A 144179-nucleotide genomic window follows, 5' to 3' on the forward strand; every position below is an offset into this window, starting at 1 on the left:
AATGCTCTTAAGGAACGTATTCCGTTCATGGAACTCCTTAAACATCATCAGAACATCCTCCTTGACGAAATCCCAGCAGCATTGCCAAAAGAAGACTGAGAACCCGTCAGGACCTAGGGCTTTATCCCCATTCATGTCCATCAAGGCCGTCAGGATTTCATCCTCAGAGAAGGAATCCTCCAACTTCTCTGCCTTTTGCACACAAATTTGATTAAAAGGAAGATTTCCTATGTCCGCCCTCCACCCCTGACTCTCAGAGAACTGCTTCTTAAAAGCATTAGCAACCCCCTCTCTAATTTCCCCCTCCTCTGTCACCCTAACCCCATCAATCTTAACTCGGTCCATGTGATTAATTCTCCTATGAGCAGACGCCATACGGTGAAAATATCTCGTATTCCTATCACCTTCCTTCAGCCACAGTTCCCTAGACACCTGCCTCCAGTGAGTTTCTCTAGATCCACCCACTTAGCATAATCCTCCTTGGCTTTCTTCTTACAAGCCACTTCCTCCATAGACAAGCTCCTTTCCTCCTCTATTCTGTCCCAATACTCCACTTGTTGAATCGCAGCCTCCTTGTTCCTCCCCAGATTACCAAACTCCTCCCTATTCCAGACTTTAAGCTTCTGCTTCAGATCCTTCATTTTCACCGATAATCTAAAACTGGCACTGCCCCTGACCTCTCTATCCCCTGCCACCAACTCCGGATTAGTTCCTTAAACCCCACTACTTTAAACCACATATTTTCAAATCTGAAGGGTGTAGGCCCTCTCCTCCAACTTCCCCCCTCTAATAATACTGGATAGTGGTCCGAAATCGGCCTGGGAAGTCTCCTCTGGCACACCCTACTGAACTGATCCAACCAACAAGGAGAGACCAGGAATCTATCTAGACGGGCCCTTGACATGTTATTCAGGCCCCCAGACCACGTGAATGCACCCCCTTGCAGATGAAGGTCTACAAGACCTAGGTCATCTACCACTTCCGCAAACCTCCTCATAGCTGAAGTCATTCTCCCTTGCCTACTTCTCTCACCTTGAGTCAGGGTAATGTTGAAGTCACCACCTAGACACCAAGGCCCCTCCCAGATTCCTCTAATTGCCCCTACTTCTTCCCAAAGCCACTCCCTTTCAAGTCTAGTGAAAGGACCATAAACCCCCGTAAAAGCCCAAATCGCCCCATTCTCCATTGTCCTGAACCTACAGGATAGAGAGAACTGCCCCACCTCCCATTCCAGCAACTCCAGAGTTCTTTTATCCCAACAAATCAAAATACCCCCAGCCGAGCCACACGCATTCAGGGCCTTCCAATCCAAAAATCTACCTGTCCCTAGACTTCTCACCACCCTATCAGTCATAACCTGGATTTTTGTCTCCTGGATGCAGAAAAGATCCACCTTCTGCTTCCTTAAGACCGATTTAATAACCCTCCTTTTCGTACTTTCGTTCACCCCCCTTACATTCCAACTTACCAATTTGATATTCATTAAACAACCTCCATCTGTTCCCCTTTGCCCCTAATCAGGCCCTTCAATTTGTCATCCCCCTCATAATTCACTGAACACTCCAACCTCTTTAGCTCCCTTTCAAACCTCGATTTTTCCAGTAATCCTTTACTGTGAATCTTTTCCCTTCTCTTCCTGATTTTGGACAGAAAATTTAAAATCTCCTTCTCCAGCCCATTAGTCGGGAACCCTAGAAATTGACTAAATCTCGCGAGGCTACTTTCTTGCCAATCCAGGTCCTCCTCCTCCCTTTCACCTTGATACTCTCTCTGTGAAGATCCCCCTTCCTGCTCCCTTGCCATTGCTACGGGCCCTCTGAATTCAACCATCTCCCAACAGGCACTACCAATCGCCCTGGTGCCCTCTTCATCTTGCCCTTGAGAGATTCTACCCTTTTGGCAATTCTTCCCAATAACCCCAGAATGGTCAAAGAACTCCCCCTCTGGAGTCCGACCAAGAACAGGCAAAGAAGAAGGAGGAGAAATCCCAGAAACCCATGATCCCCTTAAGGAAGAGAAAGCCTCATACCTCATTGCTTCATTCTGAAGGGCACTGTCTACCATTTCCTCAAAAGGATTGGCCTTCTAGGCGCACGCAGTTTCCATCTCCCTTGCTCTTAAGAATTCTATCTCTGAGTTGTGATTAGCAATCATCCCAGACTGAGCCCAGGCCTCCCCAGAATGCTTACTCACCTTCAGGCCTGTTTTCCGGGACGGCCCACCTCGCTGTGCCTCTTGGAGCCCACTCGAAGACAGCCCACTGCCCTCTCCTCTATACATAGGCGACCCAGACCGTGGCCCATTTCTTTCCTCTACCACTTTCTCTTTGCCTTTTGGGCCTTTAGGTCTGCCCAATAACCCAAGCCCACCACTGCTTATTACTTTAGTCCACCCTGGTCCAGATAATGGATATGGGCTAGTCTCCCCGTCTCTCCTCCGGCCCACATGGACATTAGGCCCAATTGGGCTCAACCCATTATCCGCCCCATCCTCTGACACCCGGAGAACCGACCCGAACTGGATCCGGCCCACCGACTTAGCCTTACCCTTCCCATCCTGCTGTCCTTCCGTCACATCCACTGCCCGTAGCAGTGCCTCGGAGCCCGCGCTGTCACCAACCTCCACTCGCCGACCAGCGCGTGCAACTCCATCGTCCCCTTCCACACAGTCTTCTGCACTCCGACTGTTCACCACCTTCTTTCTGATCAACGGCGATGCCTCCCACCACAGCGGGAGGTGATAACAGTTCTCTTCAACCCCAATACTTATCGATCTTGGCAACTCATCACCTTTCGTCTTCACCAAAATCCTCGCCCAACGGAGATCCTCCATTCTCTCAGTCGGGTCATCCATGGCGACAAAACCCCCACATTCCTCACCTATTCTTCGCAATATTCTCGGAGTCCATAACGAAAACGGCAGTCCTTTTATCCTCACCCATACTTCCTCTTCTATCTCCCCTTCTTCCAAACACCCATAGCATGGACTCCACAACTTCAACTCAATGAGAATCCCCCCACCACCCTGTCTCCGCCGTTGAAAATTTTCTAGCTTCTGCCGCCGTTTCAAACTCCAGAAGGGCCCGCCCCTCATCCATCCAGGCCAACCCTAGCCTACCTTTTAGCCTCCAAGCACTCGCCATCTTCCAACCCATTCTCTCCAAATCCCCTCCTTCTGCTACTCTAGAATTCCATTTTCCTATCAGACATTGACTCAAGCGACCCATGTTTCTGCGTATATCCTCCCCCTTGACCTCCATCCTTATCTCGATGTTGAATCTTTTCCCCCAACACTTTCCTATTACAGAAGGCATTCTTACAAGGGTTGGCTCATCCTTGCTTATCTCCCTTCTATCAGCCCTGGAGAATAAGTTCCGCACCGCATTCGTCATAGCTGTCCATCCCTCTCTTGCCCCTCTTCCTTACGGGATACAGATGCTGAATCGTTTTTCCTCCGCGTCTACGACTCCTAGCCTAATGAAGCTTCCCGCCCTGTTCTCTTCACGCACCATAGAATACCTTCTCCCCTTCTCCTTCCATCCCTTCTCCCATTTATCGGATTTCCGATTCAAGATACATAGATCCAATCCTTCCAGAAACGTCCCAATGCTTTCCGTTCCCAACCTAACCCAGGAGGAAACCTCATTTTTGCTTTCCACAATAAAGAGTAGGGTTTTGCCCCTCCTCTTCTCCACCTCTACTTCAAAAATTTTTTATTCCACTTCGAAACTCTGCCTTTTCCGATTCGCCTTAACCTCATCATCGTCGCCTTCCCCCTCGCTCTCGCCCTCTCTCTCTCTCTCGCCCTCTCTCTCTCTCATGAGTTAGGACAACAGCTTTAAAGAGTTGGAGGTAATTCTCAAGCCCCCCTGTCCTTTTTCACTTCATTCCCTGGTTTTGGATGAGGTGAGCACCAAAATGGAAGAAACAGATCTAGATTCTTTTTATATAGTAAAAATTAAATTATCATGCAATGGCATCAGTGGGTGGAATTTCAAAACAAATTTTAATTCAACGAACATAACCGATATTATATGAAATAGTGAACGAAACCAACCAAATTGATACATCTTCTTCTATATAATTAAGTTAGATTTACAGTTGAGACTTGAGAGATGATGAGTGTGTTTGACAGTAATTTTAAGAAGTGTTTCTTGCATCTTTAATATATAAAAGATAAAAAATTTTAAGTGTTAAAAATATTAAAAACACTTCTTAAAATCACTATCAAACGCACTCAAAGTTTATTGTGTTAAATATATATGAAGGTCAATTCAATTTAGTGTCATCACCTCAATGTTTTTTTTTTTTTTTTTTTGATAGATAAACAACAAAATATATTTAAAAAGGCTAAAAAGTCGCACGTATACAGGGGGTATACACATAAGCCCAAAACAAGGAACTGAAAGAAAAGAGGGAGAGAAACCTCACCCACCCTCAAGTGGCTGCAAGCCACTCCAAAAAGCCTAAGAGAGAATAGGTTTCCTCTCCAATGTACACCCTAGCCCAACTCCACAAGTTACATACAAAAAATTTTTTGAATTTCTGAATATCTAACGAACCCCCCCCCCCCCCCGAAAGCTAACCTATTCATTTCCTTCCAAACCGTCCAAAATATGCACAATGGGATGAAATTCCAGATCTTTTTTCTTTTTTTCCCCACAAAAGAACCCCTCCAACTAAGTAACACCTCTTTAACTGACTATAGGAACACCCACTGAACTCCAAAAATGGCGGGGGCAATCTCCTAAAGAGTCTTAACCACTGTATAATGTAAAAGAATGTGATTCGCATTTTCCTCTTCACAGCCACACAAAAAACACCGGTTAGGAAGCTACCACCCCCTTCTTTGAAACTTATCCAAGGTGAGGATCTTCCCCCACGAAGCTTCCCAAGCAAAAAAAGACACTTTTATTGGGACCTTACCCATCCAAATGCATCTATTCGGGAAGGCACAGGCTGAGGAGCCAATCAGCATTTTGTAAGCACCCTTAACCCCAAAAACACCATTGCCTTCCTCTTTCCATCTCACTGAATCCTCCTCAGGAAAAGTCCTGAAGTCCCTCAGCAAATTCAGCATATCTCCTATCTGATCCAGCTCCCAATCATTGAAATCTCTGGCCAAGCTGAGATTCCAACCTCCTTGACCTAGGCTAGAGTCCCACACTTCACTTATTTTGGCATTCCTATGACCCACCAAGATAAACAGTTGTGGAAAAGTTTGTGATAGCGCATCATTACCACACCACTTATCCGTCCAGAACAAAACTCTAGTCCCCTTTCCTACCTTAAATTCAATGCTCTCCCAGCACCAATCAGCCTCCTTCATGATCTCCTTCCACAATCCCACTCCAAAAGACCCACAAACTTCCTTAGTCCTCCACCCACACCCTTCTTGACCATATTTCACCCCTATCACCATTTTCCAAAGGTTATCCTTCTCATAAGCATATCTCCATACTCATTTGCCCAGCAAGGCTTTGTTCAACAAGTCTATCTTTCGGATGTCTAATCCACCCTCCTCCTTTGAGCTGTAGACCACCTTCTAGTTAATTAAGTGAGATTTCCCCTCCAAGCTTCCCCCCCATAGGAAGTCTCTTTGAATTTTTTCAATCCTTTTTGCAACAGACTTAGGAATGCGGATAAGGGATAGGAGGTAAATGGGTATGCTGGCCAAAGTGCTCTTGATAAGAGTAATTCTCCCCCCCCCTTCGAGATGTATTGTCTTTTCCACTGGGCTAGTCTTCTTCTCATTCTTTCTTCCACCCCATCCCAGGAAGAAGAGGTTTTATGGTGGGGCTCCAAGGGGTAGCCCCAAATAGACAGTGGGTAAAGCCCCCAATCTGCATCCTAGCTCAGCCGCCAACTCCTCCAGCTCATCCACTTCCCCAATAGGAATTAGAACACTCTTGGTAAGATTAATTCTGAGGCTGGAGGTCGCCTCAAACCACACCAAAATCCAGCTTAGATTGGTTAATTGCTCTCTTCTAGCTTTGCAGAAAATGATTGTGTCATCAGCAAAAAGGAGATGGGAGACAGTCAGCTCCTCACCCCCTCTCCCCCGAAGCCTACAGCTGGAAAGAAAGCCTCTCTCACCAGCCCGTCTAAGAAAGGTGTTAAACACTTCCATACCCAAGACAAAGAGATACGGAGAGAGAAGGTCTCCTTGCCACAACCCCTTTAAGTTCGAAAAGAAACCGGCAGGCACCCCATTGATTAAGATGGAAAACTTAGCAGTTGAAATACACCACCACATCCAATCCATCCAACGAAACCCAAAACCCATCTTCCAAAGCACCTTCATAAGAAACTTCCAATTGATGCTATCATAAGCTTTTTCAATGTCCAACTTGCATATCAGCCCTTTCTCTTTTCTTTTGTACCAATAATCAATCACCTCATTAGCTACTAGAGAAGCATCCAAAATCTGTCTCCCTCTCACAAAAGCATTTTGGTCTACTAAGACCACCCTATCTAGCACCTTCTTTAACTTATTCGCTAGGACTTTGGCCAAGAGTTTGTACAAACCCCCAAGCAAGTTGATGGGCCTGAAATCCTCCAAGTCTTTAGCACCTCCTTTCTTAGGGATAAGGACCAGAAAGGTAGTGTTGAGACATTTGGTAAAGGACACATGCTCATAGAATTCCTTAAACAGATCCACCACCCCCTCCTTCACAAAATCCTAGCATGCTTGCCAAAAAGCCGTTGTGAATCCATCCGGGCCTAGAGCTTTGTCTCCCTTCATCTCCATCAAGGCGAGATGAATTTCCTCCTCAGAAAAAGGCATCTCCGAGTCTTCAGCTTCCCGAGAATTAAGTTGATTGAGATGCAGCCCCTCAATGTTCGCTCTCCACCCCGGCTTTTCTGAGAGTAAGTTCTGGAAGGTGTTCACGATCCCCTCCCTCGCCTCTTGATCCTCAGTCAGCCACTCCTCATTAATCATAATCCTATCTAGGGAATTATTCCTACGGTGGGCATTAGCCATCCGGTGAAAGAAACCAGTATTCCTATCCCCTTCCTTAAGTCACAGCTCCCTTAACTTCTGCCTCCAATGGACTTCTTCCATAAGCACTCATTTGAAGAAGGCATCCTTGACTTCTTTTTTCTGCCCAGTTTTAGCTATAGACAGGCTCATCTCACTCTCCACTCCATCCCAATACTCTAGTTGCTGGAGGGCTGAATTTTTGTTGACTTCCAGCCTTCCAAACTTTAATTTTTTGCTTTAATACCAGCTTAGAGGCCAATCTGAAACTGGCCCTTCCTTTCACCTCAATCCCCTGCCACCACCCCCGGAGAAGACCTTTAAAGTCATCCACTTTCAGCCACATATTCTCGAATCTAAACGGGGTAAAGCCTCTCCTCATCCCACCACCCATCAACAAAATAGGAAAATGATTAGAAGTAGGTCTATGCAGTCTGCATTGGGCGACCCCACTAAACATATCTAGCCACTGCTGAGTCACAAGAAACCTATCTAGTCTAGCCCATGATTGATTATTCCTACCCCCACTCCAAGTGAAAACACCCCCTTGCATAGGAAGATCAAGAAGTTCTAACTCATCAACAGTTTGGGCAAAACTTCTCATAGCACCAGTCAACCTTCCCTGTCTACTCCTTTCCCTCTGGGACAAGATGACATTGAAGTCACCCCCTAAACACCAGGGATCTTCCCACAAGCCTCTGATCGCCCCTAACTCTTCCCATAAACAATCTCTATCTTTTTTGGAGAAAGGCTCGTACACACCAGTAAAGATCCAAGTTAGCCCGTCTTCCACATTCCTAATCCTGTAGGAGACTGAGAACTTCCCCATCTCCGTCTCCATCACCTCTAGAGACATTTTATCCCAACACACCAGCATCCCTCCCGCAGAGCCCAAGGCCACCCAATTTGACTAACTATCAGAACCCAAACTTCTCACCAGACCCTCCGACAATGTCTGAATTTTGGTCTCCTGAAGACAAAAAAGATTCACCCTCTGACTTCTGATCACTGCCTTAATAACCCTTCTTTTGGAGCTGTCATTGGTTCCACTAACATTCCAACTTAGGAGTCTTAGTTTCATTTAACTTCCATAATCTGGCACCCTCTTACTTGCTCTCCACCATTTTGCTTCTTCCCCCCTTCATAGTTAATGGAACACTCTAATCTTTTCAATTCCCTCTCAAACTTAGATTTCTCCAGAAGGGTTTTGTTGTGAACTCTTTCCCTTCTCTTACGAATTTTAACCAAGAAGTCCATAATATCCTTCTCTAGACCTTATGTCGAGAACCCCAAGAATTTACTAAACTTGGCCAGATCACTTTTCTCCCAGTTGAGCTCCCCCCCCCCCTGCCTTAATTACTCGTGGCACTATTTGATCAAAGCCCATCTCCTTTCAAACAGCTTCAGTTCTGCTTTTGTTGACCTCCACCAAATCTCAACATTCGACAGTCTCACCCATAGGGGGCTCCATGCCAATGAGTATTTGAAGCGGATTTTCTCCCCCATCACGCTCCTTTTCATCCCCAGAAAGGTCGCAATACTCCCCCAATGGAGTCCAACCGTAAAAAGAAGAAGATAGAGAAAGAGGCCCAAAGACTAGACAACCAGACTGAAAAGAAACACTATCGTACCTCAACGCTTCCTCAACAAGGGCGAGATCAGTCTTCGATCTCTCTTTATGGAGGATCTCTGCCTCGCTCAGCCTGCACAAGCCATCCTCCTCCCAAAACAGGGGAATTTCATAGAATGGGCTCCCCGAATGGCTTGGGCCACAACTCTGGGCCTCACCAAAATGGTCGCTGGGCTCCACCGAGGGGCTTTGACCATTGGCTACTAGTCCAGCACCCTCCGAGGTCTTCCAGGCCTTGGTCCGTCTGAGATCCACCATCTTCTTTGGCCCAAAGGAGTCCACAAAAGAGGAAGATGGGTCAAGACCCATAGGCCCACGAGGCTTTTCCAAGAGGCCCATCTCTAAAGGCCCGCTTTGCACTCTCACCACTCCCTGGGGCCCTAAATGCGACCCATCAAGCCCACGAAAACAATCCATGGGTCGCCTCGACCCAGATGTCAGCCTCCGCGTCCCATCCGCCGACTGCGTCTGATCCTCAAGCCTTGGACCCCCTTCAGCCTCCATCACACATTTGCCCTCGCGTGACTGAACCTCACCCTCTACCTCTCCAGCTGTTACGAAGGGTTTCCCCCTTTCGTCGGTCGGCAACGCTCTTAGCATCGACTTGGTCTCCCACCACAAGGCTAAAGAGTAGCACATATTCTCAACCCAAATTTCCACCATATTAGGGATTTTCTCACCTTTAATCCTTACCAGAATTCTAGCCCACTGCAGCTCCTCTATCCTCTCCGTTTTAACATCAATGTCCAAAAATCCCCCCTCTCCTATCTTACTCAGGATATCCCGATCCCATAAGGAAATGGGAAGGCCAACTATTCTTACCCAAGCCTCTCTCTCTCTCTCTCCCTCCATCAAACATCCCGTCCTTTAGCTCCATTTCTCCAATCGCATGACGAAGCCACCAACCGGGACTTCCCCATCTTTTAGGGCTTTCTCAGCTTCTGTTATCACCTCAAATTCCAATAATGTCTTGTCGTCTTCCAATTTGGCCAAGCCTAAATTGCCCTTTAGACCCCACAACTTTGCCATTTGGGTTCCCCAACTTCTCAAATCTTCCCCCCTTCCTGGCAATGGGTCCCAGCAACCAACAAGGCAATGGGCTAGCTTCTCCAAGCTTACACTTAATGCCCTATTATCAACTTTCACCCTAACCACCTCTTCTCCGTTGCTGCGATTCTGCTTAACCACCTCCACGAAGGATTTTCCCAACGGGGGTTTCCATAACTTCTCCTTGTCCTTCTGTCTCACTTGCCTATCTGAAGCAGACTCCACCTTTCGCAGCGCCTCCACCAGAAGGGCCTAACCCCCTTTTGCTCCTCTGCCTCTGCTTACAAAGATGCTAAATCTTTTCTTTTCCCGATCGATAACACCCAGGCGTAGGAAGCATCCCCCTTTGTTTTCGTCGCGCATTAATGAGAAGGTTCTCCCATTCTCTTGCCAGAGTTTCTCCCAATGTCCAATCCTCATGTCATTAGTATAGAAGACCAGGCCTTCCATGAGCGGCCCTAAACTTGTCGGCCCCAGCTTAATCCAAGAAGAGACACCTCTCTTTCTTTCCATTATGAAGATTTGCGTCTTGCCCTTCTTCTTCTCTGTCTCGACCTCAAAGGTCTTCGACTCTACCCCAAAGCTCCTTTTCCGAACCCCTGACTAGAGGAAGCCCGCTGCGTCCCCGTTCGCACCCTGGAACCAACTCTCTTCGCCATCTCTCTCACTCGCTCTCTCTCTAGGTCTTTCTCTCTCCTCCATCATCCCTGGGGACGATAACGCTATTCTTTTGTTTCTTTGCTAATATTTTAGTTTTGAACATTCCATCACCTCAATGTTTTGAAACAAACAATTGATCCAATTTAATCGATTTTGATCTTTCCCTAACTAAGCCAGACATTTTTATAAGTGAAAACATGTACTTGTTAAAGGATGTTATGGTGCATTATCAATGGAATTAGATTCCACACTAAGGAGCGTGATAACTTTCATAGAAGTCAAAATAATGGCATCGTTATTAATTGAAATCAAGATAATGAGTTGATTAATTTCTTTGGTATCCTAACCGATGTCATTGAGTTATAATATGAGAAGCTCTGTTCAAATGTGAGTGGTTTGATCTCAACAATAAGAAACACATGCATACCAAGAGATGACAATTTCCCAAGCATTGATTTAAGTGGCAAATGGTATAAAAATGGCCCTTTACATCTTTGGCAATTCAAGCAATACAACTTGTAGGGTTCCAGTGTTCTTTTCTTCAGATTTCTCGACAGCAATCAGTAAGAAAGTGATACTTTACCAAGGCCTTAGAATCGAGATTTATGTCAGACATTTGCAACTGCACCGGTGCTGGCATGGCTAATGTTCGACGGCAATGGCATCAGTTGGTACTTGATTCTCTTCTCTGCAGTCTCCTCTAGGGTTCAGTAATTAGGTTTAGATTTAACAGAGACAGACATTGTTGATAGAACAAGAGTGGTCTGATAGAGGTTATATTAAATCCCAAAGCCTGTCTGGAGGTGGGGAGAGGGCTTGGGTTAGTTCAAATTTCACTTGCAGCCCTGATCACAACACCAATGTCATAGCCTGCAATGGATATTTTTTGGGTCGTATTAGTATGTCAACTTGGCTTTCACATTTTAAAAAACCCCCCAACACGAGAAGACTAGGAGAACTACAACTTCCTTACAGGTGAAGATGACTAACTTCCCCATCTTCGACCAATTCAAATTTTGATTTCCATGCCATCCTTGTAGAGGTTTATCATGCTTCCACCAGATGAGTGTATGAAATCATGCCCTAGTCGACACGGCTTCTGATGACAGAAAAGGGTATTGTCATAATCAAAACATTTCAACAATCTAACTTTTTCACAAGAGAAGAAAAAAGGGAATTTCATTAACAAGAAAAATTCCAGCCAAACAGATCCATGGTGCACTCTTAATGACAAATAAACTGCAGAGTCAGACAACAAATGAAAATGAAATGTTTCAAACCCAGCTTGAATAGCATTTGTACACATAAAATCTGTCCATCTGAAATGGATCATGATGAAGATTACCTAAAAACATAATGCTATCGAAATGAGTTACTTTCCTGTGTACTGTTATTGAGACACTTGGTTGTATCCGATAAATTTTTTTTTTTTTTTTTAATAGACGTATCCTATAAACATTTTGAAGAACCAGCATGTCTAATTTAGAGAATTAAGTAACAACATGGTTCACAACACATGATTTTTCTACATTATAGACCACCGCTCAGGCTTACACCTAGGGTATATTTGGTTCTTGGAAAGTATTAAGGAAAGAAAAAAACATACCAAGGATTTTCTTATGTTTGGTTTCTTTTATCGAAAATATAAAAGAAAAATCAAATATAATTGAAATTAGTTAGAAATTGATATATTTTTAGATTATTTAATCTTTACATAGAAGAGGATATGTGAAACGAGTTTGAAGTAGTATATAAAAATAATTTATTAATTTTAAATCTATTTTTTATTTTTCTTCACGTTCCCTCAAATTTTCCAGGAACCAAACATAACCTTAAGGTTTTCACAAATTCAAACACACCATTACAACAACCAATCCATATATGAAAGCTCCAAAATCCCTAAGTTTATATTAAATGTGAAAAAATCATGTTCACTGAAATTTCAAACCAAGTATGAAGGCATTCCAAGCATGACTATAGAAACTCCAGAATAGACAAGAGAAACCTAGCATTACCATGGCAGCTAATCTGAATCTTCAATTTCGAGAACTGGAATTGTGCGGAAACGTGCCAAATATCTGAAATATGATGTTTCCTTTTTCTTTGAAGTTAATGATCTCCTTCGCCTACCAGAAAAACCTTGTGCTGAAATTGAATCAAATAGAACACCCATGTCCATTTTCTTTGGTCCTCTATTATTTTCCTCTGAAAAACTGCAAAACCACCAAACAAAATTTCAAGGAAGATAGTAGGAGGCATTATTTTTTCATTTTTTTTATTTTTATTTTTATCAGAAACAAACAAATGTATTAATTGATAATAAAAACATGAGAAGGATGAAAAGTCCTCCCCATAATGTACAAAGCTGATCAAAAGAAACTAAGTAAACCTCCACAGAACAAGGATGGCTATATAATAAGGACAAAAGGCCTATACAAGTATAACAACACCAGCCCCTATAACCCTAATGTGTACAAATTGAGAGCTAACTAAGCTGAATAACACTCAAAGGGTAGGGTTTATATATTCCAATAGTAGAAGGCATTATATATTCCAATTATTTAGCATGTGGAAATAAAAAACGAAATCATATATAAATTATATTCGTGACATTTTGAGAATAGGTTCTATAATGTAGCATGTTAGCGTGTGAATTTTAACACACTGCAATTCTTTCCCAAACTATCCTGTGTAATGAGTCAGAATATGCTTATGGTAAGGAATAAACCCCTTAGGTGACCAATAATCTATGTAGCTGATACGTGCACATTGAAAATGAGTATAATGGGTAAGGCAACACAGAAAATCCTAAAGTAGGGCCTTTATACAGTGAGGATGTGAGTATATCTACACATGCTGCTAAATTTCATTAATTACTGGATATGGGAAATAGGTATAATGGGTAAGCTAACACAGAAATCCTAAAAAAGAAGGGCATTTACACAGAGAAGACATGAGTACACCTATACACACACCCCTAGATTTTATTAATTGTTTCTTCACTTCTATTATCTTTAATGCCAAATTTGCAACTTGAAGAGTTGATTTGAATAAGGTACATTGCAGTTTTGGGCATTTTAGAAATAGAAGCAACAATAAAAATAAGTTTACCTTCTAGACTGTGGTTGTAGCTTTTTGTACAAAATAATATAGCATTTGACTTTATCTTTCTAGCCAATGTTTCACATATATTTATTTTCAAACTATTTTAGTGCTACTATATTTCATGTACCATTACTGCGTAAAAGAACTGCACATAAGATTTTCCTTATTTGCATTTTAAAGCAATTTTCAGTATTTAAGAAATATAGGAATAAAAAAGGTGGTCATTCAACTGCTTTCTTTGCTTGGCACCCTTTAATACAATTCCCATTTGCCTATCAAGAAGAAGAAGAAGAAAAAAGAGAGAGGTGCCTACACTCATCATCTCATATTAAGTCGTTGACAATTCCAAGCCAAAATAGAACTCCATTGAACACTGCCCTACAGACTACCCTTTTTCTTTTATCCGAATCCTACAAATTACAATTACATTTATCATCAGCTACATACATATTATTCTGAGAGACATGAAATAGGAAAGGGGATGACCATAAATTTAAAGCAAAAGCAATAGTTAAAAGTCAAAATTCAAAATATCATAGAAGCTATTAAGAAGGCAATTGAAGCATTACCGCTCACGAATAATTCTAAAAGCTTCTTTGGTTGCATAAGGTAGCCCAGTCTTTGGATCACGGTACCTGTAACATCAGATGAGAATTCAAGTAATGGTTAATAAAAAGAAAGAAATATAATTTACCACAGGATATTCATCAAAACAAATTCCTTTCTTCAGAAACTTTAATGACAGTGAAATTCTGGTATGTCTTCCTTTCTTCATATCACCAATGATGTTCATTTATCAATATCAATCCCAATGATCAGAGTTGACCTTTAAAAAAATGGTCTCTTAGCAACTCTTATTTTCAATTCAAATTAAAAAAGAGAATAACTCTTGGCTCCAAGCAGCAAAGTGGTACAGATGGCTGAATTTCCAGCTAATCTTAAGGTTTTGGCATTGGTTGTCAACTCACAACAAAGAATTAATGACTTGCTTTGATCTGGGATATCTGGGAAGTCTTTTATGTCAGATATTTGCTTCTTGGGCAAGAGGAGTAATGAAACTACTGTCCACGCATTTTGCATTCTCCTGTCTCTGGTCAATGTGGAAAAGATTCTTACTTTGGTGAGTTTTGAGATTAGTTGATTACTACTCAAAAAGTGCTCTTTTATAGCTTGAAATTAACTGTTTTAAACACTTCTGAGTAGTAGTTAATACTTTTTAACTCAATTAGCACATTAAGGAACCTAGCAATGGTTACTAATTAGTTTTTGGCTAGTTTTGGTGTTTTTGGTAGCTTTTTTATCATTGAAACAAGCAAAGAATGAGGGAGAATTTTGTGCAATCCATGGCAATGCAAGTTGAAGCTCAAATACATGAAGAATCCGAGTTTTGGAGCACTTCATAGCCCTTTGCCAAGTTTGGCAATAGGTTGCCAAGCCAATCAGAGATGCAAGGAAAAAAACCGGAGGAAGAAATCCAACATGTAGCAATTTCGCATGTCTATGCAAAAATTTCGCATAGCATGCGAAATCAAGAGGAGGAGCAGCTGCAGGACTGAGTGAAGGACAATTTCGCACACCCTACGAAACCACAAGATGCGGAAAAAATGAATTTCGCATGGTCTGCGAAATCTTCTTGTGCACCGACTCCGTTAGATTTTTTATCTCCAGATTTTTGTGTAAATTACTATTTTCTCCTTGTAATCAACCAATGATAGGATTTCTTGGTTAGGAACTATAAAGGGGGGTTGAAAGACCTCTCCATATAATATCTTTTTGTATAATCTTTTGGAGGAGATGACACTTGTAATTCCCGTAGGAAGAAATATACAGAGCCCTTGTTCTGTCTTTCCTTCTCATTTTGTTTTCATTTTTCTTTCTAGCCAAACAACCTCTGAGGATGATTTCTCAGGGGATGAGCGGCTAAGTTTTACGTTTCTTGGAGTGATGGAAACTAGGTGAAGGACCCGGATGCAAAGGTGGGAGTTTTCCTTACTTTAAATGAAGGTAGTTGTTAACCATTAATGGTTTTTATTTCAAGGTTTAGCTTTAAATCCCTTAGAATCACCTTGAATGGACAATACTTGGTAAGCTTTCCGGATTCTATGGATGCTTATTGCTAGATCCATGGATGTCCATTAGTTATCAAGTACGAACCATTGGAAAGTGGTTCAAGGTGAGAATCACCTTGAATGGCCAATACTTGGTAAGCTTTCCGAATTCTATGGATGCTTATTGCTAGATCCATGGATGTCCATTAGTTATCAAGTACGAGCCATTGGAAAGTGGTTCAAGGTGAGAATCACCTTGAATGGCCAATACTTGGTAAGTTTTCCGGATTCTATGGATGCTTATTGCTAGATCCATGGATGTTCATTAGTTATCAAGTACGAGCCATTGGAAGGTGGTTCAAGGTGAAGGTCTTTAGTGTTTGAAGCCATTAATGGGAAGCAACTACCATTTTTCATGAACCCTTTGGATCAAATCTTAATTGCTAAACACAAAACCGGTTCGGGAGATAACCATCCTTTATGTTATTGTCCCCAATGCGAGGAGAAGATCCGGAATCTCCCCCTTTGCCTAAGGAACCCGATCCTAGTGACCTAAAGCTCCAAGAGACATTCTCTTTGTAGTTAACTTCATTTGCTATTTTTGCTTAACTTAAAATCAACTTTTTCAACCACAATTCCATTTTCTTTAAAAGCTAATTTTCATAAGGAAAAGCACCATTTCATTACCTTCACTAAAGTCACTTGTACGAAGAAAATCCATCCCTGTGGACGATCCTAGAGCCACTATACTATAGTAGTCATGCTACCCTAGTGTAAGGTGATTTAGGTTTTATAAATTTTGTTGATAACACCCGTCTGGCGCAAGAATCAAATGGCGCCGTTGTTGGGGACGGATCAAATGGCGCCGTTGCCAGGGACGAATCATTAGTTCTTCCAGAAAACATCACCTCTATGACAGGTATTGGGTATGGTAAAGGAGATCTAAGCAAGGGACTTTGATCTTGTCCTTTCTTGGCAATAAGCCAGGGTCATTCAGATGGAGACAAATAATGCAACCTTTGAGAATGAATAGATCTCATTTGAGAAACAAATTCTTCTTTCTTTCTTTTGTCCTTGGTCTCAAAAATTTTCAAATGGTGTTACTGTTTTGTATCATGGGGAATCAGAGTGTAGTTTGTTATTCCTTACAAATTGCTTTCCTATTGCTATTTGGTATGCATGTAAAGTGGGTTAGGCCAATTTGAGGGCACCCTTGAGGCCCAAGGTTTGAGACCAGGCCCCACCCTAGGCCCAAAGCAACTTCTGCCTTGGTCCTTTTTTTTTCTTTTTTTTTTTGTGAACGATAAGCTTGTTGAGCGCTGAGACAAACCACACATCCGAATAGAAAGTGGAGAAAGGGGAGACTAGAGAGCATATTTGTCAAAAACTACGCAATGAGATGCACCTTTATTTTTATTTTTATTTTTATTTTTAATGTAAAGCCATACATATCATCAAGAGGCATCTTAACTTTATCTTCCGATACATATACAATAGGTGATACTACAATGCAAGCACTTTTAACTGCTTTAAATGGCATTTTTAGAAAAATAAAATGTGAAAAAATATTTAAAAATAAATAAATATCAAAAGACACCTTGTCCTTCTATCTTTACCCTAAATAAGCCATTTCTTATCTCAAGGAGAAAAAATAACCAAAAACCAAATGCTCCAATAAACTAAGCCCTGTTTGCCAGTAATTAATTATAGGTGCCTAAAAGCGTCAACGAGATTACAAACCACGCATCTATAAGTTGTTTGGGACAGAAATTTTCTAAAACAAGAGACAATGACTGAGCATCATTATAGGAATAAACTCTTACTTGGCAGGCAATCCGGTAACAGCACACACAGCCTTCTCTGGATCTGAAAAAGTAAATAAGCAAATAATAATTCCATTATTACAATTTCAGGAATATACCAAACTGCATGAAAAAAATATTTCATTTAAATGTGTTTTCAAATGCCAAATTCCTTTATGATTTGTAGTTCTTTGTCTCCAGACCCCAAAATTTTTTTGAGCTTTGAGCCTGGGGGTTGACATCTTCATATGGATCACACTTAAAATGGATGGACAGGAGTAGGTTCCAGACACAAGTTCCAAGACGGTAAAGCAGGTTAAAATTCCAACTTTGAAAGAAGTTTCTCTTTCTGAAGTCCAAATACTTGGTGGCACAACCAGGTAGGAAGGGAAAATAACCATAGGCAAATGGTTTAAGAGAGCTGCTCCAAGCTCTCCCTAGGCACCAGGATCACAGCAGGTAACGACTCCAACAGCAGCAAGCTACAAAAGAATTACTTCTTGAAAACTGGAAAGCAGGTGAAGGGCATCTTTATTTATTTTTCTAAAGGATACCTGCCGCATCTGGAACCATGAACCAATGATGGATTGTGTTTTTACCCATCTTATGTGGGTTTTAAATCCATAAAAGAGTAGGCTATTAAAGAAAACAGGAGACATCATTGCAAGTGAAGCAAAAAATTGAAGTTGCTTAACACTAGATATCCTAAATCTCATCAAGTATATGATACCCATTTTTTGCAACAGCTCCATCCCAAATGATTTATATCACCTAGAAGCACCCTCAGTTATTCACATCATCACCCCCTAGCTTAGGAAAGATAACAGCACACTCAAACAGACGAATCATTAAGAGTGGGTATCAAAGATCATTTGCATACTAGGAAGTAGGATAGGGAAGCACACTTGCAATAGCCATTATTTTCTTTTCTTTCTCTTTTATGATTTTCTCCTCTTTGTTGCTGATTCTTCTCTTTTTTAAATTTTAATCGGTTCAGATGGTTCATCGTGTAAAGGAAACTAGCAGCACATTTTAGCTTCAATTTGTTAGAACATCTAAAAATGATACATAAAATTAAGAATAAGGTCCCATCTAACAATGATACATAAGCTACAACCTAGTGTTTTACAGCAAGGTCCCTTGTGTTCATGTTAGCAATCTCCAGAGTGTTGGATAATCTTCTGTAAGGTTGAGAGTGTTGTGTAGCACCTAAAGTGAACACCTCGGTCAAACTAGGAGGTTATGTGCTCAAGAACCGTTGAAATTTGCGAAATCTTGAAGATCCAAAGGGGAAGCCTTGAGTGGTTTACTCAAGCAATTAAAGCCCTGGTTGTAGGTCAAAGCTGTTCTCTGGTGTGCCTCACCTTTTATATAAGGTGGTATAGCTGTTAGGGGTTCTTATGAGGAGCTTTTCATTTTTGTCCTGCATATTTTGTGCTGCTGGTGGACAGTGGTTCTGCAAGTCAACTGGTTGCCATACCTGTCCCTTTTTTGAGTAGGAAGGTTCAGTCTCCAGTGGATGAGGCTGCTTCAGACTTCAGTATTGAGTTCAGGTTGACCACTCTCTTGTGAGAGGACTGACCAGGCTTCTATTAGTGCATAATGCACTATCAATTAGCCATTTAGCTAATGATGTTTCATTTAAATTAGCAAAACGTGGAGCCAAGCACATGGTTTCTTTTGTAGGGGATTCTTTACCCCCTTGAGTTGTAATCTGTTCCAATATTTCGTATATGTTCTTGTTTCATCATTGACTTATATAGTTATCTTATTGCTTTTGTCAGGTATCACTCCCTTCTATTCTTTTTTTTTTTTTTTTATAGATAAGAAGGAAGTATATTAAACGAAAAGAGGAAGCACCAAAAAACAGTGCCCTCCAAGTATACAGGGAGTATACAAACAAGCCCAAAGACACACCCCTAAGGGGAAAGGAAAGCAACACACCACCTTCCCTTACTTAGAGCCTAACCAGTCTAAAAAACTTACAAGAGAAGAAGGGCTCAAAACTAAAGAAACCTTGACCCAAGACTAAAGATTGCATACAAAAGAATATTTCAATCTTTGAAGCGAAAGCTCCCCATTCGCAAAAGCTAAAAAATTTCTTTCCTTCCAGACTGATCAAAAAATGCACAAGGATTTGGTGCTAAAAAATCACTCCCTTCTATTCTTGATCATCTTTTGTGTTTTTGGAAGGATTTCTCATCTTGCTCTTATACATAAAAATTCATGTGATGAATGGTTTGTTCTTGAGAAACAAAAAAGAAAATGCTGAGTGATTAGATTAGGGGTTTCTAACTCTTTAAGGTACATTTGGTGCATGAATGATTATTCCTCATGTAAAAGAAATAACTATTCCAAGGAACCAAAGATGTTGGAAGAAAAAAACTCAATTTGGTTATGACAAATGATTAAACTCAATTTTTAGTCTCCATTTAGGTTTTCTTTTTTAATTTGTTTGAAGATTTATCAGCCTAGGAAATTTTTTAAAAAAAAATTGGTTTATTTAAAGTCCAATGAAGCTTGCTCAAAGAACCTCATTTAGAGTCAATTAAAGCCTCCATAGAGTTTTTCTATTCTTTTTAGTTTTTTAGCTTTTTAATTTTAAAATTTAAATTTTATTTTTTGTTTCTCTATATTTTTCTATTATGTGTGTGTTTGTGAGTGTTATATGCGTGACCCATTAATGTCTGAATTAGCAAATACTCACAAGATCCAAAGCCCATGGGATTCTGTACAGGACTAAAAGTTCTTCTTCTAATGAATGCACGCATACATTAGACACAACTTTAGGTGCTTTTAATATATTTTCTCATTTGCCTATCCAAAAAAAAGGTACTTGAAAAAGTAGCATAATTTGCATCACTCTGAAATAAAAATCATATTTGTGATCAAATTTTATTTTACCCCTTCAAAACTATATTTATAAATCTTTCATTAATTCATTGTTAACAAGGTTATCATCCAATGATTTTAAATATAAAAATTAATCAATATGGATTAATTTTTTTTCTTATTACTGTCAAGATTCCATGCACCCATGAACCACCCATCCACCTCTGTTCTTTGGCATATCATTAACAAAAATCCAGTACAACCAAAGGGATTGACTTACATTTTGACAAAAGTTAAACTACCATCAGCATTTTCACCAACATAGTGATGCACTTGGATGCACAAATAAACTTGTAGATACTTACATGGAACAGATGTTGCAGAAAGCTCTGACTGAAATGACAGTCCTTTACTAAACTCTAAATAAGAACAACCTGCAAGACATATTTAGCCCAATATGAAATGTTTTAAAAATGAAAAAAAAAAAAATCAAATTTCAAAGCAATTAGCAGCATTTCAAAAACAACACTGAATCAAATATTAGAACTTTTTGATAGCCCAAAAATCCACTAGCCTGTGGGAGGCTATCAATGGACCAGAAAACTAATATGGGGGAAAGCTTGCCATTTTTTGAAGAATATCGTATCTGTGGACCACTATAGACTGATTTATGCACAATTGCTCTTTTCTTGACTTCTTCCTCCCTTGCTAACACACGTTCTAAATTCCTCAAGTTAATGATTTCTGCAATATTACATTTCACAAATGCAAAATGTGCATCCCAAAATAAACAAATGAGCACAACAACTTCAAAAAGGACACTTTCCTGCAATTTATAAACATTAAATGTTATAGCCCACACCTGTCTGAGCTGCTTCTAAAAGCATCTCTTCTTGTGTCATCTTCTTCTCCTCACCTTCTTTTTTCCTTTTTATTGGCTGGAAAAAGAAAAAGTAGCAATTCATTTGAATATATGAGTATACAAAAACACAACTAGAGTTGGACAACAGATAATCAGTTTTTTTTTTTTAATTTATAAAGGTGGGATTCATGTAAGATTGCCAAAATTAAAAATATATTTATGAAAAGTTTAATGCCAAATGAAGTAGACAAGATTGGAAAGGGAAAAAAATTCAGTAACAAAATGTGAGTTAACTCAGGCATGGGAATGTTTTAGAAGCCACCTCAAATATAAAAGCAAAGGGGAGGTTTCTATCCAAAATCCAAGAATATAACATCTCATGCCTTTTTGGTCTAACACTATTTAAGAAACTTGAACAATTCAAATTAGATAGATTCAAATAGGATAGATCATATACATATGTCCTTAACCTAGGTTTTTATCCTTTCAAAAAAGATGTAATAAAGACAGTTGATATTAGCCATTATTTCTTCCAGCATTACTTCATTCTTTTTGTTCAGGTTTATTTTAATCTGACATAGCTTTCTCAATTTTTTAGATAAGGTCTATGCAAAAACTTCTATAGCACTTTTCGTTTTTTTTTTTTAATAGGCAAAGATAGAATATATTGAAGTTTCTAACAAAAGGCGAGCAAATGTATACACGGTATATACAAAGGAGCCAAAATGGCCAAATAATGCTAATGAAAGACAAAAAACAACTCCCCTATCTTACTTAGGACTTAGCTAAGCACTATAGTCCAACATGGACACGGAGATATCACCTATGTACATTCTAACCCACTCCCAAAAAATATGCATGAAAGTTTGCTTGATTGCTTAATCCCCTCTTTCAATGTTTTCAAAAGCTCTCCTATTTCTTTCCTTCCAGATTGTTCAGAATAAACATAAGGGGGCAGCTCTCCAAGCCTTCATCCTCTTCTTCCTGACACAAGAACCATTCCAACTTGAAAGGGCGTATCTCACAATAAAGTAAATAAATAATGAATAAAATAAAATAAAAAAATAAAACCCCAACAACTTTGGCTTAAAGAAAATTAAAAGACTTTTAAAGACATACATTAATGAATCATGATGCTAGATCCGAGAACGGAAAAAAAAAATCTATAAATTAAATTTAAAACTCTTTCTTTTGAATCTTTTTCCAAAGGATGCCTATTGACACGGTTGAGGGATATTTCGTCTTTTGAGGTCAAGCTCCTCCATGTCACTCTCCTGCATCTCGCTTTCTCTCTCTTTCACACAAACAAACGAGAATTTAAATTGGAAAAAAAATGGAAAAACAGAAAAGGGGAAGCCCACAAACAGCTAAGCATCCTTGTAGATATTTATGGGGATATTGCCATTGTAAGAAAGATAGTGGTGGTACATAGGAACACCAACTACCTATCTCTGTTTTCCTTATCCCTTTCACACTTCCTCTTCCAACCGTTACTATCCTCTCAACGCCAACCACCAGTATCTATTTCCATTACCCTCCCTCAGTACTCTTTCTCTTCAACGGTTACTAAGCTCTTTTAACGGCTATTTTTCATGAATTTGGGGTCATCTACGTGGTAGTGAAAGGACCAAAAGAAAGGGCGTATCTCACAATAAAATGCATCACCCATTTTATCCCAAAAAGAGCATAAATAAGATACCTCAACATGACTACTTTCAAACAATAAAGGAGGATATGATCAACCGTTTCTTCATCATCTTTTCACAAATAGTATCTATTTGGAATTGTCCATCCCCTCCTTTTAAGCTAGTCCAATGTCCAAAAATCCTCACCCAAAGAACTTCCCATGCAAACAAACTCACTCTCACCCAGACCCAAGGAATAAAAATTCTTCCTCCACAAAAAAATGAATCTCTAAATGTCCTAATCTTCTATATCCAAATTTTCAAAAATCAATCCACTAATATTTGGTCTCTATCTCTCAATTCAAAACGCATTGAAAAGCATTAGCCACCCCCTCCCGACTATCTGCTTCCTCTAACAACATAACACCATTTACCCTAACTTTATCCAAATAATTCCTTCTTCTATGAGCATTGGTTGGAAAAACTTTATGTTCTAATCTCCCCCTTTAAGCTATAATTCTTTAGATTCTTGTCTCCATGAAACTTCTTCCATTTCTGCCCACTAGTAGTACCCCTCCATTGCCTTCTTTCTAACCTCATTTTCTTCAAAAGAAAGAATGGCTTCCCCTTCCTTTACATCCCCAAAACCGATTTGATTCAGGGTTGTAGCTTTTAGGGCTTTGAACTTGATTGCCAAGATATCACTATACAAACCTTCAATTGATTAACTTGTTCACCAATTTCTAAGTAAGCCTTCGAACCATTCCTTTTTCAATCCTGAAGGGCATCTTCCCCCTCCTTATCCCTCCTCCATCCAATAAAATGAGAGTGTGATTGGAGATGGGTCTTGGCAAAACATGTTAGATACTGAATTGATTTTCCCACTCTTCAATACCCACAAAGCAATCTAGCCTAGAAGAAGATTGCTTATTCAACCCACCACACCAAGTAAGGGGAGGTCCCTTAAGTGAAGCTCCTCGATGAAGGCTGAGAAACGCCATTGCTGTTGAACTTCTTAGGCAGTTTCTTCTTCCCTCAAGGAAACGAACTAAGTTGAAACGGACTACGTTGAAATTGCCATTGATACACCACAGGTTATTCCAAAGCCCTCTAATAGCACATAGTGTTGCCCAAAAATACTCCCTTTCACCATTTTGAATTGGCTCATATACCCCTGAAAACATCCAAATAAAATAGTCTTCAGTGTTTGTTAATTGACCACACATAAAGTAATCCCCCAATTCCATATCGATTAACTCCATCACTTTGTTATCCCAAAAAACCAGGATCCCCCCTGCTTGAGTTCTAGCATCCACAACACCCTAACTCAAAAAATCTAACCGCTCTTAAACTCTTCACCACGTGAATATACATTTGTTAGACCTTTGTTTCTTAAAGGCACACGAGGTCCACCCTTCGACACCTAATGGGAGATTTAATAACTTTCTGCTTATCCCTCTCATGTATTTCCCTAACATTCCAAGAAAGTATGTAAAGCTTCATCAACAAAACTTGGATAACTCCTAACTGCTGCAAGGGATTTGACCTAAACTCTTATTCCCCAAGCATATAGTGAGGATGGCTCTAAGCTTAAGACTCCGCACTTAGTTCAAGGCATACATGTCTACAAAGATAATCTCAAGAAAGAGCAAAGAGAATGGGGAATAAGAGAGGTTATAGTCTTGCAAGTGGTGTATTAGTTCTTGACAACAATCAATCCTCCTTTAGGGCGAAATCCCTCTATTTTTCTCCCATATGTGTTATGTCATCAGCCAAAGAAGGATTAGTCAAATAGGTCTTTGAAGTCTTCTGATGAAAGTATATGGGAATTTGGGGAAAGCCAACAGAAAGTTTCAATTCTGACTTCATAGAGTCGATGCTATTGTTGCTTGCACATAGGATCGTCCCCCACTCTTGTCCCGAGGCGCTAAGGGACTTGCATACGAATCCATTTTCTGAAAGATCCTTGCTTCCTACCTCCTTCACTATCTGGACCTGCTAACTACTTGACTGGCTATCTAATCCGTTATCAGTCTTTCTTTGAATGTCATAACCAACAACGGGGTTGTCATTTTTTTCAAGGTAATCAAAATCATTTTAGACAATGGGTTCGTCATGAGAGTCCTTAGAGAGAATTTTAACCTGAACACATCACAAAGGTCTTCCTTCTTGGTTAGCAGTCCCCACTCCCACTCTCCTTCCTTTGCCAAAGCAAATGAATAATTGATGGAGCATTCCAGCTTACACGGTTCTCTCAAATCTAGACCCAGCACCTGGCTTTTTTTTTTTTTTTTTTTAATTCCTGAATTGAAGGTGTTGCCTCTCATTCTTTGTTCCATTCTCTTCATGAGAGCCAGAATTTCATCCTCAAAACCATCAACCGACATCCCAAGGAACCTAATAAAAGTCGCAAGCTTGCTGGGTAGCTCTTAAGTGAGCTAGAATCTTGCTCTAAATCACAGGGGACAATTCTATGCCACTAGCAACTCCAACCACCAAACACAACTCCTTCCTCACCAACACCCTTAGTGATAGTAACAGGGAGCACTACTGAAGAGCCATCCTTCATAATCATGCATAGAGGCCAAGATGCCACATTGCCAAGAACAATAGAAAGAGCGTCCTGATTTAAAAGGTGATTTAAGCCACATGTTTCCAAATCTAGAAGGTGATTTCTTCTATAGCACATCTTGTTGGCGGCCTTCATTAATATACCTTTTTTTTTATTATTAGAAACAACAAATTCATTGACTCATGAACCAAAAGTGCAAAGAGGATGAGATGTCCTAAAAAAAAAGTGACAACATACTTTAATTCAACATGTATTAGCTTTTTAAAGAACTTTCATGATTGGGAGCTGGAGAGTGTGGAGTTATATCTTAAAAGGACTCAGAAGGTGGTCGATCTTAGGAACTATGAAAATAGGTTGGTTGTGCTAAGGGGTAATTTTTTATTCAATCTTTAAAAGGTTCCTTAGAGCTAATCACTGAGGACCCTTTCCTACAAAATAGGTTTACAGCTCTCAGACACACACAAAATTAGACTTCTTTTGGTTGGGAGACTGAAAGGAAAGAGGCAGTGTTGCTTGTGCAAGAGCAATCAAGAATCAGCAAATCGCATTATGCTCTATTATGGTTAAACTTAAATTTGGTGGCCTCTCTCACTATCAGTGTCTGGCCTCTCTTGGGTGCACATCGAACTGTGAGGAGGTCTCACTGGGATGGGATTAAGCTTTGTCAGTAAGAAGCACAAGATGGTTATGAGGACAACCTCACCTTGCTTGTTCTAGACCATTTGGAAAGAAGAGATTCATGAAATGCTTTTGAAGATTTGAACTGTTCATATCAATCGATAAAGGAGTGTTTTATCAGTTCTCTTTATCTTTGTGCCAGAAAGTGCTTGAGTGGTGTGGCTATGTGTATACTGGAGTTTATTAATTGTTTGAGCTCTCTGTAGTTTTCTTGCCTTGTGGCAAGAAGTGAGCCAGATGCATTAGAAGGTAATTACAATCCACCAAGAGAAAAGAAAGAAAGCAACTGCAATTCCAAAACTGAGAAAAAGAACCACAAATTATTAACATGCAACCAAAATAATGAGTCAGCAGCTATTTGGATGGATGAACAACAATCACAACAAAACCACAACTTGAAAGTGTCTAAAACATGGTGCTCTGCTCCTTTCAGCCTATTCAAATGCATTTATTACTTGCCTATAATGTGGGTGCAAGGATATGATTGACAGCACTCATTGTAACAAGAAGATCCGGTACAGCATAAAAAATGCAAATGTATTTTAAAGGTTGTATAGGGGCCAAAATCTTAGAAGCAATAGGTATATGTGAACTAGATTCATACACTGATTGTATAAGAAATATGTATGATCATCTATTCATCATTAACCCAGTAAAGCATTCAAAAGTAAAAAGGCATAAGCCATGTTCACTTAATAACTCATATAGTATTTGATTTTTATAACAATCTGATAAATGTAGGGATTAAAAGCGACAATAAAAATTAAGCATTTGCCTCATAAACCAAAAGGGCAAAAAATGTATTGTTAAATAAAGAATGTATACAGAACATATCCATATGTTATTTGAGCCACTTAAGGATCACCCTCTTGCACAATAGTGCTACAGCCTGCAACTTATCCAATACATGCAGATCAAATAAAATTGATCCATACAAGTTTTTACAAGGTAAATAATACTTATAGCATTAGACAGATATGCGAAGGAGATGGATATCTTGTTATAACATTCTTGTTAGTTTTTCTTTTTTTACAAAACTCTCAAATTTTAGAGAGTTCCAATTTTTTCAAATTCTTAATTAGAACAACTCAGATGATTGTAAAACCACTTCCTATTCCCCCCATTTTATTTATTGTTGCTATTTCTATATTGTTACGACCTTAAATGTCAGTAAAATTACTGTCAGTTTTTATGGACCAATGTCACAAAAATTGTTGATTGAACAAGCCAGAAATCCATGTAACTAGTAATGCAAATTCGGTAATCCAAATAACAAAGCTTCAACAACAAGATGATTGCAAGTTTGGAACAATGATGATCATCATTATAGTGGGATAATGATTGCAATGGGCTTCAAATAAAACCTATCACATATATCCTTTCTGGGTTTGATCAACTCACTTCTCATTAAAGAGTCATAAACACCACAATTCATTGCCATTTCCACTGACATAAATGTGTTTTTCATCAAAGACCATCAACTCACTTCAGCAAGTACAAAGTCTCCAATAAAATGACCATGTGCAACTAAAAAGGTTAAAAGAAGGAATATTCTGGAATCCAGAACTGACCTTCATCGTTGCTTGCAAAGCTGCACGTATAGCATCTCTTTCAGCTTGCCTGACAATGACTGAAGTTCTGGTGGATTTCCTTATTATTCTTTCTACTTCTAGATCATCAGGGACTTCATTATTTTCAGGGACTGTGGACTCTGGGGAAGTTTTTTCACCCTTGGTAACCCTTTCTAAATTTGAAAGGACCTTTTTCTTTTTTTTCTTTGCCAAAGTCTTTCCGGGATAAATTAGCCGCTTCTTTGTCCGTGGTCTACAAGGAAACTCAACATTTAAGAAACCCATCCAAATCAGATTTCAAATATCATTGCTCCAGCACTAAGAAGCCAAACCTGTCATCAGCATCATTTTCTACCTCTTCATCAGGTTCAGGTTCCTGGTACCACCATTCGTGAGTTAGACTAAGAGAATGAAAAATGAAATGATAATGCCACAAATATGAAAACTGCAGTGTGCAATATGGTATGATAAACATTGTGGCTCAATTTTCCTAAAAGTGGACCTACAATGTACATCATGCTCTAACAGAAGAAATGTCCAGTTACTTTAAGTTGACAAAATGGAGATCATAAGACAACCATGAAATGCTCACATCTTCATCAAAGTCACTATCAAACTCATCTGCAACCTCTGCTTCTTCTTCATAATTCACATCATTTTCTTCCTGCAAATGAATTAAAACTTGTGAATACAATGGGAATGTTCTTCAAAATGGCACTAGCATTATGCTTTAACAGTCTTGAATCCATTGCCAGGGCTTATTAGTTAGAATCAGATCAGAAACTCAGTGCACAATGGAAGTTAAGAAAATTATTTTTATAAGCATAAAAGTTTTACTATGGTGCCATTACCATCAACATTAACCAAACGAAAACTTGTTCTCCTTTCACAAACCAGGAACAAAAGAATAGCATACAAATATTCCATGTTTGATAGTGTCCAAAACAGTTCAATGTATGTCAGTTGTACGATAAATAACCAAAACAAGGTGCTAACTGCTTATAGTAACTACCTCTTTAAGAGCATCCTGATTCCAGAAATGATCATCCTGTTCAACCTCCTCATCAAGCAACTTGTTCATCCTAAAAAAGGCATCAATTTGGTGTTAAAAGTTTTTTATATCTGAAATGAAATTAATTATTTTGCAAAAGAATTACCTGTGCTCACACGAGCATGCATTTTTATGTATGCACAATAAATAGCTAAATATGCAGTACTTAAATAATCGATTAGTTTTTCAAGTTCTTACCGTTTCCCTCTTGTTATTCGAGAAGCACGATCCAAAACAACAGGCTCCTCTGCTTTGGAGGTTTCCATGATGGCTAATTGTCTTTGCCCCTGATATGTATGCAACTAGGACTCTGCTTGTGCTATAATTAAAGACTAAAACGATGATGACTTCATGCAACTTCTTGTGACCCACAGCTTTCTCTTCAAGAAAAGGAAACAAATCTTTGTTATATTAGTGTAAAAAAAAAAAAAAAAATCTCAGTTGATTCCCACTAACATCAAGCAAGTTAAAATTCATGTGTTAGGCTTAATTAATTCATAAAGCCCATGGAAACACCCTGGGGTTCAAAGTATCGGCCAAGTCTGGTACAACTCAATCAAGTCCAACTCAGCACTTTCTGTGATGGATCTGATATCAGGTATACTCCTATGCATAGACTTGACCTTGAATCGATCATACTCGGTTGACTCGATTGAATTGTCCATGTTACCAAAAAATCCCCTAGATAAATCTAAAGGTCATCTTTTGCTTCAAATAAATATCTATAATATATATAAAAGTACTAAGAATGTGTCGACTTTTTTCTTCCGAGGGTACCCTTATTCTATCACTCATTTCTTGTTATATTTTATATCTTTATTATTTAACTATAACAATCATTAATAAATTCACCTTAAAGATCATAACAAGTTCACCTTTCTATTATTTATCAATAAAATTAAATCCATTTTAAGAAAAAGGACCTCAGCACTGTGGATTTTAAGTAAAGTGGCATGTTTCTGTATTCCCCAATCATCATGGATGAAAATTTTACGATTCAAAAAAAAAATTAATTACTTTTTTCATGTTTTCTTTAGCTAAACTAAATCTATTTTTATACAAAAAAAAAAAAAAAAAATAGCAAAGGCCGTTAACCTAACAAAAATTTCCAGTCTGAGCTCTAACCCAAACTGGCAATAGTTCCACGAAGAGAAACCCTAGAATTGAAAACTTCCAGCAATAGCATATCCAACTTATAAAGCTCTCAGAGTGAAATACAAAACTGTTTGGTTATCAAGAAAATAAAGAAAAAATAAAAGAAAACCACATTCTGATAACTATCTTATCTCTCTTACTTTGTTTGCTGCCAAAAATCCAAAACCAAAAAAAAAAAAAAAAAAAAAATACAAAAATACAAAAATGAAAAACTCTGATCAACTAAACCAAAAAGTCTCATGAGTTTTAGGTAAAGTGCAATTTTCTGCATTCACGAAACCCGGATGGTGAAAATTTTACGATTTTCTTTCATTTTCTCATTATTTTCTCAGCATCCAAACGATCGTATCTAGCGTAGAAGTCGATTGATTGAATTGGGAATAGAGATTGGAACAGTACCTTGAACTCAGAGATCGACCGAAACGCAGCGTTTTGAGAAGGGATGATTGAATGCTTTTCGGTAAGGAGAGTGTGAATGCTTCTGGGTTTAACCTTCAACTCACAGATGCAACGAAACGCAACGTTAGAGAAGGGATGCTTCAGATAATAATGGGCTGAGCATGGGCCGGCCCAATTTTTGAACTATTGGGTTATTATTGGGCTGAGTTTTAATCGATGTCATAAATCTTTTTATTAAATATTTTCACGTCATAATGGGTTGATCATGGGCCGGCCCAATTTTCGAACTATTAGGCTACTAGTGGGCCGAGTTTTAATCTAATTACTAAATAGTTTTGTCTGAATGAAAGCTAACTCAAGTTCAATTTAACTTTAATCCACTTTTAAGGTTTTCCAACCATAATCAATTTACAAAGTTTCAAAATTTTGATAAATAATTTTTTTTTTTTACATTTATATTAGGTGGTTTTCTTTTTTTTTTCTTTTTTTCCTTTTTACTTAAATCTAAATAAAATTTAATTTAACTCAAGTCTAAATACAACTTAATAGTATTAAGTACGAAGTTATTTATTTTGTATTATTTTATTATGTTAAATATTAAATATTAAAATGAGGGTCATGTTGAAATTACGTTTCGATTGTTTTAAAAAGTTATTTTTAGTATTAAAAATAAAATATTTTGATTGTTTCTATTCAATCAAAAAAAATTTAAAAATAAGTAATAAGTAAAAGAAAAATTTTAAATAAACACTCAACCTTAACTTAAAAAAAAAAAAAAAAAACATTACTTGAGTCTATATGCATTAATATATTAATTTTATAATTAATTAATGAAATTTACAATTTAAATTAATACTATATCAAATTTATATTACTTTCTTTAAAATGTCAATGCTTTCATTTTAACATTTATAATGGTCTGCATCCAACCATGTAGATATTATTCGCTTTGAGAGCAAAGGGATTCTCATGGCTATAAAACGTGTTTACAAGGTTAAAAAAAGTTCGTATTTATATAATGTCAACAATTTCTCCTCTATCATATAGACACAACGTCTTCGTTGTGTCCCATAAAATTGTGGGGTCAAACAGACAAGCATCTCCTACTTGGTCAAACAAACTCTCACACTATGATCAGATAACTTAACTCTGATACCATTTGTGATAACTCGCACCCAACCATGTGGATATTGTCCGCTTTATTACTCAAAAGAGTTTTACGACTTTAAAATACATTTACAAAATTAAAATGAGTCTATACATATATAATGTTAAAAACTCTCTCTCATATTCAATGTGGGGCATCATAGCCTCTTTATATTTTATACGTTTGCATATGAAATATTTTTTTATAACATTACACTTATATTCTAGAAGATTTAATTTTCTTTTTATTATTCTTATCATCTTAATTCTAAATTAATTATGTAATAGTAAATATATCATTTAAAAAAAATATTTCAATAGTCAAGTCTTTTAATACTTCATAACCAAAGGGTGTTAGGTAAATCATCACTATGATTTAATGATTTAATTCAAAATTTTAAGAGGATGTTTAGTAAATTAATTTAATGACTTAATATGATTTAATTATTTAATTTTAATTACTAAGTAGATTAAAAATATTTGATAAATAATTTAATAATAATTTTGATAAATCAACTTAGTAATTTAATAACCTAAACATGATTTAACTTAGTGTTACTTCAAGTCGTTAAGCATTAAGTTTATCAAACATTCTTTCGATACATGTCCTCGAATGGTCATAACACCTACTCCTAAAATGTTTTTATTATCTATTTTTATAAATTCAAATTTTTAGAAAGTGATAATGGGTAACAATATTTATTTAAAATAAATTATAAAAATAACAAAAAATCATTTCTTTTCCTAAATATTAAATAAATTAGGTTTTTGGTTACACCGTGTAAATTTACTACCCAATTGTTAACATGGAATTGAAGATAAATTTGTTCCACGAAATTCTAGTATTAATTGATTTGATTTTTAAGTTTCAATTTATTTTTAAAAGTTACTAGGAAATCAAATATTAAATCTCATTTGATTTGAAGTTTGTTTGAATGGTGAGAAATTTCCAAAAAATTTATAGTTGTGACTTGTGAGTAGGAGATATCGAGACATAATCATATTAACCATTTTTTAAGCTAGGAAAGTTTAGTATTATTAGCTCAATTTTTTAGTTTTCAATTATTTTAAAAATTATCTGACTTGTTACTAATAAATCTCATTTGGTTTGGAATCATTTTCTTGGGGAAAAAAAATTCAAAAATTGTATTATTATTATTATTATTATTATTATTATTATTATTATTATTATTATTAAATCTAAAAAGAGGGAAACATTTACGTGAAAGAAACTAGTATGTTAATAATATGATAAATAAAAGGATATTTTAAAAAATAATTAAATGACTCATTACATGTATTTTAAATCATTTTTAAATAAATGAAGATAATATTGGTTTAAAATTTATGAGATTTATTTTTTTTACATATATTTTCATATTATGGAATCAAACCCACTTTTTTCATATGTATAAACAAAGTTCTTCATTGTGATTTTCCGCCAAAATAAAAATAGACCCAAATTTCTTAAACTCTGAATTTCTTGACCCTTTCTTCATTGCATTAGTGACTTGATCCTTAAGTTTCAAATATTTAGAGTCTATTTTAATCTAGGGAATTTTGAATATTAATCAACTCAAATTTTGCCTTCAAATCAATTTTTAAAATTCCTAAAATCATTAAGAAAAAATCAATGTATCAATTCTTACTTGATTTGAAATATACTCGTCAAGTGAAAAATTTTGAAATTTTTTTAGTTTAAATGTATACGCTTCTTTTTATAGTTTATGTACATTTAAATGTATCATGTGTGCATTTACTATTACTCAAAATATCTTAAGAAAAAATGTGTTTTCATTTGCTCATTTTGAAGCATATGTAAAATAGAAACTCATTTTTTCATATTTCAAATTATGTCATGTGATCCAAAATCAATGTTTTAAAAAATAAATCAGATCGACTAATCTGACTATAGATCGGATTGACTTATTTGACTATCGATCGATGGCCTTTTCGGTTCGATTCAATGAATTGGACCGTTCAATTGGACTGTCGTCAAACTAGACAGACCGTTCAACTCCGTATGAATCCATCAACTATTGTTTGACCAAAAACATGTTGGGATTCACCATGTTGTTGGTCTAAGCTCCTTTCCTTGGAAGCCCACCATGCCATTTGCAACATAAAAAAAGAGATGTGTTGCATGGGGTGTGTTAGTTTTGATTGGGATATATTTTGGTTAGTATATTAAAAAGGAACTTTGCATTGTAGGGATTTCAACTAGGACCCATGGTTATCAAAATAGGCAAATGATCATTTAGCATAACATGGAAAATATCTATATATAACCTTGTTTTATCCTATAAAACATTTAAATAAATATAAATATTTATATCTATATTATTTTTATAATAATGATTAATTATAAATATGAAAATAATAAAAATTAATTAATATAATAAATTTTAAAATAACAAAATACATAGATATGTAATTAAATTAAATATTATAATTTTCTTTTCATCTTCATATTTAGATATTACATCTATTCTATTTAATAAAATTTAATATATTAATACATTTACATTTAACTTTATCATTTAATTTGATATATCAAATATAAAAATGAAATATTATTTAAAATTTTAATTTTATATATATATATATATATATATATATATATATATATATATATATATATATATATATATATATATATATATATAAATTTTTATCATTATTTTAAATTTTAATAAAATTTAAATTATATATTTATAATATCGTTGATTCGATCAAGGTTCAACCACCAATTCGACTGAAGTTCAACTACTAGTCCGACCAATGAACCCTAAACCGATAACTTTTACAATTCAATATTCAATTCATTTCTAAAAACATCGTCCAAAATGCATTTATTGTAGGGATAACCCCAATTACCTTTTACTAATGTAGACACTACTTTAACTTAAATAAGTATCATCTTTTGATAAGAAAGTCATGAAATTTTATTTATTTTTATGTTTTTTTCTATTTTTTTAAACTCTACCAAAACATTATTTAATACCAAAATTTCTCCCACAAAAAAATAGTCATGGATGACTAAGTTGATTTCTCCTACTATGTCAAGAACTATTAGTTTCCAAATTTCCTGTATTCTTTAACAAGTTTAATAATTTTTCAAAATAATTTGAAAATTAAAAATCAAACTAATTAATACAAAAATTCCTATGAGCAAAATGTAGTAAAACTTTATGTAATGAAAGAACTTTATTTGTTTATAGATTTAGAAAAACTAATTATTATGAATCCTCTTCATTTGCTTAAATATTATTTTTCATTTTTAATAAAAAAAAAAATCATTTATAATCTTATTAAAGTATCAATATCCATCCATTGGACCAAAGGTTTTTTTTTTTTAATCGAGTTTTGATAATAAAAAAATAAGGTTTAATTTCATAATGATTTAATCAAGTTAATTGTTTCCAGGGTAAATATGTCTTCAAATAATTTGAGGCCTTTATAAGACTTACCAAAACAGCCTCTATGCTTCTTTTCACTTCTAGCTACCCTATTTTATAAATTTCCCTTATTTTTTTTAAAAGGGTTTCTAGAAAATAAATAAAAACAATTAAAACAAATAAAACATGTTTACAAAAAACATAGATAATTCTCAAAAACGAAAAACAAAAACTGTTCCTAAAGAATAAATCCCAAACATAACCTAAAATTTCTTCCCAATGACCAAAAACCCTACTCATATTAACTTTGGTATCATCGTAGACCATGTCATGTCCACACACAGGACTCACCATAACATTAGTACCACAATGATCTGTACTACATCTATATGTGTATTGAATATGTATTGTTGATTCAAATTCTAACAGCTTAAACTTTTAGGAAATTGGTAACTACAGGCGATATCAGAACTCTGGTAGAACAGAAGTCTCGGGTGGGTTCCTTCCACTTCTAGGGAAATTGATAATGATATGTTTTAGGAGTTCAAATGACCCTAGTCAAAAATTGGTAACTCAATAATAGGTTTCAAAAGTTGAACTGAACCTAGTCCATGTATCAATGGGTGCACTAGCACACTACCTCATACATTTTTCATGGTAGGTAATGCATAGTAATAGGACAAAAGCTAAAGTACATCAACCTAAGATAACCATCTCATGAATTTCAGGAGTTCAATATCATTAGATGATGTGAAGCTGGTTAATAGTGTGTGAACCACATGCTTTGGCATATCTGAATTGGATGGAACTTTGTGATGCATACCATCATAGGTACTCATGGTAGTGATTCATGGACAGACAAGGAGAAGGTCGAGAACATAGATAATGAACAGGTAAAAAGGGACACGTGGAGGGAAGCCCCCTACACGAAGTACGATGGCAACAGCCGCCTGTGCTGAAGCGCAAGGTACTAAGAGGTGTTAGAAGTGGAGGAGGCAGGAGACTTGCAGACAGTGAGGAAAGACCTCTAGGACATGGAAAGGAGAATCCGGCCATCATATTGGATACAGAGACATGTTTAAGATGTGTATGCATTTTTCCTGACATTGACACCTTTTGCTTTACCAGCCCTTTTAGGGGCCAAGAAAGCTAAGGAATAGGGAAAGCTAAAAGAGTATTCCAAACACACAGATTATGTCACAAGTTGCAACAGCAGTTCATAGATAAAATCTAAATGCAAGTCTCTATACTCCAAACTCGATGCAATAGAAAAGTCATCTGAAACCAAACCTTTTTGACTCTGAATCTGATGGATCTGGCGATGCATTAGCTGGTGAAGCATTAGCTGGTGCAGCAAATGGCACTGAAGTCACCAATTTTTACTGAAATTGTGGATTCCAATGGAGTACAATTTGCCCAATAGCAAACTACAAGGTTTAAGAACAGGTAGTATGTCATGTGCTAACACTCTCCAATGCATTAAATTGTTCACTGGTCATATGCATCTCGTTTATCCCAATCTTGATTCATCTGCAAGTGGTCATATTTGCACGCATAAATATAATTATCTGGGAAAAAACGATGGATGAAGATTGACAACAGTAGCTAAAAAGAGGAAAGGAAAAAAAATATGAGTAAATCTAGGAAGGTTGTGCATGCTAAATTGCTCTTACCAATACAAAGTGGTGCACGTTACCAACTTACCATTGAGAAATGAATTGCGAGCAACGTTTTCTTCTAGTAATTCTTTAGGTTATTGTTAAGTGTTGCTTAAGCCTCGAGATGTACTTTTGATACAGCTAGTGTTCTTACATGAAAAGAATATGTGTGTAATGCTCTAAACCCAATTTAGGGTAACAATCGTAATTTAGAAATTAATAACTAATTAAAGTAATTTAATAAGGATAAAAAAGTATTTTCGTATTTAAAACCCTAGGTATAAATTAGATTTTTCATATTTTCTTTATTCAAAAAACCCTTTTACATAAAGATCTGAAAGATTAGAAAACATAGAACAAGATTTGGAAGTTTAGGGTTTGAAGATCAATTTTTGAGGTATGAGTTTCAATCTTTAAGTTAATATTTTATATTCGTTAATTAGTTTTAAACACTTTAGATATTCTTTGGAAGATCTCAATCTAGATTAAGGTTTGTTCAATTAATTTTTAGATAAAAAGAAAATATTAAAATTTTATAAATGTGAATAAAGTTATTAATAGAGATTGAAAAATTTAGGAAATTCAAAATGATAGAAAAAAGAAAAAAATTTGGAGGACGTTGTGTGTTGCCAAAGTGTTGACTTAGGCATCGGAAAAAATTACATATGTAAATATATTATTATAATAATAAATAATGAGAAGAAACATCGATGCTTACTGTTTTATTCTTGGGCGGCTTTATGCCTGTGACAAAGATAGGAGGGTAATGGGTTTGTTATGTATTGAATTTGAAAATTAATAAAAATAATAATATTTAGTTTTAAGTTAACAAAGGACATATTACTAATAATGATACTTTAATGCAATAAATAGAAAAACAATATGTTTTTGAGAAATTTAGTTTAAAAATAATAATAATAAATTAACAGAATTTGGAGAAGAAATTTTGGAAAGAACCCAATTTTTTAGAAGAATTTAAAAAGTCACGTGTTAAATTATTATTAATTAAGTAGTTAAAAATAATAGTTGACATAATATAAAAAATTATTAGGGTTCTCAAACCTATAAACTTAGATAAATAGTTAATAGTAATAGTTGTGTCTTTTTTTGTTAGGTTTGAAATAGGTTCTTTGGGGCGAAATTCTTCAGGATTAAATACTTAAGGTTTTTGAGTGTTTTTTTGAAGTACGGGAAATTAATGTAGGTTTTGTAAAAGGAAATAGTTTCTTTTTATATTGTATTTTGAAACATGTAAAAATAATATTTTTATTTATATGCATGAATCAAATATATGTTTTGCATGGAAAATATGTTTGAGCATTTTCTTTGTTTATAAAAAATGAAATTATGGAGATATGATATTTTGTTTTGTAAGTTTGAATTAATGAAATGAAATGTTGAACTCTGGTTTCTATGGTCCTAGTCAACGGGTATAATTATTAACATTTCTATGGCTCTAGTCAACAAATTATAATTGTTGACATATCCTGCCCTAATTAATGGGTTATATTGTTGATATTATATGGACTTAGTCAACGGGTTATAATAGTTGACCTTATGGCCTTAGTCAACGAGTTATAATTGTTGACCTTTAGTTTTGTTCACCTTTAATAGAACAAATTTGAAACTAGCCACTCATTTGTAAAGTCTCACTTAACTAGACACCATTTGTTATTTGATAATCAAAGTAAAAATATTTTAAATGTATTTGATTTAGTTTTGGTGAGAAATTGTTTTGAAATGAATATGAGAAAGTTTTGTTAAAAAATTTGATTGTAGTAGCATTTTGAACTCAAAAGTTTTTATAAAAATAAATATACAATATATCTCTTGTTTGTAATTATAATTGAAAATATTTAATCCATGAAACTGTATTGATGTTCCTTATTGAGCTTTAAGTTCATGTCCGTTCATTGATAATTTTCCAGTCTCAGTTCGGATGAGGAGTGATGGCTAGATTGAGAAATTTTTCTTTGTTAGGATTTGATTCAAACTTTATTTTGGACATTGTTTAGATGATAAATTTAATTTCCATTTGAATTATTTGAGTTTGGAGTTATTTGGACAATAACACTTGAGTTGATGCATTAGTTTTTAAAGTAAAGAATAGAGAATTATATAATTTATTTATTTTACTACTTTGAACAAAAATTTAGTAATTAAAAATTTTTAATTACAAAATGAATGTTTGTATTGTTTTCACTTTAAGCCTTCAGGCTTAGGGTGTGAAATGATCATCATGTCCTTGACGCGGTTTTGGGGTATGCCAATGTGAATATCTATGATGAGAGTATTATTTTTCTAAAAGCCTAGCAATCTAGCATGTGGCTTCCACTTTTAGAATGTTTACACTTCAGTATAAGAATGATGGAGCTTTATTTTGGAAACCAACACAGCACCTTCTACTTGGGGTAACTTCTATCATCACTTCCTTTCTGGGTTCAATGATGAATTTGGATCCTATCATTTCTTCCAAAAACGTGAATAATAGCATTCCTATAAATGAGCTTTCCTTTTCAAGAAACTTTCTATTTTCCTTAGATTAGTATTTCCACTAGAGTTTGTTGGGTAGTTGGGTATCTGGGATCTCTCAATACCGGTGATGCTGTACTCTAGCTCCCCATTTTCTTGTGTTTCTGCCCTAAAAATATCATTCCAAACAGCAGTAAGCTTTTCCACTCAAAAAAGGTACACTTCACATAATTAATTCTTTCTGCTTTTTGTTTGTCTCTTACCCTTCATATTTAGTACTTTCTCTTAAGATTTACATAACAAGTACATCTTCATTTTAGCTGTTGCAGCAATTGTTTTGAAACTAAACAAGCCACAGGGAAAACTCTACTAAGTCTTTAGATCAATCCAATATTCATTTGAATCCTAAAGTTCTAAATATATATATATATATATATATTTTTGTATTTCACTCTGTTCATTTTTGTATTTACAATACTGCTGGTTTTCCTGGTAACTAAGTTAGCAGTACAGGTAAATGGTACCAATGATGCAATAAGTCACCAAGATTTATATAATAAAATTATGAAGGGTGGTTTTGCTTTTGAATGACAATCTATAGAAAAGCAAGGATCATATTTCTCAAATAATATAATAGATATAATGCAGATCCTTTCATGCTTGCATTCACAGGTAGAAGTGTACATAGCCAGAAAGTTAAATGGAGGAACTACCAGGAGCAACACAATCTAAGAGAGTCTCTTTCAAAACTCATCATGAATCAGCAAGTCATACAGTGAGTTTGTATATAAATTACCTTTTATAATAGTATTTTGCAGAGATCTGAAACTTTTTACCTCTTTTGCCTCTTCTGAAATTGTTTTAGAATGGGAACTTGGAGAACCAAAGAAGGATGAGAGATCATGAGCACTTGAGAATGAAGGAGAAATCTTCTTGTTCTTCTCATTACCGATCCTTGGAGATTCCAAAGGGCCCAATCCATGCTATGGAGTTCTTATGTCGTTCATGGAGCCCATCTGCCTCCCATTTCCTGCAAATATTCCCACCAAGTGTAAGAAAACACATCAGGCTTTGCATGCATACATTATAACATAAATTAGCATGACAGGCGTACCAAAGGACAACTAAAATCCAGGAAGCATGTGTGCCACACTGGTGCAGATGACATATCTCATGTGCCTGAGCGGCACACATGCACTGGAGGACATGGGCCACCGTCATGCTAATGTCCTTTTCTCATCACACCATATGGTTTAAGCTATAACCAACTCTTGCCCTAAAAGGTAATCAGGATTGAGCTTTACAGATTGAAAAATGTAGCACGCTTTACACAACAGGGCTTCAAGCATTGATATGGCATGGTTGCTTCTCTAATGAGGGTATAATTTATTTTGTTTGTTTGTTTCCCCCTCAGAGCCTGTTATTACCCCTAAATGACAATAATAGGATGGAGAATCAAGAAGAAAAACAGGAAGTTGGGGGAAAAGTTGAGGACATAGCTCAAAGCAACAGAAAAACTCTCAACATAATCAAGAATATATCGGTAAAACATAGCATAGACATTTCAATGGCATGTATAATAACAGTTGATTTATGAAACCGATTTCTCTGAAATTAGCGTTCTTAGCATTTACTTGATTTTATATCTAATTTGTTAACTTGGAACAATATGCAGGGATGGTTAAGAGGCAAAACAATGACTAGCTTGGTTAATGGGCATAGAGCACAGAAAAAGGATGAAGTCCGACTTCATACAGCTCAAGTACATGCTGCTCTTTCAGTTGCACAGTTGGCTGCAGCCATTGCAGGTTTTGCCGCCAACAGTAGCACAGAAGCAGCACAAGATATCAGCATCCATGCAACCAATGGAGGTATAGTAACAAGAGACAAGGACATGAGTGCTGTTGCTTCAGCTGCAGCTTTGGTGGCCACGGTGTGTGCTGAGGCGGCAGAGTCTGTGGGTGCACGAAGAGCCCACATCACCTCTGCCGTCAGCTCTGGCCTGGCAAGTCGAACTTCAGTTGACATGATGGCACTAACAGCTACAGCTGCAACATGTAATGCTTTTCACATTTTCCGTAGTTTCCAGACTATCATATCTAAGGACATCTCAGAAAATGGGAAACCATAAACTAAATGAATTTATGATGCCTAGCTATGTGTTACCAGGTTTAAGAGGAGCTACAAGACTTAAATCACGAGCCACAGTTGATACATACTCTCTGAGAAACCAAAAGATGCTTAAAGTAGGGGTTCAATTATCAATAATCATGCCTTCTGGTAAGTTGAATAAGCCATGACTGAATTTCCAGCATATGCACATGAATAGCCTGATGCAAAACATATATCCATATATGCAGACATGTCTATCGTTTTGCAGGTATATAGGTATCAGTAATGAATTAATGATCAAAACATTTCATGATGCATGCAGGGCATAAAGAACATCAATGGGTCTCCATCTATCTAAAGCACAAACACCTTATATTGAGGTTGAGAAAAAAGTACTTGAAGGGATTGCTACCAACATCAAAGGAATGTATGATCCCTCTCTTTAAGGATTCTATACTTAGAACACTATACAGATGCATTTCATTTATGATAGTTACAGACTACATTCCCAATGGAAAACATCGCCTTTACCTCATGGATTCTCTGACAGAGACAATGTTATATCGAATTTATGCATTGTGCCTTTTGAGTAAGTCCATTAAAGGATCTTGTTCACTTTAATCTTTCCCCATAAACATCTGGTTACCTGAGAAGAAAAATGCAGAAAACTTGGAACCTTAAACCCTAGATTTGATTAACATCATAGGCTCAAAGAAATGGAGCAGTAGAGCTCTCAGCATTATTCAAACAGAATCACTCAACTAATCACATAATTTTAGTAAGAATTCATTGTTCTTGATTCTGATGCACTTACCATGTCAGATAAGATTATCAATGCGACAGACAAGGCTGAGGAGGTGCAAGGCTACTGCTCACTCAACTTAAAAATTAACGATGGCGATATCAAGTTGTTGTTTGCAGACAGGAAGCAATCAAGTGTCTGGATATCAACCATTTCTAATCTGTTACAACTGCACAAGACATGCTAAGACAGAATAAACAGAAAGCTGTAACTATTATATCAATCATGTTCTCTGGTCTGTAACATAGAATAAAGTTTAGTCAATCATATAATTGTCAAAATTTCCTGAAGGACACAAGTAATCACATGATCCAAAACATTTCAACAAGTATAAACAAATATCAAGATACTAGAAAATTCATATTGCTTAGTATATAAGATAAAGTTATGTGGCAAAACCAAGTGCTGCAAGTTCAGCAGCAATTGAAGGCCTGTCATGATACAAAGCTGCAAATTTGGCATAGCTTCATCCTTAGTTGCTCAAGTAAGAAGATTCAAAACAAAAGCACATTACCCTGTAGCTAGTTGCCATGTCAAAGGACATACAAATCCTCTTGGGAGGAGATCCTAGAACTTGTATCTAAAAGCAACTTAAGCTCATTATCAAATTTTCCCTTGGACACATCTATGTACATGCACCTTTTCATTTCTTTCAGAGAACAAAGCTGAATTCCTTTTTCTTTTTCAGTAAATAATCTTTTACTTATTGCTACAGCACTAAGATCATGTACACATTTCTCTGATTATATGTAATTGAACAGAGTGTATAACTTTTTCAACTACTATGAACTGATTGAAAAGATTTTTCTATCATGGACAAAAGGCTAATTTTCCTGCTGGAAAGAGAGATATTATACAAATTCACTATTGAAGTAATTCCTACAAACACTATTGAAATACAAGGGAAGTAATCAACACCGAAGGAAAAATTATTATAAGAACAAATATAAAATCAAGTAGAACTTTCAGATCTTCTGCATTCTCTTTTCTTTTCATATGCCATTGAAAGCACATGGAGTGAGCACATCACCACCAGTAGAGGATCTCTCTTCATTTCTCCTCAAACTCAACATCAATAATCTCAGATTGGGAGCTTGAGGGAGGAGTGCCTCTGCTACCTCTTGAGAAGTCCCCTTTAGGCTGCCACACAATGTTTCCACAGCCTGCACAGCGAACAATTTGATTCTTGTAACCGATGAACTGCCTCCTACAAGCTGGGCAATTCCCCTGTTTCAATTTATTAAAACAAGACGCATCAACCACTTATCTAGTCAATCACATGGAACCACCAAAATAGGCTTGGATAGAAGGTGATGCCATTAAGGTTACAGCAAAGCCATTAGGGATACATCTTATAAAGGCTACCAGCCAACTGTAAGTTTAACAAATCCATCAAACTAAGCAATCCAATTAGGAAGAGTTTCTAAAGTATTTAGGGCTTCACTTTACCATCTGTGACAGCATATTAACAAATTCAAGCTCAAACTTTTATGCTATTGGAATCACCAAGAGGGAGAAAATATCAAGGAATAATTCAGTGAAACCCAAAGAATGAATTACAGTGAGAAAAGCAATACATAAGAAGAAACAAAGAGCAAGAGACTATAGACTTGAATAATTTTTTTGATCAGACTAATGACTTAAATAACATTCCAAGCAATTAAAGAAATGTGCAAAAGACTCTGGAAGTACTCCTAAATTCAGGATATTCATAAATAATTAAGGTTTTCAATTATGGAGGAAAGTTTACATTCTTGTGTGCATCATGAAACACTAGGAAGGATTGGGAGCCTATGTGTAATTCATGGATCTTCATATTGCACTTGACAGATCATCCAGGAGTTTTAGGTCAAACCATACTTCACTAACAGTGCCACACATGTGAGAGAGAGAATGCATATTCATATTCCACTGCCTCCCTATTTGAGAATTAAATATGTAATGTAATTGAATATCAGACTAGAGGTGACAGGAATAGTTAGAAGGATCTGCTACTAAAAATTCTCCAATCCACAGGTTTTAAATCAAACCTTATGATGCAGGACAAGAAAAGGAAAAAAAGAATGAGGGATGGATGACCAGTATCAGACTAGTTGAACTCTAGGAAACACTCCGAAAAACATTAGGCTTTCCATCACATAACAAGAAAAACATTGAAGGCTGGAAAGTTGTGTTTTAATTGATTTTTCAGAAGAAAGTCTGACCAAATTAAACTACTCACAATAACAATAAAGCTTGAGAACCAGTACAACTTGCACTCTTATGGCTTACTAATATGAAATATGAAAGTCTGATTTTTATTTATTTATTTTTTTTTTTTGAGGAATAAACTTGTTTTGTCCATGTAGTTGCAACAATTATTGTTCTTATTAAAATGATAATCACATAGAATCTAGTGTAGTTTTACCAGAATGAACCTTGCGTCAGAACTATGCTAGATAGATCTTATTCTTACTCATAGATTTAATGAACAAGTACAGAAAAAGTGATGATTTAAATAGTACAATCTTTCTTGTCAAGGTGACTGTTCATACCTTTATAACAAAATTATTAGCAAAAGTCCCGATGAGAAGAGGACCAGCAAATGGCAGTACCCATGTAGCAAATATCAAGAACCGAAACAGCCATCCAGATAATGCAAACCAGAGGAAGAAGATTGTCTACAAAATGGTATAAATAAATAATAATAAGATGGCATATCAAAATTTTCATAACTACACATGAAAACAGAAACAATATTTTGAAAAACTTGCAATAAGCATTTCAAGGAGTAAAATAGGAAGCATGAGATTGTACAAAATCAGCCAGAAAATTTTTCCAGAAGGTGAACTTATTATTTTTGGTCAAAAAAAAAAAAAAAATTATGACAGAAATGTGTGATTATGCCCAATTTGAATCCAGCCACATGAGGGTTGGCCACTTTGTTTATGCCCTCCAAATTCGCCCAGAAAATGGGCAGTTGCTGTTGTTAGGTTGGGTACTACTTGAAAAGACAAGGAGTTATCTTTGCTGGCTGCAGAATAAGAGAGCAGTAGAAAGAGAAGTTTGAAAGAATGAATGGCAATGAGGTCATGAAGGGACCATTAGGGCTTGTATCTCAGCTTCAAAACAGGCAGTTTCTTTGCGAAGTTGTGTTTGGTGAAATCCACTCACTAGTGCTATATATTGTAAGCTGAGAATAAGGTGGTTGTTGTCCTTTCCTATCTCTGTATGTTACAAATCTGTGCAAAAGACAGTTAAAAACATTTTATTCCCATTTCATAAGTAGAAGCTTATTTCTCTGTAGTTTTTTACTTCCCACTTCAAGAGGTTTTTCCACTTTGAGAGGTTCTTCCATTGCTGCTTTTTATGTTCAATGATATGTTTCTTTGTTGTAATACCCTTTTATGATTCACTTCTAGGTTGAAAGAAAACACACATGATTGCCCCTGACTAAAAATCTTGCTTCAGATTGCTTTGTTGGTTGCTTCTACTCTTGTTTGAGGCAATTTCTGCCAAACTCAACTGAGGATTGAATTCATACCCTTTTATGATTCACTTCTAGGTTGAAAGAAAACACATATGATTGCCCCTGGCTAAAAATCTTGCTTCAGATTGCTTTGTTGGTTGCTTCTACTCTTGTTTGAGGCAATTTCTGCCAAACTCAACTAAGGATTGAATTCATTTATGTTGTTACTCAACTCAAAACAGAGTTAAGAGTGTTCTGCTTGAGTTTTCCACCAACCCTACTAAGGGGTCAGGTTGAGTTATATAGCGACTTGACAGAGGTCAAGCTTGGGTGTTTGGCTTAGTCATATAGCTACTAGACTTGCAATCTAGTTCAATATTTCAGCAACCTGACTGAGATGTCTAGTTAGACAACCAGGGGTCAGATTCACTAGGAATTGGTAATCTTCTCCTTAAAAAGAAATAAAGTGTCTATTAAAAGGAAAGTTTATACATCTCCCTATCATGTATAATCCTTAAGCACTAGGTTTCCACTTGGAAAAAATATTTACAATGAGCACATAAACTGACGAAAAATAATGAAAGATCTCCAGAAAATCTTGTGAAAGGATCTCTTGAAATATTTCATGCAGTTCACTACATATGACGGTTAGAATCACGAATAGCTAGGATTGTCAAGCAAAAAGATTCACGATAGAGGCCTCATCAATAGCATAGTCCGTAACAACATGTGCATAGAATCAAGCATAAAATAAGAGGGATACTCACAGCAAAACTCCTTCCTAAAGGAGTATCTAGAAAATTATTGAGCTGCTTCCTGTACTGCAAGAGTAATAAGAAGGGAAAAGATTATAAGTAATCATACCAACATTGAAGAAACAATAATGCCAACAACCATTCTTCAATAAAACAAATGAAAGAACATATCAAATTTTATTGTGTCAAATAGGAAGTTGCCAAACAAATTTCCAAATCTCAAAGCTTTGGCACATTACTAGCAATCACTCACTAAGTTATAGAAATTATACTCTCTTCTCTTGAACATATAAGAATGTATCACATGCCAGTGTTAAAGATTAATATTCCTCTAAAAGTGCACTTGTAATGATTAAATACAAAAAAGTTGACATCACTATCACATCCCCCCCCCCTCCTCCTTTCTCCCCTCTTTCTTTCTCTCTCAACATGCATCACCACTTAGCATAAACTTTTTGGGTTATTTTCTTCTTGTGGTTGAATATCATATTCTTCCTTCTATTGGTTCCCTTGTTTCAATAATGATTTTTTTCCCCCTTCAATTCAAACACCATTAAATATGACCAACCAAATGATCCACCATTCTAGAACATGTCCAAGCATCACACTTGGATAGATAAAGGGGATCTTTTTCAGTGTTATCACAAAATGTTTGTAATTGAATAAAACATGCTACTAACCTTTAAAACTTATATGTTCTATATCAAGTAGATGGGACTTGTTTGGCAACATTTTGGAATACAGTTGTCAGAAAAACAGATTTGAGAACCATTCTTAAAAACAGTTCTCAATTGGTTCAGGATGACAGAAGCAAGATTCTATTTAGAAACTCAAATATGAGAAATAGTTTTCTTGGCTTATTTTCCATGAAAGTTGTTCAAGTCCACGATGTACATTGTGGGCCCAAATCCTACAAGCTAACTTTCAAGAAACTTGGATGTCTAACATGGTATCAAAGTCTCATTTGACGGGAGGTCAAGCGTTTGACCTCACCACATGTTTATTTCCCCACTCTATTAAACCCACATGTAAGCCCAAGAAGAGGCCACCAATGAGGGAAGATGTTAGAGTGCATGATATACATTGTGGACTCAAATCCCACTAGCTTAAACTTCTAGGAAAATAGGTTGTCTAACAAAGATACTATGCACTATGTATAATGTAAAAGTTATAAAAAAATTCTTTATATTTTCAATTGTTTTTCAAAATACTTTACAAAAAATACTTGATAACACCTCAAATTTATCCTAAAAAATAATAAGTATTCAAAACAAATTTTCAAAACCTTTTGATTTGAACCTCTACTTGCATGGTCGACAACCCGAGAAAGTTCCATGGCATAAGAAATATTCATAAAAATGGAATAACTCAAATAAACCAAAGGTATATTCAACAGGCAATTTGCAGTGGATTCAAAGATGGAAGAAGGGAAGAAAGGCGGTAAGAGCTGGTTTGTAGGGGATTTGAAGTCCCTTGAAGTTGTTGTTGAAGTGGTATCAGGAGTTTTGCCCAGTAGAATTATGCAAAGAGGAAGGGGCATATCTAATTGAATTAGATTCAGTCAAATCTTGTTGGAGGGAAGTGGGTGAGAAGAAATTTTGCAAGGTTTGGAATGAAGGTGGAAGATTCTCTAGGTTGGAATGTTGGTCTGATGAAGCAAAACAATTCATTCAATGTTCCGTGGAATCCATTGAAGCTAAGAGATTCACACTAATTTTTCCAAGTGACTCCCTCCATCCAAAACCCAATGTGTACGCCAATGATCATGAGCATGCTAGAGGATGCAACAAGTTGGTGTTGTCAAAGGGAAGGTCCTTTGTTAAGAAGTTCAAGGCTCCTTATGATGGGGAGGGTGAGGTGATTATGTGCAGTTTAGGGAGGACCTTTTGAAGCATCGTTTAGTGGGATGATGAGGGGAGCATTTTGATTCCGTTCCAAACTTGCCCTCTTTAAAGAGGTGGGCAACGAGGACTTAGAACTTGAATGGTGGGGTGAAGTTATCTCTTCTTAAGGGGCTCTCATTCTCTTTGACTTTGTAGAGGCCTCTAATGTGGAGTCGGTGCTAGACTCGGGATCAAGGAGTTATGAGAACAAGTTTCTACATTTGGATAGATGGGTTCCAAAGGTTAGGTGCTTTCAAAGTGGAGTGCAAGCAAAGGAAGTTTGGATTAGAATTATGGGACTACCTCAACATTTGTGGTTCTAAGAGGTGTTCAAAAAGCTTGGGGATCACTATGGTGGATTTGTAGCTATGGATGAAAACACAACTCAGCGTAGCACTTTGCAGTGGGCAAGAGTGTTGGTGAAGTCTGATGAGACGAAGATGCCTAGGGTTCTTCAATTAGTGATGTGTCTTTTGTGTTTCGAAGTTCTTCAGTTGTGGTGGGAAATCCCTCCATGACTGTCTTAGGTGGTTTCTAGGCAAGGTTGTAATGGGCAAAAGGTTAGAGAAGAAGAGGATGGAGAGGCACATGTTGCCTTGAGTGTGGGAGTCCAAGGTTTGACAATGAAGGCTGGCATAGGGACATGTCCTCCATGGATACAAGAAGAGACGATGGAGTGGTCTCTATTAAACTCTATAAAAAGGGTGTTAGAGATCGGGTTGGAGGGGGCATTTCTGGTAGGGTTAGACCTAAAAAAGTTGCTTAAGATGTAAGTTTGAGCAAAGAGGTCCTATTTAAGGCCTAAAGAGAACCCATTTGAGGCCTAAAGTAAGAAGCAGGCAGCTTGAACTAGGCATATTATTCTTAGTGACACTAGAGGCAAGATAAAAGGAGCAGGTTATGCTGTTGGGATGGTAGCCCAAGGTGAAAAAGGAAAGGGATGTGTAGTGGTTGGGCTAAGAAAGACCCTTTATTTAATTTAGGTAGTGGATGTTCTTTGGTACATAAGGTTTATGGGCTAAGCTGGATACCAAAAGCTACCTTTAATGGTAACTACGGGCTACAAGCCCAAATGGACCAATCCTTTTACGCCTAAATGACACCGGGGCTTCTTTTAACCTACAGCTATCTTAGAGGGTTGTCATGGTGTAGAAAGGAGATCGTCATTGAGGAAGAGGCCATGTTGCCTCACCGATGAAGTTTCACCATCCAATTGCCAACGAGTCCCTCTCTCTTTTTTTTTTTATCAGAAACGAAGAAGATTATATTAATAAAAGAACAAATAGAGGAGAGAAAAAAGAGACAATAGAAAGAGAAAAAAACCAAGGGAAGGATGAGAGGTCCTTCCTACACAAATACCAAGGAAAAACACCCAACAAAAAACTCTAAAAACAAAAGAAACCCCATCAATCTTCAAACTCTTGAAACGCAAGCCCCAATCCAATTGAGTTGTAGAATGCTTAGAGGAACTCCTCTAAAAGCTTCAGTACAAGAAGCCCATAGAGAAGAATAAAACCGGATCAAATCCCAAACCATCTCTTCCGTTCTCCCTTTATCCTTAAAGATCCTATTGTTTCTTTCTTGCCACACCATCCAAATCAAAGTAAGGCAAGCAATTTTCCAAAGTGTCTTGCCTCTTAATGAGTTCCCCAAGCCTTTAAAAGAAATAACCAACATGTCCTCAAGGCTCCTTGGAGGGACCCAAATCAAACCTACTAGATTGAACAACCTGTGCCAAAGTCCAATGGTAACGGGACAATGAAGAAAAAGGTGGTCAATCGACTCTCCATTTCCTTTGCAAAGAATGCACCATTCAGGACAAAGGGCTTTGTAGGGTCTTCTCAATTGCAACTTGTCATTAGTGTTTACCTTCCCATGTGCTACTAACCAAGCAAGGGCCTTAACCTTTGAAGGGACTTTTGAGCTCCATAAAAACTTGGCCGGAAGGAACATTAAAGGATTTGAAACTTTTGACAAGGCATAGAAAAAAGATTTCACTGAAAACGAGCCTGACGAAGACAAAGACCACGCTCTTGAGTCTGATGAAGAAGGGGAAAGAAGCACAGAATTAAGAGAGGACATTAATCTCTGAAGGAGATCAATTTCTGAATCCGTTAGATTGTGGCGAAAGTTAAAATTCCAAGACAATGGTAAGGAATTGCCAAGGGCATTTGAGACAGTGAGATTTTTCACAGAAATAACTCTGTAGAGATCAGCAAATTGAGAACACAAAGTTTGGTTTCCCCACCAAAGATCTTCCCAAAACCGAATTCTCTCCCCATTGCCCACCACTAGGCGAACAAAATGGGAGAACTCTTGGAAAACTTGAGCAATAGCCTTCCAAGGACATCTGTGAGACCATCTAACCACCATGTTGGCGTCCCATCCATTAGGATGTGTCCCATATATACTCGCAATAACCTTATGCCAAAGACCGCTCCTTTCTCTAGGGAACCTCCAAAGCCATTTCCCTAAGAGGGCAATATTTCTCATAGAAGTCTTCCCAAAGCCCAAACCTCCCATCTCCTTTGGTCTACTAACAACCTCCCATCTGATTAGGTGATCTTTCTTCCCTTCCCCGGCCCCAGACCAAAGAAAATCCCTTTGCATCTTCTCAATCTTTGAAGCTATAGATACAGGGATTTTAAAGAGGGAGAGGAAGTAGCTAGGGATGTGAGACAGACAAGACTGAATTAAAGTAATCCTCCCTCCCAAAGACAAATAAGCCTTTTTCCACCCATCCAACCTCCTCGAAATTCTCTCAACCACTGGATCCCAAAAGCCTATTGTCTTTGGGTTCCCTCCCAAAGGAAGGCCTAAATAAGACAAAGGTCACTCTAACACTCTGCACTCCAAAACCAAAGCCAAACTAGACAACACCTCCTGCCTAGTGTTAATACCTGAAATGGTGCTTTTTTCTAAGTTGATTTTTAAACCAGATACTTGCCCAAAAACCAAAAGGATAATCTTAAGGTTTTGAAGAAGGTCCAAAGAGGCTTTAGAGAAAAATATGGTATCATCAGCAAACTGTAACAAGGACACTCTAGTCCTATCCCTCCCCACAAGGAAACCCTCAGTTATCCCAGTTTCCTCAGCTCTAGTCATCAACCTACTTAGAACATCTGTTACTAGAGTAAAAAGGAAAGGAGAAAGAGGATCTCCATGTCTCAAACCTCTAGAGGCCTTAACCCAACCCTTTGCATTCCCATTAACTAGGATAACAAAACTAGAAGAAGATAAACAGCCCCTCATCCAAGATCTCCATTTCTGGCCGAACCCCTTCCTTTGAAGCACATGATCATAGGCCTTCTCAAAATCAATTTTGAAGACTACCCCTTCCTCCCCTGACCTTCTTTTCTCATCCACCACTTCATTGGCTATCAATACAGCATCCAAAATTTGTCTCCCTTCCACAAAGGCTCCTTGAGAGCCAAAGATTGTTTCATGTAGAACTTTGCGTAAACGCCCTGATAAGACCTTAGCAATTATCTTATATAAACTTGTAACCAAACTAATAGGTCTATAATCTGAGATTTTAAAAGTTTGGCTTTTCTTAGGCACCATAGCAATGAATGTCGCATTTGTACTTTGATTTATTACCCCCTTAGTGTGGAACTCAAAAAACACCCTCATAAGATCCTCTTTTATCACATCCCAACACTCTTGATAAACTGCTATAGTAAAGCCATCAGGGTCAGGGGCCTTTTCCTTATTCAATTGGAAAACTGCCATTCGAACCTCCTCTTCAGAAAACGGTCTATCCAACCAAATTGCACTCTCTTCAGCAATAGGGGCCCAATCAATCCCTTCAATCTTCCAAGAGTCACCTTCAGGTTTGGAATAGAGATTCCCAAAGAAATTTACAATCTCCTCAGAAATAATCTCAATGTTATTTAAAGTCTCCCCCCTCTCAGAAATCAGAGACTTTATGAACTTCCTGCTTCTTCTTCCAGTGGCCACTCTGTGAAAAAACTTTGAGTTGCAATCCCCTTCTTTAATCCACTTAATCCTAGATTTTTGTCTCCATTGTACCTCTTCCTTCAATAACAAATCCTCTAGCTCCTTCCTTCTTAAGGTCCTTTCCGAAACCAGACCAAGATTTAAATTCCCTTCTTGTTCAATTCGATCAATTCTACCTAAGTCCGTAAGAATGTGCTTTTTCCTCTCTCTTAAATCTCCAAAGACCACTATATTCCACTCTTTCAACTTTGATTTAATAAACTTTAGTTTCCTCATAAACTTGTGACCTTCCCAACCTTCAACCGTACACTCTTGCCACCAATCTCTAAACTTCTCTTTAAACTCAGGATGGAGCAACCACATATTCTCGGCAACGAGTCCCTCTCAACAGAAGCAAACAAATATCCAAGCTCTTTTCCCCTCTTTGTCTCTTCTTTGGGAACTAGGGTTGTTTCTCCTCCTTTCTCTAAGGGTGAGTTAGTCCTTGAGGGGAGCAAGGCGGGTTGGATGCAATTTCTCAAGGGGAGGGTTGTGGTTCGTGGTGTATGATTTTGATGGATGGTACCTAAGTGGAGTATACAGATCTTGCAGTGAAGGTGAATGATGTTTGGGTGGAAAAAAGGGTTCGAAAAGGAGGAGTAACCATTAAGGTGGCTTCAAGGGAGGAGTTCCCTATTGAGGATTGGTTTTCTAGTAGTTTGTTATGTTCAATAAGTGTCTAGGCATGCCAATAGAGGGCTATGAAGCTAAGATCTTAGGTCTTCTTAGAAAAATAAAGGCTAGAAAGGAGGCAAAGGGTTAAGAGGTTAGAGAGAGGAGGAAAAAAATCTCTTCAAAATTCAAAAGAGAATTAGAAAGTTAGAGTGCAAAATGAACTATTTGAGGCAATAACTAGTGGGAGGGAAGTTGGCAAAGAAGGATGGGTCATCGTGCCAATTAGTAAATGACGATAAAAATCATCTCTTAGAATGTTGGGGGAGTGAATGACAATGACAAGAGTAAGATCATCAAGTCCCACGATTGTAGAAAACCGACTTAGTCTACTTGTAAGAGACAAAATCCAGTTCCAAAATCACCAAATAAAATACAAACTAAACTAGCCCATAATATAAAGAGAAATAGCAAGAGGAATAGAGATAAAAGAAGAAACACAATATTTATGAGGTTTGGTAAGGATGTTTTACCTACGTCCTCCAAAATTATATCAATCCACCCGCACAAATTGACTAAAGCCACAAAGATTAACTAAAACCACTCAAACAACTCAACCTAAAGTCATTCTCCCCCTATGACCAAAGGACCAAATGACCAAAGGACTTGGACTTATTTATAGGACCTAAATCAGTTCCTAAGCCTTGACAAAACTAAATCATAATCCTCATGGGACAATGACTCTTAACATATAATAAATTATCAAATCATAATCCTTGTGTAACAAAGATTCCTAAAATATATCAAACTCTTAATTGAGCCTACAACCAATAAATCTCCACCTTGGCTAAATTACTCATCTTCTTCCAACTTCCAAAATTCAAAACATTATCATCTGATAAGTGAACTAACCATCATCACAAGGACACCCCGCTTAAGCATGGTCAATCAACAGGAAGGAATATGTTATGCCTCGCAGTTGACACAAAAAAAAAAAAAAAAGGGCTTTTGAACCAGGAAAGGAAAATGCAGAAAATTACTAAAAAATTTGTTCATTCTACAGTCTTTTCATCATCTTCCTCTCCTCAACCTCCTCTCCACAATCTAAACAGGATCTAAGAGTCTCACTGGAGTATAATTATTTTGGTAGCAGAATTACTATGGCAATAAAAAATATTTATAAAAAAAAAATTGCAAACCCTAACAAGACCATTTCATTGTTATTAATGCCAATTCAATGCTATGCGCCTATGCCTCAAAATGGATAAAATAAGGCCCTGGTTGAGTCTCGGAAAGGAAAATGCAAAGAATTGTCCGAAATAGATTAATTTTCCACACTATTACCAGCATTTTCCTTTCCATTCTCTTAACCCAAACACAACCTAAGACTCTTCACACCACAACAGAGTAGAAAGAGCACAAACCCTCGGCCAATTCCTGCTGAAATCAAGACTCACAGTCCGCCACCGCCGCCCAATCTCGAACTCCCGGTCCACCTCCCGCGCCCAATCGCCAGCCGACCCGACCGCCTCAGAGAACCGGCGAGAGACGGCGTACTGCCGGTCGATGCGCTCGGCCGTCTTCTTCGCCTCGAAGATGAGCAGCTCGAAGCCGTCGTTGGCGCTCCGCCAGGCGTCCCTCCAGGCGTCGCCGGAGGCCATGCGCTTCGCGAAACCGTCAAAGTCACTTCGCCGGAAGGCACGAACGGGCATCGGCAAACGGTGGCGCACAGGGGCGGCGAAGCGCCGGAGAGTCTGGGGTTTGGAAGAGAACAACGGATGCCATGGAAGGCTGGTGGCCATGACCGCCACAGAAATGTGTGATCGTTTGGTTGCCAGAGGCAATGGAGAAAAAGGGTTTTGAGTAACCCGACGAGTAGTTTGGTTTTGAGAGAAGTGATTCCTCCGATAATAAAATAAATATTAAAAATATTATTAATACATTACTAAAACATTTTTTTATTAAAAATGTTATTGACAAATATTTTTTATTTAGGCTGCTTAGGAACTATTTTTCTTAATAATTTTTTTAAAAAAAATACGTTTAACAATAAAAAAACTATTTTATGAATTTTTATTTTAAAATAACATAAAATATGATATTTTTAATAATATTTTTTAATTATTTTACATTATTTTCACTTGCTTTCTCTTAATGGTTTATAAAATATTTTAAAATAAAATATTAGATATAAAATTTATTTTAAAAATATGTTAAACACAGTTTATCGGTATTTCTTAAACTTGTTTTTAAAAAATATTTTTAAGTTAAATGATAAAAAACAATTTTTGAAAAATATGGTCAAACAAATCCATGTTTTCATTTTATTTTAAAAAATGAGTGAAAACAATTCCTACTTATTATTTAAAAATTATTCTCTATTTTACTTTATTTTTTAAAATTGTTTCCAAATAATATTATAAATTTTTAAAAACAGATTTTTATTTTTAAAAACATAAAACTATTTTTAAATCATACTGCTAAACATACTACTTACTCATTTCCAAACAAATATTTGTTTTACAAAAATTATAAAATAATTTTCAAAAATTATTCTCAAAAACTATTTCTCATAATTGTTTTCGAAAATAGTTATCAAAATGCCAATAATTTTGAATTTTTTTAATATTTATTATTTATAGTAAATATTTTTAATATAAACATTAGTAAAACATTTTTTTTTATTTAGTGATTTTGAGAAAATAATTCAATATTTACTATTTATAGTAAACTAAAAAAAACACTTGTGATTCAGTTATTTAGAATTCTAAATCGAGAAATTCGCTTATAGACAGTTTCAAAATTTTATTGAATCTGAATAGAAAAATTATTATAATCCTCTTGAATTACTTATAAACAAGTTCTAAGTGATGCGTAATTCAATTTTATATTTAAAAAACATATTTTATCATATTATATAATTTATTATTAAATATTCAAACTCTTTTTTTTTTTTTGTTTTTTTAAAAATAAAAATAGTAATAAATTATCGTTGTAAATTTATCTTATGTCTTCAAAAAAAATTTTCAAACTCTTTTTTTTTTGTTTTTTTAAAAATAAAAATAGTAATAAATTATCGTTGTAAATTTATCTTATGTCTTCAAAAAATATTTTTAAATTTTGAAATGGTAAAAAATAAATTAGATGTATCAACTTTTGTAACAATTTTTAATAGTTATTATTTTTAAAAATTATTATTGTTTTCTATTTAATTTCGAATATAATTAATTATTATTAGATATTTCATTTTGAAGATTGGGATTTTTTTGCTTTTAAGATATTGCATTTTGAAGATAGGCATTCAAACCAAGGAAAGAATTTCTAAACGAATGAGAATGTCAGATGAGAATAAGGAAATGTTTGGAGTGATTTTGAAAACTTGGAAGACAAAAAGGAGGAATGTTTTAAAGTATGTTTGGTTCTAAAAGAAACGAGGAGGAAAAATAGAGGGAAAATCTATAAAACTTTTGTTTTGTTTGGTTCTCAATACAAAATTTGAGGGGAAAATTTTAAACAAGTATGCTATATAAAAGAAATATGAAAAAAATTATTTTGTCTCATTTTATTTAAGGAAAATTCAACATTATTAAATTAACTAAAAATTATATATTTTAAAATTATTTAAGACTGGTATCTATAGTATGATTTAAAAACAATTTACTATTTTTTAAAATTTATAACATTATTTGACTTTTTTTTTTGAAACAATTTTTAAAAATAAAGTGAGATAAAAAAACAATTTTTAAAAAATAAGTAGAAATTATTTTCACTAATTTTAAAAAACAAAAGGAAAATATAGATCTATCTTATCATATTTTTTGAAACTTGATTTTAAAAATTAATTTTAAGTTATAAAATAAAAAAACAGTTTTTAAAACACAAATTTTTAAAAACACGATTTTAAAGTAATATAAAAATATAATTAATTACCATAATTTTTTTTTAAACCAAACATACCTTCAAAAAATGCATTCCCTCCAACTTTTCTCACATTTATCTAAATAAAACAAGAAAAACATTATTTAATATCTTTTTCTTCTTTGGTATTTATTTATTTTTTCATTTTTTTTCATGACATCCAAATAAGAAAATTATTTTTGAAACTTTTTTTTAGTACTTTCTTAAAACCAAATATGGTCTTAATTTTCACATTATGTTTATATTATCTTCTAATTTAATAACTTGAAATGATTTTTCAACAAAGACTGGCCAAATAATTCATTCAAAAAATCAATTTTCTGTTATATCACCCGTTTACCAAAAACATTATTAAATACACTTTTTGATTTTACACCCAAACATTTGATTCCCTGTGAAAATGTTTCTGATTGAACTGCTATAGGCAGATACGTTACTAAAAATACTTTTACCATAATTACTCCCAAACGGGTCCTTATCCCCTATCTGTAGCATCGTTTTACTACTACAGATAAGCGTTTCTGCATGCAGAAGTAGGTATGAACAATTTAGGCATCCCTAAAGAAAAAAACCCAGAAACCCCAAGGCTATGTTTGGTTATTGGAAAGTATTAAGAAAAGAAAAAAATGCTAAAGAAAATAATTTTTTCATGGTTTTAACTATATAAAATACGATTTTTATTTTTATCCTCAATTTTTTCTCTCTATTTTATTTCCTTCAAATTTTCCGGAACGAGACATAGCCCAAAAGAAAATAACATATTCATCCACAAAAATAAATGAAAAATGAAGGAAAATACCAGACAGATCCAATAAAGGAAATGAAAAAGGGCAATGAAGCCTCATAAAATAGTTCAGATTCAAGTTCCATTGTGGGTTCATTTTCCACCTATCAAATACTAGGTAAACCAAGCAAAGATCAATTATCCAAATGCAAATATTAACTGGTCTTGATTATCAAAAAACAAAAAAAAAAAAAAAAACCCGCTTATCTCAGAAGAAAATTTCAAGTTCCGGTGATTACTTCTCTCACTGACTCCAATAACCAGTGCCTAACGGTAACTAATAACGACAAGTACACGAACCTGATGGGCTGGGAAGAGCTGCAGCATTTGCCGAAGACTTGGAAGAAATTTCACCATGGTTGAGGGTTGTAGCCAAATCAGAACTTGAGATTGGCTGACCGCAACTCCCATGGAGCTTTAGGCTCCTTTTTGATATCATCCTTGATTGTGCGTTGAATTTGTTTTACAACAAGGTACTGTCAGGAAGAGCAAAGACAAAAAGGTGGAGGATGGTTTAGGTTTATATTAGTTCCTATGTGAACAAGGAAGTGGATATTGATAACTATGCAAGTTTAGAAGCTTACTTGGAATGCCACAATGAGAGGAATCAGGAATTTTCCTCTCTTGTTCGGGTTAGGTCCTTCAATCAACTTCTTGTCAACCAGAATCGCGTTGCTTCCATTTGAGACTAGATCTATGATTGTCTTGACTAAATTGGGGATCCAAGCAGTCCCATTTGGGAGAATCTGCAACTCGAGTGGCAAGAGATCTTCTTGATAATCCCAGTATGGAAAGGCTCAAAATAAATAACCATGGAAAGGAGCAAGAAATAAGAGCTGCATCACAGAAAACTGACCTTTTCATCAGTTTCATTCTTATTACATCTTCCACTATTCTCAACCGGAATAACAGGGATGGCAAAATCCTAAGGAATCACAAAATGAAAAAAAAAATTAAATAAAATCTATAGTAAATAACATTTTGGACACAACCAGTAGAGGTAATCTGAGTTTACAAACTGCAAAAACATGAACCAGAACACAAGCATCATTGGATGAGTCCAACAAAGGGTAAGAAGACTAAAAGGCGGTAGAATTGCAGAATATCGAGTAGATACAGGCAACAACCTACTCTGGATCTAGTCATGTTACTGATAAGAGCTGCACTTCAAGTAATTGAACTAAATATGGAATCATCCCAGAAATTTCTCTTTCCTTCTAGAAACTAGGCTTCTGAGAACTTAAGCTCGCATCATGGAATCATGGCAAAAAGAAAGGAATAAGAACTCAAAAAGATACTCTTCCTAGTTCTGAATTCATTTGCTAAAAATAACTGAAAACTGACTGAAAAGTTTAGCTTTTTTTTCTTTAAAAAAAAAAAAACAATACGGATGACAATGGAACATGATTCTTTTCGCTGGGGCTCCATGAAAAGTTTTGTTTTTTTTTGCTTTTCAATGGACCCTTCATTCATTTTAGTATATGTTCCAGGCAGCTATCTGCTGAGCTTCCTTTGCAAGTATGAGCCTGAAGGCCATCTCAATGCAGAGAAAGTAGTAAATGAACAAAAAACAAAATAAACAATAGACCAGAATGGAAAGCCCCATTCATCCAGAGCCCATAGAATATTGATGGGAGAATGAGACAAAAAAACTGGTTTGCCACCATGAATAAACTTAAGATGACAAGGAAAACAAGAAAATACATTGAATATCAAGGTTTCCAAAGGTATTGGATTGCTATGGGGAAGCAAAAATATTAGAAAACCTGCCAAAATAGCCTCCTAGAAGTTGAGAAATCATGTACCTGGAGATCCTGTTTCCTTATCCCAGCTCCCAGACGAATGACTCTCATAAGAGCCTCTGACCTTCTAGAGAAGAAGTCTTCATAATTTAATCCATCTGGTGGAGAGAGCTGACCATGTGTGAGGACAACTACACCTCTTCGCCATATTTGTTTACCAAAACTATCTGTTATAGCTTTGACTACTTGCTTATCTAAGTTATCTGTCCTATACACATCCAAACGGTCCACGTACAGTAGAACATCTATGGTTTTGTCTAAAAGGAATCTGTTCAGACAAAAAGCCAAAAAATGAATCCAAACTCAATATTGTGAAAGAGATGTTGAAAAAAGATAATCCTTAAAAAACACAGCAAGTAATCAATCACATAATCCTTCAAAGAGTGAGAGGGCTGGTGACATTCTTCACTGAGACTTTGCAAATTTAATATCATGCTGACCTAGTACGAACCGTTTTATGATCTCAACTGCCTGATCATTGACATATCCCCCTTCTACCAGCCCTGGTGTGTCGATGATGTTCAATGTAAATCCTGCTTGAGAGCGCGAAACCATCACAGGTCTTGGTCCTTCTGACTGCAGAGAAACAGTATAATTTAGAATCCAAATAAACATAACCAGCACAGTAACCACTCAACTGTTCCCATCTTTGAATTGTGACTCATAACCAAAAAATAAAATAAATTAGACAAAGCAAGAAACCCCAGATTGACGGTGACAAATACCTGAAAAGCATTGACAGTAACAGCTCTTTCCCCTAATATTGAGTTTACAGTTGAAGATTTTCCAACACCACCTTTTCCCATCACAAGGATTGTCAATGTATTCACATTCTACAAAGGGCATAACGTATAAAGATAAAACAAAATGCAAAATATTATTAAAATCACTATGCATGAAGCTTATCAAGCAGAACTATTTTGGTAAAACAATACCTCCTGCTTTAGTTTTCCCAACAATTCAATCAGTTTGGTCCGAGTAGCAAGAGGGAATTGCTGAATCCCAGTCCATTCACGGATTAGTTGGTAAGCCATGAATTCCTGTTTTAGCAATTCCATTAGGAAACAAATATATATATAATTACTAGATGAGAATTGTAGCCCATATAAAAGCTTCAAACAATGAAATGTCAAAAATATTAATCTAACCAATAAATATCATAAGAAAAGAGTTGCGACTAAAAGATATTTTACAGCAATATTTTACCAGTTCTAATCTACAAAAGTCTCAGACGAAGATGAAATCTTGCTAGTTTATGAAGCATCCAAGCTAACAGGTTGAAGGTTAAAGCTTTAAAATTAAGCACAATGATCCATAAATCTTCCTCTTCTTCAAACCCATGGTACATAGTCCCTCCCTCCCTCCCTTCTTCAAACCTATTCCACGTATATTCCCTCGCCAAACCCATGCTACATATCCCCTGCCTCTCAACATTTCTTCTCTCTTCAAACCCATACCACATATCTCCTTTAGTTTTTTAGGGTCATGTGTTTCTGTTTTGAGGTTAGGGAGGAGAAGCTCCTCCAAAGATTCCCTTAGTTCCGTTCAACTTATCTATTGGTCCCAAGACCAACAAATTTTTGCATTGCCCCAACTTCACCCTTGAGCTCAAATCTAACTTCAATTTAAATCCAAAATCCTTCAACTCCCATAGGACCTATGTCAAACCCAAGCATCCTGAGTACCACGATGTGTTTCATGGCTGATGATTGAGAATTCCTCCCTCATGGATGTAAATTTGGAACACATGTCTGAACTCATCTATCCATCTTGATCTGGCATGTCCATGCCCTTATCTCTCCACCAAGGCTTCATACCAGGAAGCCTAGGGCTATGATGAACTCTTACCAACCCATCTCCCAAATCAAGCCCATCTCATTGACAGCTATTCTGAACCAAACAAACAACTCACTTTCTAGGACCCTCCCACTTTCAGCTAGAACTAGCTCAGCTCCCATTTAAAAAGGGAATCAAAGAGAAACCAACACCCATACAGATTAGTAACCTCTATCTCTGCAACCCATAAATTCAAACCTAATAAATGTGGGACCTCACTTTTAATGCTATTTTTTAGGACTTTTTTCTCATCTTGAGTTGCATAGCTTTGTTAGTTTCTGTTGTGTTTTTTCCCTTCCTTTGTGTTGTACTGTTTATGTTGTCATATCCCTCTTTGAAGGATAATTGTTATAGTTCAGCCTCTTTTTTCGTACTGTTACATTAGTTTTCTATAAAATGAGTAGTCTGTTTCTATTTTTTAAAAAAATCCCATTAGACCAACTTCCTCACAGCACAAAGCTTCAACTCTAATCTTAGCCATTCACACTACTTACAAGGTCGCATGACCGCTTAAGAGAAAAATACTTCATTGAAAAACTGTTTTTGCTTGTTTAGTTCTCTGATGAGCTAATGACCCACGATGTAATTTTTCACAAAATTAGGATCCCTCATATCATGTGTTGAGCTCAAAGAAGCAAACCAATGAGTCCAGTTCGCTTAAATAGCAATACTCTACTTGAAAAGACTAGGAACCAAATAGTTGTCTCTTAAACTGTAATAAAACAAAACAAAACAAATTCATATACCAAGTCTAAGGTTTACTGGCTGCCCAACTCTACTAGGGTCCCAAGTATTGTTAGGGCTTACAGGTGGTACATCGGAATACGTTTGAAGCAATGAACATATATTTCCATCCTTTGAACCTTATCCAAGTGAGGTTTGAGTGCATCTCCTCTTGGGGCTGATTGCCTAAAACTCACAGGTGTCTGATTTTCTAGCTTCCCCCTCTTTCCCTCATCTATTCTTCATCCTAATTCTCAAACTCTCAAATCACTCTAAACACCAGCATTTAGTCTGGAATTTGACCCTGAACCTATTTTCCACAACCTCCTCAAAGCTCATATGAGTAATGACCTCTCCACATCAAAAGGTCATCCCCAATTATTCCTAAAAATGAGAAGGGATTTGAGCCTATCTGGCACATATACAGGAATTCACAGAGAAAGATCGACCAATTATCCAATCAATGCAGCACAAACACAAATAGAGGATGCATACATGACACCGCACAGTTATATATGTATACACACACAATTGTATTTCATATAACAACCATTAATTTTACCTGAAAAAACATATGTGCAATTCCTAATTTGTCAGAGAAATCAGAGAAAAACAAGCCAAAATACTACCAATTAATGATGCAAAGAGAGCTCAGAGAAAAGAAAACAACAGGCACAACAATGGCTTCGAAATCATTGTTTTACCAATTACAAACCCCAAAACTCAGTTGAGCCTTATTGTTTTACACAAAAACAAATAGTAATTGGAAAAAAATGGTTTCTTTTCCTAAATTTCTTGAGCAATCAAAATGAACGCTATTCACTGTTTGGTTGTTGAGAAAATGTGAGAAAGCAAAGTCCATCGACGGTAGAGAAAACTCATTTTTTTTTTCCATAGTTTCTTCGCAACGAAACAGAAGATAGTTTCGTTGCTCAAAATCTAGCACGTAGAAGACGAAATTTCTCCCTTCTTCTTTACCTTTCGTTTTCTCGGCAACCAAACAGATGAGACTGAGAAGAAAAATACCGTGCCGAACCCGCTTATCCTCTTCTTCTTCTTGTGCTGCTCTCCCCACTCTTCTTTAGCTTCCTTTTTATAACTGAATTAAAAACAAAATTAAATTAAAATAAAATAAATTTTATTTAATACCCCAAAATTCCTTAAATTTTAAAAATTATTATTATTTTCTACCCCGGAAGCACGTATCAATTGAATTGAAATTATAATACGTACACCAAATCGATAAAATAATTCTCACGTTTTCAAAAAATTACAATTATAGCCTCAACCAAACATAACTACCCCTATTATTTATTTATTTATTTTTTTAAAGTGAAAGGTGTTATAAAATATTAGATTCTATACCACTATGGTAACTTGTGAATAATCATTTATAAATATCTTGTGTAACTTCCTATAAAATGAAAAGACTCCTAATGAAATTCAATTGAGTTTTCTCATGCATTCTATTCTCTTTTTCTTGTTTTCTTATTCTCTCAACACGAATAGTCTCTACAAAAGAAATAGAAAAAATATTTTCTATTTTATTACCCTTTGACTCTCTATTTTCATTTATTTTATTTGAATGCATAAACATGTACAATCCCTATAACCAAAAGTTATGGAGTAAATTATAAATTATATGGTAAATTCATAACCAAAAGTTATGAAAAATATTTGTAATCCCTATATTATAGGGAAAATTACAAAATTACAAATACATGGCCAAAAGTTATATATATGATCCATAATTATTTATTTTTAATTATACGATATAATTGGGAATTATACAAAATAATATTATATAGTCGGAAGCTATAAAATGAATAGTTCATAATTTGAAGTTATATACAAATTTATATAAAAAACAGTTCATAATCTGAAATTATGTACAAATTTAAATATTTTCTTGTTCTGATAAAATAATCATAGTCTGAAGCTATAAAATATATTAACTTTTAATTTCTTTAAGTTCTTTTAATTATATTGTGTAATTAGAAGTTATACATAAATAGTTCGTAACTTGAAGTTATGTACAAATTTGAATATTTTCTTATTTTGACAAAATAATCATAACTCAAATTTATGAAAAATATTGACTTTTAATTTTTATTTTGTACTCACTTTTTTTTCACAACATAAATTATGGAAAACATTTTTTATTAACAATAGTTTTATAACCAGAAGCTATACATACAATTTATAATTCTCTTGTATAACCAGAAGTTATACAAAACAAAATTATCAATGAACAAGTATGTACCTAGAAGATACATATATATATATATATATATATATATATATATATATATATATTTTGTTATATAAATATTATTATTCATAACTCGAAGTTATGAAGATAAGAAAATTAATATTATTTATATTAATCAAAGTTTATATTAAAGTCGTTAATACGTACTTTCTTATAGCTAGAAGCTACAAATAACAAAATTGTTAACTAACAATTTTGTACAACTTTGTGAAATTTATATAACCAAAAGTTATAATGGAATATATTATAGCCTGAAGCTATAATATTAAGCATATAGATAATATTTATATATTATAAAAAGATTAATATTATGTATATCAAGTTATACAAATAGGTAAGTGTTTTATAGTTTTTATGAAGTCCTATTATTATATATTATACTGTTATTGGTAGAATTTTTTTTTTTTTAATATATAAATGTGGAATTTTGGATTGCATGAAAGTATGACATTTTTGTATTGGAGGTGGTCGTTTGATTTATTTTTTATTTTTTATTTTCTAATTGTTTAATACACAATAATCTTTTGATTTAGAAAATCGAGATTTTTTGGATACATGTGAAATATATGACTTGGTCATATGATTAATAAGTTGATTTTGTATGTCAATTTTCTTTAAGACTTGTTTTTATGGTTCAAAAATTTTGAGTTATATAAAATAATATATATTATTGCATGTTGCCACATATGATATTTTTATTAATGCAAAAATTTTATTATCTAAAAATAATTTTGAAATTACAATAGGTTCAACTATTGTTCTCAATATATTATATTATGTCTTTACATATACTTTTGGTGTATTGACATTGATTTGAGCATCCAACCCATATTTATTACATTGTACACGATTTGGGTGCATTATGAGTTGCACAATAAGTCGTTAATTAAATAACAACTAAGTTTATCTTAATTTAATTTATCATTCCATTATTATTATTTTTTATTTTGAAGATTTTGTAATTTTTTATTTTTAAAATTTAATTAAATGAAAACCATATGAGACATGTATAAATTTTTAAATCATGAATTTATGTATATGCTTTTTTTTTTTTTCATTTTCTTTGTTTGTTTTTCATATGAAATTATTAAAACGTGTGAAATATAATTTTTTTATTTCATCTATTTACATATTTACAATACAATTATACTAAATGTATAAAACATTTTCACATTTTTGTTGACATAAAAAAAATCGTAAATATATTTATAATAGGTAAGTTTGTAGAGGCTCTGACACACCTAGTACACATACCTTATGAATTTAGTTAAAATCTCTTCTTTATGGACGAGTAAATAATACTTCTAATAGAATGAAAACAAACAAAGAAAATGAAGAAAAACACGAAAATTTATTCAAAATAGATAGATTCGTGTAAGTCTTGTACACTTGTACAAATGTCTTATACATTTTGTACAGGTGGGTTGTACACGTGGCTTGTACATGTGCAAAATTTTAAAAATATATATATATTCAACATTTATAAACGTCTAAGGTAAACTAGATGGTAATGATAAGGGCATTTTTGTCAAAATTTGTATGAAATTCACAGCACTTGTGAGTATAAACCCTTCAGAGCATTTTTACGCTGATTCCTCCCTCAAATGTGATCGTCCCTTGAAGCAATTGGCAACTTCTTCACTTCATATAGTACCTCCGATACAAATCTCACCGGCAAATCATCATCCCGCCGGTTTCTCTCCATTACGGTTTCTCCTTATATCCCGAGAAAATAAAGGAAAAGAAACAAAAACGAATCAAGTTTGATAACCCTTACCAAAAAGCCTCTGCGATTCTCCAGATTCATGGATGCTCTGAGAGCTTCGTACGCCAATAGTTGCTCCGACTCCGAATCCGATTCCGACACGCCGCGGCCAAGAAACGAGAACCATCAAGCGTCGGGGCCTCTGCCTCCGCCGCCTCTTGCACTCCTCAGCCCACCTAATTCTATCGGTAACTATTATATATTCGGTTTAGTGATATTCGTTTGTTTGTTTGTTTTTTTTTTTTTTTTTTGTTTTTGACATGTTTGGCTGATGAGAAAATAGAACTGGAAAAAAAAACAAGGAAAAAATCGAGTGGCATTGGAAGTTGGAGTGCCTGTTTGGCAGCTCGAACGAGAACTGTTTAGATTATATCTAGAAATTACTGTCACAGAAAACGCAAACAACGGGGGAAAAAAATCCAGAATTAAACCTGCTCGTGGTTTTAATTTTTGAAAAATGAAAAAAAAAGAAAAGAGACCATTATCATTTTCGATCCAAACAGGGTGTTAGTTTTTGAACTTCCAAAAACAATAAAAAAAACCTTATAGTTACAAATTATATCATTTTCTTTTTTCCTTCTCTTCCAAATAAAAAAACTAAATTTTAAAAATTGTTTCTAGCGCTGAAGTAACTGTGTTTGAAAAAGGATACAATATATACTTCAAGGTTTTTAAAAAATGAATTCAGATGACGTCGGTTATTAGGATTGCGAGAAGTCACAGTTGAGTTTTCCACAGGTCTAGGGAGCTTCTTCCCAAGCATAACATTCCTCTGGCTTTCCTCATGACGCACTTCAGAGAACATTTCACCTAGAAAAGGGAGAGGTTGCCGGAATTACAATTGAAAAATGGGTGAGAGAGAGAGAGCGAGAGAAGGCGAGAGAGAGTGCGTAGGAGAGTGCGATGGTGAGGAGGGGGAGGAGGGGCCGGCGCCGCGAAGCAGACGGAAGGAGTGTAGTTTCACGGTGGAATCAAAGGCATTTGAGATTATCGGGGAAGATAGAAAAGGAAAAATCCAGGTTATCATTGTGGAGAAGAAGGGAGGGGTTTCGTCATGGGTGCGTTTGGGAGCGCACGGACTAGGGCTTTTCCTGGAAGGCCTGAATCTATGTATAATGGATGAGAAAGAAGCAAGATGGGGAAGGGAATGGAAGGAGCAGGGCCGACTGTACTCCATGTCGCGAGGAAAAAACGAAGCGGGGGGATTTATCCGGCTAGGGGTCTCTGACCTAGAGAAGAAATGGTTTTGCGTCTTCATCCCGAGAGGCAAAAGGGATAAAAGGGGATGGGTGACCATGGCGGAGAAGCTTAACCAGATGGTAGGCTCCTTTGGTAGTAGTTCAAAAACCCAGGTTGAAAAGGATATGGGTAAGATTGTTGGGGGGAGTTCGTATGCTTCAATAGCAAAACGAGCTCTGTTGGGTAAAACAAACGCAATCACAGTGAAGGCGAAAAGGGAGGAATCAATGGATCTGCTCAAGAAGTTGGAGTATTGTGTGGTGGCGAGTAGAATAGACAACTCAGGGGAAGATGATGACCTTGAGAAGGTGGGACGACGCTGGGCAAAATCGTGGGAGCTTAAGGGTAGTTTAGGGCTGGCTAGGTTGGGTAAGGGAAGGGTTTTGCTGGACTTTGAAGACTTAGAAGAGGCCCGTCGTGTGGTATCCTCTGGAAATCGCAGGATGGATGGGATTCAGTTAGGGCTGGATTTTTGGAGTCCAAGGAGTGGATGTTGGACAGAGGAGGAAGAGCCAGAGGAAATTTGGGTGAGATTATTTGGACTCCCTGTCTCGCTTTGGAGTTCGGAGATCTTCAAGAAGGTGGGGGATGAATGTGGGGGCTTTATCACAGTTGACGACCAAACGAGAACGATGGGCGAGCTCCAGTGGGCTAGAATATTGGTGAGAGGGAGAGGCGAAGCTAAACCGAGTGTCCTAGAAGTTGAAGTGGAGGACGAGGTCTATGCTGTATCGTTGTGGTGGGAATGTCGGCCGGTGATAAGGAGGAGTTGCAGACATAGTGAAGGTCGTCACAGCAGTGAGGACAGGGGTAAGGAGATCTCACGCGCGGAGAAGCGAGTGAGGAAGGGGTGGGTGAGTGTGGGTCTCGAGACCCTGCAAACGTCAGAAGATGGGACGGGTGGGCAGAGGAGTGGTTCGGGCCGGGTTTCTCAAAGCCCGACTTCCAGATCTTGGGCTCTAAATGGTGCTTCGCATCTCTTAAGCCCATCTGTCAATCCAAAGCAGCTAAGAGGGGGTGAAGGGCCTGGGCTGAAGAGTGGAGTGTTGGGCCTGAAGCTGAAAGGTGTGGCTGTTAGTCCAGAAGCTGGCCCGTCCCATAGACGTGATGAAGTGGGCTGCTCTTATGTAGGCCCAATGTCGCCAAAGGCCCAGTTGTCAAACAAAGATCCTCAGTTAGTTATAAAGCAAAGGGAAGGCCCAATTTCCTCAGCAGCCCAAGACCGAAATAGCCCTCAGAAGAAGGATTCTCTGCAGAAGGGAACAGCTCCAGGTAATCCTCATGTGCCTGAGCCTTTTGTTGCACGGGAGACTGAAGATTTGAGGAAACTATATGGAGTGGCTGGGATTTCAGAGACGGATAAGGCGCTTAAAGAGGAGGCAATGAGGTATGGAATGGGATTGTGCTCTTGGGGGAAAAGGGATTTGGGGACCTCTCTTCTCAACTCTTTTAATTTTGATCGGACTCCCGGGGGGGAGTTTTTCGATCATTCTGGGGACTGGAATGAGGAGGATCGGGATAATAATACCATGTGGCTAACGGTGTATGAGGGCCGTAATGAAGGAAGAAGTGGGGGTAAGGAACTGGGAGCACAGATAAGCCACAGTGATAAGGGCAAGGGGATTTCTGGGATAGGAGATATTTGTGATGCCTAAACAGAGAGAGGTGAGCAGGAGGACAAATGGGAGGAGAGTGGCTTGGTGAAATTCAGCCAATTCCTGGGCTTCTCCACGGAGGGGTTGGAGAAGGAAATTCTGAATTTCCTGACCAAAATCAGAAAAAGAAGAGAGAAAATCCATAGTAAAGAGCTACTGGACAAATCTAAATTTGAAAGGGAGTTAAAAAGATTGGAATGCTCCATTAATTATGAGGGAGGAATTAAACAGAAAGGCTCGGTACAGGGCAAAGGGCGTCAGATTGTGATTGCCCAATGAAGTTGAAAATTCTGAGTTCGAATGTGAGGGGAGCAAATGATAGCTCTAGACGGAAAGTTATTAAGACGTTCATAAGGAACCAGAGGGTGGATGTAATTTGTATTCAGGAGACAAAAATCCAAGCTATGTCGGACAGCATTGCAAGAAGCCTAGGATCCGGAAGATTCCTAGCTTGGAAAGCTGTGAATGCGGAAGGGGCTTCAGGAGGAATTTTGATATGTTGGGATACAAGGACCTTGAATATGATAGATTGGGAAGAGGGTCAGTTCACGCTATCTTGCAGATTTCGGAATGTAGAGAATGGGGCTATATGGACTTTTACGGGAGTGTATGGTTTGTTTTCCAAAGTGGAAAGGGATGCCTTATGGGATGAGCTTGGGGCGATCAGAGGGCTGTGGGAAGACCCCTAGTGTATAGGGGGGGATTTCAATATTACCCTGTTTCCACGGGAAAGGAGTAGTCAGAGGGGAATAAATTCAGCAATGAGGAAATTTGCTGAAATTGTTGATGAGCTGGGGCTGGTGGACCTCCCCCTTTAGGGGGGTGATTTCACTTGGAGTGGGGGACTGAACAATCAGGCCTGGGCAAGATTGGACAGGTTCCTAGTATCCCCTTGTTGGATAGACCAATTCAATGGGATTAATCAGCGTAGGCTGCCCCGTCCGGTGTCCGATCATTTTCCAATTACGTTAGTGGGGGGGGGGGGGGGATAAGACGGGGCCCAACCCCCTTCAGATTTGAAAATATGTGGCTGAAGGTAGAGGGCTTCAATGATCTAGTTCACAGCTGGTGGCAAGGAATTGAGGTTAGGGGCAGTGCTAGCTACAGATTGGCTACTAAGATGAAGGAAATCAAACAGAAATTGAAAGTCTGGAATAGAGAAGTTTTTGGGCAGCTGGAGAGCAACAAATCCTTAGCCTTGCAGCAGGTGGAATTCTGGGATAGGGAGGAAAGTGAAAGAATTCTGACTATGGAGGAAATAGAGCTTAAGAAAGAGGCAAAGGATAATTATAGAAAATGGGTGATAATGGAGGAAACGCATTGGAGACAGCTCTCTAGGGAAATATGGCTGAAGGAGGGGATAGAAACACGGGTTTCTTTCACCGCATGGCAAGTGCTCACCGTAGATATAGCTCTTTGGAGAGAATAAAGATCAATGGAGTGTGGCTGATGGAGGAGAAGGATATCAGGGAAGGAATTGCTAATGAGTTCCAAAGTTTGCTTTCAGAAGATACGGGGTAGAAGGCGGACATAGGGAATCTTCAATTTGACCAGATCAGTCCACAAGAGGCTGAGTACGTGGAGAGGCCCTTTACAGAAGATGAAATTCATGCGGCCTTGATGGAGATGAATGGGGATAAAGCCCCCGGTCCGGACGGCTTTACTATGGCATTTTGGCAAAGCTGTTGGGAGTTCATTAAAGAGGAGCTTTTAGAAATGTTCAAAGACTTCTATGATCACAGCTCTTTCCTTAAGAGCCTCAACAATACCTTCTTGGTTTTGATCCCCAAGAAATGTGGGGCTGAGGATCTTAGAGATTTCAGACCTATAAGTCTCTTGGGGGGGCTTTACAAGCTGTTGGCTAAAGTGCTAGCTAATAGACTGAAGAAAGTAGTAGGCAAGGTGGTTTCCATTTCTCAGAATGCCTTTGTGAGGGGAAGACAAATCCTTGATGCCTCTTTAATTGCAAATGAAGTGATAGACACGTGGCAGAAACAAAAAGGAAGGGGTATTATATGCAAATTGGATATAGAGAAAGCCTACGACAGCATCAATTGGAAGTTCTTGTTGAAGGTGTTACAAAAGATGGGCTTTGGGTCTAAGTGGGTGGGGTGGATGTGGAGTTGTATATCCTCAGCTAAATTCTCAGTGTTGGTCAATGGAGTGCCTGCAGGTTTCTTCCCTAGCTCTAAAGGTCTTAGACAAGGGGATCCTCTGTCTCCTTATCTTTTCATTATGGGGATGGAAGTGCTAGATGTTCTTATCAGGAGAGCTGTGGAGGGGGGATTTTTATCAGGATGCAACATCAGGGGTGGAAGTGGTCCTCCAATGAACATTTCTCACTTGTTTTTTGCTGATGACACAATTATATTTTGTGAGGCTAGAAAGGATCACCTCACTCACTTAAGTTGGATTTTATTCTGGTTTGAGGCGGCTTCAGGGCTAAGGATTAATTTAGCCAAGAGTGAAATCATTCCAGTTGGAGAGGTGATGGAGATGGAGGAGTTGGCGGTTGAGCTTGGATGCAGGGTGGGGGCTTTACCATCTCAGTACTTGGGTCTCCCTCTAGGGGCTCCAAACAGAGCGCCTTATATATGGGATAGGGTGGAGGAGAGAGTTAGGAGGCGACTAGCTCTTTGGAAACGACAATATATTTCTAAAGGTGGAAGAGTCATCTTAATAAAAAGTACTTTGGCTAGCATGCCAATCTACCAAATGTCCCTGTTCAGAATGCCTAAGATAGTGGTTAGAAGGATTGAGAAACTACAAAGGGATTTTTTGTGGGGAGGGGGACATATGGAGGGAAAAGTTCATCTGGTCAAATGGGGGGTGGTTTGTACAGACAAGGATAAAGGTGGGCTAGGACTTAGAAAGCTAGCTCTGTTGAACAAAGCTTTGCTTGGCAAGTGGATATGGAGGTATGCTTGTGACAAAGATAATCTGTGGAGACAAGTGATCAAGGTGAAGTATGGGCAGGAGGGGCTTGATTGGAGGCCCAAAAAGGCAAATGGGGCGGTTGGAGTAGGGGTTTGGAAGGAGATTTGGAAAGAATCAGAGTGGTGTTGGGATAACATGACATTCCGAGTAGGGAAAGGCAACAGGATCAGATTTTGGACAGATGTGTGGTGTTCAGAAGCTCCATTGTCTCAGTGTTTCCCTCATCTCTTTGGTATGGTTGCGCAAAGGAATTCAACGGTTGAGGAAATGTGGGATCAGAATTTGGGTCAAGGAAATTGGAACTTTCACTTTGTGAGGGATTTCAATGATTGGGAGTTGGAGTTGGTGGGGGACTTTCTCCACACTTTGAGGGGTTTCAAACCCTCCTTGGAGGAAGACTCAGTTCTGTGGAGGAAAGGAAAGAGTGTTCAGTTCAGGGTAAAGGAAGCTTATAGTTTGTTGGCGAAGTCTGATGATATAGTTTTTCCTGCAAGAAGTATTTGGGTGGCAAGGGTGCCAACTAAGGTTTGTTTTTTTGCCTGGGAGGCGACATGGGGGAAGGTGCTAACATTAGATAGGCTCCAAAGAAGAGGATTTCAACTGCCAAACCGTTGCTTTTTGTGTGGCTGTGAGGAAGAAAGTGTAAATCATATCCTTATACATTGTACAGTGGTTAGAGCATTATGGGAGATTATTTTTGGTTTAGTTGATGTGAAATGGGTTTTCCCAGAAACTGTAAAGGAGGTTTTAGCTAGTTGGAGGGGTCCGTTTGTGGGAAAGAAAAGGAAAAAGATATGGGCTGCCATTCCGTTGTGTATTTTTTGGACGGTGTGGAAGGAGAGGAATAGATTAGCTTTTAGGGGGGGGATATTGAATGTTCAAAAGTTAAAGAATTTTTTTGTTTGTAATTTGTGGAGTTGGGCCAAATTGTATGTAGGAGAGGAGGCGTTCTCCCTTATAGGCTTCTTAGAGTGGATAGCTTCCACTTAGAGGGAGGTGATCCTTTTGTCTTTGTTTTTTGAGGCATAAGTTGCCTTGTATACTTCCTGTATGCTTTGCGGCGTTTTGCCTTTTTAATGCATATCCTTACTTATAAAAAAAAAAAAGGTTTTTAAAAAATGATCCATTTAACAAAATGTTTGCAAGAACATTGTTTAAAACTTGTTACCAAATATTTTTCTGTTTTTAGAAACAGAGTTAATTTTCATTTCGGCTATCAAATAGCTCTTCCATTTTGGGAAATGCTCTTACCTGATTATTTTCCTATTGATTTGAAGGTGAGCTGGTGCTGCCATCTCAATAAAATATGAAAATTTAAGCAACACACATGCTGATGCACTGACACAATGTTCAAATTTAGGAACGCAGTTTTTCTGCCACCTTAGTTGTGAGATTTTGGTAAAATTAACATTTTCCCCATATATGTATGTGTGTGTATGCATTATGATCAAATACTGTAAATCATACTAAGAAACCATCTTATTGACTCTCCAAATAAACAAGCAACTTGATTATTCAAAAATCTGCTCATGTAATTATGTCCATTAAGAAGAGCAAACCCAAGAGTTGCTTCACCAGATATAGGCTATATATATATATATATAATTTATGTTTGTGTATGTATTATGATCAAATAATGCAAAAGAAACGATCATATTGACTCTCCAAATAAACAAGCTGTCCCTTGATTATTCAAAAACCTGCTCATGTAATCATGTCTATTAAGAAGAGCAAACCCAAGAGTTGCTTCACCAGATATAGCTCATGTAATTACCCCTTGATTATGGTTCATGCGCTAACCGTTGGTTTTTTGACAATGAAGGGGAATTAAATTACTCACAAACTGCTCAGTCGGGTAGGGTAAGGAGCTTTCCTCATGTTGAAGGAAACTATGCTTTACATGTGTTCATACCAGGTTCTCACTTTGTCCTGACTTTGGTTTTTATCATTTGTTTCTTCTTGTCACTACTCTTATGCTTGTTGAATATGTTTATATTTAGATATGTCATTATTTTGTTTCTGTAAATTTACAGAGAAAAATGTAAAGTCATTAGGCCTTTTGTTGGGTATTGGAAAAAAATTGAAAGACCTCATGTTAATGAGGAAACTTGAGAAATTTACATGAAATTGAAGCTAACCACCCATATTCCCGGAAGTCAAAACTCTGAAAAATTTGAAGACTCTTCATTCTCTAGTCTTCTGTCAAAAAATCAATGCCTTAGTAGATGTAAGTAGATAGCATTCTACTTAGTTTCCCAGTTTGCTCCCTTCTCATAAAATGGTGATGACAGAGATGATGAGACCCTTGCTGATAGTGGTGCAATGAGTGAGATGATCTGGAAGGAAAACAAGATACTTATGTGGTTTATATTGATGAATTGGAGGAATGCAGGGAAGGGAGGGATTTTGTGTAAATTCAACCCTCTGATGGCTAATAACTGTGGGATGCATAATGTTTATTAATTAACAGAATTGTAGATTTTGACTTCTCTGCGGTCTCTGTCAACAAGAAATTTGTCACTTATAAAATTCTGAATTCTGGGGTTTAGGGGAAGATAGATTGGTTTGGAGTGGGGAGAAGAATGGGATTATTTCTTTTAAGTCTTACTATTATTCCTTAAGTTTTGAAATCTCTAAAAAGTTTCCAGCAAAGTGAATATAAATTCTGGAGCCTCTTTAAGTGCTTGTTTATTTGCATAGGAAGCTTGGGAGAAGATTTTGATGGTTATCAGCTTATGAAGAGGGTATTGGTTAATAGGCACTCTTTGTGTATGGTCAAGGACAAGTTAGCTTTTCATCTTGTGATCCATTGGATAACTGCCTGAAAGCTTTGGGACCTTGTTCTAGTTTTATTTGATTTGCAGTGGGTTTTCCCAAGGTCTATTGGATTGCTCCTCTTAGGCTGGAATGAGACAAGAATGCAGAAACGGCGAAAGAGAATGTGGAACTTGGCCCTTTTTGCTTGTTTTAGTGTAAATGGAAGGAATGTAACAGCAGAATTTTCATGAAGAGGAGCATCAAGATCTGAGTGTCAGAATACTGTTTCCTGAAAACTTTTTATGAATGGGCTACGATCCCTTGGGGGTTGAACTTTCCCTTATGGATTTGTTGAGGGACTAGTTCAAGTTTAGGCTTTACAGGTTTCTTCAGTTCTACTTTATTTATTTATTTATTTGTTTGTTAGTTTTCTTGCTAGAACTTGCTCCCTTTGCACATGTCCAGTGTACTGGGGTTGTGCCCCCTTTTTGTAGGTGCTCTTAATCTAATCTTATGTTTTCCATCGAAGGGGGAAAACAAAACTGAATTCCCTACTAAAAAAATCTATATCCTTTGGTTTCCTATTCATTATTTGCTGCAGCATGTATGAAATTAAATAACAAATATTGAATTTGGGTTCGATGCATGAAGTGTAGATGTGCCTGCAGGGTGTTGTATGATTAGTTAATACCTATGAAGTCAAGGGGACATTTTATGGAACTGCTATATGGTCAGTTGTGCTTGATGGTACAAAATTTTGAGGGTTTCAGAAAATGTTCACAAGACGAGTGTAACTGACATGGGGGTTCTGAGATGGATAAGTGGCAGTACAAAAAAATAGGACCATAACTTTTGTACATTTGCAATAGGTTATAGAATCAATTGAGGACAGGACGAGTAGAAGTCATCTAAAGGTACTTTAACCATGTTGAAATCACTAGATGACACTGTACAGTGGCTAGGACCCTTTGGGATATCGTCTTTGCCTTATTTGGGGTTCAGTGGGTGTTTCCAGAGAAGGTTAAAGAGGCGTTGTTCTGTTGGCGGGGTTCTTTTGTGGGCAAAAAGAGGAAGAAGATTTGGAAGACCATTCCGTTATGTATATTTTGGACGGTATGGAAAGAAAGAAATAGGCTAGCCTTTAGAGGGGGTCTCTTGGCCATTCAGACTCTCAAGAGGTCTTTTGTAAGTAGTCTGTGGAGTTGGGCTAAGTTGTATAGGGGAGAGGAGTCCTCTTCGCTTATAGGCTTCTTGGAGTGGGTTGCGACCCCTTAAGGGCTGGTGAGGTGTTTTTGTTTTTGGTTCTTTGGCCTTGTGGCTGCTTTGTATACTTCCTGTATGCGGTGCGGCCTTTCGGCCTTCTCTAATATATTTTCTGCTGTTGCTTATCAAAAAAAAAAAAATCACCAGATGACAAGAGGTAAGAAGAACATGGGTTGACACGTTGAAAGAAGACTTGATTAACTAGTGGTGGAAGATTCATGTAGGTAGCAAGGATTAAGCACTGTTCAATTGAATTGAGTATTAACATGGAATAATTTTGGTTTTTGGAAGCCATATGGAAAAAAAAATCTATTCTTATGCTTGAAATACTTTCTAGGAGATTTCCTATTGTTAACATGCTGAACATTGTAAAAATGTTGAGGAAGTCCTCTAATTTCAGATATCCAAATGGCAAAGAAACTCTACGCTTAAGAAAAAATTATTCTTTGGTTCTGTATGCTAGTTGTTTCCAAGTTAGATCCTATAAAAAAATCTCCTACAGCTGGAGGCTTGACAGATGGGTGCATGCTGCCCACATCAATGACCAAAATTTATGAAAAGTTCCAAAATGAGTCATTCTTTTGCCCTAGTTTGTGTGTGAGGAAAACACTAACTTGTTACTACTGGCCAGTTGGTCCAAACTTGTAATTCACTGTATGGCTTTGTTTTCTTGGATGTACTTTTAATTCCTAGTAATTGCCTTTAACTCATGTTGCAATGATTTCAACTTATGTTATGTTGAATGCATTGTGATTTTTGAGTTGAACAGTGCTTTAATTAAGTTCTCTTTTATAGTTTATATACCATCTTCACCAAAGAAGGAGCTGGTCCAGTATTTGAAGAAGGTCATGTCTCTAGTGCCTGGTCTTCATGTTGTTGATGTGGATATACCACTTAACATTCTATGCAAAGATGATAACAAGCTTGAACAAGTTGCATTAGGAAGGGAGTTTCATATAAGTTTAGGAAGAACTGTTCCAATCCGAGTTCACCAGATTGACTCGATAGTGACAATGCTCCGCCAGAAGCTTCAATTTCAGAGGCGGTCAGATTATCTTTTCTAGTTTATTCACTTGTTTGATTAACTATCATATCATGAGCTTGCTGGATCTAATTTCCATGAATTGTTAATTCATCATTTTGTTTCAAAACAGGTATTGGATTGACTTTAATAAGTGGGAGGTTTTTGTCAATGATGATCAGACACGCTCCTTTCTTTCAGTAGAAGTTATTGCTGGAGGCTTAGCTGAGGTATGTTGGATAGCTTGCTTTTCTCATTAGCTTATTCCTTTCTTGAGCACCGTTATCACCTGAAGATAAATATATCATTTTAAAACTAATTTGTTAAATTTGGTTTGTTTTGTCTTATATTTCTTTTGTTTTTTAGTAACATAATTTCACAATTTCTATTAATTCTTCTTTTTTCTCATAAGAGAGAGAGAGGAGGAAAAAAGCATTACTAGTTGAGCAAAAATATAAGGATGAGCATAATAATTACCTTAAAATATTTTAATGTGTTTTCATTCTTGGTTGGAATAAAATTTCATATTTTTTTTGCAACATAGCTCAACTAAAGAGAATTTTCTTATTAAAAGAGAGGGAAAAAAATAGTGTTACTTTACACATTGTAGTATAAGTATTAAAGACCACTAATTTTGGACGATGGGACCAACCTACTTCTTTTGAATGCCCCTATTTTGTGCTGATATATTGTAGATCTGTGCTGCTGTTCCTCTAGCGGCCTGCTTCTTACAGATATTCCAATAATCTCCGGTTAACATTTTTAAATTCAACTTTTATTTTGCCTCAAAGTGTGAATGTTCACAACTTCAATGGATTTCAGATAACACGGCAAATTCAAGCTGTCAATGAGGTTTATAGGCTTCACAATCTTCCTGAATTTTATGAGGTCAGGTTTATTACTACTTGAGGTCTATATGCAAATTCCAATTTATACTTTGTCAAATAGTTAAGTAATGGATATGATTGTACTTTATGCTATCCCTCACCTAGATTGTTGTACTGTGTTGGATTTTGACTGCAGGATCCACGCCCTCATATATCCTTGGTTTGGGCATTGGGGAACATTAGTGATTCACTGAAGAGAGCAGTCGAAGAGATGAGGAGACACATTAATGTTGGGGGTTCAGCACAGAAACGTATTTTCACCTGCAAATTCAATGGCATTGAGTGTAAGATAGGTAATAAGACCCATAAAATATGTAAATTTTCTGAAGATTAATCAAACCTCTGAAGTATGTAAATTTTCTAGAAGAGTGTGTTATCTTGTTTTTGTAATATAACTAATTTGGTCAGTATGATCAGTCAAATACATGTTGAGTTATAGCCTATGTGATGGATCATAGATGGAAAATTCAAAATGAAGGCTCAATATTTTTTGTTATTTTATTTCTACCACTTGAAATTTTGTGATATTAAACCTCTCAAAGCTCCATTTGGCAACAGCAAATCCACTTGCATCAGCCAAGTCAAGTGATTCACCTAGAATTGCCTCTCTAATAGCGGTTTTAGGACTCCATTTGATGACATTGCAATTATTAAGCATGGATGGTGAGCAGTTAGGATCATTAGCAACCATTAGTCTGAAAGGGATTTCATGCATGATGTGTACAATGATGGACACTGACATACAAGATGCCGTAGTGTTGAAGATTGTGAACGGATCAGATGAAAGGGGATGTTGGTTCTCTTGTTGGAGGGTGTCACTCTGGTTGGATAGATATTCATCATAGGCTTCTTTCAAAGTGCTGTAGGAGGTCTCACATAAGGTAATTCTTTGATTGCTGCAGTCTCTCATTGTTTTTTGGGATTTGAAAATGTAGTGTGATAGCTCATTCCTCTTCTGTGATCAACAGGAAGCTCAAGGTGTTGTTGTGAAATACTGGTTTAGCAATGCATCTGGCTCTCTAAGCTCCCACTCTCTAAAAATTTGGTTCAGCTGTGTGTGTGGCTCTCGAAGCAAGTGTCTTTAGAGTCTGCATGAGCAATGGAGTATGCTGCTTTTAGCATGTAAAGAACAATCTTATGCAGGTAGGTGGTGTTTTCTTTTGTACTTGCTTAGATATTTCAATGCTAATACTTAAAAATGATAGTAATTATCTTATTAAGGCTGCACCTTCTTAAACTCATATGCTTTTTTTTGCACTGAGTTTTCTAGTGGTCTTGCAGCCATGCAGGCTGCAGGATACAATGATTTTTTCTTCTTTCTATATAATATGCAAATAACACATCTCAAATCATTGAAAAAAAAAAGAAAAGATGTAAGAATTGAAGAAAAGCCTCCAAAACAATGGCACTGGTAGAATAAAAATAGGTATTTGAAGGAGTTCTCACACTGTTAAGGTTTGAATTTTTTTCTTTTTCCCGTTCTTTTTTTTTAAAAAAAAATTATTATATCCTCATCAAATGTAAATATTTACAAATAATAATCACTAGAAATCTCATAAGAAAATTGAATTATCATGCCTAGACATATCAAATGATGTCAAAGACCAAAAAAATTGTGAATTAAATTAGATATGAAAATAGTAATGAATTTGAAATTACATGTAACAGTATTAAAATCACAACTTAATTAAGTTCTAAAACAACTAGCATACAAGAGTGGACTCACATCAACTGATTCTGTTCACCATATCTGCAGCAAGTTTAGTAATCTTCTTCACATATTCTCTCACCCACTTGGCTACTAGAGACACAGTTAAGGGCAAAATTGATGTCAAAACGATGAGGAAAATCTTTAAGTTATCTGGTGAAATGGTGATTATAGCTGTATTGTATGTGAAGAACATTGCAAGAAGGCAGATTTGAAGCTCAAAATGCATTGGGAATTTGCTGGTGAGGATGCTGATCATGTAAAGGGACACTGAAAAGCCTATAGAGTTGAAAAGCACAAAAATCCCGAATGAGATGATGCCTAAAGAGCTGAAAATGGACTGCCCTGCAAAGTGTGCTTTGTTTGTGGCAGTGCTGTTGCTTTGGTTTGTTCCGCTGTTGTCTTGCCAAACACCACCAGGAGGACTGAGGCCGACTTGGTAGGTTGCAGTTGCAACTAGCACAGCAATAACTAACAGTGCACTACGAGCTTCACCTGGAGAGTCTCGGCCCCTGTGAAATCTGAAGTAGTTCACCAAATTATTTGGTTGCATTGGACATGTCTCAACTGTTGTGGTGCTGTTTAGCCGAGCATGATTCTGAGTTCCAAAAGAAGAAGGAGGAAAGGCAATGTCTTGAGCTCTCTTAGCTCCTGCGCTGTGGAGTATCTCCTTGATTTCCCTATCACCTGCTTCACTTGGAAATATCAGCAACACATCAAGGGCGGTGAGACCAGAATTGTTCATCAGATTTACTTCAGTCACTCCTGAACCAGGTATAGTTGCATCACCAAGCAAGAATTCTATCACCTGCCAAGTTATTTCTGCATTAGTCCATTCATTCATCTGTATAAAATGATAATGAAAAAAAAAAAAACTTATATTACTATTTTTCCATTTTCAGCATCTTTACTATGGTCATGCTTATCACCTTCATCCCTTAAACAACTCTTATTACCATTCTTCCTTTTACTACTAAACTATCAACTAAGGCTTGGACATATGTTCAACCCCACGTGCCACAGGGATTACTTCTAGCAACACCTGAACCAACAGTTCCTTTAATAGATGGATTGACCAAAAACCTCATAACTAAACAATAAAACGCTCCTGAAAAACCACAATGCTGCTTATTAACAACTTTATATTGCAGAATAATTTTAGTTTTGTTCATTTATTGATGTGAAAAGATATTGAAACTAGGGTAGGGGCTCAAGTTCAAATATAACAATAAGAGCCTCATCCATAAGCTAAGTTTCTACACTACTCCTTTGGTGTTTGCTCAAATTCTAGATTCTTTTCTTTGCTGGGTGTTGTTGTGAGTAGCGTTCATATTGATGGGTCCATGGAGCAAGGCCAGAAACCCACACACCCATGTTAATTGAGTTCGAAACAACTGTATTTTGAGCTTAATTCTCTGATAAGTTGAAAAGAGTGTCACCGAGTTTAGGAAGCCTGGTTTCTTGGTCCTTCTCAGATTTGGCTGCTGAAAATCCATTAGTTGATAAGCCAACTTGCTAAGGTCAAAGACTTCTCTTTTATTTTTATTTTCTTAAACTAAAGGGACTATCATCAATCCTGGATTATGCCTTCATTAATTAATCAAAAGCCCTTTCTATATGGAATTACACTCTGTTTGCTGCAGTTTTAACTTCTAGCGCAACTCTTTTGCAAAGGCATCTCACCCTCAGCTATTGAAAGGAGCTTTTAGGTCTCAAACATTCTACTTAAAAAGACACCAGCCTTCAACCAAACATCCTATAAAGGTCCCCACTAAACATGTCTTTTAAGCACATGAAGTAGCATATGCATACCTTAATATTGAAAATTAGAATACTGAATATCAAGTTACTTTGTAGGGTACCACTATATTTTACAATCAGTTTCGCCAATTTGCTTCTAGAAATAGACACAGCTCATAAATGTTTGTAATTATAAGATTTATGTTGCATGTCAGTGACTGTGGATAAAGAAAGCTATCTGGTGAAGAATATACAACATATTCCTACATTGAATGCTTGAACTTGCCTGGCGTTGCTTTCTCCAGGTTGCTAGGTGAAGGATTGTGTTGCCATGCTCATCCTTCATATTCAACACATCCTCCCTTCTCATCTCTCTCACCTTCTCCACCAAAACCCTAACTGCTTCATACTGGCTGTTCTTCACTGCAAGGTGCAGAGCAGTCTCCTTTTGCACAGTCACATCTTCAATACACTCTTTACAAGCTGAGAGAATTACCCGAACAACATTGACCTTCCCTTTCATAGCTGCACAGTGAAGTGGAGTCTTTTCATCTCTTCCTTCAAGATGACTCAGTTTCCAATCAAATTTCAGTAGCTCCATCACAACCTCTTGGTGTCCATTGGCTGCTGCCATGTGGATGGGGCTGAATCCATCCTGATTCAATTCCTTGATGAAATCAGGTTTCAACCTTATCAGCTCCTTCACAAAATCAACATGTCCAGAAATAGAAGATATGTGTAAAGGGTTCTCTGCAGAAGTCAGTGCAGTAGTGTGGAGGATAAGGGGATTTTCTCTCAGAAGTTGGTGCAGGTCCTCAACATTTCCAGCTTGGGCAGCATCCAGCAACCTTCTGTCCATTCTGCTGGCAAAATCTAGATGCAGCTGAAAGGAACAGGATCTTCTTAATTAGGTTGTTTATTACACAAGAAAAGATAGAAAGATACCAGGTCTAATACACCAAATCTCATCAAAACTTGGAGAGAACTATGTTCTTCAAATACTCATATAGGAATGCACCAAACCTCATACAAACCCCACTGGACTATCTTCTTAGATTACTTGCAAGGAAAAAATACTGACACCAAGACACTGAATCTTATCAGAATCCTTATCAGAACTCCACAATCAAGCTTGTTCAGACAAAGGGTATTTGGGCAGAGTCAAGTTTGGGGTATGTACACATAGATACCTTCCAAAAGTCAGCTTTGTTGCATCACTTCTAATATAGACAAATGAGTATAAATTTATATTAAATGAAGTAAAGAATGGAAGAAGAGAGTTTTGGTGGAAGAAGGAAAGTGAGGTCAACTTGTTTGATTATTTTAACTTATCAGCAAACAGAGTCCTTCACATACAAATAAGCATGATTCAGGCATGTAAGTGCAAATTGATTATCATAAAAATTTGTTTAGGTGATAGCCAGGTATCGTATTGAGGGTTGACCTAGATTAATCCTTATTTTGAATTGCTTTATTTGGTATTGCTAGGCTGTCACTTCATGTTTTAGGTGTTTCGAAAGCTTGTTGTCTATTTATTTTTCTGGTGTGATCCAGTAACCTATACAGTTCAAAGAATCAGATGCAAAAGGAATTATTGCAATGAATGTTCCTTGAAGTTGATTTTATTATTCAAATTAAAAGTTCTTTTAATAGTGGGAATGAAATATAACATATATATATATATATATTTGGGTTTTTGAAAACATAAAAGAAAATAAAAAATTTACCCAGAGAATGTGATTTATGATGTGTTCTTTTTATAAAGATTTCCTGAAAGTGGATCATTTTCTAGAACATGCCAACACTATAGCTTTCTTCAATTTCTACAAAAATTGGACAAATTGTGGGTTGGGCATGGATGGAATTCATCCTATTATGGATTTGAAAATCTTGTTTGATGGCTCATTCCACTCTTGCAATCAACAGGAAACTCAAAGTTGTAGAATATTGGTTTGTGATGCCTCTGCCTCTCAAAACCCTACTTGGAGATTGGTTTAGCAATGTTTGGCTTTCAAAGCAATGTCGAGTCTGCATGAACAATGAAGTGTAAAGGTTGTGGCCTTTAACGTGCAGAGGATACTCTTTTGCAGGTAGTTTGTGGTCTATTTATTTTATTTTTTAATTGTTTGGATATTTGAAAGCTAATAACTTATTAGATAATAGGAATTATCTTATTAATTGTTCCAATTTTTTTTTGTCCTCGATTGAAATTGTAGTTTTTCACCATTTCTCACAATTTCTCATTTCTAAATCACATCTGTATTCTTCCTAATTGTTTTTCTCACTTTTGAACTTTAAGCAAGATGATTTGTGATTAGGGTTTGTGGTTAGGAAAAAATAGGTTGAGAGAAAAAGGAAGTAGATGGATTTAGGAAGAGAATAACGAGAATGGTGTTTTGGTTATTTTTTAAATTGTAAGGTGGATGTATTAATAAGTTTGAATTTTTAGGTGGATGTATAAATAAGGTGAATGTAAAGAGAGTTTAGGTGGATGCATTTATAATCTCGCTTATTTTTCAAGTTCAAAAGTGGGAGGGTCGGAGTTTACAAATTTGACATCTTTTTATTCCTTTTAATCAACTAATTCTTTATTTTGTTCTGAGTTGGGGCCTTGAGTAGGCACCTCCTCATAAACTAATGAGAGCACCATTACCCTAAAGTACCCCTTCTTCGTTAACTAATCCAATCCTTTACCTAATCCAACCTGAAAAATTGCCATCTCTCAGCTGTTCTATAATCTGGTATTTCCTGCAATCGAAACTGGTAAATCCATACCTGGAAACCAGATATTTAATATTAGGTTACTTCGCATTGTAGTACCGGATTTTCTGATCGGTTTCGATTTACTTCTTGAATCGATATGTAAAGTTATGCTTGGTTCTCTGAAAATTTGAGGTAAAGAAAGTAAGGAGGAGAATTTTTATTTTTATTTTTTTATATACTATTTCAAATTCATTAATTTATTTTAATTTTTGATTAAATGATTTAAAATATATAAAATTTTAATTAATTTTAATTATATATGATTTACTTTTATGTTTAATTTAGAAATCCATTCTGATTCAACCTTGTCATCTCCTTTGCAAATTCAACATGCCCTAAAACAGAAGCTACGTGGAGAGGAAGCTAGTGCAAGGGTGTGGAGGATAAGGGGATTTTCTCCCATTTCCCATTATATAATTATAGTTTAATAATTAAAAACTATAAGACAAAAATTAGTTTTCTATTCTTAAAAATATAAAACATGAAGTTTTTAAATAATATTTTTTTTAATTGTTTTTAATAGGATAGTTTAAAAAAATAATTATATAAATATGAAAAATAATTAAAAATAAAATATTATATATAAAAATTATTTTTTAAAATATATTTAGAAATATAAAATAAATTAAAAATATTTTAAGTTCTCAAACAAACTTTTATTTTTTAAAACATTAGTATTTAAAAACTATTTTAAAAAATTATTTATCAAAACTGTTTTTTGAAATATTTTTTAACATGATTTTGACAATTTAACATGCCGCCAAAAAAAGATGAATTAGGTATAAGGAATCAAATTGTCATAACATGGACTCACGTTTTTCACAAATTTAAGCGTCTACACATATTTTATATATTAGTGAAAAAACCTATCAGGCATCTTACGAGGGCTGACGATTAATTCTTATTTAAATTTGCTTTAGATGGTGGTGATAATCTATATGCAGTCACTTCACAGCTAAGAGCTTTAATCTATTTATTTTTACGATGCAAATAAATTATTGCGGTTATATTCTTCAAGCGGAAATGACAAATGTTTCCTTTTGGTCTTTCTTTCTTTATTTATTTTTGAATTTATTAAATCATTCTCAAAAATTATTTATTAAAAACTGATTCTGAAACCGTTGCCTTAACAAACCCATCAATCCTTATACCCAGAAGGGCAAATATCAACCAAACCACATGATTAATGTGCCTTTACGCAGTCTCTGTCAACAAATGGAATCGAAGCTCCTTGTTTTCCTCATCATAACCAAAAAAAAAAAAAAAGCTACCACTAAACCTAAGGCATGGAAAAAGAGAAAAATCCCAATCCCAATCCAAAATGATTAAAAGCTTTTATGTTATTCCCACTTATTCCTTCTACCTCTGTTTCCCTCAAAAGGGGTCTAATTCAGTAGAATAGTCTTTCAGAATCAAGTTGAACAAAGATTCAGCTTCCTCCAAAATCATAAGCTGGAGGAATATGAAACCCCTGGTGCCGGTGCATAACCTTATTCAATGGGATGAATTGTAAAAGGAATGGGTGATATTTGATCTGTGGTAGATAAATAGGGTGTGAGAGATTATATATTGCTTACAGCCCAGGTATGGATTCAAGGTTGTACTTCTTTGAAGCTGAAGCTGGTGCTGGTGCTGGAGCTGGAGGTTCTTCGGCCTCTTGCAGTTTCGGTTTCTTCAGTGCGTCAAGAGTTTGTAGATACGTGTAGGAAGCAGTCCGGCTAGATGGTGGGCCTGGGTTGCTGATTCTACTGGCGAGGAAGCGGCGAATCAAGCCCCGGAGGAATGGGGCCATGGTATCCGGCTCGTGTTCTAAGTAGTACATGATTCCTCCCATACACGCACAGAATAGCGGTACCTGTAACGGTCGTGAAGTCATCAAGTAAGACATTCTGTGCATGTGCTCGTGTATGTCCGTAAATTTTTTCATAGGAGTAATGACTGGATGAAGGGTTGTGTGAATGGAAGTTTTTTCTGTGGTGAAATCGAGGAATGGTTTTAAAGAAATACAATGATAAGAAAAGGGTAGTACCTCGGCGTTCTTGATATTTGGAAGTAGATGGCGATTCACTAATATGTACCATAGCGAATCTCCAGCTCGAGGGAGAACATATAAAGCAAGTTCACTCCGTCTAGCTTTCTTCTCCAGCAGTACAGAGAGGGCGGAAATTCCACCCGCAACCCAATACACAAGCTTGTGGTCTTTTGATGCCACTTTTCTATGCAAACATATGACCGCCTAGTAATCACCAAGAAGAGTTAATGAAAGCGATTGTGTGGGTTCTAGCAAGATGGAAGAAAAACTCACACAAACAGCTACCTGAAAGATTCCGACGAAAGCGGACAAGAATGTTGTTGAACGAACAGCACCCTTAATTGCGTGCCAACAGGTATGAGCAGGGGTATCCATAAACTGAAATGGCATCATCATATGAAGAAAATCAGTTGGAGCCCGTCTCCATGCAAAAGAACTACAATTATTGTGCAAAATAGATATATCTAATAAAGAACATTTCATATTCCTTGTAAGAGGGGCATTCCCCTTCCCGTTAAGGTGTAAAGACCACAATCAGCCCTTATTGCACAGGACTAGGATTTATAGGCGGCAGTTGGGCTCCAGCTATAACTCACAACAAGTGAAGTGGAAACGTTTTCTTTGCAGTAGCTCAGGCTCTTGTTATAAAACATAGTAAGTATTTACTTCAATAACGACAATAACTCCATCATTACCAAAATGAACATTTTACATGCAACTAAAGCAACAAAAATTTGAATGCATCAAACTATAAGAACTTTGGGTGAGCGTTTTTGAGAAGCAAGAAAGCAATTCATTTTCCTGTATGGACTTTGTTTTTTTGCAAAGGAGAAGTCGAACATGCTCAGAAGATTACCATAAGAAAAATAATTCATAGCAAAAGCAGAGAACTCCGTGTAGGCAGTGGTGACAGTGGAGATGGTGAAGAGGCAATAGCAGCAAGAAGTGGTGTTTAGGTGATGAAACTATAAAAGGAAGCAGTGGTGGCAGAAGCTGGGGCAACAACAATGGTAGTGTTAACAAGGACAAGGTTTTAAACAGAGATTGTACCGGTCAGAGTAGCAGGGGGATCAAACCATTAGTAATGTCATGGCTGTGCAGGTTTAGAGGAATTGAAAAGACACTCGAGGATATTACGTATTCTATAATAAGGACTAATATTTTTAGGATTAAATGAAGAGTTACAGTTATAATGTGATGAAGATAGTTATAAGGTGACAAATAAATAGAACACAAGTTTACCTTCTGTATTGAACTAATAAAGCATTTTGTGCTATAATCAGTAATATGAAAAAGTATTTTTGGCTGGTGGATTATTCTTCTGTTCTAGTGAAGCAGGTAAGGATGCTAAGTTCAATACGGTTTCTAAGAAAAATATAAATGGATGGTTTAAAAGCATCGCACACAATTCAGTTACATCTTCCAAGCAAAAGCACAAAACAGGAAATTTGAAATCAACGAAAACAACCTTTGGAGAAGGAGGTACCTTTTGTAAGTGCAGAACAACAAATGGTACAAATGTCAAGGAGAAATAAAGCGGAAATGTTTTCCTGAATGTAGCTGATGCTGCGTTAGCATTGTGAGCTAAACACGAGTTTGTGTCAGGATGAATAATGGAACAAGGAATGATGGATGGAAACTCTTCCAATTTAACATTGTCAGACTCCCTTCTGTTCGATAAATATGCAGATAGTGACACAATATCCACTGGAGAACCTCTACAGGTATCCATTACAGCCTTATATACAGGCTGTGCAACTGGCCCAGTCTTCTGAATAAAATCTTGATATGACTTGGGCAAGGTCTCAGGACGCATTATGAAGGCATACATAACCTGAAAAAGTGTTCAACCAATGAAATATGACTAGAATGAAAAGCCAGTAACTGAGTTACTATTTTGATAGAAACGCAAAGATACAACAGAGAACTGAAGTCTCAATTTGTCAATCACATTGCATAGTTCATGATTTATTGCATGCAGTTAACCGGCATTGTAGCAACAAGGCAGAAATGAGCTTGGAAGAAGTATTTTACTTCTTAGACATATTAAATAACAGGAAAATAAGAGAAATCGGTTATCACAGGCCTTGAACACTCTCCAGATATATGATAAAATGGAGGATGGGCATTTGAGAGTGCCCTCGGTAATTAAGTATGATTCAGAAAAACCGGATTAAGTATGATTCAGAAAAAGCTAAGAGTTAAGAGCTAGCATACAGCCAGATTATGTGACATTTGTGTTACCTGGGCACATGCCAAAGCAAAGAGTAAGGAATCTCCATGTCTCCAATGGCTTCCCCAGAGGTGAAACTTGTTCTTAGACTTTGCAGAATTGTAAGCACACTGATGAGGGGAGGAAAAAGGAAAAAGAAAAAGGAACCCTATTAGCATGACCAGCAAACCCCTAACTCTTGTGATTCAATTTAGCTTTGAAAAGTAATTGAGGCAATAAAAAATATATTAATTTACCTGGGCAAGCCTAGCTGCAAGATATAAAGCAAGTGTACGTCTCCTGCTAGAATCATCTAAGGCTAGAATAGACAAACCCGCAACTGAACCTGCTAAAATTCTGCTCCATCATCCCCTTTAACAAAGTCATAAATATGGAATAGGCTCTATCATGCATCAACAGCTTCAAATCATTCCAAAACATACAAAATAAAGTTTTTTAAAAATACAAATCATGTACTAGAAAGGGAAATTAAGGATTGGAAACTTACGCGTTCAGAGGAGTTTCTTTCTTTCTCAACTTTCTCAACAAACATCGAAGGGCATGATAGGATCCAGTAAAACCACCAAAAAGTAAACCAACACGACATGCTTCTTCTCTTACTATCAAATCTTTCTCTGAGACAAGTTGCTGCAAATATAATGAAGTTTTTCACACTAATCAACAGCCATGCATAAAGATGCATATCCAGAATATGCATAATGTGTAGCATCTTTCCCCTCCCCCAACCTCAAACCAAACAACAATTCTCTCAATTCCTCCAGAAAATTGAGAAAAATTTAACAAATATGTAACTAGAGGACAAGTTAAATGTGCAAAAGCTTCAAATATGTTAAAATTAGAAGAAATAGGATTTCAAATGGCTTCGCACTTGGAACACTTCCCATGTGATTGGGTTATTCACCTCTTTTGTCGGACTATTATTAATATGGCATCTTATTTCCCTATTAAAGAGAAGAAAAAATTGTTCATATTACAATCCTGGTGTTGACCATACACTTCCTGGTGGACAAAGATCCAAGAGCAGTGAAATTTGCGACAAGTGGAAGTCTAATCAACAAGATCAGTGCATTGACTTAAGTAGCACATTCTGTCTTGTCCTTGACCAACAACTTATCATCCCACAGTTATTCATTAATCTCCACTGCAATCCTGCATCTAATTTATGATTCTCCCTTCTTTGATTAAGTGGCCTGGCTAGTGTTACTCTAGCTACAAATTGCAAGATAAGTTTCATTTAACATATGCATCCCACTATGAATTTCATCTTAACATGCAATCTTAAATAAGCTTCCTTGAACAATGATCACCATTGTGGAATGACTAAAGAAGGGACTCATTTAGATGCAGTTGCAGGAATCTTGCCTCTAGAATTATCTTTTAAGTTGTCAACTTCTGCTTAATCAATCATATGTGAAAACCAATCTATAAGAATATTCAAAAGAACCTATCTCAGTTTTTTCCTAGAAAAAGCCTAAATCCAGTCTATTTTCTGTCTCAATCTCTATTGCTTGATTTCATCTTGTCAGTAACCCCTGCTGTATTTTCCTTTGTAACAAATGTTGCCCTACTGCTACTTGCATTTGAAAAACAATTCATTACAACCAACAACACCTCCAAGACCATGATCAACATCTTTCCTACAATTTTCCAATGCCACTACAAGTAGATTGATCTATCACTGCATTATCTTAAGCTAAACAAAATCAACAATCATGCACATAATAGAGTCTTCAGATTGACAAGCATTTTAGGACATAAAATAACTTGACAATCATTTTAGGACAGAAAATAACAGCACTTTGACTTTCTTTATTGCTTGATTTTCCTCAACTTATTATCCTATGGGATATTTTCATCACTGCCTATAAATGATCAATTCATTACTTGACTAATTATTCAATTAACAACATTAGTAAAATAAATTCACATAGGACCTAATCCTATTAAGTAAAGAGGACCAAAAGGCACTAAAAAACGGATTTCGTAAATTAAATAAATTGATCAACAATCTAGGCGACAAATTATGTTAAATCAGCTGAACTAGGATCCAAATGAATTACCATCCATGTAATCAATACAATGCAATTTGTACAATATAAATTCTCATTCTAGAGAAGCAATTTAAAACTCCATCTTGAAACAATCATTGTGCAGAAATGCTAATTCCACTTAACCACAATATCCAGGACATTTCAAATAGATGAATAAATTGACTAATGACCTGTGGACTATGACAGTATAATGCAACCAGAGAATCTCTATAATGCAATTTGCATAATGTGAACTTCCATATAATCAATTTAAAAACACCTTTTGGATTGATTGCTAATCAGAACTCTTAATTCAACTGAACCCAATTATTCAAGACCTAAAAGAGCACAGATGCGTGTAAAACAAAGAAACAAATAAATTAATGCCCAATCTTGACCATAAATGAAGTCAGGCTTAACTCCTCAAACGATGATCACAGAATGCAACCAAACAATCAATTTATACAATATGAATTCTCACCTAAAATTCATTCTTGAGATAATCACCAATCAGAAACCCTAATTCTTTGTACCTATCAGAAACCCTAATTCCAATTTACCACATCATTTTCCAAACCTAAAATTTTTTACAACTCATACGTGAAAACAATCACAGCACGTTACAAAGTACCAGAAAACCTAATTCCACTTCACGACACTATCCAAAACCTTAGAAAAAAAAGGTACAACCAAAAATTTCATCCGAATACAGTCATCGACCAATCAGGAACCCTAATTCCACTTCACCAGATCATTCAATACCTAGACAAAGAAATGCAACAATCAAATAACTCGATCCAAACACAATCACCAAACATTGCATCAATCAGAAACCCTAATTCCACTTCAATGGATTATCCAGAAGCTAACAAAGCAAATGCAACAATCAAATAACTGATCTGAACACAATCACCAAACTCTGTAGCTATCAGAAACTCCTTCCACCACCACATAATTCAAAACCTAGACAAACACAAATGCACCAACCAAACAACACAGTCGCCTAACCTTGAGATCGAGAAGCGACGAATATGATTGCCTCCGGACGAGCTTGAAGGCCCGGAGAAGAATTCCGATACCGACTCTAACGCCGTAGGAGAGGAGGAAGCTCTGGCAGAGATTGCCGATGGCGTTGGCGACGCAGGACTCATCGGCGTGGTCGCATTGCGGGTGGTGGAAGCCACGGGCGTGGCGCTGGCGCCGCTGCAGCTCCTCTATGGCCTCCCGGAGCCTTTCCTCGGCCTCCCGGAGCCGGTGCTCGGCCGCTCCGTCGGAGTTGTCGCCGCCGTAGGGCGGCGGAGACGTCGATGCTGCTGTGGTGGCTTGCATTTTGGCCAGCGAAAGTCAGAGGCCTGCCGCATCCGGAGAGAAGTGGAGCGAAGTACAATACAATTTGTAGTATTTATAGTGAAAAAACAATGAAATTAAATAAACACGATATTATTGAAAATGACAAAAAAATTGGATAACGCTTTTTAAGGTATATATATTATTTTATTATTTTTTGGGTTTACAAAGTAAATATTATTTTATTTTATGATTATATTTCTATTTTTACTAAAATTATAAATAATTTCATAACATAATATAAAATTATAATAACTTATAATATAACGATGGTTAAAAACTGTTTTATAATATTTTGTAAAATAAAATCTTGTTTGAAAATTTAAAATGTTTTTAATTTGTTTTTAATATTTTTACAAATGATTTTTATGTCTAATTTTTTTATTTTAATTATTATACATGTTTCTATAATTATTTTTTATTTTATTTTAAAAATAGAAAATAGAAGACAGTTTTTAATTGTTAAATTGTTCTCTAAAATAGTTGTTAAACAAAGCCTTAGTCATCTTGTAACTTTTAGGCATCCACATTTGACAAATGACCAAAATCTTTAGAAATGATTTTATACTATAATGATGAATAATTTTTCTATGAAAATTTAAATATATATATATTGATTTTATTTGTGATGGACCCATAAGATAAATTATAATTTTATTTAGAAATGATTCTATACTATAATGATGAATAATTTTTAAGATAAAGTAATTGTACGTAATTTAATAATAAAATAAAATAAAAATAGGAATTTAAGTTAATAATATCTTAAATATATATTTTTATTTTTACTGTATAAGTAATAATTTTTTTTTAATAACCAAGGAATCTTTTATGATTAAATCATAGTCCTTAAAACTTTTTATGGACAGCCAAATCTTGGGTATTAACCGACGTTGAATAAATTCAGGATGGTATGAGATTCAAATAATACTTGTAAAAATATAAAATAAGGTTTGGCAAGTTATTGAATGATGATAGATGCTTCCATTGGCACGAGAGGCAAGTGCCAAACATATTTAAAGCTCCACAAACGTTGATCTCATTTTTAATTATTTATTAATTCGGAGGTTCTTATGTCCTTTACGTCACGTAATCAAAGAAATATAAAATATAGTTTTTGTTTTTAAAATAAGAATAATAGTAATTATTCTTAAGTAAAATATGAGAAGTTTTAAAAGTTTATATTAAAAAAGTTATGTTATGATTTAAAAAATTATTTAAAAAAATTGAGATGTAAAAATAATTGACCTATCTTAAATTTGTAAAAATGACTTTTAAAGATATTAGACAAATTTATGTTATTATTATTATCTATTTATTATTATTATTATTTTGTTTACAAAATGTTCAATTTTTATAATAGATTTTAAAAAAATAAAAAATAGGACGTGGATCTAATTTTTAATTTCTCATTTAAAAAAAAAAAATTCATGCATTTTATGTAAGAATTTCTATTTTTAAAAATAAAAAAAATGCAAATCTCCTTTCCAATCAAAGGCTCCTTATGATGGTAGTGACAAACACCTTTTTGATATGAACAAAAAGGGTGTCATTAATAAGGGGGTGTCGTATGTGTGTCCTAGTCCCACTTAGATCCCATTAGTTTATAACCCTCGTCTCATTATATATATATATAAATGTTTTGATAGGACTCAAATCCAAGTTTCAATATAATATTCAATCAATAACGTTGGATGAAACCATTTGGAACTCATTTCAACTTGTTTCAAAATTGAAAACTTAACAATAAGTGGTTGAGTTTAAAATTAGAGGGAGTTCTAAATCAATTTTGAACTTATAAGTAAAAAAGATGATTAGCTCGAAATCCAATAAAATTCATTGTTCATTTGAGACTCACCCACTATCCATGTTGATTCACCATGTTCTCGGGTTTGAAATAAGTGTCTTTTGTTTAAAATAGGTAAGGGGATTTAAACTAAACTTCTGCCAAAAGTATCTTTGCATTCCTTTAAGTACTTAAGTTCTAAATGACTAAAAGTCATTTTGAATTCAAGTTGTCAATTTCAAACTCACCATCACTCTTAATTTAGTTTGCTTCGAATGCGTGTAACTTCCTCTTTTTTAACTTCAATTCACAAACGACTTCAAGTGTTGGATTCCTAACTTCCCAATATTGAAAACAACATATAACTTACCCAAAAATGACATTGGAAAGTACTCCATATTTCAATTCAAACTAATAACTAGTGTTTTAGCATCGATTAAGGTTAAATTAAATGATTTGAGTGTCTCATGTTGCAAAATTCGTAGTTTTAAGTACCATTTGAGTACATATTTGAGCTTCAATCAACAAACACAGGATAAAAGTGATTTCATCATATCCAATTGCTTATGCAATAATAAGGCTAAAGGATGTGGATGCAAGTGAGTATGTCATTCTAAGAGTCCGTTTGATAGTGATTTTAGGAAACACTTCTAATTTTTTTAACACTTGAAAATTTTTATCATTTAAGTGTTAAAAAGACTAAAAACGCTTTCTAAAATCATTACCAAACATGCTTTAAATATGGGTAGACAGATCCATCCTTTATCTTTATATGAGATGTAGATGATGAAATTTGGTTTATTAAGATATGCTTATTGGTTTTATTTTTAAAAACAAAAAATAGTAATAATTCTTATATGTAAAATGGTAAAGATTTGCCTAAAATTATTTAAAAATATGAATATTAAAAAAAATTATTTCTTCAAATTTAAAAAATTTTAAATCACTTTTTAAGATTATAAAGTAAGTCCCTATTTTTTCTATAAAATTTCACATATTTCATACTATTATTAGTTTCTATTTTTGAAAACAGAAAAAGGAAGTGTTTTGTTGTCCTATTTTATAAAATCCATTTGGACCAATCATTACATACCACGTGTGTAATGTGCACCATGTGCGCTTCATTATGACCTAACTAATTATGGAATGCCATGTGTCTTATTACATGCTAAGACCACTCTCCACTCACGTGACATATAGTGCATCTTGTGCTTTTTCATTAATGTGTGGACAAATTCATGTTCTACCAACATAGCTCTTATGTCATAGTATTATAACACTTGATATGGAGCCCCATCTCCAAACGTATTTCCAAGTTAGTCGGATTGCTTGTGAAACGTGGATGGGTGCTTATGAAGGATGTCAATGAGGTATTTTCCTACTCTATCTTTTAATGAAGGTATACTAAGTACATTTAAGAGGGTTGATTGTTTTACTAATTATGAAACCAAAGTTTAGTTAATCTCGGTTTTGATGATAACAAAATAAGGTTTATAACTAATGATTATATTTAAAGTGTGATTAGTCAAGATGATTTCCAAAGTGGCAATCTCAAAGACAAATCAAGTCAAAGAGAAATCATTAAGAAGAAGAAGACCTCAAAGAGAAGTGTTTCTCAAGACCTAAGCTTCATAAGATCTCTTTGTAAGGTTGTTGGTGCACTGAGATTTTCACGCATTACATTTTTTACTTATGCACCAAAATCATCTAAGAGTTATTTTGTTTTAGATATTTTAAAATTTGATGATTTCATGTTTTCAACAAAAACCTTGTGTCAAATGTTTTCCAAATTTGTTTAAAAGATTTTAAGTTGAAAAAGTTGGTTATTGAGCCAAAAACGACTCAATCGATTGAATCGGATGAGGAATCGGTCGACCCCCAGCTCAACATGTCGAGGGGTGCAAAACAACATTCTCTCTCTTCCATAACGGTTATTCAACCGGTCAAGGTTGAATCTCAATCGGTCAAGGTTGAATCTCAACCGGTCGACCCACACCTCAACAGGTCGAGGTCTGGTCAAGGGGCGGTCGAGGTCCAACAGTTACTTGTCAAGTATTAAATGCTAACGGCTAGTCAATCGATCGACCCCCAACTTGATCGGTCGAATCCCCAATGACTAATTTGGCTTTTTTCCTCTGTAAAAAGGCTCCAATCTTCATTGTTTCATGGACTTAACCTTCCCAAACCTTTCTTGAATATATTTGAGCCTTAGAAGAGTATTGTTAAGTGCACCATTGTTCTAAAACTTGCATATCTTTAGTACACCATTCAATCCTAGTTTTCTTGTATCATTTGAATATAAAGTTTTGTACTAGGATTTTGTAAAATTATTTGTATATCTTTGAGACGAAGAATCTAAGTGTGAGGTATCACTTAGGGATTCTCAAGTGTAGGGTATCACTTGAGAGGTTGTTCAAGAGTGGGGTATCTCTTGAGGTGGTAAGGGGTGCTTGGAGCCAAAAGTCTAAGAGGGTGAATTGGAACCATAATCTAATTGTATTGCTTGAAAGCTTGGTTTGGAAGCCTTGAAATAGTGGAACCTCAAACTTGGGATTGAAGCTAGAGGAGAGTGGATATAGGTCGGGTTGCGCCGAACCACTATAAAAATCTTGTGTTTGCATTCTCACTTCCCTATTCTCTTAATTTATATGCAATTGTTTTTATATGGTTTTATTATATATTTGCATATAATTATTTCTTACATTCACATAATTTAAATTTATAAAAAAAGATCATCACCCTATTCACCCCCCTCTAAGGTGATTACCATATGTTGAATTAGCCTAATTTTTCTAACATTAATGTCATAGGAATGATATTTCATCTATAATATTTATGATAAAATGATCTATTAGATCCCCCTTGAAAGTATCCCCTAAAGGTTCATTGAGGCATGATTAATTTCAACGAGAATGAAAACGGGAGGGCACCGTGTGACGATTGTCTATTTGTAAATCATCTTTAAAAGCTTCCACATCATCATTGATACATTAACATGAGAGTTATTGTTATGGACCGCTATAAATCCTACCCTTGTGACTTTTTCTCTTAATTCCACTGTGTCCCCTGTGGGTAGCCTCCTATAGATATAAAAACATCTAAACATTAGTTAAATAATTCTTATTATAAGATTCAAAATTTTCTAATTAAGGTAGCATTTATAAACATCTTAATGGTTTTTGTTTTAAAAAAAATAAAAATAAATGGTAATTTCTAAATAAAAGATAGAAAGTTTTGAACAAAAAAGCAAGAACTTATTTTATATTCTTAAAAAGTAGTATTATAGTTTTAAATTTTGATAGCATAATTTTTTTAATACTTATATTTATTTAAACAATTTTAGTTAAATATTTTTTTTTAAGGTAAGTTTCTACTATTTATTTACATAGATGGCAATAAAACAGATTCACAACGGGTCACCCCCATCTCGACTTCGCCTTGATCATATAAATAAATTCTCATCCATCTTGCCCAATCCTTTGTTTTTATTTTCTATTCTATTTCCATTTTTTCAAATCAAATGAATTATTTAACTTGGACCAAATTGCTTATTAGATGACAAAAGATTTACTATACTTGAAGCTATTTCTAGAGGAAACTTGAATGAGACAACCCTTCAATAATTTTCTAGGTGAACCCTTACATAATAGTTCTCATTGCTTTGCCTCTAAGATCAAGTGAAGTCTTAAATTTGTTGCTTCTAGAAAAATTTGGATTATATTATTATATTTAAATATAAAATTATATCTAGCCAAATTTATATATTTTTTTATCCTTATAAAAGACTTGATATTATTTTTATTTCCATTCCTAGCAAAAGAAGATACAAATTTTGTTTGTGGATTATCATGTAAATTTATATTGGTTCTAGTTATTTATTAAAATATGATTTTCATTTTAAAATTTAAATATAAATCAACTAAATGCATTCTCAAAATAATAATAATAATAATAATAATAATAATAATAATAATAATTAAAAATAGTATAAAATACTGAGATTTTGTTTGAGAAATATTTGTAAAAATAATTTGGAAAAATAGTTTTTAAGAACAATTTTAAACTGTTTTTGGATATTTTGTACAATAAAAGTTTAAAATATTCTTAATCTATTTTCTATGCTTTTAAATATGTTTTTAAAAAAACTTTTATTCCTAATGCTTTATTTTTAATTTCTCTGTTTTTAACTCTTAATTTAGTTTGCTTCAAATGCGTGTAACTTCCTCTTTTTAACTTTAATTCACAAACGACTTCAAGTGTTGGATTCCTAACTTTCCAATATTGAAAACTACATATAACTTACCCAAAAATGACATTGGAAAGTACTCCATATTTCAATTCAAACTAATAACTAGTGTTTTAGCATCGATTAAGGTTAAATTAGATGATTTGAGTGTCTCATGTCGCAAAATTCGAAGTTTTAAGTACCATTTGAGTACATATTTGAGCTTTAATCAACAAACATAGGATAAAAGTGATTTCATCATATCCAATTGCTTATGCAATAATAAGGTTAAAGGATGTGGATGCAAGTGAGTATGTCATTTTAAGAGCCCGTTTGGTAGTGATTTTAGAAAACACTTCTAATCTTTTTAACACTTGAAAATTTTTATCATTTAAGTGTTAAAAAGACTAAAAACGCTTTCTAAAATCATTACCAAACATGCTCTAAATATGGGTAGACAGATCCATCCTTTATCTTTGTAAGAGATGTAGATGATGAAATTTGGTTTATTAAGATATGCTTATTGGTTTTATTTTTAAAAACAAAAAATAGTAATAATTCTTATATGTAAAAGGGTAAAGATTTGCCTAAAATTATTTAAAAATATGAATATTAAAAAAAAATTATTTCTTCAAATTTAAAAAATTTTAAATTACTTTTTAAGGTTATAAAGTAAGTCCCTATTTTTTCTATAAAATTTCAAATATTTCATATAAATGCTATTATTAGTTTCTATTTTTGAAAATAGAAAAGGAAGTGTTTTGTTGTCTTATTTTATAAAATCCATTTGGACCAATCATTACATACCACGTGTGTAATGTGCACCATGTGCGCTTCATTATGACCACTAATTATGGAATGTCATGTGTCTTATTACATGCTAAGACCACTCTCCACTCACGTGACATATAGTGCATCTTGTGCTTTTTCATTAATGTGTGGACAAATTCATGTTATACCTACATAGGTCTTATGTCATAGTATTATAACACTTGATATGGAGCCCCATCTCCAAACGTATTTCCAAGTTAGTCGGATTGCTTGTGAAACGTGGATGGGTGCTTATGATGGATGTCAGTGAGGTATTTTCCTACTCTATCTTTTAATGAAGGTATACTAAGTACATTTAAGAGGGTTGATTGTTTTACTAATTGTGAAACCAAGGTTTGGTTAATCTCGGTTTTGATGATAACAAAACAAGGTTTAGAACTAATGATTATATTTAAAGTGTGATTAGGCAAGATGATTTCTAAAGTGGTAATCACAAATATAAATTAAGCCAAAGAGAAATCATTAAGAAGAAGAAGACTTCAAAGAAAAGTGTTTCTCAAGACCCAAGCTTCATAAGATCTTTTTGTAAGGTTGTTGGTGCATTAGGATTTTTATGCATTACATTCTTTACTTATGCATCAAAATCATCTAAGAGTTATTTTGTTTTAGATATTTTAAAATAGGATGATTTCATGTTTTCAACTAAAACCTTGTGTCAAATGTTTCCCAAACTTGCTTAAAAGGTTTTAAGTTGAAAAAGTTGGTTGTTGAGCCAAAAACGACTTAACCGGTTGAATCGGATGAGGAACCGGTCGATCCCTAGCTCAATCGGTCGAGGGGGTGCAAAACAACATTCTCTCTTTTTCAAAACAGTTGTTCAACTGGTCGACCCCACCTTAACTGGTCGAGGTCCGGTCAAGGGGTGATCGAGGTCCAACGGTCACCTGCCAAACATTAAATGCTAATGGCTAGTCAGCCGGTTGACCCCCAACTCGATCGGTCGAACCCCCAACGACTAATTTGGTTTTTTTCCTTTATAAAAAGGCTTCAGTCTTCATTGTTTCATGAGTTTAACCTTCCCAAACATTTCTTGAATATATTTGAGTCTTGGAAAAGTGTTTTTGAGTGTACCATTGTTCTAAAACTTGCATATCTTTAGTGCACCATTCAATCCTAGTTTTCTTGTATCATTTGAGCCTAAAGTTTTATACTAAGATTTTGTGAAATTATTTGTATATCTTTGAGAGGAAGAATCTAAGTGTGAGGTATCACTTAGGGATTCTCAAGTGTGGGGTATCACTTGAGAGGTTTTTCAAGAGTGAGGTATCTCTTAAGGATTGTAACGGGTGCTTGGAGCCAAAAGTCCAAGAGGGTGGATTGGAACCATAATCCAATTGTATTGCTTGAAAGCTTGGTTTGGAAGCCTTGAAATAGTGGAACCTCAAACTTGGGATTGAAGCTAGAGGAGAGTGGACATAGGTCGGGTTGCGCCGAACCACTATAAAAATCTTGTGTTTGCATTCTCACTTCCATATTCTCTTAATTTATATGCAATTGTTTTTATATGGTTTTATTATATATTTGCATATAATTATTTCTTACATTCACATAATTTAAATTTATAAAAAAAGACCATCACCTTATTCACCCCCCTCTAGGGTGATTACCATATGTTGGATTAGCCTAATTTTTCTAACATTAATGTCATAGGAATGATATTTCATCTATAATATTTATGATAAAATGATCTATTAGATCCCCCTTGAAAGTATCCCCTAAAGGTTCATTGAGGCATGATTAATTTCAACGAGAATGAAAACGGGAGGGCACCGTGTGATGATTGTCTATTTGTAAATCATCTTTAAAAGCTTCCACATCATCATTGATACATTAACATGAGAGTTATTGTTATGGACCGCTATAAATCCTACCCTTGTGACTTTTTCTCTTAATTCCACTGTGTCCCCTGTGGGTAGCCTCCAATAGATATAAACACATCTAAACATTAGTTAAATAATTCTTATTATAAGATTCAAAATTTTCTAATTAAGGTAGCATTTATAAACATCTTAATGGTTTTTGTTTTAAAAAAAAAAAATAATGGTAATTTCTAAATAAAAGATAGAAAGTTTTGAACAAAAAAGCAAGAACTTATTTTATATTCTTAAAAAGTAGTATTATAGTTTTAAATTTTGATAGCATAATTTTTTTAATACTTATATTTATTTAAACAATTTTAGTTAATTTTTTTTTAAGGTAAGTTTCTACTATTTATTTACATATACGGCAATAAGACAGATTCACAACGGGTCACCCCCATTTCGACCTCGCTTTGATCATATAAATAAATTCTCATCCATCTTGCCCAATCCTTTGTTTTTATTTTCTATTCTATTTCCATTTTTTCAAATCAAATGAATTATTTAACTTGGACCAAATTGCTTATTGGATGACAAAAGATTTACTATACTTGAAGCTATTTCTAGAGGAAACTTGAATGAGTCAACCCTTCAATAAGTTTCTAGGTGAAGCGTTACATAATAGTTCTCATTGCTTTGCCTCTGACCAAGTGAAGTCTTAAATTTGTTGCTTCTAGAAAAATTTGGATTATATTATTATATTTAAATATAAAATTATATCTAGCCAAATTTATAAATTTTTTTATCCTTATAAAAGACTTGATATTATTTTTATTTCCATTCCTAGCAAATTAAAGAAGATACAAATTTTGCTAGTGGATTATCATGTAAATTTATATTGGTTCTAGGTATTTATTAAAATATGATTTTTATTTAAAATTTAAATATAAATAAACTAAATGCATTCTCAAAATAATAATAATAAAAAATTAAAAATAGTATAAAAGTACCGAGAATTTTTTTGAGAAATATTTTTAAAAATAATTTAGAAAAACAGTTTTTGAGAATAATTTTAAACCGTTTTTTTTTTTATATTTTATAGAATAAAAATTTAAAATATTCTTAACCTATTTTTTATACTTTTAAATATATTTTTGAAAAAGATTTTATCCGTAACGCTTTATTTTTAATCATTCTCCGTACTTATACATGATAACTTTTCATTAAGAAAATACAAAAAGACAAAAATCAGGTTCTCAACATTTCAACTCTTGTAACATCAGATGAACAAAAAAGCTCACACTTCACCCTTCAAAATGCACCTAAATTTTCTTCCCTCCTCTCCCAGAATCCCCATCTCCTGCATCTTGATCCTGCCATGACGACTGCCACTGCTTGTCGTATAACGTCGCCTCATCCGCTAGCTTCCTCAGGCTGTCAAAATCTTGGGCTCGCCTAAAGAATATCACACCCATGACAGTCACCAACAGCCCTGCCTTGGAAATCAAGTTGCCTGTTTGGCCTACAACATCCAGCCCTGTTAAGGCATCCACAAGGTATGCCATGAAGAACCCCACCATTGCAGCACGCCCTGGAAGAAGAAGATGAGAGTCAGAAAATTTTCTGAAGAGAAAGGAAATGTGGGAGGAGGGATTGATGTGATGAAGTTTAACCATTAATCAGCTCAGCTTCTTGGAGGTGGGATCTCATCATCCATGCCCACCAAGGTATGATGGAGCTTCTGAAGAGCACTGGTTCTTGGTTTGTTGCTGATTCTGGATACATTTCAAGAAACTTTCGCCTCCTTGCTTCTATGAAAATACAAGGTTAAGAGGAGTCATACAAATATATCACCATGGGATATCATACAAGGCTTAGAGGAATCCCTCCATGGCCAAACAAAACCCCTCACATCGAGGACAAATTGTATACTGGGATCACAGCTCTTTTCTAACTGTATAGGTATTGTTCATCATGAACCCAATGAGCTCTTAGGGCTTTTTAAAACCTATACACTTCTACAAGATAAAAAGAAACTTATACATGGTATCCATTTCGAGCCCAATAGGTCCTCAGGGCTTTAAAATTGAAATGCATATAAGCCTACAAGGTTGAGGGAAACCTATATATATTACTCAGATTAGACCGAAAGAGATTGGCGCTGATCATACCTGCAACAATCACACCATCCCAATCCATCTTCCCGTCTCGAACAAACATGTTGAGATCCCATGTCCCGTTCTTCCATCGCTCATCACTGAATTTTGGAGCAGAAGGCTCAGTGTCGAAACCACTTCCTGCTTCATCATCATCCTTGGCATCCCTTGAAGTAGTAGTACTGCTACCAGCGTTGAAGTCAAACTTGGCTTCTTGTTCAGCTATGTTTAAACCCTTCGGGCCTTCTGTCTCAAGAGCCGCGACATGAGTCTCCTGCTTTGTTCCCATGGAGCGTGCCGGCCTGGCTTGAGGCTGCTGCTTCTTGGTGACATGATGTGGGCTGCAAGCTCTTTGCAATGAGGCCGTAATGGCAATGGAAGAAGCCATAGATTTTGTGTTCTAAAGCTGGTTTTTTCTTTGCTTGAAGTTGTTGAGATAGAGAAAGTATTGGGAAGCTGCCCATGCTTCAGAATAAATAAGCTTATCTTCTACTGTTTTTTTCCTGTCAGAAACGTCATGGGCAGCACATTTCATCTTTGTCGTTTCTTCGTTCACTGTTAGTACTCTAGATTTCTTAAGATTTATGCGAAAAAACAGTAGAGAAGTGACTGAAAAATTGGTAATTTTTGGACTAATTCAGGCTGTAACAGAGTGCAAGTGGCAAATATTTCTGAGTGATTTGAAGTTTAAGGTTGATATTCCAGAGAGCTATTAATTTGCCTTTGTTCTTAAAGTTACTTGTCTAGTAAGAAGAACCAAGCAACATCCCCGAACAATAATATTTCTTCTCATAGTGAATATGCTTAAAGAAATGCGACCAAATTTAACTTTCTTGCGCGAGAGTACACAGAGGTTAGGGCACTATGCACATGCTGAGTTCCTTTTTCGCCTCAAATTTTGACTTCAAATTACTATACATTAGAAAATGACAATAATATGAGCAGATACAATTTGGAATATATATTGCATTAAACTCTAGGGATAATACAATTATAGGGTTGGAATAATAGAAATATTATGTTGATTGCTCTTGGTTTCTCTAGAATAACTATTACTACTTTAGACTATTTTTGTATGGGTGATTGTACTTCAAGGACACATATATGGAATGAATTAGGCAATATAAAGGCTTAACTCGCTTAACTTGAATTGTTGCTTAGACTCTAGGAATTGATATAATATGTGTTGAGCTAAATATCAAGTTTAAATGATGAGGATCTAAGTTGCAAAGTTGGTTTTAGACATGGTGAAGAAGGGATTATATATTCTTAAAAGGAGCTTTAAGAGATTGAAAGATGATGAGAACCAAAGAAAAGGCGCAAATGGAGTAAGGTTAGCATGAAAGATGAGAGATGAAGATTATGGAGAGAAAGAAGGTTGGATGCCATAACTTTAAATTCAACATGGGAATTGGAGTTCAAAATTTGTAATAGCACACACCCCAACTTTAAGGTGAATTATGGAGAAGTTCCTATGATTTTGTTCAAGCAAGTCATATTTCATTTAGAAACTCAAGAAATCAGGAATCCAATGCTTTAAACAATTTGCAAATCAGAGTTGAGATGACAAAGTTATGACTAATTGAAGCAAGCAATAAAGATGCAGAAGACCAAGTCGAAAATTTTGACCATAGGAAATCCAACAACTTTTTGAGTTGAAAATTTTCAACTAGGCATATTGTTGTTAAGATGTTGCAACTTTCCATGTCAAAAAAAATTTCATGTCCTTTATCCAATTTGACATTAGCTAAAATCTTTCGAGATTTGAAAATTTTGATACTTCTCCAACCCAAAGTGGCCTCGAACGTTTGAAAATTATTGCTTTATTATTTTAAGTTATTTTTAGGTGGTTTTTGGGGAATAAGTGGGCAATAGGAACATGTCATGTGTTAGGTTTTGACTCTAGCTATAAAAACTCAATTTTTATGTTTTGAAAAAAACTTCTTAAAGAATTACTAAATTTTCTTGAGAAAAGAAGACAATATTAAAGATTATTGGTTTTTTTTCTAATTTATTAATTTAATTAATTATTTCCAATATCTATGAGTCAAGTATGGTTCTTTATCTTTCTTTTATGGTTTCCGTGAATGAAAACATACCTATAAGAGTTTAAAAAACTATCTTGAGGTGTGAAATATGAAAACCTAGGGTCTGAATCAAGGGGAAACAAAGGTGTAATGTGAACTAATAATGGATTAAATGAAAGACTAAAGTATTAATATTGAAATTAAAGTCCTCTCTAAGTTTAGTTAGAAATAGGGATGGTACAGTTACTCATTCCTTGATATTAGAGATTCTTGGTAATTATTGATTAATAATTATCCAAGGTTTTGTCATTGTTACCTACTCTAAGGTAAATTTATATAGAGTGGTAAAGGCATAAATTTTATACCTAAACCAAATTTCAAATCCATTCATTTATTTGGTATTTTAGTAATAGAATAAAACATTAAAGTTAGAATTTAGATGTAACATTGAGATATCAGACTTAGGTCGATTTCATTTAACATTATATTTGTAGGGAATATTGGATTACTCCATTCCTTATTCCAAGATCATATTGTTGGGATCGAGCCCCTAAAATCAAAACATGATGTAACAAAGTTATACTTAATTGTCCCCTTACTATCCTATTGGTGTATTGACATTGATTTGAGCAATCAACTCATATCTTTTACATTGTGCAAGTTTGCTACATCATATCTCTACTTTGAAGACCTCTATCCTAATAGTTACACTACTCACACCTAGGTATGAACTTCTACCAATTGGATTTCATAGTATCAACACGTTAGAGCTGAGAAAGGTTTCATGTGGAAGGACTTATGGATTGTGAATGCTCTTGTTTTATCTTAGTTGAAGTAGTGAAATATCACCTTTTGATATGTGCTTGCTTGGTTTTTTGGTCCATCTCTATCAATGTGTGCCTTTTTGGATTAGAATGATCACTTCTACTCTTTTGATTTTATTTTATGTAAGTGTCCTAATAAGGTTATTGATTTTTTGCAAGGAGATCCTTTCCATTGCCTTAGGTTTTGCTTTCCTTATTCATTTGCTTTTGGTGATGCTAAGAAAACTAATTATTCCTTCTCTAATTATGCATCTAACTAGAATAAGAGAACCGGACTTGTGTTTAACATAGAAGATGCTATGCTACTTACTATCTATAGAAAGATAAGGATCCTCTGAAAATGTCGTATAGGAGATATGTATCACTTGATAACCCTTGGACTTTGTAAAAGACAATAAAGGGGAGGTTAGACAACAACATAGAATAAAAAATGTAAAAAAAAAAAAAAAAAAGATAGATGAGAGGGGAACATTGTCTTACCTTTATAGCCCTCCTCCAAAAGTATAAGGCGAAGGTTGTCCTTACTTAATGACCCTCTTGACTTGTTGTAGCTAGGAGGCATCCTTATTCTTCTCATATTTTTTAAGAGTTAAGGATCTCTAAGACATCACACCCACCATTACCATTGAGGAAAATGTATTGAGTGTTAAGTCTCTTGACCTAATAGAAGATAAGAAACTTCTCTAAATCCACATGGTAGCTTGGAGTCATGTTCATGACCACGACTATCATGAGAAGACTCACAATATTAGGATTAAATTGATACAACAACACTCTCACAAAACTAAAGAAAAATACCTTAATAATGGTAGAAGCAGCAGCCATAATCCAACTTTCAAATGCTTTATTAGAATGTATCTCTTGACAGCATGTAAAGTCTAGATTCGATCCTCATGAAACAACCATAAAAACTTCATTGAGAAAAGGATTTGGAACTGTTGGTTTAACATAATAACATCTCTAGAGGGAGTCATAGCTGCTATCTTGAAGACAAAAAAGAAAGTTAGATAAAATGGAGAAAAGTTGCAAGGATAAAGGAATAAGGGTAGAAAAAGGCAAGAAAGCAAAATCACAAAGCAGAAAAAGAAAATCAATAGAGAAACACCTTTTATGTAGGTTGCGAAGTAATGACCGCTCCAAGAATCAAGGCAAACATCCTTATCATGGCTTGCTCACTAATCTCTTGGAAAAAGAATCCATTAGTCACATTGACTTTTGATTTTCCCATATGTTAAATCCTAAAAGTAAGGAAATAAGGGGAGAGAAGTGGTAGGAAAATAAATAAATAAAGTGTGGAAACAAAAGGCATAAGTGGCTAGCTATCAAGAGAGGGTAATCGGGGATGCCCATTGAGTGGTTAGTTGGTCTATATCCTTGGACCATCCATTCTTAACAAGAAAGACCTCTAACTCTTAGGAGTATTTAATGTGATGTGACATATATTAAATAAGATTGAATGATACTCTTATGGTTACAAAATGTGTAAGGCCACACCCTTATACCAATGGATCTCTAATCATTATCTAATATTGATGTCTGGACATTTAAGCACTGATCAACCATTGACATGGTAACCACTTCTAACTATTGTAATTCCTCCCTTTATATAGCTCTAAAGGCACCAACAATAAAGGTAGAAAAGAATTATTCCATCTCTCTCTTTGACTTCTACTTATTATAACCTTATTTTTTTCTTTGCACCATATGATTGTTGGAGATGTAGTGGTCATTTGGCACCTACTCACCCTTACCTCCACCTTGACTGCCTTTTGTTCATCCATTATAGTGGCAAGTTGACCTGGTATACATATTCCATGGATCATAAGTTTATTTGTTTCATCCATTTTTTCTTTTCAATTTTTTTTATGTAAAATATTTTGCAAAATAAAAAAAAATGACTAAAAATAAATAAATTTTTAGTTTGGAAAAAAAGAATTTAAAAAATACATGTAGAATACAACCGAAATAATACTAATATATAGTATTATTTAATATATTCAAATGCTTTTATATATTTAACAAAATAATGTGATATCTTTTACTTATAAGTTTTAAATATTTTGATCATAAATATTATTAACAAAGAAATAAGATTTACTTAATAAATTATAAACTCTAGAATGATTTTCAAATGATACCAAACATGTTAGAAATTTCATATATTTGTTTTCAAACATTGATATGCAATGTCTTTCGTTTTGTTGTTTAATCTTTTTATAAACCAAATAAGAGCACGGTCCAATATATTTCATCAAATATAATATCCCATGGCATCATCTCCATTGAATATAATATCAAGAATATCATATCACTTGTAAATAATATCCTAAGATATTCGTGGCTATGCATACCCTATGATCCGTATATCCTATCATATCAAGTTAGACAATTTCATATACCAAAGAAAACACCCAAAGATTGCAACACATTTACAAAAAGATAAATTAATAAAATTAATAAAATATTTAAATTATATATGGGTAATAAAACCATATATAAAAACAAAAAATAAATAAATATAATAAACATTTTTAAGTCATCTTTAACAAAACTTTTGTTTGTTGTTGAGCTATGTTCAAATCTTTTTGGCCTCATGTTTACAACAGGAGTCTCCTGCTTTGTTCCAAATTTCCAATGAAGCATGTAGGCTTGGCTTGAGGAAACAGTTTTCTTCTTCACATAGGGTTTCTTTTCTTTTCTGTTTTTTTGGGCCTCTTTCTTCTTTGTTCCTGTTAGTTGAAACAGTTAAGAAGCTCCTCATTGTCAAGTTCTGCTCAATCCCTCATTTTGCCAAGACTCCAAGACTTGTAAAGAAAAAAGAGCTCAGAAGAAATTAACTCGAAATCTCACAACACATTGTTGATAATATCTTTTTTTCATTGAAATGATGAATTACAAATGTTTGCAACACCCATCAATGTGTGGGGAAGAAGTTCATGATTGACAAAGAAAAATAATGGGACTTTGATGGAAGGTAATGACTGAAACCAATCTGCTTCTTCAGCTGTAACAAGGGAACATATACAAAGAAGATGAATAAGAACCAACCTAAGCTTCCCAACCCCTTAGCGTCGTGGCACGAGCAACTCGCTTCACTCCCAATGTGAAGGCTCCCATTCGAAGACCGCAGTTGTGTGATTGACACATTGCCTTAATGTTATGAAAGGCTTTGGTCATGTACTTCTGAAGCTCATAATTCACCTTCTCTTCTTCCCACATAAAACCTTGAATATTCTGCCAACATAAAACCATTAATCCTAAGATGTTACTACTACTTTCCCCATCAATTATCTGTGTTTCAAACGATATAATTTGTCGTAAAACCCGTGATATATAAGAAATATAGAGGGAATTACCTGAACCCACTCAAAATAGCTCACGGTCACACCTCCAGCATTAGCATAGATGTCAGGCAGGATTACGACTCCTTTCTTGGATAGAATCTGCAGAGATATCATCAATGCCAACTTCTTCTTCTATGGTATTTAAGTATGTACCATACACAAATACTATGTTACCTCATCAGCTTCTGGATCAGTAGGATGATTTGCTGCTTCTATTATGAACTTTGCCTTAACATCCGCAGCATTTTCTCTTCAGAGGGAAAAAACATAAATGAGTTTAGATGAAATCATCTGGATGAGTTAGGTTAAAGGAAGTAAAATCATGCCCTTTTCCACTTTTTACCATAAAAAGATTTGCGAGGTTTCTAACCAGAAAAACGATTGGATATTCACTTAATGACTAAATACAGCACAAGCACATTTCATGAAACTTCTCCCCACAATAAAAGGGTAACAGAACATGTGTAACATCTTTACCTAACTTTGGCAATTCATCGTATGGCAATTTGATACAATTGCAGCATTCTGATTCAATCTTTCAGATTCAACACGGTATCTCAAACTGAGTTGTGTCATGTTTCTTCATGGTATTGAGATGTATCTACTTCATTTTATGTGTATGTTCATTGTTTTTATGATCTTAATGTATGGAAAAGACAAGTTTCTCGATTCAAAAAAGGCACATGTCAAAAGAAACCCAAAACAAAAAAGGCACCAAGTAAAGAATGAAACTGAAAGGCAAGGAGCAAGTTTCTGAGGAAAACAAGGACTCAACTTGTTAAGAACTCCACCTAGAGCACATGGGATGAGAACATCACATTCATGTGTGAGCAGTTCATTCGGATCCATGTGATCTCCGCCACTGAAATTCGTTAGACAACCAGTCTCTTCTTTGTGCCTAAGCAAATCCACTATATCAAGCCCATTTTGGTTCTTAACAGCTCCAGTGATGTCACTCACCGCTATGATTTTACCACCTCTCTCACTGATGAGTCTTGCTACCCAAGATCCAACATTGCCAAAACCCTGAAAAGTTTTTATATTTTCCATTTAAATAACCGAACTTTCTAACTACGCATCAAGAACAGAAATAGAAAGGATTTAATCCAATATTTTACCTGAATAACAAATGTCAAACCCTTGATTGACTTCTCATGTTGCGCAAGTAAAGCTTCAGTTGCGAAAACAACACCTTGACCAGTTGCAGCCTCCCTACCGAGGGATCCACCAAGATCCTAAAAGCCCAAATGTAAATGAGGCCACAGAACAAGAAACAACAGTTACAAATTCGTTTCTCGACTTCAAAGGTTTACACAAATCTAAATCATAGATGCTCGGTTTTTTTTCGCAAATACTTACTATTGGCTTTCCAGTCACTACAGCCGGTGAGTGACCATGGAATTTTGAGTACTCGTCGAAAATCCATGCCATAGTCTGCTCATATTTATAAATATTTCAGTTCCATGAATGAGAGAATATTTCAAGAGTGTTACAGACAAAAGATAACCTGAGCATTAGTTCCCATGTCTGGTGCAGGTATATCGGTATGAGTTCCAATAAGATCATGAATCTTTTGAGTAAAGACACGAGTAAGACGTTCCAACTCGCTCATACTCAAGTCCCTTGGGGTGCACCCAATGCCACCCTTTGCACCACCATAGGGAATGTCAACTACAGCGGTCTTCCACGTCATCAATTGAGCCAGCGCATTTACCTCATCAGGATCCACCTTTGAAAACAAATGAAGAAACGTATCAGTAAAACTAAATGCAACCAGGTTTTTATTTGCAAGAAATCAAAGCAAACAAGTTTGAAGATAAAATAATTCCTTCTAACTCAGCACCAAAGTCCCCCAACAAAATAAATACAGAGCCATATATCCAGAAAATTACGGCGAACAACTTCTTGAAAGGAAAACAAAACAACTCATTGAATTTGATTATGCAAATTGAGAACACACAAATTAACATAACATCCAAAATAGAATTCATCATGCCACTCATCCCAAAAAGATTTTCGACTGTATAATAATTATCAGTTTTGTCACATATTTCGGTTGGACCATGTTTGCCAAAATCACTGAAAACAATTTCCAAGATTCCAAATAAAAAATAAAAAAATGCACACCCAACATTTCGATATAGAAATCTTGAACGTGAGATTTCGAGATAATCATCTCTGTACAAGATACAATAAGGGCATGTTTGGATCCATTATGAAATGATATTATTCCACTATGATTATTGCATTTGAACAACTCCCTTTCCATGGGACACCCAAAAACCACTTAGACAAAACCCAAATCAACCGGAAATTCCAAGAACCTAAAAGCAAACCCACTAAACTCCGTTTGCTTGCCGAGAAAATAGGGGGAAAAGACAAGAAAAAACAAACTACAATCCTACAATCCCGAATCTCATGTTCTGTGCTCCAAGAAATTACAAAGTTAAGTAAGCCCCACAACATACCTAGACCCTACTACCCTAACAAAAACAAAAAAATTCAAATCTCTCCTTTTCATTCCCAACTTTTCTCAGCAATCAAACAGGACAAAATCCGAAAACAAACAAAAGAATCAGTGAACAACAAACCTCAGGGTGATATCTGATCCCTCCCTTCATGGGCCCACGAGCATTATCATGCTGCACACGGAACCCCACATACGTCGCCAAACTTCCATCATCCTTCGGGATCGTGCACTCCACCTAACAACACGACCACCAAAAGATCAAAATTCTGGAAAAAATTCTCAGGAAACAAACACAACCCATGAACCCAAAAACAAGATTCTGGCTAAAGAAAATAAATAAATAAATAAATAATTCCCGGGAAGCAAACAGAACCCATGAACAAAAACCCCAGAATTCCAACCTTGATCTCTCTGAAAGAAATCAGAAGACTCTTCTCCAGCTTGGAGTCCAACCCAAGAATGCGGGAAGCATGGCGAAAATTGCGGTTAGTGGCTGCTAGAGCATTCATTGCCACAAAAACAAAACCCAGAATAGAAAACGATTGCTAGAAAAAGAAGCAGACCCAGAAAAAAAAAAAAAAGAAATGCAAGAAAATGAAAGAAAAAATTGGAGAATTGAAGAGTAGAAAGAGATTACAACAGAAATGTGAATGAACTGACTGATGGGTAGGTAGAATATTGATAGATAGAAGTAGAGAGCAAGAGGGAGGGACCGGAGGAGGGCAGTTAAGGCGCTCAAGATGGCGTGTTCAGGTTGTTACAAATTACAGTCCCCTCTGGATTATGCAGAGCTGACTACACGTGTCATTCCCGCTACCTAAAATTACTAAAACACCCTTTTCCTTCCCAAACTTATTTTCTAATTTTTCTTTTCTATTTTAAAAATTAGAAGCTAAAATGGAAAATAATCCTCACTTTAAAAAATACCTTCAATTTTTTTAATTATAAATATAAGATTAATTAATTATAAAAACAATTTATTTTTCTTTTTTAAAAAGTGTCTTAATATAAAAAAATAGAGGATATTTTAAGCCTCTATAAAATCTATCTTAATTTAATTTTAAATGGACAACAAACCTGTAGACCCCCATTCTGGGTGATTCTTGCAGCTGCCAAGCTTTCCACGTGGAGGAACCTTGGGAGGCCACGTGTTGACCCATGATTGGCTGCCAGTGAATCTCAGGAGTGGGCTGGAGGTGCAAATGAAAATGAGACACCTTGCATGGGAATCTGGAAGCCGTTATGGAGGAGCGTCTCTGGCAGCTGGAGGAGGGGGTGCTTTTTGGTGCAGGCTTTTTGGACGTGTTGCCGGGAAGATATTGGGAGGAGATGATAGGCTGTAGCGGAGGGAGTTTTGGAGGAGAAGACTTGAGAGGGGAAAGGTGAGAAAAAGCTTAGAGGAGGAGGGTGACTGGACCAGAGAGTGAAAGAGAAGCATAGCAGAAGAACAGAGGAGTCTGCTTGCTCATTTATGCTAGAAAGGAGCTCTCCCAGGTGCGGGCATGGTCGTTTTTAGTTCATATTTTCCTGTCACATTGTTTTTCAGGGTTTTTCTGTGTGTTTAACTCTCATTCACTATTTAGATGTGCTTACCCTGCTAATATCTGATTCTCTTGGGTTTCATTTGAAGTTATCACGTACATGGATTGTATGAATTGATTTAATTTTCTCCTTCATTCCACCAGTTTTGAGCCCATAGATTGACCTTGAGATGAGACTACATGAGTTCTCTATCTTTCATGATTATTATTTTCTTCTATTTTTCTTTCTTTCTTCTCTTTCACTATTTGTTGTTGCTCAAAGAGATGCTCTGTTTCTTCATAACTGTTTCATCAATACCTTGCATGAGGTGAGATTTATGGAAGGGCAAAGACGGGTAAGTTTGTGTTAAAGGAGGCTCATAGAGATGCCAATGAAAGAGCGGGACATGGGATGATGACTGGTTTTGTTAGGACATTGTTTTTAGAGAGAGAACCAGAATGAAAGCCTAAGGGAAGAGGGGAAGTAACAGAGCATTTTTTTTTTCAGAAGAGATAGCTTGAGAATAAGGAAAAGACAGAGGGGGCTTCCTTCAGCTAGAGGATGGGAGCCTGAGAGGTTTTTGTTGGAATTTTTTATGTGTGGACTTACATAATCAATTTAATAATGTCATAAATCAGTGTTATTTATTTTTGCATTGTGGTCCATAATGGGACTGGACACATATTGTTGCTTGATTTTTTATGGGCTCACCCTAATTCACTTGACTGGCCCATTAAGTCAAGTGGTGGTCCAAATAATGTGTGTGATATATATATGAATATATATATAAAAGAAAAGGAAGGGCTCTCTCTCTCTGGCTTGCTTCGTGCTCCTTCCTCCTTTGGCAGAGAGCACGCACTCTCGTTTTGGACTGAATCTGGGTGTAGAAGGGAAGAGGTCATTAACCTGTAATTCTCGCACTATCATGCACTGGAGGAGTTTCCTGAATACCAGAAAAGAGGAAGAAATGACCTTTCACGGAATTAACCAAGGTGAACGTTTCCGTTTTTGCCGTTGAATGCATGCTTAAATGTCAACATGTGATCCTATGCTGTTAAAATTTTCTTCAATTGGTATCAGAGCTAGCATGATTGACATTTGAGCTGCAATTTTGGATTAATTTTTTTTTATTTCCCATTTTCTGGTTGCGGAAGACAATTTTTGGGGTTTTTTTTTTTCGTTTGGTGTTAATTCTTGGTTTTCAAGCCCGATTGAGGTTGGAAACTTGTAGAGAATATTGTTTGGAGCAAAACCCATCATTTTATTTGATTTTTGGAGCTTGTTTGGTGGGATTTCGAGAATTAGGGCTTGCTTTGGTTCTTCTTATTATGCGTTTTTTGTGCAAATTTTGGGTTTGGATTGAAGAATTGATGTTTGAGGAAGGAAATCTAAGTATTTTTGTCGAAAAATGCGTGAAATTTTGGGCGAAAATTTGTTTTTTTCTTCTCCAAAATCAGGTCGTGCTCAGCGGGGGAGAAGATGAATAGTAGCATGCTGACGTCATCATGACGTCATTAAAAAAAAAAAACCAATTTTTTTTTTGTTTGTTGCCTTGATATTCTTGGATTGATTATGCATATGTTAGAATTATTATGAAATTGTTAAAATTGACTTTATTGGGACAATTATTATAATTATTGGTTTTATGGTATAATTTTTATTTTGTACCAATAATGTTGTCCAAGGTCAATTTTGTTAAATATTTCAATTTATTGTGGCAATTTATAACATTTGTGTGATTGCCTATCGCAATTCCAAGTGTGTCAAGTTGCGCAAATTGAATATTTTAGTTTATCATGACAATTGTGAACATTTGTGTGGTTGCCTATCGTGATCCTATATGTGTCAAATTGTCTTTGTTGAGATATTTTATCTCCCTCTTTTGATTGTTTTATTATTGTGATAACCAAGGTCCATACGGGTATTGTGATTGTCCTATCGATGATTATAATATTTGGTAGGATGCTTGGATTGGTGAAGGAAATTAATTTTATATTATGAACTGTACTAATTTTCTTTGCCCTTTCGGTAATAAAATTAGTGCATCTTGGTTGTGATATTTAATTGGTTGTCCTTACTGTCGTGGAATTTTCAAAATTCCAAGCTGTTGTTAAATTGAGAAATTCTGGAAACTAGCAAATGCATGATTTTGTAGTAACATGCATATTGCTTAATTTTGCTATTTTTCAGCTATTAGCAATCCTGGTATTACTCTGCAGTTGTTTGCCATCATTCCTCCTTACCAAAATTTTTTGTGGGGTGAAGAGCCTTAAGGACTGCGGCATATATTTTGAATCAAGTGCCCAGTAAGTCTGTGCCTAAGACACCTTATGAGCTATGTTCAGGAAAGAAACCTAGCCTTCACCATTTCCGTGTTTGGGGATGTAAGGCTGAGGTTAGGCCCTATAACCCATAGTCAAAGAAACTTGATCCTAAAACCATTAGTGGTTTCTTTGTTGGTTATTGCATTGGATCAAGGGGTTCCAGATTTTATTGTCCATCTCATACCACCAGGATCATTGAGTTAGACAGGGTTGTATATTTTGAAGATGTGAGCTCTGTTGATGAAAGATCTAGTGGTATCTGAAGTTTGATAGTATTATCACCCAAAATGGTTTTAAATAGAATACAGTTGACAGATGCATATATTTGAGGGTCAGTGGGAGTAGTTACATATTTCTTGTTTTATATGTTGATGATATACTACTCGCATCAAATGATCCTAACTTGTTGATTGAGACAAAGCACATGTTGTCAACCCATTTTGACATGAAGGATCTTGGTGAGGCTTCTTATGTCTTGGGCATAAAGATTCTTCGTGATAGGGCTAATGGAGTGCTTAAATTGTCTCAAAGAGCTTATATTGAAAAGATATTGAAGAGGTTCAATATGCACAACTGTAAATCTACTAAAGCGCCAATTGTGAAGGGTGATAAATTTTCAAAGGCTCAATGTCCTCAAAATGATGATGAGAGAGAGGAAATGAAGACCATTCCTTATTCATCTGTGGTGGGCAGCCTTATGTATGCTCAAGTATGTACACGCCCTGATATTGCTTTTATTGTGGGCATGTTGGGAAGGTACTTGAGCAATCATGGGAGTCAACATTGGAAAGCAGCTAAGAAGGTCCTTAGGTATTTGCAAGGAACTAAGGACTTAATGTTGACATATCAGCACACCAGCTTACTTGATGTAGTTGGGTTTTGTGATGCTGATTTTGCTGGTTGCATAGATGATAAGAAATCCACTACGGGCTATATTTTTATGATGGCAGGAGGAGCTGTATCTTGGAAAAGTGTCAAGCAGACACTTACAGCATCCTCAACTATGGAGGCAGAGTATGTGGCATGTTATGAGGCTTGTTGTCATGCTATGTGGATGCGGAATTTTATTTCAGCTTTGGGAGTTGTTGACTCCATTTCTAGACCGCTGAAATTATTTTGTGATAATTCCGCAGCAGTTGCTTTCTCCAAGAACACTAGGAGTATTTCTCGCTCCAAACATATTGATGTAAAGTTCTATTTTGTTAAGGAGAAAGTGGCAGAGTCTCTTGTTGATATTGAACACATGTCCACAAAAAGTATGTTGGCGGATCCATTAACAAAAGGCTTACCCATAATTGCGTTTCAGGAACATGTATCTCAAATGGGGTTGTTGGAAGCCTAGGTTGTATTAAGTTAGTGGGAGCCATTTTTTTGGTATTATAATATTATGGTATTGTTGGAAGGATTGCTACTATTGTATATTTCCCTGTGAATCAAGCAATGAAGCATGTATGATTGCTTTTGATTATTTATTTTGATGAGATTCTATGGGACATTGATTTATGATTATGTGTATGTTGTAATGTTTGATTATGTAGTCCAAGTGGGAGATTGTTGGAATTTTTTATGTGTGGACTTACATAATCAATTTAATAATGTCATAAATCAGTGTTATTTATTTTTGCATTGTGGTCCATAATGGGACTGGACACATATTGTTGCTTGATTTTTTATGGGCTCACCCTAATTCACTTGACTGGCCCATTAAGTCAAGTGTTGGTCCAAATAATGTGTGTGATATATATATATGAATATATATAAAAAAGAAAACGAAGGGCTCTCTCTCTCTGGCTTGCTTCCTGCTCCTTCCTCCTTTGGCAGAGAGCACGCACTCTCGTTTTGGATTGAATCTGGGTGTAGAAGGGAAGAGCTCATTAACCCGTAATTCTCGCACCATTATGCACTGGAGGAGATTCCTGAATACCAGAAAAAGGAAGAAATGGCCTTTCACGGAATTAACCAAGGTGAACGTTTCCGTTTTTGCCGTTGAATGCATGCTTAAATGTCAACATGTGATCCTATGCTGTTAAAATTTTCTTCAGTTTGGAGGTGAGATTCTGGAGGAGTCGTTGGAGCAGCTCTTGCGGTCACTGACCTCCGTCGCGGGAGACGGTGATGGTCAGGCCGTCGGAAGCACGTAGGACTAGTTGACGTGGCTGAGATCTGCGATGACGAACCAGGATGCGTGTACCGAGGGTTTCGACGACGTGAGTGGATTCTTGAAGGATCGGTCTGACACATTGAAGCTGGGGGAGAGTTCACTATTTCTAGTGCTGATGACATCCTCAAAGCCAATGTTTTAACAACCGGACCGAACCGCCAGTCCAACCGGTTCAACCGTCGACAGGTCGTATTTCCGGTCCGGTCCACCCTATTAAACCGTTTAGCTATTGGACCGGTTACAAACCATCTGAACCAGCGGTCGAACCGGTGAACCAATAGAACCGGACGGTTCTAAACGAACTGAACAATCCATATTGGCCCATCATTTTGCAAGCCCATTGTATAAAAAATTAAAAGCTGTAGGCCAAAAACCATACTGAGCCATGTATTAGCATGACAAAGCCTACACCCAAACCATTTAGCATCCTTTGCACCCTTATTTCTCTCATAAACCGGATTGCAAACTAATATGATAATATCAATGAAAAAAATTTAACAAATGCAATAAGAGGATTTGAAGTTGGGACCTCAGGTTTTGTAGGTAGACTAGGACACCACTCGGCTACCCGCCAAACAAAACAATATATATTGGATTTTTAATTTTTTTTATAATATTAAATAAAAATAATATAATATTTTAAAAAATTATAAAATTAGTTAAATTTTTCATTTTTAATATATTCACATTTAAATATTGTATACATTTTATTTAATATGATTTAATTTGATAATATCAAATATATAAAATAATATTATTGATTTTTAATTTATTCATATATATTTTAAAATTTTTATAATTATTTTTAATTTTAATAATATATAAATTACATATTTATGACGTCATCGGTTCGACCACCAGTTCGATCGATGAATCGTGAACCGGTAACTTTTCCGGTTCAATGACGGTCCGGTTCTGAAAACATTGCTCAAAGCTATCTTAATCACTGTTTCTAGTGTCGATGACATCCTCAAAGCTATCTGAATCCTTGAATTTTGCATACCTCAAGGGAGAAGTTAATTTGACTGCCCTTGAAAGACTAATGGCAAGATGTCCTAATCTCAAGAGTTCGAGGTTGAACCGTGCGGTGCCCCTTGATGCACTCCAAAGAATTCTTGCGCATGCACCTCAACTTGTGGACTTAGACACTGGTTCTTATGTTCATGATCCAGATGCTGAGACGACCATCAAACTTATAAGTACCTTCCAGAAGTGTAAATCAATGAGGAGCATGTCAGGTTTTCTGGAAGTTGCTCCTCTATGCCCGCCAGCTATTTACCCCATTTGCTCAAATCTGACCTCCTTGAACCTAAGTTATGCTCCGGGGATGCATGGAGATGAGCTGATAAAGCTAATCCACCACTACAAGAAACTTCGGCGACTGTGGATATTAGATTGCAATGATGGACACAAAGAAAGAAACTTGATCACCATCTTGGCAAATTACTGAGGGACTTGGAAGATTTATGGTTGGGTCCCTGGGGATACTTGCTTTTGGGGGAATGTTTGGACTGTGAACGCCTGGATTTGATACATAAGAAGCTGGTGCAGGATCTAAAATGGTTGAGTCCCTGGATTTCACTGTAAGTCTTGGAAATGGCCAGTGTACCCAAAATAGAACCAATGAGAATCAGGCTCAGTTTTTGGTTGAAGCGCCAATAGCAGTTCTTCCTTGGTGTCCTATTCGTGGACTTTTCACTCATGAGCCTTATCAGGTATGGGGATTGCCATCTCATGGAAATGGTCCTACCTTCAGCCATCAATTAAATCTTCTTCCTCCTCCCTGCAATGCTCCTGCCCAAGGCCTCCTTGGCATGTTGCACTATGGCAATTGGGGTACCTTTTCTCCAACAAGTGAGAATTCTAGTAGGGCCAATTCGACTGTTCCCTCCATGATGGGACTATCTTGGGTTGCTTCTGGCAGAGCACCAAGTCTGCAATCAGTCACTCAGCCAGTTGTTCTCGACCATGGATCTGGTGCTTTTGGCCCTTTGCTCTCTCTGATTGGTTCATCTGTGACGTATACAACATCACCACCTGCTCAGCCTGCTGACTTTTACATGTTTCCTCCTTCAGGCTCAGGCTTGTTGGGCCAGATTCCTAGGCAAGCAGTTCCAAGTCCAATCATCCATAACCGCATATTGGGACTTGACAGAAGAATGCCGTTTCATATGAACTATATATGCTGTTTCTTAAGGAGTTCCAAGCCTTCTGGCTTCTTCACCACCTTCTACTTCTCAAGAGGTGATCTCAAGTGGTGACAATGTCCAAGATTTGAAACCTATAGTGAGTGGTATATCACAGACCTTACGTCCTGTGGTTCCTGCTGCAACAAATGAAGAGGACCACCTAAGAGATGCTCTCAAGTTTGCTAGTGCTTGTGGTGCATTGACTGTCAATGGAGGGAAATGTGCAAACAAGCAGCCGTAGATCACCAACTTCAGAGTAGAGTACCATTTGCACCTCAGGTCCACGTGCATGGCTACCTTTATCATGGCCACGTGACATTCTCGGTTTTCTTCTTATTTGATTTTGAAAATGTTTTCTCAAATCTCATTTTGCAAATATCTTTCTCTAAATCTGATTTTCAAATAATCCCAATTTTCATATCTTTCATCCTTAGAATTTTTAAGATCATCCTTAGAATTTTTAGGATCATCCAAGAGTCTCATTTTCAATAAAATTTGGCTGTCATTTTCTTTTCGGCGAGTCACTTTTGGAAGTTTTCATGATTTTAAAATGTTTTAAAATAAACATGAATTTAAATTCCGTAATTCCAATTAATGGAATTTACGAAATTAATTCATACAAAAGTAAACGGGCTTTGGTGGAGGCCCGACATATATGATTTTATGATTGATTGATTGATTTAATTGTTATGCGTGATTGATTTGTTCTGCTTTGTGATACGTATATATTCATCCTATATTGATTTACTAACCCCCCTCTTGATAGCGCATATTGGTTCGTCACCCAGGTATGTATTTTCTCACATCATGGTCACTCCTTATGCTTGTTTTAATTCTCATACGTGCATGATCGATTTGGGTATTCATTGACTTTCTCATTGGTTGTCATGTCAGCTTCATTTTATTAGTAGAGACCCGACTTTAGAGACTTAGAGGGGTGTTACAGTCTTTACCGTACCTTCTTGATAAGTAACCTGATCCCTAAATCTGATCCGGTTTTTCACAGACCACCTTTTCCAAAACAAGGAGTCACACTTAGGGTTTTTCTTTCTTATTTTGTTTACCCTTTTAAAAATAAAACAAAAATAAGTGGCGACTCCAAGTCATTTTCTTAACAAATAAAAATCATTTTTCAAATTAAATAAAAATCGAACTCGCCATCGAGTGGAAAACACATGAGCCGGAAATGTGGGGTCCACAAAACCCTTATTTTTTTTTTATAAAATAATTTTCTATGAAATAAATGTGAATTTATTAGAGGGTATTTCATGCCCAGAAAAATTTATTTTAAAATTGAATTTTTTTTCATTTAAAAATTATTTTATTCAATTTAATCAATTTTTTTACTTTAACAAAGATAGAAAAAAAAAGGTTATTTAAGGAAATAAAAAATTGGGACTTCTTTTGTAATTGTTTTTTAAAACGGTTTTGAAAAATAGTATTTAATAACAGTTTTTGAAAACTGTTTTTTTTTTTATGTTTTGTAGAACAAAAGTCTATTTTAAGAGTTTAAAAATGTTTTTAATATTTTTAAAATATGTTTAAAAATAGTTTTTTGTTAACCAAACTTTTATAAACTTTATGAGGAAATAATTATTTCAAAAATAATTTTGGATGCATAAAACAAAATAAATATAAGTATTAAAATAATGATTATATTCTTACCTTGATCCATGTAAAAACATTTTTGAAGTGAGATTGAGTCACCTTATTAATTGTATTGTCAAGCTCTTTAACTCATTACTTTCATATAGTGGATGAGTAATTTCTATGGTGTATGTTGTTAAAAATAAAACAACGAACATAAGAATGAGAGTGTGACTTGAGACCTTAATTTATAAAAAGTTGCACATCTGTCTTCCCTTCAAAGACTATGTGAGAATTATACTCATTATTTATAACCATTATATACAAATTAATGGGTATGGTGAGTTATGAATTTGAATGCATCTACATAATTGCATAGGTTATACTTTTTCATTTTCCTCCATTACTCGTAAACATAATGTATAAATTAAATTTTATAATGATGAAGTTACAAAAGTTGTAACACCACATTCATATAAATTAAATTTTCTAACTCCCTATTTATAATTTGAGTCTTCTATACATAAGACTCTTGGATGCCCAATCAATTGATTCACCTACTATCAATTGATACCCTTAAATAATATTTACACAAATATAATTATATATGACCACATATTATAGAAAAAAAAAAGCTAACATTTTTATGTCAACAACTTTATTTTTAATCATTATATATATTTTGTATAATTATTTTTAAAAATTGTTATAAAAAAATAAGTGAAAACAACTAAAAATAACTAAAAGATATTATATGAAAACACTTTTAAAAAATAGAAAAGAGAAAACAATTTTTTGATGTTAAATGTATTTTCTAATTTTTTTTTTCTAGAAAATAAAAAACTGTTATTGGCCACAGTTGAAAAACAACCCTTGATGTTTCATTGTTTCCTTTTTTTTTTTTTTTTTTAATATTGAAAATAGTGACTAAATTTTGATCCTTTTTCCATTTAAAAACTAATTTTTTTAATTACTATATATTTTTATTTAAATATTCCAATTGGACCTTTGGAGACATGATGGGTAGTCATCATATTTCCTATATTTTTATTATTTAATTTTTATGATTATCTTTACTTCATTTATTAAAATGCTATCACCTACCTTACATAACTACCAACTAAACATATAAAAGATCATTGGTCATGATCCAATTACTGCAACTGAGATTCCAGTAAGTTAGATTTTTTTATTATTGAGATTGGTGAATTCTTATAGATCTATCTTCAAAAAAATTGAACACAATAATTTTTAATCATTGGACTCGAGCAAGAATTAAAAGAAGAAAATGTATGACTATATAATTTTTTATTTAAATATTAATAAATATTATGGAATTTTATATCTTATTTTTAATAGAAAATAAAATATTTTAAAAAAAATCTTCCTAAAGTTCTATACCAAATTTAGAAGAAAAGAGTAATGCATGCACGACAACGGCAAAAATATGATTTGGGGGAAACAGTAGGGGTAGTTTGGTCAATAAGGTGTAGTCAACGAAACGTAGTCAACAAACGCTCCTATTTTTAGTGGCATTACATTGGCTCCACGTAGATGGGAAGATCAGGACCGTTAACAATTGGGGGAGTGTTCTCCTAAGCTCGGGACTATTATAACGACAGAGAGCAGATATCCAACGGTGAAAAACGAAGCGATGTCCTCACATCCACGTCTTTGGTCAGCCGATTTATTAATATAGCCAATTATTTTCTTACACGTCAGCAATCAAAGTTGTGAGATTCTGTATTTGATAAGGCTAGCTCTAGCTCTTTCGAAGTGACGCGACGATGCGAGTGACGAGTTGTGGGTCAAAATGGCCCATTTATTAAAAAAAAAAATATAACATCTCACCGCTTTTTCAAATTTATGTTAAAATTTCCTCTTAAAAATATTTTTTATTTCATCATTTTAGTCAAAAACCTCAATTGACAATTGAGATTTATTTTTAAACTAAAGCGTTAATTAACAATTGAGGTTTTATTTTTGAACTAAACCTGCAATTGCTGACTGACACTTTAGTTAATTTTTTTTTAAAATTTAAAATTTAATTAAAAATTATTAAATTATAATTTATGATTAAAATTTAAAAAATATACTTAAATAATAAATTATTTATATTTAAACTTAAGAATTTAGTATTACTTCAACAAACATAAATTGATAAATAGAACATATTTTAAATGAATATTTTATTTATTAATAAATTAATAATCTTAAAATAATAAACTTATATAACATATAAATAATATATAAAATTGTATAATTTATTAATTTAAGATATTTAATTTATTGTTTTTTAAGATATTAATGTATTTGTATTATGAGGAATTTATCTTTATCGAAATAATGGTATACTTTTAAGCCGTAGTTGTTAATTGAGATTTCAATTATAATTTTTTTTTTTACTTTTAAATTTAATTAAAAACTATTAAATTACAATTTATTATTGAAATTAAAAATATATACTTTTATAATAAATTATTTATATTTAAATTTAAGAATCTAGTATTACTTCAACAAACATAAATTGATCAATAGAAGATATTATAAATTAATATTTTATTTATTAATAAATTAATAATCTTAAAATAATAAACTTATATATCATTCATCTTTGATTCTAGTTTGCTTACTCGTTAGAAAGTTGTTGTTTGTTTAAAAATAGGAAGAAAGAAAAGAATAATTTTTTGATGAAATTTACTAGCACTAATATTTACCCTTTTTTTCTTTTGGCTATTTCCTCCAACATTCAAACATTTATTTTAGTTGGTGGTAAAGCAAACCTCGGGTGATATGGACTCATCCTTCTACGAAGGATCTATCCCTTTTATCTTATAAAAGGGATAATGTTGGGAAGCATTTATATGTTAGTTTCTCACAAGCCCATATATGAAGAGATCCAATGAGCAAGAAGTGATGAATGACAATTTTTTTTTCTTACTCTTCTTACTGTGTCTAGAGCCCATCATGTTTCCAAATTTTCGTTGCCATCTCAGTCCAATTGCCAAACTGATTCGATACATATGGAAAAACACGACCAATCAAATCACATCGGGTCTATATATAGATTTTAATGTGTCAAAATAAATATGATTAATATTTTAATTGTTAAATATTATTCATGTATTGTGTTGACTTGTCATAAAATTAAATAATGTTATCTTTAAAAAAAAACAAGATATTAAGTAAATTAGCAATTGAAAATATGAAAATAAAATAAATAACAGTATATTTTATAAAGTTGATTTAAAAGTGAAGTATTTAAATATGATATATTTATAAAAATGACTCCACTACACCTTCAAATTTTAATTATTATATTCATTTATTCATTTAAATATCCAAATATATAAATATTTTATAAATTTAGTAATGATATTATCTAATTCACAAAAGTTAAAAACTTAACATTAAGCCCTTGAAAAATCCAAAAGCGAGTTTAGGATAGTAAAAGATATTACAATTATATAGTTATTTTTATTTTTTAATAAGTAATAATAAGTCTTTGATATAGATGACATAAATTATATTATAAGTAGTGTTAATTTAATAATAATTGACCTGTAAGACCAAAAACCCTCAAACAAAACTTTTCTTTTGCTACTTGACGACTCAACTGTAGCTTCAAGCTATCGGGCACTGTAATGAGCACCTTCAAGCTAAAAACCAATTAAGACCTAAAAACATTTTATTACCAACCAAAAAAGGAAAAAAAAAAAAAAAGTGAACTGATTCATCAGAGAAATCAAGGTTGGACCATTTAAGTGCGTTGTAGATCCAGATCCAGAACCAGATACTACAAAATCGAGCCCTGTTTTTCCATGCAGGTTACCCTATATGATGCTTAAGCTAACAAGGCCGAAGCTGAAACCAGCCCTCAAGACATTAATCATCACAATATACAATTGTAGGCCCTATGTGAGACACCAAGCTCAAATGTATGTCTTGAGTTAGGATGTGTTGGAAAGCAACTTTAAGGAAGAATATGAAATTCATTCTCCTAAAGTCCCAATAGAAAATGGACAAAAAAACATACTAGAATAAATGCTAGATATTAGAATCACGGATTTGTCCTTTTTCCCCAGAAAATTTCATTTTCCCTAGAAACTTCAACAAACGTCTGCATCTTAAAGGGCTTCAATCTTTCGATGATAATAAACCATTTATGCTAAAATAGTCGTGAAGGATGTAAACAAAAAAGAAAACCAAAAGCAATGGGGAAAAAAATTCTGAAAACCGAGATTCTGAGATGGGAAAAAAAAAAGGAAAGTGCCAAAAACTTTACATAAAACAAGCCAAAAAGAAGATGGGGACCAACCTCAACCTTGATGCTTTGTAGCTCCAACAATCTCTCTCTAACAGTGGCCCACTAGAGGGGCTAGGGTTTTGAAGAAAAAAATTACACAGAGAATAGAGCATGAGATGGGAAGCAGGGAAAGTAAACAAAAATAGTATAAAAAATTGGGTTTTATGCTTATGTGGATTGATGGGAACTATTTTGAACATTAGTTTTGGAAGAAGCCCACTTTTAATATTAATTTTTTGAAGAAGTCCATGACAATTGATAGTCTTGCGTCAAGATTCACCGTAGGTCTTGTCCAATGTGCATCACATACACTAGTGCATTCACCATGGGAAACCTATGACTTACTAGATTGCTTGAATCCATGGACCAACTATAGACAACTTATCTACTTACAAGGAACCTATGACTTGTATCTTCTGTGTAACTTTTAATGCACCTAGGTCATGTACAATGTAAGAGACATGAGTTGAATGCTCAAATCAATAACAATACACCAAAGGGATATCAAGGGGATAGTTAAGTCTAACTTTGTTACATCATGTCTTGCTTTTAAGAGCTAAATCCTAACAATTACATCATGTCTTGATTTTAAGAACTCAATTCGTACAATATACTATCTCAACCCCATGATATTATGATACCTTTATTGAGAATATCTATTACTATATGCTTAAACTACCAATCACTCAATCCATAGGAAATATATGATTATATTAGGATCTCACTCATAAGGTCAAAGTCGCTAATGACAAAACTAGTGCAACATTCTCTTAAAGTTAAGAACTCATGTAACACAGTAGTTTGGAGAAGTCATGTCAACTTGATAGTCATTCAATCATGACACTCCGTAGAACTTGTACAATGTAACCATACACACTAGTACATATACCATGAGAAAACCCATCTCGATGACCAAGACTAGTGACTACCATTTTGGAGGTAGTGAATTATGGCTTTTGGATTGTTAAAGTTTATGAATATCATCTTGTAAAGAACCCATGAGTTGAATCTTCCACACAACTCCTGATGTATTCAAGTCATATATAATATAAATGATATAGACCTAAATGCTCAAACAAGTAAATAATCAAATAGATAATGCAAATAAGATAGAAAAATTAATGCCATATAAAATAATGAATCAAGTTTGCTACATCATATCTCTACTTTGAAGAGCTTTATCCTAATAGATACACTATTCACACCTAGGTATGAACTTCTAACAATTGGATTTCATGGTATCAACACGTTAGAGTTGAGAAGGGTTTCATGTGGAAGGACCTATGGATTGTGAATGCTCTTGTTTTATCTTAGTTGATGTAGTGAAAGATTACCTTTTGATATATGCTTGCTTGGATTTTTAGTCCATCACTATCAATGTGTGCTTTTCTGGATTAAAATGATCACTTCTATTCTTTTTTATGTAAGTGTCCTAATAAGGTTACTGATTTTTAGCAAGGAAATCCTTTCCATTGCCTTAGGTTTTGCTTTCCTTATTCCATTTGCTTTTGGTGATGCTAAGAAAACTAATTATTCATTCTCTAATTAATCCAACTAGAATAAGATAACCGGATTTGTGTTTAACATAGAAGATGCTATGTTACTTACTATCTGCAGAAGGATAAGGATCCTCTGGAAAGGTCATATAGGAGATATGTCTCACTTGATAACCCTTGGACTTTGTAAAAGGCAATAAAGGGGAGGTTAGACAACCCTATAGGATAAAAGATTGAACAAAAAAAAAAAAAAAGATAGATGGGAGAGGAACATTGTCTTACCTTAATAACCCTCCTCCAAAGGCATAAGGGGAAGGTTGTCCTTACTTAATGACCCTCTTAACCTCTTGTAGCTAGGAGACATCCTTATTCTCTCATATTTTTTAAGAGTCAAGGATCTCCAAGACATCACACCCACCATTTCCATTGAGGAAAATGTATTAGGTCTTAAGTCTCTTGACCTAGTAGAAGATAAGAAACTTCTCTAAATCCACATGGTAGCTTGGAGCCATGTTCATGACCACGACTGTCATGAGAAGACACACAATATCAGGATTGAATTGATACAACAACACTCTCACAAAACTAAAGAAAAATACCTCACTAACGTTTGAAGCAGTAGCCATAATCTAACCTTCAAATTCTCTATTGGAATGTATCTCTTGACAACATATGGAAGCTAGATTCGATCCTTGTGAAACAACCATAAAAACTTCACCGAGAAAAGGATTTGGAATTGTTGGTTTAACATAATAACATCTCTAAAGGGAGGAAGACAAAAAAAAAAGGTTAGATAAAATGGAGAAAGGTTGCAAGGATAAAGGAATAAGGGTAGAAAAGGCAAGAAAGCAAAATCACAAAAGTAGAAGAAGAAAATCAATAGAGAAACACCTTTTATATAGGTTGCAAAGTCATGACCACTCCAAGAATCAAGGCAAACACCCTTATCATGGCTTGCCTACTGATCTCTTGGAAAAAAAATCCATTAGTCACATTGACTTTTGATTTTCCCGCATGTTAAATCCTAAAAGCAAGGAAATAGGAGGTGAGAAGTTGTAGGAAAAAAAAAATGAAATGTGGAAACAAAAGGCATAAGTGGCTAGTTATCAGGAAAGGTAATCGGGGGTGCCTATTGAGTGGTGAATTGGTCTATATCCTTGGACCTTCCATCCTTAACAAGAAAGATCTCTAACTCTTAGGAACATTTAATGTGATGTGATGGATATTTAATATGATTGGATGATACTCTCATGGTTACAAAATGTGTAAGGCCACTCCTTAAACCAAGAAATCTCTAATCATTATCTAATATTGAGGTATGGACATTTAAGCACGGATCAACCATCAACATGGTAACCACTCTTAACTAACTTAAACCCTCCCTTTAAATACCTCTAAAGGCACCAGTAATAAAGGTAGAAAAGAATCATTCCATCTCTCCCTTTGATTTCTACTTATCATAACCTTGTTTTTTTCGTTGCACCATATGATTGTTCAAGGTGTAGTGGTCATTTTGCACCTACCCACCCTTACCCCCCACCTTGACTACCTTTTGTTCATCCATTATAGTAGCAAGTTGACCTAGTAATTCCTTTAACAAATGTCTTCTTCATTAAGGCAATAAAGACGACACAACAATATCTAATATCATTTAACCAATATTTTCACCTTAGATATATGTATCATTTAATTTTCATCAGGGAGTCCAACAAGACTATGTATGCTAAAAAGATTAGCATGTTTGATTGACTTGTTAGCACGAGTTAGAATAAAAGAAGAGATAACATATTTTATCTTATGTTCGGTTAACAATGAGATATGATAAGTTATATTCAACTTCATTTTTTTTTGTATCATCTTTAAATGAGATATAGTAATCCCAAGTTGAAATATGAAATATACAGATTCCATGGATCATAAGTTTACTTCTTCCATCCATTTTTTTTTCATTTTTTAAAAGTAAAATATTTTGCAAAATAAAAAAAAAATGACTAAAAAAATTAAAATTTTAGTTTGGAAAAAAAGAATTTAAAAAATACATGTAGAATACTACCGAAATAATACTAATATATAGTATTATTTAATAATCTGTACAAATGCTTTTATATAGTTAACAAAATGATGTGATATCTTTTACTTATATGTTTTAAATATTTTAATCATAAATATTATGAAAAAAGAAATAAAATTTACTTAATAAATTATAAACGCTAGAAAGATTTCCAAATGATATTAAACATGTTAGAAATTTCATATATTTTTTTCAAAGTAGCAAAGATTGTTATGAAAAACATTTTTTATTTTGAAAAACAATTAAAACATTGAAATGCAATGTCTTTTGTTTTGTTGTTTAATCCTTTTATAAACCAAATAAGAGCTCGGTCTAATATATCTCATCAAATATAATATCCTGTGGCATCATCTGCATTGAATATAATATCAAGAATATCATATTACTTGTAAATAATCTTCTAAGATATCCTTGGATATGTATATCCTATTATGCATAGCACCCTATGATCCGTAAATCCTATCATATCAAGTTAGACAATTTTATATAAAAGAAAATACCCAAAGATTGAACACATTTACGAAAAGATAAATTTATAAAATTAATAAAATATTTAAATTATATATGGGTAAATAAAACCATAATAAAAACAAAAAATAAATAAATATAACAAACATAAATTGTAAGTCATCTAGAACAAAACTTTGGTTTGTTGTTGAGCTATGTTCAAATCTTTTTGGCCTTATGTTTACAACATGAGTCTTTTGCTTTGTTCCAAATTTCCAATGAAGCATGTAGGCTTGGCCTGAGGAAACAGTTTTTTTTTCTTCACATAGGGTTTCTTTTCTTTCTTTCTTTCTTTCTTTGTTGAGAAGCTCCTCATTGTGAAGTCCTGATCAATCCCTCATTTTGCCAAGACTCCAAGACTTGTTAAGAAAGAAAACAGAGCTCAAAAGAAATTAACTCAAAATCTCACATCACATTGTTGATAATATCAAGTGTTTTTTGTTTTTTTCATTGAAATGATGAATTTCAAATGTTTACAACACCCATCAATGTGTGGGGGAGAAGTTCATGATTGACAAAGAAAAATAATGAGACTTTGATGGAAGGTAATGACTGAAACCAATCTGCTTCTTCAGCTGTAACAAGGGAACATATCCAAAGAAGATGAATAAGAACCAACCTAAGCTTCCAACCCCTTAGCGTTGTGGCACAAGCAACTCGCTTCACTGCCAATGTGAAGGCTCCCATTCGAAGACTGCAGTTGTGTGATTGACACATTGCCTTAATGTTACGAAAAGCTTTGGTCATGTACTTCTGAAGCTCATTATTCACCTTCTCTTCTTCCCACATAAAACCTTGAATATTCTACCAATGTGACATCTTAGGATTAATGGTTTTACATTGGCAGAATATTCAAGGTTTAATGTGGGAAGAAGAGAAGGTGAATAATGAGCTTCAGAAGTACATGACCAAAGCTTGTCATAACAACTGCAGTCTTCGAATGGACATCTTAGGATTAATGGTTTTACGTTGGCAGAATATTCAAGGTTTAATGTGGGAAGAAGAGAAGGTGAATAATGAGCTTCAGAAGTACATGACCAAAGCTTTTCATAACTGCAGTCTTCGAATGGGAGCCTTCACATTGGCAGTGAACCCACTCAAAATACCTCACGGTCACACCTCCAGCATTAGCATAGATGTTGGGGAGGATTACAACTCCCTTCTTGGATAGAATCTGCAGAGATAATATATCGTCAATTCCAACTTCTTTCCTCTATGGCAATTAAGTATGCACCATACACAAACACTATGTTACCTCATCAGCTTCCGGATCAGTAGGATGATTTGCTGCTTCTATTATGAACTTTGCCTTAACATCCGCAGCATTTTCTCTTCAGAGGGGAAAAAACATGAATGAGGTTAGATGAAATCATCTGGATGAGTTAGGTTAAAGGAAGTAAAATCATGCCCTTTTCCACTTTTTACCATCAAAAGATTTGTGTGGTTTTTAACCTGAAAAACGATTGGATATTCACCTAATAACTAAATACAGCACAAGCACATTTCATGAAACTTCTGCCCACAATAAAAGGGTAACAGAGCACATGTAACATCTTTACCTAAAGATTGGCAATTCATCCTATGGCAATTTGATACAATTGCAGCATTCTGATTCGATCTTTCAGATTCAACATAGTATCTCAAATAGAGTTGCGTCATGTTTCTTCATGGTATTGAGACGTGTCTACTTCATTTTATGTGCATGTTCATTGTTTTTATGATCTTAATGTATGGAAAAGACAAGTTTCTCAATTCAAAAAAGGCACATGTCAAAAGAAACCCAAAAAAAAAAAAGGCACCAAGTAAAGAAGAAACTGAAAGGCAAGGAGCAAGTTTCTGAGGAAAACAAGGACTCAACTTGTTAAGAACTCCACCTAGAGCACATGGGATGAGAACATCACATTCATGTGTGAGCAATTCATTCGGATCCATGTGATCTCCGCCACTGAAATTCGTTAGACAACCAGTCTCTTCTTTGTGCCTAAGCAAATCCCCTATATCAAGCCCATTTTGGTTCTTAACAGCTCCAGTGACGTCACTCACCACTATGATTTTACCACCTCTCTCATGGATGAGTCTTGCTACCCAAGATCCAACATTGCCAAACCCTGAAAAGTTTTTTTTTTTTCCATTTAAATAACCGAACTTTCTAACTACGCATCAAGAACAGAAATAGAAAGGATTTAATCCAATATTTTACCTGAATAACAAATTTCAAACCCTTGATTGACTTCCCATGTTGCGCAAGTAAAGCTTCAGTTGCGAAAACAACACCTTGACCAGTTGCAGCCTCCCTACCGAGGGATCCACCAAGATCCTAAAATCCCAAATGTAAGTGAGGCCACAGAACAAGAAACAACAGTTACAAATTCGTTTCTCGACTTCAAAGGTTTACACAAATCTAAATCATAGATGCTCGGTTTTTTGTCGCAAATACTTACTATTGGCTTTCCAGTCACTACAGCGGGTGAGTGACCGTGGAATTTTGAGTACTCGTCCAAAATCCATGCCATAGTCTGCTCATATTTATAAATATTTCAGCTCCATGAATGAGAGAATATTTCAAGAGTGTTACAGACAAAAGATAACCTGAGCATTAGTTCCCATGTCTGGTGCAGGTATATCGGTATGAGTTCCAATAAGATCATGAATCTTTTTAGTAAAGACACGAGTAAGACGTTCCAACTCGCTCATACTCAAGTCCCTTGGGGTGCACCCAATGCCACCCTTTGCACCACCATAGGGAATGTCAACTACAGCGGTCTTCCACGTCATCAATTGAGTCAGCGCATTTACCTCATCAGGATCCACCTTTGAAAACAAATGAAGAAACGTTTCAGTAAAACTAAATGCAACCAGGTTTTTATTTGCAAGAAATCAAAGCAAACAAGTTTGAAGATAAAATAAGTCCTTCTAACTCAGCACCAACAAAATTACGGGCGAACAACTTCTTGAAAGGAAAACAAAACAACTCATTGAATTTGATTATGCAAATTGAGAACACACAAATTAACATAACATCCAAAATAGAATTCATCATGCCACTCATCCCAAAAAGATTTTCGACTGTCTAATAATTATCAGTTTTATCACATATTTCGGTTGGACCATGTTTGCCAAAATCACTTAAAACAATTTCCAAGATTCAGAAAAAAATAAAAAATGCACAACCAACATTTCGATATAGAAATCTTGAACCTGAGATTTCGAGATAATGATCTTTGTACAAGATACAATAAGGGCATGTTTGGAACCATCATGAAATGAAATCATTCCACTATGATTCTTGTATTTGAACAACTCCCTTTCCATGGGACACCCAAAAACCACTTAGACAAAACCCAAATCAACCGGAAATTCCAAGAACCTAAAAGCAAACCCCCTAAACTCCGTTTGCTTGCCGAGAAAATAGGGGGAAAAGACAAGAAAAAACAAACTACAATCCCGAATCTCATGTTCTGTGCTCCAAGAAATTACAAAGTCAAGTAAGCCCCACAACATACCTAGACTCTACTACCCTAACAAAAACAAAAAATTTCAAATCTCTCCTTTTCATTCCCAACTTTTCTCAGCAATCAAACAGAACAAAATCCGAAAACAAACAAAAGAATCAGTGAATCACAAACCTCAGGGTGATATCTGATCCCTCCCTTCATGGGCCCACGAGCATTATCATGCTGCACACGGAACCCCACATACGTCGCCAAACTTCCATCATTCTTCGGGATCGTGCACTCCACCTAACAACACGACCACCAAAAGATCAAAATTCTGGAAAATTTTCTCAGGAAACAAACACAACCCATGAACCCAAAAACAAGATTCTGGCTAAAGAAAATAAATAAATAAATAATTCCCGGGAATCAAACAGAACCCATGAACAAAAACCCCAGAATTCCAACCTTGATCTCTCTGAAAGATATCAGAAGACTCTTCTCCAGCTTGGAGTCCAACCCAAGAATGCGGGAAGCATGGCGAAAATTGCGGTTAGTGGCAGCTAGAGCATTCATTGCCACGAAAACAAAAGCCAGAATAGAAAACGATTGCTAGAAAAAGAAGCAGACCCAGAAAAAAAAAAATGCAAGAAGATGAAAGAAAAAATTGCAGAATTGAAGAGTAGAAGGAGATTACAACAGAAATATGAATGAACTGACTGATGGGTAAGTAGAGTATTGATAGATAGAAGTAGAGAGCAAGAGGGAGGGACCGGAGGAGGGCAGTTAAGGAGCTCAAGATGGCATGTCGGGCAGTTAAGGCGCTCAAGATGGCATGTTCAGGTTGTTACAATCCCCTCTCGAGTATGCAGAGCTGACTACACGTGCCCTTCCCGCTACCCAAAATTACTAAAACACCCTTTTCCTTCCCAAACCTATTTTCTAATTTCTCTTTTCTATTTTAAAAATTAGAAGCTAAAATGGAAAATAATCCTCACTTTAAAAAGTACCTTCAATTTTTTTAATTATAAATATAATATTAATTAATTATAAAAAATTAAATTTTCATTTAAAAAAGTGTCTTAATATAAAAAAAAAATAGAGGATATTTTAAGCCTCTATAAAATCTATCTTAATTTAATTTTAAATGGACAACAAACCCTTTTTTTTATATATATAAAATAATTGTCTATGAAATAAATGTGAATTTATTAGAGGGTATTTCATGCCCAGAAAAAATTTATTTTAAAATTGAATTTTTTTTCATTTAAAAATTATTTTATTCAATTTAATCAATTTTTTACTTTAACAAAGATAGAAAAAGAGAGAGGTTATTTTAGGAAATAAAAAATTGGGACCATTTTGGTAATTTTTTTTTTAAATGGTTTTAAAAAATAGTTTCTAAGAACAGTTTTTAAAAATCATTTTTTGATGTTTTATAGAAAAAAGTCTGTTTTGTAGAACAAAAGTCTGTTTTGAGAGGTTAAAAATGTTTTTAATTTGTTTTTAATATTTTTTTAAATATGTTTTAAAAATAATTTTTTGTTAACCAAACTTTTATTAGAACCAAACTTTTGTCCTAATAGAAAAGAGACAAAAAACATACTAGAATAAATACTAAATATTAGAATCACAGATTTGTCATTTTTCCCTAGAAAATTTCATTTTCTCCAAAAACTTCAACAAACGCCTGCATCTTAAAAGGCTTTAATCTTTGGATGATAACAAACCATTTATGCTAATATAGTCGTGAAGGACGTAAACAAAATAGAAAACCAAAAGCAATGGAAAAAAAAAAAAAAAAAAAAAAGAAGGAAAGTGTCAAAAACTTTACATAAAACAAGCCAAAAAGAAGTTTGTGTCAACCTTGATGTTTTGTAGCTTCAACAATGTCTCTCTCACAGTGGCCCACCGGTGGGACTAGGGTTTTGAAGAAAAAATTACACAGAGAACAGAGCACGGGATGGGAAGTTGGGAAAGTAAACAAAAATAGTATAAAAAATTGGGTTTTATGTTTATGTGGATTGATGGGGGCTATTTTTGAACATTAGTTTTGGAAGAAGTCCACTTTTAATAGTAAGTTTATGAAGAAGCCCATTTTGGCCCAAAACTCGTGAGTGGCTATCTTAGCAAAAAAAAAAACTAAGTTTTGGGGCAAAATAACCATTTCATATAAAGAAATATCAACTTTAGCTCCTTTATAAAACTTATGTTCAAATTAGCTATTTTATTACCACATAGGAGCCATGTTATAATTTTTTTTTTCAAAATTTAAATTGAAGCCTCAGTTAAGACTTCAGTTATTTTATTTTTTTTTGCTTTAAAATTTAATTAAAAATATTAAATTTTAAATTATTATTGAAATTTTTTAAAAATATACTTTAATAATAAAAATTTATATATCTTAAAGATCTAATATTACTTAAATAAAGATAATTTGATAAATATAATAAATAAATATTTTATTTATCAATTAATTAATAATCTTAAAATAATAAATTTATATGACATATAAATAAAATATAAAATTATATAATTTATTAATTTAAGTTATATCACATGTAATATTAGGGAGGACCTTTTTTTTCCATCATATAAATGTTTAATGAGTTTTTTTTTTTGTGACTTTGATGAAACTACTAAAAATTACATTTTGTAGTAGTCTTTTTCTAATTAAATTTATTAACTAATTTCAAAATGTATCTTTAAGACATATATATTGTGTGCATAAATAATAGTTTTTTTTTTTTTTTTTTTTTTTTTACGTTAAATTATAAATATATGCTTTAAAATAATTAAAAAAAATCTATATATGGAAACTTAAGAATATACTAATATTTCAATAAAAATAAATTTATAAAAATACAAATAAATTAATATATTAAAAATACAACAAATTAACTATCTTAAATTAATAAATTATATAATTTTATATCTTATTTAGACTTCATATAACTTTATTAATTTATTGATAAATAAAATATTCATTTATTATTATATTTATCAATTTATCTTTATTGAAGTAATATTACATCTTTTAAGTTTAAATATATAAATTTTTATTATTAAAATATATTTTTTTAATTTCAATAATAATTTATAATTTAATATTTTTAATTAAATTTTAAAGTAAAATAATAATAATAATAACTGAAACCTCAATTGCCAATTGAGGCTTTAGTTAAAAAATGAAGCCTCAGTTGGCTGAGACTTCAACTTAGATTTTGAAAAAAATAAATAAATTATGACATGACTCCTATGTGTTTTGCCACGTCTATCCTGATGACGTGGATATCTTATTTTTAAAATGGCATAGCTGTCCCAAGTGGTTTCCTTTCTTTCTTTTCATTTTTTTGATAACCTTCCACGTTCACATATGAAAAGTTTTTGTTTAATTAAATAATTTAAATAGTTTAACTTTTATTAAATTTTAGCAATACTTCTAGAAGTTTCTTCTTAAAAGTTTTATAGAAAATACAAGGGAAAAAAAAATAAAAACCCACCTTAATTTTTTTTTTTGTCAAAATTATTATTTTAAAATAATAATAATAATATAAAAAAAATATCCATTTAAAAAAGTAAATTAATACATAAATATCAAATAGAGCTTCTAATTAAAAATTAAGGATGTGTTTGGTAATTGTTTTCGAAAACAATTTTGAAAAATAGATTTTTAGAACAGTTTTTGAAAGCTATTCTCTTATTTTTGTAGAACAACCCTGAAGTATCTAGAGATCTTGTACACTCAAGATCTTCTATTAGATGACGCTATCTCAATCTTAGCACTTTAAAGGATGGGTCTTTGGAAGAGAGGATAGTATGATTCTCTTCTCTTTAGAGGTGATTGAAACCTTAACCCTTAAGGGGTATTTACAGGATTCTTTAATTAGGTTTAAGTGACTTAAACTCACTAAAGGCTTGTGTCACTTAATTTAACCCAAAATGGGTCCTAATGATTAATTAACCTCACAAAGCCATCTAATTAATTAATTAATTATCTTAATCCAGAGACTTTGTTCATTAACCCATTTGCAACCTCTCATAATTATACCAAAGTGTTTTTATGTACAAAAGTGAACCTAGGGCTAATCCAATCCTCATAAATAGTGTCATCAAGGTATATGAGTTTGATGAGGAACCACTAGAGTCCATAGGAATACTAGCTTCCTCAAAATCCAATTTTGAAGTTGATTCAACACCCTACTATAGATAATCGATTACACTCCAATACCCAATATAAATAACAACGAGACAAAACTCAGGTCTATGACCTACTATCTACTATATGCAAACTGTTTATGAACTAGTGTTCATAATAAAACAAGGTATTGTTATCACCTATCAAGATTACCTCTCCAATAATTGAGCCACATATCTCATTTATTATGCGATTAAATGATATATTGTAGCTTACAAAAAACTTATGTCAAATTCCACTTAAGGAATTATTGTGCGCCATAGATGTCCTAATCGCATGTCATTTGGATTACCCAAGGGAACACATTGTTTCAATCCCATGAAATATCATGGTGCCTCTAATGAGAACACCTATTACTTTCGACTTCCATCAATAGTGACTCAATCCATGGGGAATATATAATCAACTCATGATTTCACTTGTAGGTCAAATTCATTATTAACTTTTATACAAGCTCAATATCCTCTCAAGGTTGAGAGTCCATGTAGTATAGTAGCTTGGTAAATCATGATAATCAATAGTTTGCTTTATGATTAATCATAAGTCTTGTCTAATGTGCATCACATATACTAGTGTACTCACCATAAAAAACCCATCCCGATGGCCAAGATAAACTATCTCCCCAATTATGAGCTGGTGTGCTGCCCAAATCCATGAACTAAGTGTGGACAACTTATTTACTTACAAGAAATTCATGATTTGTGTCCTCTATGTAACTTCTAGTGCACCTAAGTCATGTACAATATAAGAAATATAGATTGAATGTTCAAATCAATGTCAACATATCCAAGGGATAACAGTGGGATAGTTAAATCTAATTTTGTTACTGTTGGGAACTCTGAATTACTCCATTCCCATGTCTTGGATCGTATAAGGTGCATGCAAATCTATCCTAGGCTCTCTAAATCTATTGCAACGGATAAACATGTATTCAATAACAATATGGATATCATAGAAAACATACATATGGAGAATAAAACCACATACCTTTGATCCAGATATTCCTAAAGCAATTCCAATCGATGTAGATAACTCTAAAGTCATAAAGGATCTCATAAACACCATGATCTTCCGCCTGATGACTCTTCCTTCTGTCTAGGCACTAAGATAGTGGACATCTCAATGATGGAGGTTATGGTTCTCTCTCCAGACTGAATGGGAGAATGGTAAGACTTAGAAACCCTAACCGTTAAAGGAGTATTTATAGACTTCTTATTGGGTTTAAGTGACTTAAACCCACCATGGGCTTGTGACACTTAATTTAGCCTAAAAAGGTTGCTAATTGATTAATTAACCATATAAAACTTAATTAATCAATTAGTCCAATCCAAAGATACCACTAACTTATCCCCTGTGCAACCTTACATAATTACCAAAATGCCCTTATGCACAAAAATGAACTAAAAACCCATCCAACCATCATAAGTCGTACTAATAAGGAATATAAGCTTAGAGCGGGGACCATTGGGACCTATAAGAGTATTGACTCCCTCATAATCAAAATTTGAAATTAACTCAACATTCCACTACAAAGAGTTAATTGCACTCTAATATCCTAAATATATTACAACGAGACATCAAGTGTTTTGGTCCATGACCTACTATCCACTGCATACAGACTCCCTATGAACTAGTATCCGTAATTTAATAAGGTAGTGATATCACTTATCAAGATTACTTCTTAAATCCTTGAGTTACAGATCCCAATTATTATGTGATTAGTTGACATACTCTAACTCTAAGAAGCATATGTCAAATTGCATTAAAGGAATTATTGTGACCATAAATTTCATGATCGCATATCCTTTGGATCATCTAAGGGAATACACTATCTCAATCCCATGAGATATCAGTGTGTCTCTATTGAGAATACCTATTGTCACCAACCTCCATCAACAGTAACCCAATCTATAGGGATATCTGATCACTTTAAGGTCTTACCCATAAGTCAAAACCTTTTATTGATTTTGACACAAACTCAATATCCTCTTAAGGTTGAGAGTCTATGCAGTATAGTAGCTTGGTGAATCATGACAATTGATAGTCTTGCGTCATGATTCACCGTAGGTCCTGTTCAATGTGTATCACATACACTAGTGCATTCACCATGGGAAACTTATGACTTGCTGGATTGCCCAAATCCATAGACCAACTGTGGACAACTTATCTACTTAGAAAGAAGCTATGACTTGTATCTTCTGTGCAACTCTTAATGCACCCAGGTCATGTACAATGTAAGAGACATTGGTTGAATGCTCAAATTAATAACAATACACCACATGGATAGCAAGGGGATAGTTAAGTCTAACTTTTTTACATCATGTCTTGCGGGCTAAATCCTAACAATTACATCATGTCTTGATTTTAGGAACTCAATTCCAACAATATACTATCTCAACCCCATGATATTATGATACCTTTATTGAGAATATCTATTACTATATGCTTAAACTACCAATCATTCAATCCATAGGAAATATATGATTATATTAGGATCTCACTCGTAAGGTCAAAGTCGCTAATGACAAAACTAATGCAACATTCTTTTAAAGTTAAGAACTCATGTAACACAGTAGTTTGGAGAGGTCATGTCAACCTAATAGTCATTCAATCATGACACCCCGTAGAACTTGTACAATGTAACCATACACACTAGTACATATACCATGAGAAAACCCATCTCGATGACCAAGACTAGTGATCCTACCATTTTGGAGGTAGTGAATTATGGCTTTTGGATTGTTAAAGTTTATGAATATCATCTTGTAAAGAACCCATGACTTGGATCTTCCATACAACTCCTAGTTTATTCAAGTCATTTAGAATATAAATGATATAGAACTAAATGCTCAAACAAGTAAATAATCAAATAGATAATGCAAATAAGATAGAAAAATTGATGTCATATAAAATAATGAATCAAGTTTGCTACATCATATCTCTACTTTGAAGAGCTCTATCATAATAGATACACTATTCACACCTAGGTATGAACTTCTAACAATTGGATTTCATGGTATCAACACGTTAGAGTTGAGAAGGGTTTCATGTGGAAGGACCTATGGATTATGAATGCTCTTGTTTTATCTTAGTTGATGTAGTGAAAGATTACCTTTTGATATATGCTTGATTGGATTTTTGGTCCATCTCTATCGATGTATGCTTTTCTGGATTAGGATGATCACTTCTATTCTTTTTTATGTAAGAGTCCTAATAAGGTTACTGATTTTTAACAAGGAAATCCTTTCCATTGCCTTAGGTTTTGCTTTCCTTATTCCATTTGCTTTTGGTGATGCTAAGAAAACTAATTACTCATTCCCTGATTAATCCAACTAGAATAAGATAACTGGATTTGTGCTTCACATAGAAGATGCTATGTTACTGTCTACAGAAGGATAAGGATCCTCTGAAAAGGTCATATAGAATATATGTCTCACTTGATAACCCTTGGACTTTGTAAAATGCAGTAAAGGGGAGGTTAGACAACAACATAGGATAAAATATTAAAAAAACAAAAAACAAAACAAAAGAAGATAGATGGGAGGGGAACATTGTCTTACCTTAATAACCCTCCTCCAAAGGCATAAGGGGAAGGTTGTCCTTACTTAACAACCCTTTTAACCTCTTGTAGCTAGGAGACATCCTTATTCTCTCATATTTTTTTAAGAGTCAAGGATCTCCAAGACATCACACCCACCATTTCCATTGAGGAAAATGTATTAGGTGTTAAGTCTCTTGACCTAGTAGAAGATAAGAAACTTTTTTAAATCCACATGGTAGCTTGGAGTCATGTTCATGACCACGACTGTCATGAGAAGACTCACAATATCAGGATTGAATTGATACAACAACACTCTCACAAAACTAAAGAAAAATACCTCACTAACGTTTGAAGCAGTAGCCATAATCCAACCTTCAAATGCTCTATTGGAATGTATCTCTTGACAACATATGGAGGCTAGATTTGATCCTCGTGAAACAACCATAAAAACTTCACCAAGAAAAGGATTTCGAATTGTTGGTTTAACATAATAACATCTCTAGAGGGAGTCATAGGTGTTATCTTGAAGACAAAAAAAAAAGTTAGATAAAATGGAGAAAAGTTGCAAGGATAAAGGAATAAGGGTAGAAGAAGGCAAGAAAGCAAAATCACAAAAGTAGAAGAAGAAAATCAATAGAGAAACACCTTTTATATAGGTTGCAAAGTCATGACCACTCTAAGAATCAAGGCAAACACCCTTATCATGGCTTGCCTACTAATCTCTTGGAAAAAGAATCCATTAGTCACATTGACTTTTGATTTTCCCGCATGTTAAATCCTAAAAGCAAGGAAATAGGAGGTGAGAAGTTGTAGAAAAAAAAAATGAAATGTGGAAACAAAAGGCATAAGTGACTAGTTATCAGGAGAGGTAATCGGGAGTGCCTATTGAGTGGTGAATTGGTCTATATCCTTGGACCATCCATCCTTAACAAGAAAGATCTCTAACTCTTAGGAGCATTTAATGTGATGTGATAGATATTAAATATGATTGGATGATACTCTCATGGTTACAAAATGTTTAAGGCCACACCCTAAACCAAGAAATCTCTAATCATTATCTAATATTGAGGTATGGACATTTAAGCACCAATCAACCATCGACATGGTAACCACTCTTAACTAACTTAAACCCTTCCTTTAAATACCTCTAAAGGCATCAACAATAAAGGTAGAAAAGAATCATTCCATTTCTCCCTTTGATTTCTACTTATCATAACCTTGTTTTTTTCGTTGCACCATATGATCGTTCGAGGTGTAGTGGTCATTTTGCACCTACCCGCCCTTACCCCCACCTTGACTACCTTTTGTCCATCCATTATAGTAGCAAGTCGACCTAGTAATTCCTTTAACAAATGTCTTCTTCATTAAGGCAATAAAGAGGACACAACAATATCTAATATCATTTAACCAATATTTTCACCTTAGATATATGTATCATTTAATTTTCATCATGGAGTCCAACAAGACTATGTATGCTAAAAATATTAGCATGTTTGATTGACTTATTAGCACGAGTTAGGATAAAAGAAGAGATAAAATATTATATCTTATGTTCGGTTAACAATGAGATATGATAAGTTATATTCAACTTCATTTTTTTGTATCCTCTTTAAATGAGATATAGTAATCCTAAGTTGAAATATGAAATATACATATTCCATGGATCATAAGTTTATTTCTTTCATCCATTTTTTTTTCATTTTTTAAAAGTAAAATATTTCGCAAAATAAAAAAAATGACTAAAAAAATTAAAATTTTAGTTTGGACAAAAAGAATTTTAAAAATACAAGTAGAATACTACCGAAATAATACTAATATATAGTATTATTAATATCTTTTACTTATAATTTTTAAATATTTTAATCATAAATATTATTAACAAAGAAATAAAATGTACTTAATAAATTATAAACTCTAGAAAGATTTCCAAATGATACCAAACATGTTAGAAATTTCATATATTTTTTTCAAAGTAGCAAAGATTGTTATGAAAAACATTTTTTATTTTGAAAAACAATTAAAACATTGAAATTTCGTTCTGTTGTTTAATCCTTTTATAAACCAAATAAGCGACCGGTCTAATATATCTCATCAAATATAATATCCCATGGCATCATCTGCATTGAATATAATATCAAGAATATAATATTACTTGTAAATAATCTTCTAAGATATCGTAAATCCTATCATATCAAGTTAGACAATGTTTAAGACATAGTCTCTTGCTTTGTTCCAAATTTCCAATGAAGCATGTAGGCTTGGCCATAGGGTTTCTTTTCTTTCTTTGTTGAGAAGCTCCTCATTGTCAAGTCCTGATCAATCCCTCATTTTGCCAAGACTCCAAGACTTGTTAAGAAAGAAAACAGAGCTCAGAAGAAATTAACTCAAAATCTCACATCACATTGTTGATAATATCAAGTGTTTTTTTTTATTTTTTTCATTGAAATGATGAATTTCAAATGTTTACAACACCCATCAATGTGTGGGGGAGAAGTTCATGATTGACAAAGAAAAATAATGAGACTTTGATGGAAGGTAATGACTGAAACCAATCTGCTTCTTCAGCTGTAACAAGGGAACATATCCAAAGAAGATGAATTCAACCAACCTAAGCTTCCCAACCCCTTAGCGTTGTGGCACAAGCAACTCGATTCACTGCCAATGTGAAGGCTCCCATTCGAAGACTGCAGTTGTGCGATTGACACATTGCCTTAATGTTATGAAAAGCTTTGGTCATGTACTTCTGAAGCTCATTATTCACCTTCTCTTCTTCCCACATAAAACCTTGAATATTCTGCCAACATACAACCATTAATCCTAAGATGTTACTACTACTTTTCCTATCAATTATCTATGTTTCAAACGATATAATTCATTGTAAAATCCATCATATATAAGAAATATAGAGGGAATTACCTGAACCCACTCAAAATAGCTCACGGTCACACCTCCAGCATTAGCATAGATGTCGGGAAGGATTACAACTCCCTTCTTGGATAGAATCTGCAGAGACAATATATCATCAATGCCAACTTCTTTCCTCTATGGCATTTAAGTATGCACCATAAACACTATGTTACCTCATCAGCTTCTGGATCAGTAGGATGATTTGCTGCTTCTATTATGAACTTTGCCTTAACATCCGCAGCATTTTCTCTTCAGAGGGGAAAAAAACATGAATGAGGTTAGATGAAATCATCTGGATGAGTTAGGTTAAAGGAAGTAAAATCATGCCCTTTTCCACTTTTTACCATCAAAAGATTTGTGTGGTTTCTAACCTGAAAAACGATTGGATATTCACTTAATAACTAAATACAGCACAAGCACATTTCATGAAACTTCTGCCCACAATAAAAGGGTAACAGAACACATGTAACATCTTTACCTAAACATTGGCAATTCATCGTATGGCAATTTGATACAATTGCAGCATTCTGATTTGATCTTTCAGATTCAACATAGTATCTCAAACAGAGTTGCATCATGTTTCTTCATGGTATTGAGATGTGTCTACTTCATTTTATGTGTATGTTCATTGTTTTTATGATCTTAATGTATGGAAAAGACAAGTTTCTCAATTCAAAAAAGGCACATGTCAAAAGAAACCCAAAACAAAAAAGGCACCAAGTAAAGAAGAAATTGAAAGGCAAGGAGCAAGTTTATGAGGAAAACAAGGACTCAACTTGTTAAGAACTCCACCTAGAGCACATGGGATGAGAACATCACATTCATGTGTGAGCAGTTCATTCGGATCCATGTGATCTCCGCCACTGAAATTTGTTAGACAACCAGTCTCTTCTTTGTGCCTAAGCAAATCCACTATATCAAGCCCATTTTGGTTCTTAACAGCTCCAGTGACGTCGCTCACCGCTATGATTTTACCACCTCTCTCACCGATGAGTCTTGCTACCCAAGATCCAACATTGCCAAAACCCTGAAAAGTTTTATTATTTTCCATTTCAATAACCCAACTTTCTAAGCATCAAGAACAGAAATAGAAAGGATTTAATCCAATATTTTACCTGAATAACAAATGTCAAACCCTTGATTGACTTCCCATGTTGCGCAAGTAAAGCTTCAGTTGCGAAAACAACACCTCGACCAGTTGCAGCCTCCCTACCGAGGGATCCACCAAGAGCCTAAAAGCCCAAATGTAAATGAGGCCAAAGAACAAGAAACAACAGTTACAAATTTGTTTCTCGACTTCAAAGGTTTACACAAATCTAAATCATAGATGCTCGGTTTTTTGTCGCAAATACTTACTATTGGCTTTCCAGTCACTACGGCCGGTGAGTGACCATGGAATTTTGAGTACTCGTCCAAAATCCATGCCATAGTCTGCCCATATTTATAAATATTTCAGCTTC

General features: G+C 35.1%; 10 protein-coding genes across 13 annotated transcripts in view; 1 reads left to right on the plus strand and 9 right to left on the minus strand.

Moving 5' to 3' along the window:
* Positions 1-10742: 10742 nt before the first annotated feature.
* On the minus strand, positions 10743-30124 carry LOC117934021 (SWR1 complex subunit 2). 3 transcript variants are annotated; one of them, XR_004654403.1, is made up of 14 exons: positions 30019-30124; positions 28663-28844; positions 28426-28495; positions 28006-28077; positions 27746-27789; positions 27414-27666; positions 20968-21043; positions 20730-20849; positions 20471-20539; positions 17295-17337; positions 13993-14058; positions 12334-12531; positions 11292-11417; positions 10743-11188 (listed from the first exon to the last, which is right to left on the minus strand). XR_004654403.1 is itself a non-coding variant. In XM_034855616.1 (13 exons), exons 2-12 carry the CDS (start codon positions 28728-28730, stop codon positions 12342-12344), a joined length of 1071 nt encoding a protein of 356 aa, XP_034711507.1. In that variant the 5' UTR covers positions 28731-28844; positions 30019-30124; the 3' UTR covers positions 10743-11417; positions 12334-12341. The 3 variants fall into 3 exon arrangements, 1 of the variants encoding a protein (XP_034711507.1); XM_034855616.1 differs by having other exon boundaries at positions 10743-11417; XR_004654404.1 differs by lacking the exons at positions 10743-11188; positions 11292-11417 and adding an exon at positions 13737-13833 and having other exon boundaries at positions 12443-12531.
* A 12210-nt stretch (positions 30125-42334) lies between these two features.
* LOC117933901 lies at positions 42335-54190 on the minus strand. Its single transcript, XM_034855477.1, has 4 exons — positions 53728-54190; positions 45822-45875; positions 44141-44266; positions 42335-42833 (listed from the first exon to the last, which is right to left on the minus strand). Exons 1-4 carry the CDS (start codon positions 54103-54105, stop codon positions 42657-42659), a joined length of 735 nt encoding a protein of 244 aa, XP_034711368.1. The 5' UTR covers positions 54106-54190; the 3' UTR covers positions 42335-42656.
* Positions 54191-57033: 2843 nt separating this feature from the next.
* LOC117932978 (translocase of chloroplast 34, chloroplastic-like) lies at positions 57034-62443 on the minus strand. Of its 2 annotated transcripts, none has more exons than XM_034854317.1 (8): positions 62345-62443; positions 59743-59847; positions 59533-59640; positions 59259-59383; positions 58811-59075; positions 57862-57930; positions 57590-57751; positions 57034-57481 (listed from the first exon to the last, which is right to left on the minus strand). In XM_034854317.1, the coding sequence occupies exons 2-8, from the start codon at positions 59839-59841 to the stop codon at positions 57383-57385; spliced, it is 927 nt and encodes a 308-aa protein (XP_034710208.1). In that variant the 5' UTR covers positions 59842-59847; positions 62345-62443; the 3' UTR covers positions 57034-57382. The 2 variants fall into 2 exon arrangements, with proteins under 2 accessions (XP_034710208.1, XP_034710209.1); XM_034854318.1 differs by having other exon boundaries at positions 62393-62417.
* Positions 62444-65229: 2786 nt separating this feature from the next.
* LOC117933769 (U6 snRNA phosphodiesterase) lies at positions 65230-82788 on the plus strand. The gene is made up of 9 exons (XM_034855292.1): positions 65230-65591; positions 73057-73149; positions 76050-76299; positions 76409-76505; positions 77098-77163; positions 77299-78043; positions 78131-78305; positions 78919-79644; positions 82537-82788. The coding sequence occupies exons 1-6, from the start codon at positions 65444-65446 to the stop codon at positions 77494-77496; spliced, it is 852 nt and encodes a 283-aa protein (XP_034711183.1). The 5' UTR covers positions 65230-65443; the 3' UTR covers positions 77497-78043; positions 78131-78305; positions 78919-79644; positions 82537-82788.
* Positions 78776-81730, minus strand: LOC117933768 (ankyrin repeat-containing protein BDA1). The gene is made up of 2 exons (XM_034855291.1): positions 80897-81730; positions 78776-79678 (listed from the first exon to the last, which is right to left on the minus strand). Exons 1-2 carry the CDS (start codon positions 81467-81469, stop codon positions 78890-78892), a joined length of 1362 nt encoding a protein of 453 aa, XP_034711182.1. The 5' UTR covers positions 81470-81730; the 3' UTR covers positions 78776-78889.
* Positions 82789-84499: 1711 nt separating the features above from the next.
* Positions 84500-91021, minus strand: LOC117934194. The gene is made up of 8 exons (XM_034855834.1): positions 90677-91021; positions 88126-88265; positions 87875-87974; positions 87650-87748; positions 86892-87239; positions 85691-85783; positions 85403-85609; positions 84500-85228 (listed from the first exon to the last, which is right to left on the minus strand). Exons 1-8 carry the CDS (start codon positions 90995-90997, stop codon positions 84947-84949), a joined length of 1590 nt encoding a protein of 529 aa, XP_034711725.1. The 5' UTR covers positions 90998-91021; the 3' UTR covers positions 84500-84946.
* A 9957-nt stretch (positions 91022-100978) lies between these two features.
* Positions 100979-102200, minus strand: LOC117933157 (light-harvesting complex-like protein 3 isotype 1, chloroplastic). The gene is made up of 3 exons (XM_034854551.1): positions 101828-102200; positions 101330-101467; positions 100979-101247 (listed from the first exon to the last, which is right to left on the minus strand). The coding sequence occupies exons 1-3, from the start codon at positions 102198-102200 to the stop codon at positions 100979-100981; spliced, it is 780 nt and encodes a 259-aa protein (XP_034710442.1).
* A 5319-nt stretch (positions 102201-107519) lies between these two features.
* On the minus strand, positions 107520-111203 carry LOC117934301 (glutamate dehydrogenase-like). The gene is made up of 9 exons (XM_034855984.1): positions 110879-111203; positions 110599-110712; positions 109515-109736; positions 109367-109441; positions 109126-109242; positions 108783-109033; positions 108182-108257; positions 108020-108106; positions 107520-107897 (listed from the first exon to the last, which is right to left on the minus strand). Exons 1-9 carry the CDS (start codon positions 110984-110986, stop codon positions 107712-107714), a joined length of 1236 nt encoding a protein of 411 aa, XP_034711875.1. The 5' UTR covers positions 110987-111203; the 3' UTR covers positions 107520-107711.
* A 17877-nt stretch (positions 111204-129080) lies between these two features.
* On the minus strand, positions 129081-132863 carry LOC117934302 (glutamate dehydrogenase-like). Its single transcript, XM_034855985.1, has 9 exons — positions 132542-132863; positions 132266-132379; positions 131229-131450; positions 131081-131155; positions 130846-130956; positions 130498-130754; positions 129895-129970; positions 129729-129813; positions 129081-129445 (listed from the first exon to the last, which is right to left on the minus strand). The coding sequence occupies exons 1-9, from the start codon at positions 132647-132649 to the stop codon at positions 129105-129107; spliced, it is 1389 nt and encodes a 462-aa protein (XP_034711876.1). The 5' UTR covers positions 132650-132863; the 3' UTR covers positions 129081-129104.
* Positions 132864-141941: 9078 nt separating this feature from the next.
* LOC117934295 (glutamate dehydrogenase) overlaps positions 141942-144179 on the minus strand; it is a 3561-nt gene continuing 1323 nt past the window's right edge. Inside the window, exons 4-10 of the mRNA XM_034855971.1 lie at positions 144076-144150; positions 143835-143951; positions 143496-143746; positions 142893-142968; positions 142729-142815; positions 142421-142606; positions 141942-142158 (exon numbers count right to left, since the gene is read on the minus strand). Coding sequence (XP_034711862.1) covers positions 142421-142606; positions 142729-142815; positions 142893-142968; positions 143496-143746; positions 143835-143951; positions 144076-144150 — 792 coding nt within the window. The 3' untranslated portion in view covers positions 141942-142158. The remainder of the gene's footprint in view (positions 142159-142420; positions 142607-142728; positions 142816-142892; positions 142969-143495; positions 143747-143834; positions 143952-144075; positions 144151-144179) is intronic.

This window comes from Vitis riparia, chromosome 16 (genome assembly GCF_004353265.1).
Source record: "Vitis riparia cultivar Riparia Gloire de Montpellier isolate 1030 chromosome 16, EGFV_Vit.rip_1.0, whole genome shotgun sequence".
Taxonomy (NCBI): domain Eukaryota; kingdom Viridiplantae; phylum Streptophyta; class Magnoliopsida; order Vitales; family Vitaceae; genus Vitis; species Vitis riparia.

Excerpts from the sequence above, each read along its gene's own strand:
- LOC117934021 (XM_034855616.1), bottom strand. The coding sequence starts at position 28,730 with ATGGAAACCTCCAAAGCAGAGGAGCCTGTTGTTTTGGATCGTGCTTCT. Across the intron at positions 28,496-28,662 it reads CGAATAACAAGAGGGAAACG|GATGAACAAGTTGCTTGATG; the intron begins GTAAGAACTTGA and ends TGCCTTTTTTAG. Across the intron at positions 17,338-20,470 it reads TTCTGCAACATCTGTTCCAT|ATCCAGAGAAGGCTGTGTGT; the intron begins GTAAGTATCTAC and ends TTACTTTTTCAG.
- LOC117933901 (XM_034855477.1), bottom strand. The coding sequence starts at position 54,105 with ATGGCCACCAGCCTTCCATGGCATCCGTTGTTCTCTTCCAAACCCCAG. Across the intron at positions 45,876-53,727 it reads TCAGCAGGAATTGGCCGAGG|TACAGGAAGCAGCTCAATAA; the intron begins GTTTGTGCTCTT and ends TTACTCTTGCAG. Across the intron at positions 42,834-44,140 it reads CTAATAATTTTGTTATAAAG|GGGAATTGCCCAGCTTGTAG; the intron begins GTATGAACAGTC and ends AAATTGAAACAG.
- LOC117932978 (XM_034854317.1), bottom strand. The coding sequence starts at position 59,841 with ATGGCTTACCAACTAATCCGTGAATGGACTGGGATTCAGCAATTCCCT. Across the intron at positions 59,076-59,258 it reads GCAGTTGAGATCATAAAACG|ATTCCTTTTAGACAAAACCA; the intron begins GTTCGTACTAGG and ends TTGTCTGAACAG. Across the intron at positions 57,931-58,810 it reads TAAGGAAACAGGATCTCCAG|GATTTTGCCATCCCTGTTAT; the intron begins GTACATGATTTC and ends GTGATTCCTTAG.
- LOC117933769 (XM_034855292.1), top strand. The coding sequence starts at position 65,444 with ATGGATGCTCTGAGAGCTTCGTACGCCAATAGTTGCTCCGACTCCGAA. Across the intron at positions 76,506-77,097 it reads TTGCTGGAGGCTTAGCTGAG|ATAACACGGCAAATTCAAGC; the intron begins GTATGTTGGATA and ends AATGGATTTCAG. Across the intron at positions 77,164-77,298 it reads ATCTTCCTGAATTTTATGAG|GATCCACGCCCTCATATATC; the intron begins GTCAGGTTTATT and ends TTTTGACTGCAG.
- LOC117933768 (XM_034855291.1), bottom strand. The coding sequence starts at position 81,469 with ATGGACAGAAGGTTGCTGGATGCTGCCCAAGCTGGAAATGTTGAGGAC. Across the intron at positions 79,679-80,896 it reads CCTGGAGAAAGCAACGCCAG|GTGATAGAATTCTTGCTTGG; the intron begins GCAAGTTCAAGC and ends ATAACTTGGCAG.
- LOC117934194 (XM_034855834.1), bottom strand. The coding sequence starts at position 90,997 with ATGCAAGCCACCACAGCAGCATCGACGTCTCCGCCGCCCTACGGCGGC. Across the intron at positions 87,749-87,874 it reads TTGCAGCTAGGCTTGCCCAG|TGTGCTTACAATTCTGCAAA; the intron begins GTAAATTAATAT and ends TCCCCTCATCAG. Across the intron at positions 85,610-85,690 it reads CTTTCGTCGGAATCTTTCAG|GCGGTCATATGTTTGCATAG; the intron begins GTAGCTGTTTGT and ends GGTGATTACTAG.
- LOC117933157 (XM_034854551.1), bottom strand. The coding sequence starts at position 102,200 with ATGGCTTCTTCCATTGCCATTACGGCCTCATTGCAAAGAGCTTGCAGC. Across the intron at positions 101,468-101,827 it reads GGATGGTGTGATTGTTGCAG|AAGCAAGGAGGCGAAAGTTT; the intron begins GTATGATCAGCG and ends GTATTTTCATAG. Across the intron at positions 101,248-101,329 it reads AGAAGCTGAGCTGATTAATG|GGCGTGCTGCAATGGTGGGG; the intron begins GTTAAACTTCAT and ends TTCTTCTTCCAG.
- LOC117934301 (XM_034855984.1), bottom strand. The coding sequence starts at position 110,986 with ATGAATGCTCTAGCAGCCACTAACCGCAATTTTCGCCATGCTTCCCGC. Across the intron at positions 109,442-109,514 it reads ACATGGGAACTAATGCTCAG|ACTATGGCATGGATTTTCGA; the intron begins GTTATCTTTTGT and ends AAATATGAGCAG. Across the intron at positions 109,243-109,366 it reads TAGTGACTGGAAAGCCAATA|GATCTTGGTGGATCCCTCGG; the intron begins GTAAGTATTTGC and ends TTGGGCTTTTAG.
- LOC117934302 (XM_034855985.1), bottom strand. The coding sequence starts at position 132,649 with ATGAATGCTCTAGCTGCCACTAACCGCAATTTTCGCCATGCTTCCCGC. Across the intron at positions 132,380-132,541 it reads TATCTTTCAGAGAGATCAAG|GTGGAGTGCACGATCCCGAA; the intron begins GTTGGAATTCTG and ends TCGTGTTGTTAG. Across the intron at positions 130,755-130,845 it reads TCAAGGGTTTGAAATTTGTT|TTTTCAGGGTTTGGCAATGT; the intron begins ATTCAGGTAAAA and ends AAAAAAAAAAAC.